Source organism: Bombus vosnesenskii, unplaced genomic scaffold (genome assembly GCF_011952255.1).
Source record: "Bombus vosnesenskii isolate JDL3184/JDL3185 unplaced genomic scaffold, Bvos_JDL3184-5_v1.1 scf7180000013271, whole genome shotgun sequence".
NCBI lineage: Eukaryota > Metazoa > Arthropoda > Insecta > Hymenoptera > Apidae > Bombus > Bombus vosnesenskii.
In genome coordinates this window covers 434,383-578,561 of record NW_022882929.1, presented here as the reverse complement: position 1 = coordinate 578,561, position 144,179 = coordinate 434,383, and positions in this window count along the sequence as shown.

Here is a 144,179-nt window from a genome sequence, read left to right as displayed (position 1 = left end):
GACTTTTTGTCTAGTCAATATTAACACGACTACGTTATAGTCGAACTTGCCGGTGGCAACATTAACGAGGTAAGGTATAATTTAAAAGTCCGAAAACGAAAGCGGCGACAATGAACGGGAAACGAGCGCCTCGGACGAATATCCGTCATAAATGAAAACTTTCGGCATTGAAACGTTGAATGCCGGTAATTTGCCAGCAGAAAAGACTCTGCAGGAGGGTTGCCGGCGAGCCGCGAGAACTTCTCTGTCGTGGCATCGACCGAACCTTAGTTTCTCTCAGGTGCTTCGCGAATTTCCACCGGCTGCTTTGTTATCGTCGCTCGTTCGCTGCACGCACGTGTAGTCTCTTCCGTGCATAGAGAGAGAGAGAGAGAGGAAGAGAGAATAGGAGGAGAGGGCGCGTATTCTCGCGAGACTCGTTCCCAGAGAATTTTCGTGGTAATTCGCCCAAAACATTTCGGTCCAGGAACGTCCGCGCTCGTGCGATAAAAGAGCGCGCGAGAATGCATCGCGAGAAGAGAGAGAGAGAGAGAGAGAAAGAGAGAGAAAAAAAGAAATAATTATAATGACAAGGGACGGAGGGAGAAATCGTTTCCTGGTCCGCTACGTGAAAATTTATGCGAAGCTTCGCTTCCTCCGGACGGGCCAGGTAGAAATTTATTTTCGAGATTTACGCGCTGCTCGTATTATTAGGTGGCGAACGAGTTTTTAGAGGATCTTTTTCTCGTTGCCGCTGCTTCGTCGTTTTGCACTCCCCTGCCTCTTTTCATTGGCCTCCTGTGTTTTCATTTCGAGGAGGAACAGGCAATGAGATTTTCGAGCACCGGAGAACACGATTGTTCGCTGGGGTTATACGCGCTGATTCTGATATTAATATTATTTATGACACAATCCTCGCGCTGCGCTTAAAATATTCATTTCGTTAAAATAATATTCGTTTCAATAATGGTTGTCACCGTTTGCTACGAATCTTGTTAATATTGGGAATCTCAAGCATTTATTCTTTTTAAGTTACTTATACTTAGGATACTTATCGCAAATACATAAAGACTATTGAGGTGTTTATATATCTCGGAATAGAGAGAGTGTCACATGCTCAAGGAGGGCCACCCGCTCAGAAGCAGTGATCAAGTAGCCCAAACATCATGCATGCCACAGCTATCGAAATAATAACTAAACGATAACTGAATAGCCGCCTCTGATATACATCCGACGATAATCCCTCCAAGGGGACTAAAACCTTCATATAAAAACCCTCCTAAATTAGCGTTCACACATTATTCTGTTGTAACATTTGAACCGTCACTTTGTTGGATTTATACAATAAAAATTCCATCATTTTATACGAAGTTCAATTTCTTCAGCTTATTTGTGAAACGCTCGAATCGCGACGCGAGAAGATCACCGGCGATCTATCGGTTTCGTGATTTCTTGTGTCTTCGACGTGACAAGAGCAAACCCGTGGACGAATGTATTATAGAAATTCTTTATTCAGAAATGTTAGAAATTAGGATTTTCAGTGGTTTATATCCTATATGATAATATATCGATAGATGGATTTATTACAATGGATTAAACAGAAAACGATGATTATTTAACTTGAACTTAACGCAGTAGTGTGATATGACAACTCTCGATTAACGACTCTGCAATCTTGACCATCCGGTGGTTAACTGAACGATCAGCGACTGCGGTGCCGAAATATTGGATTGGAAACTAAGTGACTGCGGATTTTGTCATTACCACCTAATGACAAAATCCGCAATCACATAGTTGCCAGCCCAATATATCGATGGTCGTTAGGCCTATTGAAGTTTTCCGACTCTTTCGGTTTGTCGGCATTTGCGCTTTATCGTCGACATTGTCTGTATGTCGACGATCGTTTTGCGGTACTATAATAGAGACCAAAGTGAACGCTGTAAAGAGAATCGTTGTGCCAAAAACTAGACACTAGAGAAGATGTAGAGTTTTCCTAGAAGACCCAATTCAACAAAGACTATGGGAAAAAGACGTGGTAAATCAGCGTTTACCGATTTGCTGATCTTTATATCGCGTTATATCATTTATGTCATTTACATGGGCAGAAGGAAGTGCGTTTGTATGACGTAGTCGAAGAGGCAAGTAACTTGAAGCAGTCGAGGAACGATATTACGATAAAACGATATTTCTCGCGTGAAATTCGTCGACAACGTATTGAATTTTAAAAGCGATCTTCTCGAAAGAACGAGAACTGCGATCTATGACGTTTTGCCTCTGTGCTCTTCGTATACAAATATTTAGGATTCACAGCAGTTTTGAAACATTTTAACATGGGCGTAAAATATTCTGCGATGAAGTATAGAAATCAGTATTCCAGTTACAAGAGTTTCATCGCACATTTTACGTTTTATCGAATTTATGCAGATGTCTAATGAAACATTCTTCTCGTGTTCTTTTTCTTTCATTTGCGGCATTTTAATTGTACGTACAACGAAGAGGATCTTGAAGTGAACGATCTTCGAATTCAGTTTCGGGAAGTCAAACTCAGCTGAATATTCGAGTAATTTTCAGTCAGTGATCAGAAACAAAGTTAGGCGCGCGAGCGCGCAGTTAATTTTCCTTCTCCATCTGCAAAACTTTCGGTATCAATCTCTTCGCGTCCGTTTATAACGTAAAAGTAAAAGTTCTAGACGGAAGTACTTTTCCATTCTTCACCAACGAAAAAAGAAACAATCCTCTTTTTGTATCTCGGAAAAAGCTTCTTTCAATTCCTTTTAAATTCTTCGATAACTTCAAACTATTTAAGCGGCAAGGGGAGAACAAATCGCCTCGTTCACAAACTAATAAACTATCTCGAGAAGAAACACCTCTTAATAAGTGTGCCGTGAAGTTTCACTTTAAGTTTGAGAGAAACGCTTCAACTTCGACCACTACGAAACAACACTTCCAGGATTTTATTTATATTTCCAACCATATTCACCTCGAAAAGCCAACCCGAATACGTTTACCGTGGTACTTCGTTCCACTGATCCTATCCGTTATGCATCTTTTGGAGAATGCATCTTCCCAACGCATCGATAGTTTTGTCATGCGGACGAAAACAGCCGGCAGCTACACTTGCTTTTACCGTGCCAACGATTCTCTGTACTTCGGTAAGACAACGACTCGTGAAACGAATAAGGAAAAAGTTACACGATGTTTAAGGACACATACTTAAAGCTTGGTATATAGCGAAGACGTACGATGTTCCGCAGAAGTCTCGGACTATTTCTAATTTATTTAAAATTCTATTAATATTCCGTGTAGTTTTTCTTTGCTCTATCGATGGAAATTTTATTCAGGGATGCTATCAGATTTTTTAGTGTTTTAAATAAGTCAATTACGTTCCCTTGGAAGGAACAGTTCAGGATCATTTTGAAGAATATTTTTTTTCAAAAATTTGCGAACTCGGAAGAAATAACACCACAGAGATGAAAATATCTAAATATTTGTTTCCATGTAATACGATGCGAAAAGGTTTCGTAAAATTACGTTTAATCGTCACTGTAAGATCAGCAACTTGGATAAATCAAAGTGTTTGCAGGGTACTGTGATTATATACCTCTTTTAAGAATTTTTAATGTTTAACTTTTATTATATTAGAAACATTTCAGATTCTAGTTAAGAATTGAAGAATTTCTATCCAGATGGAAAGAGATCGTCACATTTCTGATTTGATATTCGTCGCTGTAAAGTCTACAGAGCAGGAATCTGATAGGAAGCCGTACTGACGAACGCGCTAGCAGACGTCATATGAAACACGCTTTTCCCTTCCCTTTTTCTCATCCTCTTTTCTTATTTTCCTTCCTTGTATTAAAGCACCGTAAACAAATGATATTTTGCAATTTAATAAATTGTTAAATTCTAAACAAATATGGACTGCCTATAGCTTATTAATACACGTTGTTACATGTCAAATACATCCGAATAAATTTGCATTTTAGAATAACCATATTGTCGAATATTGTACTAATTGTACTAATATTTATAAATATTAATTTGTAAATTAGTATTTCAAGCGTACAATGGCCGAGCAAAATAGATACTATAATATTATTATCCTGTCATTGAAACCAAATTTTAAAAAGTAAATAGTACGAAGAAACATTGCAGCTTTCACAAGACAGAAAAACTAAGAGGATCAACGAGTGATCAACTAGCACCGATGACTATTATAACAATTAACCATTTTTAAACGTCTTTTATCACGAGATTAAATACACTATCGATCCTTAAATTACGAGCTAAACTACCTTACTAAATTACCAGAATTTAGTGGTTGAAATTGAAAATTCTTCGCGACGTGCAACAAAACAGTCCACTGAAATTAATTCAAAAGCTCTCGTATCTTACTTTCGTATCAACAAATTTCATCTGTGTAACCGTAACACATCGAATATCGTGAACCCGTATTAACAATCTGTAATCTCCTTTAAAGATCGCCCAAGCTTTCAGTCACACCTGCCCTCTGGCTGTGATGTACACGCGTTTATGTTTATACAAATGCAACTGCAGCTGCACGCGTACCAAAACACGAACCCGCGTTTTCCGCAAGTAATCGAGGTTTATGGTTAGCTTAGCAGCCGGGTCAGCTACCATGGGATTTTCTGAATGTGAGCGTTCGTACTAATTTGTAATTGTACGCGCGTTCTCGTTGCAAATATAATTTCCACGGTATATCGATGGTTGCGCCGTTCTGTGCCAAAATATGCGCCGCGTACGCCCGGGAAATTAATAAATTGAGTTTCTCCCCTTTGTAATCAGACTCTCGGTAAGTTCGACAAGCAGTTTGCCTGATTTCGAGCTACGAACGTCTTTCCGCGTCTCTGTATTTCTTTTCTTTTTTTTTTTCTTGGTTTGTTTGCGAATAGATTTAATATGAAAATGAGATTGAAGAGTTTGTATATAGATCCTCGAATAAAATAAAAACGTAATCTGGGTCTCGTATTTTCGAGGGACCGTTTGGGTCGAATAAAATTCATTTGGCGGAAGCGAAGAAATTTAAATGAAATACAATAACAATTGATACGTTTGCAGGTATTATATGCAGGTATTTTTGGTATTAGGCTTATTCGTTTCTGCGAATGACAATGATTATGTCAAGCTGAGTTACAGAAATAATCAAACTTTATACTCTCCCATCTCTTTCACAAGTCTAAGAAAAACGGGGAAGAGTATCCAACAGTTTTTAGATATTCAAAAATATATTGCGTAAATTTCAATTCTTTGCCTGTAACTATGATTTTCATCTGACATGTATAAATTTCGACGATGATAACGTACCTATGATATAGATCGGTAATAAACGATATATAATACGATAATGAAATAAGTTATACACCTTTTATCTGCCGTTTGAAATCAAATGAAATTTTCCTCTATATTCCAGCTTCGTTGAAATTTCTGCTATTTTATATTACAAATAAGCAACGCGTGTAGTGTCTGCAGAATTGTCTTTTTGAACTTACAGCGCGAGCAATCGCGTCGCGAAAGTAACTTCATAAAAGACAGCAGGTGCTCTGTGTCACTAACTTTAAATTCGTTCACCAGAAGCATATTGAAACGTTATTCTCCTATGAAACTCCTCTGGCGGATCGCTCTTCAATTTAGTTCAAATTCGCGAAACCTACGGGCTCCTTCAGTTTCATTCCGCACAGTATAACGCAGCTACGATAAATGTGATTACGCGTAACGATATTCCTGTGTTTTATTAGGATAACGCAATGCAACCAATTTATAATATCCGTGGAAATGACTTCTCATTGTTATCAAACAATATCCACAACGTATTAATGTTCTATCGAAGCCCATTATTCGAGTTCGGAAATCTATATTCCGCACGCTGTAACAGCAAAATTCCAAATATTCCCCAATTTCCAGAGTTTCGGTTTTCAAGTCATTAATCAAATTAGTAAGAGAGTGAAAAATTAGCATTGTTTTAGGCGCAATAATTCATCGTGTATTCTGATCTCTATAGGGTGAATCGTACAAAGTGTTACAAGCTATTTTTCTTTGAAACAGCTGCAGGATCGGCAGGATCGCCATTCATGGTCCGATTCTAAAACATACATTGCCAGTCGCAAGTATCACGGCACGTACCGATTACGTTCAACGAGAAATTTCTAATAAATTTTACGTTATTTTGTATTTTATATCGTAAGACACGAACGATCCGAATGAAATAACAAATTCATAATGAAATAAATGGAAAATAAAAATAGTGAAAAACATTCAGTTAGATATCCTAATATTTATGACCGGCAGTATATACAACATTTACAATGGCTCACGACAATATTTAAACGTACGTGGCAACCCTTTGCAAATATACTATATGTGTCATAGAAAACATTTTAAAATTTCATTTTATCCGCGATTCTAATGATCATATCGGTAAAGTCTGAGACAAATGTACATAGAAGCTATGCTGATTTCTAACCAAATACGTACGTGTTTACGGTTAATGCTTCGTAAACGTACGTTTTCAGATTGCTTCCAAATTTGATCAATACGGTGCTAATAAAATTTTGAAGTATTCCATACGACGCACATAATATATACGTAGGAGTTTTCTATGATAAATGTTCATGTGAGTTAGATAAAATATATTCTACAAGTATTGACCTCCGTGGATCACTGTACATGCACAATCGGCCGATGTTTGAATCTATTTGTAAAATACTCGAGTCTATCATCAGTCTTGCGTTATCAATCGATGTCACTATCGGAGAGGCTAGTTGGAAACTGCAACGAAGCCACATTTCGACAAACAAATACGTACATGCGTATATGTATGTGCATAGAGAATATAAATGAGAAAGTGTATATCTTTCATTTGGTCCCGATCATCCGAGCGCTTGGTACACGGTAGTTTAGTGGAAATTTCGAGAAGAAAACGTGGCAGATATAGTCTCGTGCAGACCAGTAGCTACCTTGCACGAATTACTTTCTTCGGCGGGATTTCGCTTAAGCCAGCGAAATTTATTTGCACTCTTCACGTGGTGGGCTACACGGCCCGTATGCCGCAGGATGCGGCCATAATTTTGAGAAATGCCTCCCACCGGTTACGCCGACAATTCTCGGCGTAATGTCCGCGACAATTCATTCTCAAATGGCCCGAACCCAATTCTTAGTCTCCCTTGCACAAATCTTACGTGTACGCGGCGAATACATTGCATTGGTGCCGCGGATACGTTTCCACTTGCTAATACGCATTTTTATGAGGGTACTTGCATACTTCAACGCTTATCCACGGAGGAAATGTTCTAGTAAAAATGAGAATTCCCCAGGAAATTATATTATTTGGATAGAAATGGATTCGACGAAATTCAAATTCTTCCGTGAGATTCGTGGCGTAGCATAGTGCGGCATTCGAATGGGCATTCGAGAGAAAGATAAAAAAAGTGCATATAACGTGCACTTTGCCTAAAACTTGATATCAGTGAATCCGAGAAGGTTTGTAAAATCTTTTTTCGTAGTTTCTCTACTCCTTGACTCAGTTCAAATATCTTGACCATTTATTCTTTTCTTCTTTTTTTTGTCTAACCACATGCTGTGACGTTTAAATAAATAGTGGCGACGTCGGGAACGATCTTTCAACATTGTGCTGACATTTAAAGAAGAAAAGATTTCGTGTAACTTTAACAATTTTCTTGGAATGAGCATCGTCAAGAGTCCAATCCTCGACCAAGTGGCGATTAGATTTCGCGAGTGGTTTCCACTAAAAAAAATAAAGAATACCCAGTGTTTCTTAAATTGCTTTTTAAAAAAAGAAGAAGATTTTAAATTGCAAATTAAACTTACACGCACCTTTGCTTGAATTCTCCGTATTTAAGACGTAAAAAACACCGTTTAACAAGAATTAATAAACGATGCATAACAAATGAGTCTACGACGGAATCTAATTTCCATCGTCGAATTGAATGAAAAAATCTCTCGTTATAGAAATCTTCAACTTCAATCTTATCTGCATACGTACGTACAAATAACACACGCTATCACGTTCGATCACGTTCCAAAAGCAGAACCTGCTGTAAACAACCACATAACACTCATCTAAACTGTTCCTTTTTTCTCTCTCGTATCATCTTTCTAAAAAAAAAAAAAAGAAACAACTTCTGTTTGCGACTTTCCAAACTTCCAAGAAAGTATTCTTTATCTCACCGTTAAATACTCGAATTTCGCAAGAAGCACGAGATAGCGGAATAAAAAAAAAAACAGAAAGGAGAGTGGAGAACGAGAAACTACTCGACGCTACTTAATTCAGGAGTTGATGGTGCCGTTGAATAACTTTTTCCAGTATGGCGCGCGCCGAGATATTCCGAGTGAACGCTTTCGCCATAAACCACATGGGAAATATATCGCGTGTCCGATGGCATTATACGCGATGTTTCCACGGTGTAACACGGAACTGATATAGATTTAAAATCTGGCCGATGGCGTGACGGTATCGTGGATTTAATAAAACGTGCCAAGATAATAGCCGCTTGTTATTGCACAGAGAAGAGTCCGGCCCCGTGTTAAGAGGCGAAAGACAGAAATAAATGGTGGCTGCCGGCGTGGACAATGGAAAACACTTGACAAAGGGCTGCGTTATTAGCGCTGCACAATGAAGTTTGGACAGTCGGAAAGGTGAGTCCCCGAACACGCATTTGTAGTTCTGCGCGCTATAGTCAACCTCGAAGTATACGCGGACTAACATTGCCAGTGAATACAGAAAAATAATATGCAACTCGATTAATTTTCATCGTTATTGCTTGTCAGATTTTTCACGAAGCACAGAGTGCGAACCGAGTCTCTTCGCTTGTTGTTAAAAATTCACGTTTGCCCATGGAAAGCCCTCTTGAAATGGTTTCTCGCGGAAATACCACGTTGCTATGTAAAATATCAACGCAGTGTCTTCTCTTGACATACGTTTCCGAGATTTTTGGAGCGGAACGTTCCTTTTCTTGTAGGCGTTGTCGGTAATGCCTGTGTCACTTGATTTGAATTTTTAAAGTGAAATGTCTTATTCATGATACTTTGATACTTTCATGCCTCTTTTTCCCACGTATATCGAATAAGCTTGAATAGACATACGTCACTCATTTGTCAGTTTACATGTTACTATTTCCTTCTACAATTTGTGATACCGTGTAACGTATACGCGTGTCATTCGGTTGTATTTTTAAATTTGAATGTCACGCGTTATGGAATTACCAGGAAGACAATTCATTTGAGAAGATAAAAACCAATTTCTCTTACGTTGTAACGTTCGATGAAACGACGATGAAAATCCTTTAAGACTGCCCTAAGAAAGTTATAGGAAATCATGTATATTATACAAAATTTAATTCCTTTTTGAACTTAGCCCTTGAAGACTACAAATATTCCACGCTTAACGCGAATTTAATCCGTGTGTTTAAATTGGAGAAGCAGCATAAAATCAATAACGTTATATAATAAAAACTAAAGCCAGTGCTTCATACGCTTGAAAAGTAAAATTATTCGCGAGATAAGGTCTTCTCTAAAAACATTCCAAACTGTGGAATTACAGCGTAGATTGCGCACACTTATTACAAAAGGAGAAATCTCTTTCGCTTGGGATGCAACTGAAACCAGTTTATACATAGAGATCCACCGCCATTTTTTACATTTCCCTCGTCGAATCGTAATTATTCCCTTTTGAATCGACGGTTCAGCAGAGCGTTTCACGTGTAAAAAGAACTTAAAGACATTCCTCGTTACATACGTGATCGACCATAAAATCTCGGAACGCGGCGCACAATGGACGTCCTTGATTTTCCTATTGTCCGTCTATCAGTATCGCCTGAAGCAGTCAGCAGTCGCACGGCGTTATCATCGATCTCCTCGCTATCAGTCGTCCCTTTTTACCCCTTTCTCTCCATCTCTCGTTCTATTGCCGTCACCGTCGATATTATGGATATTTCCATGGCAGCGAGGCGGACGACAGAGAGCAAGGGAACGCGTGGGAGCTATGGCTGCACGCTGGCTCATGTTTATGAAGTGTGCATAGTCCTCCACTTATGAATAATGTTACAGCCGAAGCCGTTCTGTATCAGAACGCAACGTGACGTAACATAACGCCATTGGTATGGAGTATAGATTCCAGTAACATGGCCTCTTTCGTATCGATACCGGCCACGACTATGGTTACACTGCAGTGTTATACTCTTCGAACAGAGACAGCAAGCCCGTGTAAAAAGATCTCCAAGTACTCGGTTGGAAATCTCACTACGATAAAGTTTCTATTCACGATAGAGCGATTAGAGGAGCTTATGGCTATTAAAATTGTCATTTCTGCAAACGTAGACTTTTATGTGAGATGTTCAGAGTTACAAACAAATCAAGTTATATCTTTCTTCTGAGTTTCAGTTTATAGAATTAATTTATTCTGGTAAACGGTATTAATCTACAGACGGTGGAGGAATTCATCTTTTTCTTGTTAAATCTAGATAGTATAACGAAATCAGTTCTTACACTGAATATTTCGTGAGCTATTTTAGACAGCGAATTACGTATCTTATCTTTGTTCCCAATGCTCCATATACATATCTATATACAGCAGATTTACATTAATTTTCTAGTGGAGATTATCTCTGCCGTTTCGTGACATCTTATAATACACAGAATAAAATGACAATTCTTACGCTATAATTGTTACGCTTTCGCAACAGTGTTCATATGCAATCACTGTGGAATTTATATTGAATTTTATGAAATTTATCGAAATTTTAAATGTACCAGAAATATGTACAAAAACGTGTCCAGATAGGTGAATCTGAATCTGTATTTAATATATTTATAATGTATCAGAAGGTATCTGTGCGACGATCGACAAAAATACATGAAACTTCCAAAGTAAACTTCTTGTTATCATATTTAAAGATTGAATCTTTACTTTCATTCGATTTCTTCGGTTCATAAAAAAAAAAAAGAAATTTGCATAAAAGTCTACTAATGACGTGTCCATATTCTAAAAGCTAAAATTACTCTCACCTGTATACGTATCGACTGCAGGTATGGCTAACCGACTGTGCTAAGCCAGGAATTCTCAATTGGAAGCGGTTCGAAACGCTTCTTAATCAGAGGTGATTTGCGCGAAGCACTTGCGAAAACATTTTCAAAGGCTCGGCTGAAGGCGGCAAGTTATGATTCGCGAGAAAGGCGTGGAAACGGGTGCGCGATCGGTTGAATGGACATCCTGATTGATCAATCGGGGAACGATCGGCGCAATCACGGTCCATCCCGTGCCTCTGCGAAGCCCACGGAAATACTCAGGCAACGTTTCTCGTAAAGAGTCGAACTTCGAAAGCCAGCCAGTGCAAAAAACGTCACGTACAGTCGTAGAAAGTGGATCTACAATGGCCGTAAAAAGTTTTTAACCAGACGCGCCACGCCGTTTCCGTTTCTTTAACGAAGAACATTGGAAAGTTTAGCGCCGGCTTTATCTGTTCGGAGTTTAACGTTCCGCTATTACAAGAACGTTTCTCTATGCTCCCTTCTCTCGTCTCTCCTCTTCTTCTCGGCTCTGCCGGAGAATGAGAATCATGGTTTATCGAGGGCGTATTTGGAACGGTCTCGGATGAATTTTAAGCAATTGCCACGGCCGATTGGATTTAGCCGCACTCCGTCTAATTTAATTAACGCTTTACGCTCCAACTTGCTTTGTTACTTTAGTCAGCGGCCGGAAGTTGCAGACACTCTCGGTTCTCGTGCCACGAGAACTCGCTTCGCTCCGCTTCTTTCCGCAACGCTGAATCATTAGCCGAATATATTACGGGAAATTGCATGTTTCTTCGTCAACTGATTCGCCACGCGACGCTGAATACGCGGATATGGATCTCTCTCAACAGACATTTCGAGTATTACGCGTAATTAGGGGATCGACGATTCGGACGTTAACAGGTTGAACGTCAGGCGAATTTTATATATTTTACTGTAGCAGTCGTAATAAACTGCACCGTGTTATTTCGTTGCTGCAAAATATATCGTATTTGCGTATTCTCTTCTGAAAATGCTGTCCGAGTCATTTACATTATCGAAAACATTTTAGTCCGTGAAGTTTGTCTTATTTTAATCATTCTAAAACGTAATACGTATGTATTTTTTACTATAAACGTATAAAAATGTGCAGTCTATCCCTATTATATTATTTTCTATCATCACCGTGTATTCCCGCAGAAATAAAAACGATCACGTTGAATCTCTGAAACAACGAAATCCTCCAACTCTTTCTTGAAAATCATTCGTTCGCCATTTTTCAAACCTACGATCAGAAAAAAGAGAAGTAAAAAGAATAAAAAGAAATGTTTGCCTTCGATCGTTCGAAACATTTCCTCCCCGGCTCAATCGGATCTCACGCGTGAACAAGCTCGATGACTTCGAATTGAAGATCATCGCACGGAACAGAAATTACCGATTCGCTAACTGTCATGGGAGAAAATTAATTTCAGCCGGTATCATCGTGCCGGCTATTAATTACCGTACACCAATTAACCGTAACGAATGGCTTCTTTGTTAACAACACAGCAGGCGTAATAGCGGACACGCGTATACGTGTTATCTCCGGTTACAGGGGAACGGCCTCGCAACAATAACGCGGACAAGCCGTCATACGAGAAGTTACGTCGACCGTTGCATGTGCCACGTGAACGTGCAACTTGGTCCAGCGAAAATGGAAAAACTCGCTTTGACGTCGATCATGGAACGCCATCGTTTCGCGTAGAATCGCGCGGCTAATATTTTTCGTAGCGCGACCTGCCGGAATGGTAACACGAGTATTCGTTGCTTGTTCTCTTCGTGAACAAAAATTCGTGGTTTTCCTCTCCGACGGAATCAAAAAATAAGGTTCTTTGTTGGTAACTTTTATAACACGTTTTTATATAGAAGAAGCTAATTTTCGATTAAAATATTGGCATCATTGTTAGTAGTGTCGTTATAGATTGTACTTGTTCGAATTTCCATCTTATCTTTAATTTAATTACCTGTCTTTAGGAAAAATTTCGGAACTTCTGGCGAATTCGAAAGATTTAGAAGCAGAGTAGATTTCAAGTAGAAATTGTGATGTTTTTAGAAATTTCGTCAAGTTTAAGCTATCTAGGTATGGCATCTGAAATTTACATTCATAGCATTTCTAAAGCAAACATTGACGTACTTTCTATTAATCTTGATATCGAAAGTACACTATATTTGAGATGTAAATTTTATTCCTAAATCTATATAGATAAAAGAAATTATTCTCAGCAAACCGTCGCGGTTTCCTCGATGCTTCTCTTTTTAAGTAATTTCCCCTTAAGATATCGTTTTGCATCAAGATCTTCTGACCGCCTCCAAGAGAATCATCTTGAGAAGAATTAATTCCATTTTGTTGTAAGGAAAATAATATACTTGCCGATTACTTTTCTCGTATCTACTCGCGTAAAACCGAACGTTCAACCGTAAATATCTCTCGCTATAACGCTGATCAAATTTCAAAATCATCAATGATAAAAAGGATAAAATGGAAACGATAGAAAGGAAAGAAAGGATAGGATGAAACGATACTGCGATAACAGCATCGCGAATCCATCGAGGAACGGAGATGCAACCACGAGAGACGAGATAATTCCCACGTTGGTTGCATTATTAACGGCGCTCTTAATTTCGTCCAAATTCGATTAATGCGCGTGTTAGGTGTTCCTTCGCATGCGGCAAATAAAATGGGCTCTTGGAAAGGATAGTCGGTGGTTGGCGAGCATTGGCACAGAGCGAGAGAAATTCTGACCGGTTTTGCAGGCAGAATCGTGGAACGTGGACGGTGAGAGGACAGGGGATGAAATAGGGTAGGAAGGGAAAAGCATCGGAAAATGGAGCAGTTGAGCAGAACGAGAAGGAACGACGTGGTTCGTTAACGCTTTCATTGGAGAGCGATTCTTCACAAAGCCAATATAGCCGGTGGCCCCTGTTCTCATTTACTGGCTTGTACATAGCCACTGCAATGGTTACGTTTATCCGCCGGAGACTTCTACGGGCCGTGTGATTCGCTTAAGTCATCAACGACGGATCGGGGATACCTTAATGGCGTTTTCACGAGGCTCGCTCCTTCTCTTTGCAACTTCAATTTCCACCAAATTCGGATCTCGTATTTTCTTATCGACAATCCTAACTTGAATTTAGTTAAAAGTTTCCTCTTTCCTTTTTTGCGCAGAAAAATTTCGATGGAACAAGTATGCGATGGTACGTCGTAAAAATCGCAACTTGAAAGTTCAGTTGGTGTTATACGCTGAGGTTGTGGTTTTTATAGAAATTTTTCTTTCCAAGAGGAAGCCTGCGTGGTGGCGATAATACGTTATTGAAGAGAGCCGGGACACTTTTTCTAATAATTTCTGTGTATTAGATGACTTCGAAGAGTGTAATAGGTTGAATTTTTCCCAACTTTGTCGTTTACTGCTCCTATTTTCGTTACGCTCTTTTGTTATTTTATTAAAAAACTCGGGTCGAAAGTAAATTTCCTTATAAACGTGCGAGGGTAATATACGTCCGTATTTATTACGAACGTGAGTGACATGTGAAAGACGTAATATCCGTATAAGAAACAGAAGCATCACTGTCATGAATCAACTACAGATTTACAGTGTTTTTTTACAGAACGTTTCCCGCACATTCTAGAATAAGACACTTTTATTAAAAAATAAATATTCCTCTTATTTTTAAAAATAATTTCAAAAGTTGTTATCAACGCATGAAATAATAATTATTTCATAATAAAATACATGATTGCATAAAAATATTTGCAGTCGAAAGAAATTAAATTATTTATCTTAGAAAATCAAATTATTAGTCTTGTGAGCACACACTTGCTATTTAAGGGTATAAATAATACCCAAACTACAGATTTATATTACCCCAGACTATACAGCGATGTAGACTACAAAATGACTCGACGAAGTCTTCCATGATATTCTCCTTTTCCATCTATTTAAATTACGCCACGAACATTTTTCATACTATTAAAAACAAAGGGAATACTCGGGTGACCTGCTTCAGCTAAGAGGTCCTACATACAGATCTATCGGTGTTAACCTTTTAATATTCCTAATATAAAAACACATTGTCACTGTAGCGAAATGTAGTAGCTATCCAACGTTTCCTCTCATTCAACGTTCCGCAGTCTACGAAAATATCTGCCAGTTGCCACTCTATATAGGTATTTCCATTCTGCTATTGTCTGTTTCATAAAACTGACCAAACCGCGCCACAAAATCTAACATCCAAGCCGATCCGTACATTCACCTATTCGATTTCATTTACCGATCACTAAAACCGACGTGTTTCCGAATTGTTGGCAGAACACGAGGCGATTCTCCGCGAAAACCGTCACCGCGAACGTTCGATATCGCAACAACGGAGGAACGTTCGCCCCATACCGCTCAACGTTCTCGCCAGCCTGCCTCCAATAAAATTAGCATTCCGTTGCTTCGTCGCAGTTCGGAAAATTCGGAATCATCCTTCACGGCCGGCTCACGAGTTTCTGCTACACACATCAACCGTTCCACGAGACGAGCGGCTTCGTAACGGTGGTTAACGGGTAGGAAAGAGAGAACAGCGAGCACGGCTAGCCGTGTGTAAAGAATTCGTGCCGTCGATGCCACAAACTTTCGCTATAAACCACCAATTCCACCCTTCTCTGGCTACAGCCCCTCTTCTGCCCGCACTCTGCCCGGTGCTCGTACCATGCCAGCTCGTATATTCGCAAACGAGCACAAGCCAAGTTTACGCGCGTGCAGCCACACGGACAACGCTTTGCACTCTTTGACACACGAGTTGCAATCGTGCGTGAGCATCGCGAAACTATATATGTATGTACATTTGTCAGACATCTCCTTTCAGGTGATATTTCCTGCATTTTACAACAATGGGGATCAACGTTTGCTCGTTTGCGCACAAAGTCGGCTGCGAGGTACGTTGGTCGTCTAGTTAGGAAAAAAAAAAAAAAAGAAAGGAGGAAGAAAGAAATTGCCAACTTCGATCCCAAAGAAGTATTTTGCTATTTTTTGAATAGTGGTACTATTTAGTGGAGGATCGGTTTGCTGGAGATTTGACGTTTTGGAAAGTTCGAATGTTTTATGGAAGGATCGTTTACGACGGGAATATCGTCATATCGGATGAGAGGTATTTTTGAAGATTTCTAATTCACTTCTTAAGTTTAGTTGGATTTAATGAAATTCAATTCTTCTTTCATTCGTATTTACCTTCATAATTTATAATAAAATAATTTGGAAGAGAAATACACGAAATTTTGTAGCGTTTTTCTTTTTTTTTTTTTTTTTGCTTCTGTAGAAATTGCAGAAGAGGGTATTTCGCTATGTTTATTTGAAATGGGATAATTTCTAGGTGAATTGAATTTATAGTTGAGGTATTATTATGCGAAGCGAGTTACATCTCGTCTATTTCTTTCGAAATATCGCGGAGAAGATGATTTTTTGATTAGATTTTATTTTAGTCTTTCATGGATACGAAGCGAATTTATTACATTGATTAATACAATAAATCTAAGTACAGACTGTTTTTGACATGCTTCCTTGAAAAATATCTTACAGCCGAAAATGAGGGAACAATAGTTAAAATAATATTAAAATAGTTTGAAAAATCAGCGATCTACATATCGTTTGAAGCTCGATGGCAAAAGAGACTGCGAAAAAATGGTTGACATAAAAATTTAAAGACACGCGAGTTATTGAATTTCTTTGTTACGTTGTAGGAAACAGCTTCGTAAATCAATCAAAAGATTGTCACGATATACAAATGTTTGCGTCTTTACCGCTTTGAAAAATTCACGAAAAAAGAACTGAAAATAAAATAGAACGTATGAAGCATCGTTTTGTTTTATTCGTCGCTTAACGGCTGACGAACTTTTGCAACGACAGTTAATTGATTTATAACGGCGTTATGGAAAGCGTCGCGATATTATTAAAATAACGCCATCGCAACAACATTAAACGTTAACCTTTTATAAGATAATAAATGTCGTTTATAAGCCATAACGAAATTGCTGTAGCATTTAACTATTTTACATCTACAATACTCGATCGTTTTATTATAACTTGCTGTTTCACGAGTATATAAGTAATCACCGGGCAAAATAAAAGTAAGAAAAGTTTCAAACTAATATTGCCCTTAGTTTAAAGAGTTTGTAGGCCAAATATTGTTATGTTATCGTAAGTTCAGAAACATTTTATACGATGCAAAATTGAGTGTTTCAATCTTTATCATCATCACAAATTGAGAAATATTGCGAGAACAAAAAAAAAAATATATTGCTTGTGTTTTTCTTCCATTATCACATATTTCACGCGACGGTAAACAATAATTTCCACAAATAAAATCTTCTCTGTTACAACCGTATTTCTTTACCTTACACAGAGTTATTCCCACCAAAATCGTATGAAATGTTAAAAAAAATTCTGCTCCGCAAACTCGTGCCGTTTATTCCCACGGCCAATTAATCATTCACGTGGTTTAAGAAACGCGTTTTTCCAAGGGAGCACCAAACAGAAGGCGATAACGCGAACGATAAATTCAGCAAGAGAGAGCGTCTACGCTCGCAGAAACAATACGGAAGCAAACAAAAATAAATTCACCAGACGTTCGTCCGTGGTCGCGCAAGCAAATAATTTCTCATAACAACGAGATCTTAGAACGGGACAGCGAAAACCTTCCTATATCATCAAAAAGACGCCACGATTTCATCTTATCCGCTCGTGTTCCGAGCTCTCTCCACCCGAAAATCCTTCGTTCCCCATTCACGTCTCACGGCTCTTCTTAACCCCGGATGCACAAGCTGCGCGTCGACTTTGCAGAAATTCGCGAAGCGTCCGCATAAATCGGCGAAACTGGGTCGCGAAAACAGTCTCGTTACTCTGGCTCGAGTCAGGACGCGTCGCGACGGCTCTTCCTCGTGAAAACCGACGACTGACCTTCGAGAAAACGACCGGTGACGTTTCACAGTTACATCGGGGCGCACAATGCTTCTAGCGAAAAGTGTGCTGCTGCTAATTGTGCAGCGGGAAACAAGTTACGCTGTGAACCGTGGCCAATTTCATTTAATTAAGTCGATCGCGTTCAACTTCGGTAACTAACATTTGCTTGGCACGAGGCTACGCGAGTTAGCATGTAATTACGAGGCTGGAAATTAATTTTCCACGGCGACGGAATCGCGTGTGAGGTGCATAAAATGGCTGACTCAAACGCGCGGATCCCTTTTGTGAGCGCTGCGCTATTTATTGACGCGTATATGATCGGGTGTTTCTCGACTGAAAGGAAATGCGGTGGATTTATGACGTTAATATAACTATTGGCTTTTATATTTGATTGGAAAGCATACGCGGGCAAAAAGCAGCTGTTATTTCTCGTCGGTTTTGTTCGCTATAGTTGAGAAATGACGTCAAAAAGCAGTGATTAATTTCTTCTTTTTATAGACGAATGTTGGATTGGATATCGACGTGGTTTTAAAACTGTGCATTATAATTCGGATGTTGATAATCGAATTAAGAATATTTATAGAAATTCCATGAACATAAACGGATGAACAGATTCCATCTAATGATTTATTTTACCTACTAAATATTGTAACACGCTTCTCAATTTCGAACACTTTATATATGTTTGTGTTGTTATTTCTGTAGGAATGTTTATTATAAATTAACAGAAAAGAACAGTATGATAAACAAAATATTGTAACACTCTCGCAAAATTGAATATAATATCGCACTTCACGAATTCGCTTAACACTATTTCTACGTCTCAGCAACACGATAAACTTCTCTCGATCACGATTAATTCAACTCTGACCATTACCATTACTTTAACAAACCCTGGCAACGGTCATAACACTCCTTGACAACATAACATATCTTAACAACGTTTATAAACAATCAGCCACGTCTTTCGCTAACGTCACATCATCCCACATTTCTGTACTTAGAGGTAGGATCACAATAGCTATTATTTTATTCTTTGGATAAATCTATCACGTTCTGAGCCAAAAAACCTTTACTGCACTTTCTTACATAGATTAGGGATAAAAACAATTGAAAATCTTAAACCTGTCGATTAAACCTATCGATTATATCTAGAACTATCTTCTAGTTACTATTTATTGTAGCTAGCGCATCTTCGTATGGATGGCAAGCGCGGACTCACGTTGTCATTTTCAACAGTTTGTATATGAATTACTTTCTGGATCAAGTTCGAGATCTATGAAGTTTCAATTTCTCGATGAATTTTTATCTCATTCGTACTACAATAATAAACACTCTTGAAATTATATGTGCTACATTCTTAATTTCAACTATTTTTAAGTGCATTCCGTGGAACTTGCAAAGACATGAACGTAATTTAAATATTAATTGTACGTCTCATTTCAGACTCACTGTTAAACCAGTGTAAAATATTATGAAAAATAATGCACGATAAAATAATACAATTAATAAATAATATAATATAATCAGTGGGAATTTTTCGAGTCAAAATGATTTCGAATAGCTGCACACATTTACTCCGACGAAACGTATTTAGCCGAATAATTTTATTTTCCACGTCGAGAACATTTTCCGCTCCGTAGAGATGCTCACGAATTATTCGCAAGCTAATTATTTTGCGCATGTTGCTCTGCTCCCACGATTCTCTACACATATACCGTCGAGCTGTACAGTAACCTTTCTCTTTTTCTCTAAGAACTCTAGAAGCTCGAGCTTCTTATTCCCCTTCGAACTTCTTCTACCGTCCCTATATACCAATACAAATAATTATCTTGTGAAAAATACAAATCAGATTAATTCTACTGACAGCGACAATCAGATAGTATATAAAACGTAGCGATAACTTTTCGATAATGTAAATTCAAGAAATTTTGAACTATTTCATGATCTGTTCTTTTCATTCGCGAATTTTATTATAAAAAATAGGTACGAACGAAAGAATACCACTTGTACGAATGATAGTTACATTTAAGATACTTGTTGGATTCATATTCTCTTGATTGACTGCAGTTGAACGAAATTAGTGCGCTACATTTAACACAGACAGAGCAGCTTTCCTTGCTTTAATTCAATTAACTTACTTAATAGATCCTGTTTTAAAGGGTGTGGCTGCTCCAAATGAACCATTGGAAATCTGATTATTTTTACGTTGAATTCCTTCTTTAAGATCTCTTCTAAAATAAATGGTTGCTCTAATAAATTGATGCACCAATTATTTGAAATCTGCAAAGAATTCTCTATTTTCTCACATCTGCTACAACATCGCCTAAATGCCATCTAATAGACAGCAATTGTTGAAAAATTATATTTCACGTTTTATCCTTATGAGAGGATAAAACACACCCTATTTATGCTCTTTCTTTTCACGTTACAAGAAAAATCTACTCAACACGAAGCTTTCTTCATATCTAACGCGATATCTACGCACCGATTACTATACGTTACCGAAAATTGTTTAATATCGTATTACTATCTAGCGACGTGTATCGATATAATAATCGATCGAACTATATTTTTTTTAATTCAAACTCCAGACAGCAACCGTATATGCGAGAGGTGGTTGTATAAATTATCGCAACAAAACTCTTCCTAAAGCCATCCTCCCACAAGAACTTCGCCCTATCTCGTATTTACCAATGTCGCAATCGCGAGGATCTCGAAAACGAACTCGCCGTTATCGGGATGGCATCTCGATATCGAGCACGGCACCGATTTTCCTCGAAATTATTGAGGATGCGAGGCGAGGGTCGACTTGGTCGGCCTTCGCAAAGCTCAACAGCGACTGCCAGTAACGGCGACACTTTCGGAATTTCTTTCGCGATTTATGGCCAGCTCAGCACGTCGCTGACTTCCCGACGCTGCCGGAAAACTGGCATGTGTTACAACTTTCGAAGCAGGAGAGCGCCGCTCCGGCCCGTGGCCGCGATAAACTTGCGACTCGTAGATTCGTCTCGCGTCAGATTCCACTCGTATATTTCTTACACCGAGATTGGATATTTGTTATACCGGTGAACGATAACGGAGCCCTTCTTCTTTTCGGTCTTCCGCCACTCCGTGATTCATGCCCGTAAGTGCTGATACAAACGCTTTATTTATGGAAAACTGTCTTACAGACCTGGCCCATGCCGAGTTGTCGAGCGTTTCCTCCGGCAGGAAAACACGTCCAGAGAAGTGGCAGACGGAGCACTTGAATACCATGGAACAGCTGATGATAGATTTCGAGGATGGAACCCGAGATGCAGATTTCAGAGTAAATTATTCTAAGGCGTTACGTGGCCTTCAACCCTTTATGCCTCGCATATCCCTTGGAAATGCGTATGAAAATGGTGTACTCCTTGCGTAAGTGCTCAGATAAAACTATAGTTATAGTATAACGATGGGAATAAGATACAAGCATTCCATTTTCCACGCGTAAACTACTACAGTTATTTAATTTTATGTGTATATTTTAGATTTGATGTAAATATTAGAAAATTATGTAATATATATAATTATATAGTAAGGAAAAAAGGATTTAAATTTGAGGCTATTTAATTGAATTTCATTTAATTGGATGGAATCTCATTCACCTTCTATGCCTGTTTTCTTCAGTCTTGCCAAACAGTAAAGCAAAATTTTTATCGCCTTATCGATTCCGATATTTAGATTCGGTTGAACAAGGAAAAATGGAGAGCCATATATATCCGAGGTATAAACATATGTTATAACTTTCACAGTGAAAAATATTATTACACGTATGATAAATTTGTAAAACCCACAGATGGTGCAGCATCGGATTACGGTCATATTTCTTAAGACAAGATCGATGATTTATTAGACATTCCACGATAGCTAAGATGTCTTTCCATGGATTTTAGCTATTTGATTTTAGGTTTCACAAATACACCCTAATCTATCAACTGAAAAAATTGATTTATCATTTGAATCGTTGTTCTAGAATCTAGAATGTTCTAGGTCGGATCATTTTTTCGCGCGGATGTCTTCGATCCTTTCAATAACGCATCGTGTTACTTTTGTTTCAAGAGTACGCTGCTAACTATAAAAGAAGCAAACTTAGGCTCGAATAAACTTACTGATGCATACGTTCCTTTCTATTTGCAATAATGTCTTTCAGATATTCGATTTTGTATACTTTTACTCTGCCTGTGTAAAAATTGAGAATTTGGTACGATTTTACAATTGAGACGCGATGTAGATTACATGATGAACCTTCTGAAGAGAAAAATACATAAGAACAACTGCATCACTAATAGTATTAATTTTCGCCAAGTACAACTCCCAGCGTAACCTATAATCTTCCTAAACTAACACCTACATATACATACTACACCTACGCATGCTTCCAGAGAGAATCCGCTGCAACGTTAAACCGAATTTACATTGGTCCAGTAGCATACCAGTCCAGTGGTCCAATACAGCACTGAGTCGTAACTGGAATAATGTAAACGGTGTTTTCATTCCAGTAAGCAATCCAGCGCAACAACTAAATCGAAAGTCTACTTTTCAATTCAATGTTTACTCCTACAATCGGGAACACAACATTCCAGGGTTACTGGAACAGTGTGGACTATTCAATATCCAGTAGCAAAGCGTAGTACAGTATATCCATTGACACTAGAATCTACCTCTTTCAACGGTACAGAAAAGACTGGAATAACGTAGATATCGATCCATTTCCAATGAAACGACTGTAATGTAATCGCTCGATCCAACGACTGGACTAACGTAGAGCCAGCTTTAAACGTGAAACGCTTCTGTGTTCTGCAAAGCGGCAAGATTTCCAGTAGAAAGAGTCAGCCGGCCGTGCAGGTCGTTTGTTTCTGCAAATTGGGACGACTAGCGGTTAACGTCAGCCGGTTACGTCAACTAAAACCGTCGGCAAGTTCTGGCAGACATCGGCGACGAAACGACTGTCGGTGCTCTTGCCTCGGTAGTTGAATACATTCACAGCCCGATAAATTTTCGTCGACGGGGAAATGAAAGTCGTCGGGGATGCGAGTGTTCGCCGAATAATTCCTATGATCGCGTGTGCTTCGCTAAATTCATAAGGCGGCCCTTAAAAGGACACTCGAGCCTGCTTCTCGAGGAGGCGCCCGCGAGGCAACGCCACTAAATCTTCCACTGCACTTAATTACATTCTCAGCCGACCGTTCTCAGCGCCGTCGCGAACGAGAACAGGCTAACGATGTTTTTAATGTCGACGCTTAAAAAAGCACCGTAAGATAGTCCCTGTAGGTCAGGTCCGTACGAGGTCAACTGTCTCTGTCGAAGATCCATGTGAAAACAAACGTCCTCGCGGTAATGACGGTCCATCGTGCTTTATACGCATTAATTAATTAATTAATTAATTAAGCGATTATACTTTACGTCTAGAGAACCTAGTGATGCTGGTTTTGAACGTTCCAATTGGACGTTCCAATGCAACGAGTGAATTGGAGACAATTTAATACGTTGGTGTAAGTTAATAGGAAAATATATAGCAGCAAGTCAAAATTCTTCTACCTGGGTGAAAAATCTAAGAAATGAGTTTCTTATATTTTATATATGAGAAGATAGGTTTCTGTAAAGAATGCGGAATAAGTTATCTTGGGTTTCAAACTTTCGCGATGGTGAGATACTTTTTTGCACTTTGCACTTGCACTTACACTTTGCATTCGCATTTTGGTCCAACGTTTCGTAGATGATGTACCCTACCTCTTCAGGGCAGACCTGAAACTGTTTCGGTTGTGGGCCGATGACAAAATGTAAGCGCGAAGTGCGAGTACACGATTACTCATCGTCAGGAAAACTAATATCAAATTAAATTCTTATTCGTACAGAAAAATCTATATCTATTGAAAGTTATGGATGGCAAGGGAAAACGTGTATACATATCGTTTTAAATTAATATATTAATTTTAAGAAGAAATGATAAACGATTTGTGTGTCAGTTAGATTATTATGCAAGTTCTTTTCTTAATGGTATCAGAAACATTTTGATCGTGAAAGATATTTTTAGTTCTAAACAAAGATTTTAACTTTGTGAATTTAATATTAATTTGTAATTTATCTTTGAAATTGAATTTTCTCAGGTACTGTTGTCAGATCTAACATTCTTCAAACCTTTTCATCGAAGTTATTCAATTACATTATGAAAATCTTTATATGTATGAATATCATGAATATCATTAAAAGCAATTTCGCTGAAAGAAGTTGCAAAAAAAAGTTGCCATATAATTTGACTATGTGAATTAATATCTGACGTTCGTATTCCATGAAAATAGTTTCGAAACTGTCGTTATATCTCTAAACTGTTAAACTTCCAAACAAGTTTACAAATTACTATTTAGTCTTGTTGTGCACTGTGACGCGAGAGTAGAGAGTTTACAAGCAAATTATTAGATAGACATTTATTCAGAAATACGAGATACTACCACTATTTTGAAATAATGGAATATCATTTAAATGTACAATATCGTTTTAATCCAAATTACTATATTATTATAACCCGAATGTGCAATAAGATATAACGTTACCAACTATTCAAAATATTAAAATACATACATATTATTGTAAAATACATTTCTTAATTTTTCACGCTTATTTCCACACGATCGTCGAACGTTCAATCGTTCACTGTTATCGATCCTCCCCTGTTATATAAAATTTTTAGCGAGAAAATTCCAAGGTGACGCGATCTCGCGATGGTAGAGTTTAATCTCCCAAGTTTTATCGATAATTTAATGAAATGACGTTTCAAAGGGGATATTAGATAACTGGAGTGCTTTTCACGGCATAATTACATCCTGTAATGGATATTTGATGAAATTTAATCGTTCATAAACCGATAGAACTTGCTGGGGAAACGCATTCCGATGGCTGTGGAAGCTTCGTCGACGAGGCAATATCGAAGGAAGTGAGCCAACGCGGAAAGAAATATCGTTAATAATAAGTGTAACGAACTTGTTAAACGTTTGTATCACGTGAACTCCCTAACTATCCTCGAACGAGGTCGGTAAGTGATTGAAGTACTTCTTTGGATGATATTCGGCTAAATATTCGAATGTCTTGTTCCTTTTTTTCTTCTTAGATATACCTGATGAACATGGAGGAGTTTAAATATTCGACTTCAAGCGGTTTGGCGAAATGATTGGCTCAAAGTTGCAACATTTTCTACTTAAACATTGCATACGAAGATTAATAATTAAAAAAGTGTACTTTGATATATTACACGGTCAAAAAGAGAAACAACAACCTATCGATCCAAAGGTACAAACCTTTCAGAAACTTCATGGTATCTTAGATGACAAATTCACGAAATTTTTTGAAACGTCCAATCGTCATCGCATCTCAACTTTGGAATATGGCAAGCAGCATTGTTGAAATAAAATAATATCCACGACAAAGAAAATACTCTGTTTTATTGTTAATTCGACTATGCTCGAACTGCTAAATTCCATCTCTATCGTTTCGTATCAATTACAGAGGAATTTAATAATCACAATTTCCAACAAAACGATGCGCAATTTGTTTGGTAAATTAAAAAACAATAACAAATCTACAGAACCTTACGTATTTCGACGAATTTCTCCTACTAAGTTCTTGCCACGAAGCTCGCGATACCGATTACTCCCGACGCAATTATAGAACGATCTGCGGAAGTGAAGGAAGAGAAAGAAGAGGAGAGAAAGCGGCAGCTAGAAGACAGAGAGAGAAAGTAACGGAATTTAATCGGTCATAACCCAGAGCGTGTTTCTACTCGGTTATACGGTTCGGTAGTTGCGGATGCTTGGCGTAACGCAATATCGGCAGAAGGGAAGCTACGCGGAAGGAGTGGCGTGGATATTGTGCAAGGGGCGCAATAATACTAAACCGGGCGAGTACATCAACCACTGACTAATTGTACGGCATTACTCGAGCAACAACGTGGAACAAGCTGCTTTGGTCGGTCTCGTTTGTTTCGCGTACGCGCGCGCTCCACGAATTCTAAGGGCGCGATCGTTCCGCCGGTAAAAGTCGTTAGGGATGCGAGCGCATCCGGCGGACTTCGCCTCCGACAATTGCAACAAATTGAAAGTGATGTCGGAATTCCTCGTGCCTTCGAGGCGAGGAGAGATTCCCGGTAATGGCCGGTGAGCGAATTCACAACGGGGAACGAGAAAGGGTTCGCTGGAATTTCACTCAAGGACACGAGGACCATCGATCGCGCATCTGGCATGGGTGATTGCGTGGGACGAGGGTGCGCCGTGACATTCGCGTAACTTTAAATACTTTGGAAATGATGTGGATTTAGAATGTTCTCTGCTTCGTTTAGTGCAGCTTATACGTCATCCATGCAAAGACGACGAATCTATCCGATAGGTAAAAAATACGATACACGTGGTATTAATTGTGTTCTGTAGAGGAGGTGGCAAAATTCAATGTATTTTGCCAATAAATTCATGCGAGGATTTTTTATTTGATTTTGCAATTAAAAAGAGTATTGGTAAGAAATGTTTGTTAAACTAGATTAATGTTATTCGTTTATCGTTCAATTTATAAAAAGTAATTTCTTCTTTATGTTGATTATTTTACATTGGGTTACTTTCACATTAACAACTAGATGATATGGAAATGATAGGTTTAAATATAACGAGCAAGTAAATATTTCCAACGGTTCTCTTCGTTTTAAAGCATTGCACGATAATAGTGGCTTATTATCTACCTCAGACGAATCATATTTCAGTCTGAAACTAGTTTAATATCGATATATTTGTCGATGAAACAATTTTGTTAAAATATAAGTTGGCATCGCAACTAAAAATTTGTTATCGTAAAACGTTTGGAAAAACAATGTACCAAGTATAGTTTACTTTTAATATGATATTAGTGGTCCATTAACTGCATTAATCATTTCAACCCGTTTTAAATAGTTGCTTTCATATTTTAATTGCCTTCTAAAATTGCCATTCTGTTATTAAACTGCTTCTGAATTAAACATTTCTTTCCACTTTTCTCAACCTTTGTAGTCAATCAAAGGAAAACAAAATGCCCCACTGCATCGTAGCTTTTCATGATTGAACGAGTGGAAAGGCTTTGTGTCCGACTTTTATGTCCATTTTTACCTTGACATGAATGTACGTTATTGAAATTAACTCTTCCTCTATGCGACACAATGTTACTTAACAACATTATTTCAGATTTTTATAATCCAATACTTGTCATGATATGAATATTTTAAATTGGCTGTGTGTATTACAAACGTCAGTAGAGGCGCTTTGTAAAGGTGCTTTTATTTTTTATACAGAAAATGACGTACATTTTATCATAATTATTGCATGCTACATTTGCAAGACTAACTCCTATAACTAAATGTTTTAAAAATTGCTAGAAGTTCATTACGAGTGAATTTCTTTCAAAACTTTCGTAAACCAATTTTAGATTCGAGGAAACTAAGAAGAAATATCTTCCCTATTATTATCCTACTATTTTAATTTCATATGCTGTCTCAACGTAATAAACGATAAATAAAAATGAGAGAAATGAAATTAGATCAAGAGATTTCATCGAAACCAGAGAAGACAACCAATAATACACATGCTCACGGCCAATTATAATATTTAACGTCATCTGTTATTGCTTAACGAACTCGGAAGAAACGATTAAAACTCAGCAGCGTTACGAAAAGAGGTCTCCGATTACCCAATAAAATAAGAAACTTTATACTTGAAAATCGTTCATCAAAAAGACGTAGAATTCGATTATCGATCAAATTACCATAAAGCAACTGCCTCATCGGCCGTTCGGTGTCTGATGTTAGCCTTTGCAAGACGAGATTCTCTGAGCAGCCTCCTCAACGTGGTACACATGATAGGCGTTGCCACAGGATGAATTAATAGTATTACGAGACAAGCGTTCTACTAATGAGCTAATCTATAGCATTTGCTCCTTTGTCTTGTAATTAGGTACCCGTCCCATACCTTGAGCAAACTGCCTTTCCCTCTTGTCTCGCCTCAAATTCTCCGCTACCCGATTAAACTCGTTCATTGAACTTTCCACGATCGCCACGTAAAACGTGGAATGTCTTTGCCCGCTTGTTAGAAACTGATTAAACGATAATTGTTCGCGGTGTCTGCTATAACGTATACACAGATTCAATTTCTAGAGACAACGAAAAGAAAAAATAGTTACATCAATGATTTTACAATTTAAAGTTTCGCGTTCACTTAAATGTTACATCTCTGTTATTGACAGATAAAGTCATCTCGTTGATAAATTTAGTTGTCTTGCGGTAAGATTTATCAATTAATTTTGTAGATAATAAATCGATATTAATTACCGATACTAAATTGGAAAAGTTAGTGTATACACACTTTTTTTAATTTATCGTACAGGACCGAATGAATTTTTAAACGATTTTGCTTAAAATGAAATCTCACGAAAGGAAATGTTAATTTACATAAAGCGTTGTTCTACCTCCTATTATACCCTGAATTCGTTTCTACTATTCGTGGTATTCCAAAAAAAAACCAGAACTGGGTCATCCGAGTCTTTCTTTAATTTGGATATTTACGGAGTATATAAATATTTTGAAAGCGTTGCAACGTTATCTTATTAAACTAATCCTATTTTCACCTCCAATTAATTGATAAATATTACATTATTCTAATACCTGGCAAGCGCACGTAAGCGCGTTTCCCCTTAATACGAATATTATGAACGACAGAAAACTATTTTTATTTTAAGCTTCTATTACTTAATTATTCTATGTCGCAAAAAAACTTAGATATTCGTTTAAATATTACTTAAAATACTTAAAGATTAAGAATCAAATACCAGAAAACTTCGATTTTTTTTCCACTTTAAAGTCGCTTCACGCGTGCTCCCTTGGCACGAATCGCACACAACATCAGTCAAAGAAGGTTATTTGGCAAGCTGTAAGCTGTACAAACATACCGACATTAGACAATCGAGATCGATATCGATAACGACTGCGAATACCTTCCTTAGTCGTACGAGGAGCAATGAAACTAATTAAAACGCATTAGTATTCGAGGGACGTTCGAGTAGAATCTCCACGTTGGATTTCGAGCCCACTTATCTCTAGAATTAACAGTTGATAACTGGTACGATTGTATTGGAGTTCGGAACGGTAAATTGACGATCCAAGCCAGTTCTAATCAAAGGTCTAAATATGCTGGTACCAGCACTTGCTACACGACCCTGACAGATTACCAACGCAAATGTGGAACTGCGTACCGAATCCATCACGTAAGACGCCCTTCAGAAATCGTCTCTGTAATCTGACGAATTACGCACGTTCTATTGCGATTCTACTCTGACGTAGCGCAATTAACGATGCTGACTGAATTATTCTTAAGAAGCTTCACAAATGTAAATGTTAATAAGTGAATATCTCTCTAAAGGTATTTCAGAGCGATTATTATAGTAGATATGAGTACAGGTCTATGTAAAGGAACTATTGCGTTGGCAACTAAGTGATTGCGGATTTTGTCATTAGGTGATACTGACAGAATCCGCAATCACTTAGTTGCCAACCCAATATGTTGAAGAAATTTAAGGAGATGATCAAATTTATAGGTGAGAAAAGACGATGTAAGTGACTTACAGGACAAAAAATTGGGTGAAAAAGAATAACAGAAAAGAAGTTGCTTCAAAAAGAACAACATACGTAATTAAGATATCTGAAGTATTTTTAAAAATGCTACAAATATTTTAAAACAGTAATGTTTTGCCTAATGCTTATGCTAAATGTCTTTCAGCTTCTATACATATTTCTAGACTGAAACTTTACCGATGTAATCGTGATAGAGGAGCCTCATAACGGTGCTAATGAAAATTCGAAACACACGTAATATTACGCGATGTTCAGGTTTGAATATACCGCATAATATACATGACGCAGAGAAGAAATGCTGCAAGAAGAATTTTTCAAAATGAAACGAACTCGCGCTGACGCTGACTGATCGTAACTAGAGACAATTCTAAAAGGAGACTACTTCTATTTTCTTTGCATCCAATACGACCAACTACCGCCTAATAAAAAACATGAATTTTTCGTTGAGATTACAACTACAGCTACGTAAAGTCTGTCGCTCCTCTGGAAAGGAAACTTCCGGTGTATGGAAAAAAAACCGAATATATAAAAAGTAATAGAATGAAACGACTAGGAAAAGCGTCTTATAAAAAGCATTATCGTACGAATGATATTCACCGAAGGTATTCGTCCGCAAGTGTTCGAGTACTTACGTGTGCCAGTGTAGCTGCATAGAACGCATCTAAAATCAGAGTCGCAGAATACCGCAGCTGCTAACGAGTGTCATTTTTCAATCTTCCTGCTCCATTTCGGCAAGCTAACAGCAATCTCGTAGGAAACAAAGGGAGACAAACGTCAGAAGCAGAGACAGAGAAACACAAGCAGCCAAGATAGACAGGATAACGAAGCCGAAACTCTCGTCCGTTAATCGGGATGTGGAAGGGATAGAGAAAGAGAATTACAGGCGTAAATGTACAGACAGATAGATGAAGATGGGATGCCTTGGACTATTCTCCTCGGCCTGACACCGTCTCCCATTGTGCTCTATTGTTGGAACACGCAATATCTGACGCGGGTATTTCAAGAACGAGCGACAATTACTGTCCTACCGGGACAAGGATGTGCCAGAATCGGATCAGCCATTCTGAGACAAGGTCTCCTCTCATCGGACCTCTCCTCGTGTACTAGCACCGGTACAGTTACGTCGGACGAGATTGTCGACTTCAATCGGTTCTGGTCGACGAGGGTTCCTCTACGACTGATTATACGACGAATAACTTGCTGTTCCGGACTCGTTCCACATTAGTTTTCGCACCATGACAATTTGATTTGTTTGGTGGAATTAGCATCGATGGAGTGGATTAGTTGGTCGGGTTTCTATTATACGAACGGCACGACTAGGGAATGAAATGTTTATTTTAATTTTATGCAAGTTTGAGAAATGATTGTACAGAGAGACGTTCTCTGCTTGTAGAATTTAAACACAAGTAGCTGAAAGACACAAGTCGAATTGAGGCGTTTCCTTGTAAATTTATGGTAAATATACAGGTTTCGAATTTTCTAGTCAAATAGTTCCGATATTATACAGTATTTGTTTTAGTTTGTGTTATAAATATAAAGAGCTATTATAACTATGTAAATATTAAATTATTAAATAACATTAAATTTCGTAAATATTTGTTTATTTTTGTTATAGGTTAGATATTATATTATTAGCTTTTAGTTTTTGTATGTACTGTGAAAGATTTTTTAATTCGCTTGGCTGATCGTATGTAATTTCGTATCGCGTAAAAGTTTATGTAACGCGTACATTCTCTTTGCTTTCTCAGTTGTATTTTAAAGCACAGATTAATATGTGAAGTGGAAGTCTTGTAACTCTATAGGGGAAGCAATTAACTGCTACTGTATTAAGTTTCGTAAACTAGAAAACCAACAATTCATAAATAATTAGAAAATTGCTTATATAAAATAGATAAATTTTCCAGACGATTCGCACAATACACTATTTTATCGTATGACGTCTTTCTCTGGAAGAACTCCTCAATTGCATAATCAATATTTATAACATCGTCGTCAGGAAAAGCGTCGTTCGAATTTCTTCAAAAACATGTACGCCAGTTATAAAGAACGCGTTGTAGGAAACAGAAAGAATATTAAAAAGAGGCATCCGAACCGAAGGAGAACTTAGCAACCGCTGAATCACAATAAAGCAATGCAAGAGTATCCGATGGTAGAACTTGAAAGGTTTCGTCTGCCTTCATTCCACTCATATGAAAGCAAACCATACTGGAAGCCGTATCCAAAAATATTTAATCAAGCTGTTCTGTTAATTCAGGTAGAAATTTCGGTATACGACTTTCTATTTTGCGTTTCGTTGTTCTCGCTACTTTGTTTTAGGTAGATATTTGTACACCGCCGCACCTGTTACTGCATTTATATACCAACTGGTTATACCTGACTGTAACAAGTTTCGCATCATTTAGTGGTACTTTCATGCGATCACAAAAATTTGCTACTACAGAGACGAAACGTGAAACCTAATAAAAAGAAAGTTTGATTGAAAATTATGGCTACGCATACTTACTTCTTGCGGCATTTACGTATGTCGCACAACTGGCGATCAAACGGCTACTTTTCACGAAAAAAGAAAAAATCTACCGATTGCAAATATCTCCCTTCGTTCCTTATTCCACAAACACGAATATATTTTCCTACCGATTCGAAACTACCACTTCGTTTCGAGCTCTTATTCAAACATACACGCATTAGATCTGCCACCCGTAGGAGACCAACAAGCATGCGGTGCGGCGCGTTGTTCGTAGAAACGCAGCAACGTGGTGCGTGTCAGGCTGAAAGCGAAACGAAAGCAAAAAGGGGGCAAACAGGCCGGGGCAAAGCAGAGCAAGGCAAAGCAACACAGAGTCGCGAAGTGGAATTCAAAAGCGTTTCGGATTAAGCGCACCGTTTTCAACTCTCTCGGCAAAATTCGACGTCGCTTTATTCCGGCCTCGAAACGACGGATGGGGGAATACGAATTCAGAAACGTCTCATCCGACCGGCGAATTAACGTTAGGCACGGAACGAAATTCGTACGCGAAACTTGCGGAAAATCATAGGAAATTCGGCTGTGTTTCAAACCATTCCAATCAACCCCGCCCCGATTCTACCAGACTGTTTAACCACCTCGTTTCTCTTCTACTCGTGGCGGGATGCGTTTCCTCATAAACGAGCGCTTCAACGTTTGACTAGATGATTGGAAACCGTAATTACATGTAGAGATGCGCGGCTGTGCGCCGCGGACCGATTGATCGCGCCCGGAAAAAGTAAATCGTCGTAAGTCGATTACTACCCGGAGAGCTCGATAGATCATCCTGACTCAATCGTCGAGCTCTACGTATCGGTTATTTAGAAACTGCACTCGTGTAAAGTGTAAATGGATTTTATGCTTGGATTAATCGCGTACGAGATTAAAATTTAGCTTCGAGATTTTACGTAAAGGTACGATAGATTTCTATTTTTCTAAGATTTCTTTAGATTTCTAAGTTTCTACTTTTACATTGTAAATAATACTCTTTCAATCTGAATTGGAATTCAATATAAAATTAGAATTATAAATTTTTGAATATTCAAACGTAATTGAAACGTTCGTGAACCTTGAACAGTGAACAAAATAATTTTGTTTGTTCGTGATCATCGTTATTTTTCAATCAAACTAAATTGAAACTCATACCGCGGAAAACAATCGATAATGTAACAAAATCACAGTACTCACTCCTTTCTTTCGGCATTCGCGTTTCACCAAACAAAAGAAGAGAACTTTTAATCGATATTATCTTACCTGAAACAAAAAATCGAAAGAATTCTGTTAGATCAAGTTCCAAAGTGCGAGAAATTAGCGCAAAGTTGACAAATCTAACTAATGAGGCAAGACGATGGATCGATACCTCCGTTCGTTCTAATATAATTATTATAACAATTAATTTGTAATTAACTAATAGATACAGCGATTCGCGAGCTACCTACTTCTTTGAACTCTCTCATTTAAAATTCATCTCGATCCAACATCAAGGTCCAATCACCGTTTCTCATATGAATTTTCAAAAGATATTACGCTGTTGTCTCAAAGGTAATTTATATGTACGATATTTTACTATAAGACCATCGATATTTATTCTAAATTAAACTTTGAATTTTAATGTTATTTTATCGATTCCTGTAAAGTAATATAAAATATTATAATATCTATATGATATAATAATCTTATCCTCAGAAATTAATTCCAGCATTTTTACTAAAACTTCAAGTCTCTACATCTCATTGAGATTATAAATTTTCAATTAAAGAAACAATCGATCGTGCCATACTCGATTATACCGCAACCGTCTAATATAATCATCAAGCGCCGTGAACGAACCCTCGTCCTACTTTCTGCGCGGCGTGCATTTATATTTCACTATGTATTGTGTTCGTAGAAAGGTTCGCCGTGCGAATAGCCGAGAACCAACTCGGACACGATGGTCCACAGGGTTGGGACTGAGGAATTGTTTCGCCGCTCCTGAGCCCAGATGGAAAGTAACAGTGACACGCTTTTGCCACTGTAGGGTCGTTAAAGATGACATGTCGCTCCGACTTTACTATATGCCAGCTGTTCCCGTTTATGATCCACGATCCACCTGATACCGGAACCTTTATCGTGTTTTGACCTTTGACAATAGTTTCGTTTGTAGCTTCTTGGCATGAATAACGTTATACGACCGTAGGGATTGTTGATCAAGCTGTAAACTTGTAGCCTGCACTGACATTAACTCTCTTGTTCTCCTCGGATTTGCATAATACGATCCGAGACGAATGTTATATTTCGCTAGACGTTGCTGAAACATAACGGTTTTTTAAATATTTGCCTTCAGCATTCAACGTTCAATGTATTTGCATTCTATTAATATTTTGCATATTCCATGCTTTTCCTCGAAATTATACATGAAAAGATATTCGAAGAATTATGAATGCAAAGAAGGAGCGACGAGAACGACGGAATTAACCCAAAGTTAAACACTGAGATGAGATACATCGTTTATTTAACGAAAAAATTATCAATAAACTTCGAGAAATAAATGGAGCGTTGAAATATTCAACAACTTAAAAAATGATGCATCAAGTGTGAATCGTATTACTATACTCGCCCCTACTAAACCCATAGAAAACGTCCTAGAAGACATTGCACGTATGATTACACTTATAAAAAGTCTAATGCGCCTTTAATCCAATCATAATTTACTTAATCCTTATATCAGCCTTGGAAAATATTAATCCCTACACATAATCTATTTCACGAACTTCCGAAAAATCTCTAACACCTGTACAAAACTCAATACTCGCCCAAACAACTCGAAAACATGGCCATCGTGCAATTTCGCGACTAACGAGTCGAGTAAACAAACTGAGGTGATAAATTACAGATTAAGCCCTCCTCCTCCTCCTCCTCCAACGATCGCGACGAGGAGGGATGAACTGCCTCGGAGCGAAATCAGTATATTCCTAGAAAAATCCATGGGCCACTTAAAAACTAATTTCGCGATTCGCGGCCGCGTTTACGTGGGCGGTTCCAATTAGTCGCGGACGAAACTCGGCCGTTAAAAAATGATCGAGCGGAATGAAATTCGCGTTACCGTTTCAATTAGCGAACGGAGTGCAGGCAGCGGAGAAACGACGATATCTCTGTTGCTCGCATAAATTAAACGTTGCACGGGTTGTACCTCGATTATTTACGTCGATTCCGTACGAATCGTGAAATTAAGTTGGCATCACCAACGGCCAACACCTGTAACAATAATTAATGGCGCGGCCGGTGTCGCTTAACGAGCATCGTCCGACTTATGGCTTACAAACACGCGCTTTACCTTAAATTTTAATTAAACTGCCGACTCCCTGGAATAATCCGGCGGACACGCCGTGAAGAAAATTCCCCTGGACCACCGCGAGCCAGGAGATCCTTCGCCAGAAGCGGAGAAGGTGAAACCAGAGGCGGAGAGAGAAGGGACGAAATATTCCTACGACTCAGGTTGCTGGAGCATATCGCGCGAACGAAACTTGCCTCTCCCTTTGCTGCTCGCCGCTGCACCGTACAATGCAATCTTCGCCGGTCCGCGGGCACAATGGTGAAGTTACTGAACTTCTCGAATAAATCAAACGGAGCAAAGATAAAATTGTAATGAGCGCGGAGATAGAGAAATTTATGTGTCTACGTCCCTGCGAGCGAGAAGAAGAGTCCACGCTCGGGCAAAGAATTGCTCCGGGATGAATTGCGTGTAGGTACTTGCGTGTCACGTTTCTTCTTTACTTCTTCGCTTCTGGTCTACGTTTTAAAAGATCGCCACTGTGCTTTGTCATTTTCATTCGATGCCTGACAATGGTTCGACGATTCTCGTTTCGTATGTGGGTGGATCATCCCGCGATCGATCGAGGGGTTAATTCGATTGTTTGTAAGTTCACTCATCTTTGAAAATGCGACATTTTTTTAATGTTTATCCTATACACTTTTTAAGGTAAATCGTAGATATCCTATAAATTTTGTTTAGTGTTAAGAAGACGGTGTTGTAATGTGTAAGTGAGAGAGGTATGTGTACAGTACGTTGTTTAAATACAGAGATTAATTTTTATTTTCAGAAAATAAAGAAAAATAAGGCACATATTTGTTTCATTGTTATTACTTTTCTGTTGATTAACCTGAGCTTCGGAAATAACTTCTCTTTTAACTTTTAATTACTTTTCTTGCTTTTACTTCTTGTTATTTAGTTGATCTATTTAAGTTTCCACGCAATTTTCGCTAAATTTCGTCGTTCGTATAAGTCTTACTTCTTTTAGATCGTTACACCAAATCGAACGTCACATTGTAGATTAGGCGGATACTTTAGTAGAAGTTCCAAGCTGATAACTATCGCGACTAATCAAATGTAGTGCTTAACAGAACATTGTGGGTCATTTTGATTAAATGCGCTCTCCATAGAAATGAGTTTAGTTGGCAACTCCCTTTAATCTCAAGTATCCATAAATTCAGCTAGTTTGCCGTGTAAGTGGTTTCGGGAAAATCTGTTTAACTAGAAGAGAAAAATTTATTCGCCCGAGGATGACAACTATAACGACAGTGCAAGAACTAATTACCGACACAAAGCAACTTAATTCGTTATTTAATTCATTTTGTTAATTTAAAAACTATGACTATTGATATCGCATCATGACGTATAACGTCATTGTCAAATTGTTTCTCATTTCGTACATTTCGCGTTGCACAAATACGGCTAATGACTGTTTAAGTATTCTACAGAAACTCTTTTTTTCTAATAACCCAGATTTTATAATTAATTAAACGACTGATTTTTTAAATACGTTTGAGTTCGTACATATAGATGAAATCTTTTGAGCGATTCTTCGAAAATATTTTACACTTCGATAATCATTCGTCCAATTAGCGCAGAAAATAATATTCGCTTTACGCTATTCATCGCTTCTTTACCTTCGCCATTTCGCTCTACGTACTCCACATCCAATCACAACTAGCGTCGTTTATTTAACGAGGAAACTGAAAATCAAGTGGCTGGTTCGGTCTTAAGAGGATCACGGGAACGAGAACGAAATTTCAAAATCCAGCGCTTGAAGCGGCGCGGTTCCGTTCGCGGAACAGCAAACGAAATGGTTGAGAAGTAGTTACCACGGCCTGAATTCGCGTAATCTGCAACGTGCTAATGAAATGCATCTCATCAAGGAGATCCGAGAAACGAGAAATTCAGCATTGATCAGGCTCGACGAGGCTGTGACTCGAGGTGGACTCTGCTAGAAAGCGCTGTTACGACCGCATAACAGCCAGCCAGAGTAACCCTATTAACGGAATCCTTTAAATCCTGCTGCCTATGAGGCTCTGCTATAGTGTCGGTGGCTCTGCTTTTGGATTTCGTATGGATGTGTAGAACGGTAGCGACGAGAAGCTTGGTCAGATGAGAGGCTGCAAGGGGATGCTTTTTGGCCTACTCGACGCACTATGACCCGAGGAGTTAATCTTCGCTTAATTGCCCGTTTTATGGGTCCCTGTTGTGCCAAATCAACTATCCGAAGGATGCATAAATGGCAGCATCCATCTTGCGTGAACTGTACTTCGGTTCGTTACGTGCGGAGGAGTGCCATTTATTGGCCCTTGGCTTTAGGATTAAAGTTGCTGTTCCACGATTACTACTCGCGAATGATATATGTATATGCACAGAGACAGCCAATAATCTCCAACATTTTCGTTATTTATAATAATATGAAAAAAAACGCGATATACAAAATTCGAATATCAAATTACGTCGGTCGATATTTTATTTCGTAACTGTATTATTTCTAAACTAAAATTCAAAACGGAATAATCGGTAATATTTTCCCAGGTTTTCCATTAATAAAATGGTTGTTCGTTAACTAAACGATTGTTTAAAAAATCTATCGCGTATTAAATGCAAGATACAGACTTTTATCTCTGTGTAATGTAATTCATTCGAAGAAGAAATCCAATTAATTTCCATCAAGCAATCCTTGGAAACACCCGACCAAATAATTATTTCGTGCTTCGTCGTGCCACGTTATTTCGTCCGCCTCTATAAATTAGACGTGTCCTCAAGCAGCCTCTCGATCCTAACATTTAATGGAACATTTTTAAGACGAAGGCCGTTTAACGAGCGCGCTTGCTGCCGTTTCGCGTAATTAGCCGCCGTTTGTGGCTAATTTTCATTAGCGATACCTTCGCCAAAGGAACATCCTTACGAAGTACTTTTGCCATTTCGTGCACGGATCACTCGTTGGATAAAGTCGTACTCCTTTCTCGGTGCAATCGAGAGAAACTGTCGGATTAGACCAGAAGAAGGATTACGAAGATTCGTTTGGAACGTGTTTTCAGATTTTCCAATAGAAAGAAACGTGCAAGTAGAAATGTCTTACGAGATAACTCCGTAATTAATCACTCGAGATTTCTAAGAAAATTTAGAGACCTGAATTTCCACGTTAAACGAATGGTCAATTTGTAGAATAGAAATTTCGTTGGTTTGAAAATATTGCAGCAATTTGCTAACATATATATTTCATTTCAATAATCAGTAATAATAATTAACAATATACATAAAATAACAATAAGCAGTAATCTTTGATCAAAGTATTTTTCGAAATTGCGAAAAATACGACGAAATACCCTTAATTCGCATGAAAACATTGTGGTTATTGATTTCACGTATTCTTTCTAATATGTTGTAACTATTTTATAATTATAAATCACATTTTATTACACTTTTTAACCAGCATAGTTGAAGCAAAGTACAATTACATCAAGCAGTAGAAAATGAATAATTTCCAAAGTAACTTCGAACAATTCGCAATAAACATAAACAATATTATTCCGAAACAAACACGTCAAGAAATGTTCACAGTTTCTATCATTCCACGACGTACTAATAAAAACACGGCTTTAAACCTACGGCAAGAACCACGAATATGTCGTCTAATCGTCGTGAAAGTTTCAAATCTGAGCTGTTCGTCTTGTTGTTCGTTGTTGCGTGAACAACGATCTACATCTCTTGCGCATACATCTTGAAGCAAGAAGCGGGTGCGAGGCGTTTCAACCGAGCGAAGCGTGCAAGGAGACGGCAGGTCGACGTGGGGCGGCTAAATTCATCAACCCTGGCACACGAGGCACAAGTGGCGTTCCTAGTACACGAGCGGCTTTATTTGTCGGTGCACGTACACCCGCTGGGTTCCTTTCATTCGTGGCCTACTTATCTTCGTTTCTTGCCGTTACACGGCTTCCATAAAAGTGTCGACTAAATCATCACGCGTCCTCACTCTTAACCACACCGTCGTCCCATTTTCGAGCCAGCCATCCAGCCTTCCGATTAGGGGAAACACTCTCACGGGATCGCGAGTTTTTATCAAGGGGCAACGCGCACCGATCGTCTTGCGAGACGAGCGTGTTCTGCCGACATGCACACGAATACGATGATCCGCGTGGTTTTCATCGTGCAAAGAGTCAGTTCAAAAGGAACTGAAAAGCGTGTCTTTCATTAAGAGCCACGTTACCCTGATAGGTCGCAATTAGTTGCGGATGAGTCGCGGGGTGAAGTACAGTCGTAGAGTTCTGCGGAATATTTCAAGATTTCCAAGTACTGGCATTGTTACAAGTAGACCGCGGACATTTGTGCAAATTCGTACGTTTGCGAGTAAAATTGTAAGAAAGTAAAGACCTAAGCAGAGGTTTGTTTCATCGGTTGAGTATTCAAAGCTGGATGTCATCACAGTGGCGACAAAATTTGTCTACGAACTGTATTTATTGTTTCGTTTACTCGATAATGCATCTCATGCGATCCATTATCCATCGATCATCCTCGATATCGAACGGTAGAACAAAGTTGTTCTAAAAATGTGAATGTCGCGTGGCAGGTCGTGGCTCGTCACTTCGGACAGTCTTAGCTGGTAAACTCGATCATCGAGACAAAGGTGAAAGCGTACAGGACGTTCGGATTTGTAGGAAATCCGTGGAAGGTACGATTGCCAGCTTAATGGCGCGTCCGCTCGTAAATGGTAATCGTGGACGACCTGTCGACAAGATCGGGGAGCAACCGCGTGCTTCCGCCGCTTATCGAAGGAGTCTATCGAAAATCGAAAGGTACCGGGGTGGTCGTAAAACTGGCGGCGGACAAGCTGTTTGCGTTGAAACTTGCGTGGCCACCCAGTTTATGCGCCATTTCGCGGCTTCCTTCGCGCCATATCCCGGACAACCGTTTTCCGTTTCGGTGACGTCCGAAATCTTATGGTAGCCAACGCTCGTGGTAACTCGCACGACCGACTGTCGCACGGTTATCACGTTCGTTCGGCCAGCAAGATGTTAAATGTGTCGGAACGATTTTACTTCTGACTGGAAATCGTGAACGAAAAGTACGACTCGCGTAAAGAATTTAATTTAGTCAGCAAGACAGAAACGATACTAACTTTTGGATATTATACGGTGTTATTGGGTTGGAATATCATATTACCATTAGATGGTAATGACAAAATCCGCAATCGCTTAGTTGCCAACCCAATACTTTTATAGTGAAATATGCGTGTATATATGCGTTAGTTGTAAATGAGTTACCAAAAGCGAACGATCGTATTGGATCGTTAAATATTTCTAATTTATAGCAATCAATAATCAGATTTCGTTTTTGCTGTCTTTTTAGTCAACTAATTTTCTATATGAATCATTGATTTTCGTAAATACGACTTAATCCTAAATCTTCATCGAGTCGATTTGTCCAAGTGTATTGTTATAATTTTATAAAATTGATGCGAGAATACGAGCATAAAAACTATTTAAACATATCTACGTGAAACAAATACGTCTACAAATATTTATTAATACTCTTAAAGTATATAATACGCTTAAAAGTATAATTTCTCAAATATTTAGAACCTTAGATTTTTTTGAAACTACAAAAATAGACAGTGTTTCCCTCCATCGTTTCTTAATATCATGAACCATGCAAAATATAATAATCTGTGCTTTCCTCTTCTCAAAACAGTACTTTATTTAAAATTTTCACAGCTACGATTAAACGAATCAAATGCGTCTACTGGATTTGTTTCCGTATAATCTCAGTTTTACGAAAAAGAACGATTACAGCGGAACATCCGTACATGTGTCCATCGAGCATTCCTTTGTCATCGATCCGCTGCGCTGATTGGAACGATGAAATGTTCGAAGTAAAGAGAACTCGACACGGGAATCATAGCTCTCGATCGAGCAGTATCGCGGTGAAATCCGAACTTGAGGAATGGCAGGTATTTGTAAACCGTAGCATCGAGATAGGTGAACGAGTGAATACTGTTTGAAGGAAAGTAAAAAATATTGTCGATTTTTAAGCCTCGCGAATGCGATACGTTTTGTATTTTTATCGCGCGTCTTTTGTGTCTTTCAATGTTTTCTTGTCTGTTTATTCGAGTAACTTGCGATAAGTTACTAATAATGTTTCGTCGAGATAAATTTTAAAGCTACAGACTTTACATTCTCATGGTACAGTCTACATATTCTGTTAAATATTTATTTTTAATTTAAATATTCCAGAAAACGTTCCGGGTAAAAGAAGCATACTTTCAAGAGGTACAGAAATTTCAGCAGACATGAAATGCAGGTAAAGTATTTTCCGGCGCTGTTTCAATATTATCCCGTGCTGTCGATTAAATGCAATACTAACATACGATCAGCTTCAACCGGAAAAGTATGTTACAAACAACGCATAACCGATAGCATATCCTTAAACAAACAGCTTCTTATCAGCGTATATTGTTCAGCTTCTATACATTTCACTCGTCAAGCTGTCATTAAACTTTCAACGATCAATTGCACATACGCCTCGGCTATTACGAACCAAGCTATTCAATATGCAAAACAGCAACCATTTTAATAATTGGACTTGTATAATTACAGGCGAGGTGGGTAACACGAATCACGTAATACGATGTATTTATCATTGTTCGATATGATTGAAGCCAATGTCGAAAATAAATAGAAGACTATCTAACTTTTATATTTATATGTATATTATACTTATAGTCATTTGACAACAAACCCTCAACCCAAATTAAAACAGTACAAGATTATAGGTTGGATCTTCGAAATTAATTTTCTCTACCTTTATCGTGCCGAGTATTAGGTTGTCCTAAAAATTTCCTTCGTTTTGTTAATAATAAATGCACGACATTTTCGCAACACTACTTAATAAAATAATGTAAAACAAAAAATATCGTGCAACTATTACTTCCTTATAAAACGAAAGAAAATTTTGGGGCAACCGAATAAATTGGCAATTTTTAAACGTTTTGTTCCATAAGAATCACACATTTTCCGGACAAGTTTCGAGCGGCCGAAATTATCCATTCTCTAGGATAACCGATCCAAGCCCCAGCTTTTGCACCGTAACCGGCTCGTTCGGCCATCTCTCCAAGCTCATTAATGGCAAAATTGTGTCGACTGACCCGTGACGCGACGTCCAAACACGATCGCCGTATAATTCGAGCGATTCAATTTGCCAAAGTTGAGAGAATCGAGGCCGGGTCTCGTAACGGTCGACTCGGTTCCTCCATTTCGCGCAATTACTTTTCGTTCGGAGCCGGGCAGCAGCAGAGTCGCGTAGATCTGCCAGCATGGCCCGCCACTGACGCTCTTTATCCGATGCAGAGCGAAGCGGCAACACGCGGCCAACGAAGAAAGAGGCTGTTCATCCAGATAAGTGAGATAGGAAGGAGTTTCTCTTTGCTCGGCAAGTTTGCCCAGGCCAAAGCAGATTTCGTGGCCGAGGATTTGCGCTGCTATCCGAAAGCACCGTATAAAATTAGGCCCCCTATTTCCCCCTTTTTGCCCGCTATCTCTTTCCCTCTGCGTTCATCACGGTTCTCGTGATATCGGGACAGCGCGTCGCCATTTCCTTCGAACGCACCCTCCCTTCGATCTCTCTATCGTCCTCTCTATCGTTCCAATCGTCGTTGCACGATTCATCCTCCTTGTCGTTGGCCCCGTAGCTTCGACTCGAGAACGGGTCACCGTCGTCTCTTTTTCCCTATCATCGAATTCGTTCTTTGATCCTTCGCCGGGACTCGTATTATCGGGCCGATCGATCTTCGCGCAGGCGAGCGAGGAAGAAGCGCGCCGGGAAGCAACGGCGACAAGCAAGCAACCGGGGAGGAACAAGCGGAAGCACGGGAAACGATATTCCCGAGGAGCGGCCTGACAAATTCATTCCATCTCGCGGGAGACGCGACATCGCCATACATTTATATCGCCGCGTGCTGGATGGATACGCCGCCGGATATCGAGGATCCGCGTGAAAAACTGCCGATGGATGTGTCTTTGGCCCCTCTCCATTCGCCCACGCCTAGCATCTTACCACGAGACTCTCTTCCCTCTATCTTTCTACGTCTTCCTTTCACCAGACACGCTACCTCTATCTCCGTCTTGCCCGCGTAGTTTCTTCTATTTCAGCAGATACCGACGCCACTTTCGCAGACAGCCTCTGGGGTCTGGCATATTAATGCTTTATGGTAATGCTGTCGGCGGAGCGCGAGCGGTTTCGTATCGGTATTTCGAAGAAGCGTCGAGAAATGGAAACCACCGGACATTTATCACTTTTGTTGGGAATTCGGGGCCGTTGCTAGTCGTAGATGCGTTTAATTGTTTTTCTTTTCTCCTACTGCTTCCCCCTCCGCCCCTCCCCGTTTTCTTTTCACATTTTTTTCCTCACCGCGTGCTTTTTGGGAGTCAGATGAATCTCCGGAGTGACAAGGCTGCGATCCATTAAGGGAACACGACTGTCAGATGAATTTATGCGGGATATCTGTCGTGGGAAGCTGGCTCGCTTCCGTGAATCGTTTGGCAATTATGCGGGTCTCGGCGAGATTTTCGCGTTCAAAGATTAAACGCGGATAGTTATTAACGCGTCTGAAATACGCGGTGATGATAGCAGCGAACACGAAAGGGACATAAATTTCACGCGATTCTTTCGTAATTCGAAATAAGCACGTGGAAAGTACTTTGGTATAGCGTTGCTCAAAAGAAGAAAAACCGGTATTACGAGATAGTGAATAGGTTTCTTTTTCCCGTCTTTAGCAACATGAAAGCTCAAAGTAAAATTACGAATTCATTGCCTGTTTATCTTGTGTTTTTAAGCATATTATCTCTTGATTAACATTTTTTATATGTACACACACCGTATGTAAGTAGTTTCATAAATACATAGACGCAAATCTATTCCATTTTAATTACATTCAACTCGGCTATTAAAACGAAACTCTAATTAAAAATTAGCATAATAATCGTCAAGCGTCTTCCAGATGAACATATGTATTCATTTATGTAAACTACGCTTAAATTTTAAACGACATTTCCTAACTAGGATTTTATCTAACGTACGTATTAAAGATAATAGTTGAATAAATTGTGGCCACACAGTTATTACGTTCAACTATTTCGCAAGATTTCCTCCACCTGCCACACATTACCATTCCCACCTTTGGGTATCTTAATCGCTATCAAGTAATTCGTAGCCGGGCGCAGAAAATTATAATATTAACCGAAATATGAAAAGCCAGCTTCAATTTATGTTCCCTCCTCTTCACTGCTTATCCATAGTTTGATTTCTGATTCTGTCATATCGTTCCAATCTTTCAGAGAAATGAAAAATTCCATTGGAAAGCAAAATACAAGTCTCGATTGCAAGCTTATACGAAGTAACGAAATACTTTCTCGAACGTGTTCGTTCAAACTTTTTTCAATAGCTTCAGTTCCAAAAATTATAGCCAGAAATATAAAAAATCTATCGTGCCACGCGACATATAACGTGTACGAATATATTTAATTAAACATAAAAATATTTATTTCAATAAACCTATATACCTAATTATACCTAAACGGATAATATAAATCAAGCTCCCTTCCATTCTGGCGACGATTCTTTCCAATTCTAGTTCCTTTAAAAGACCAGGCATGAAAACAATTTCCTGTCGTCCAACCATCCCATTTCGTCGTCAATCACCAAGACATCGAATCTCCTCGTTCGATCATTCGTATGCCTCCCAACTTCTCACATCCATTCCAAAAATCTACCTCAAAAACGACGAAAAAAAAAGTTGGTCGAAGGTAGCAGCCCCGTAACGTGAATTGTTACAAAAGCCGAACGGCATTCGTTTTTCCACGATATGACCACATTCGTTCAACAAAAATTGTCGATCGTCTACCCTTTGAAAGAGAGTTATCATCCAACGAAAATGTTTTCGAAATTCAACATCCGAGTGCCATGAACATTTTTCATTGATTCGTACGTGGAATATTATTGTTCGCATTTTGTCCACGTGTCACAGTGGTCCAGATCGAAGCGCTGACTATTCTTCCGCTAAGAAATCAATTTTCTCATATTCGGTATTTATCGAACTTGCGTTACTATCTAAACGTCCGTCACTTTCCAGAACGACGAAATTAACCCGATTTAATAAAAATTCCTTTCTCTTTTTTGAAAGTTGGACGAACGAAAATTCTGGATGGACAAATGTGGTGAAATCGTGGTCAAGCGCGGTCCGCTTAAAAGTCGATGAGAAAGTTCACAGGACGCAGATGCCACATTTTTGGAAATTTTCATTCGGCGATAACATTTTTCCGAAGAGTGAATCGTGGTCAAATCGCGGACAAACGAGCGCCGCTTGCTTTTTGCAAAAATTCGCGTTTGGACGTTGGCAACTTTAGCCAGCCGAGAAAAAAGGTCACAAAAAAAAAAGCGATATCTCCCTCTATCTCCGTGAATTGCGCATTAAAACGAGAACGCGGTCTTTTTAAAGCAGCCCCAGAAAGCCAGAGGACCGGTTTCACGGCCGTCCCATTTAACCAAGGGCCAGGCGGCAGGCTGGGCGTGGAAAGATGGAAACTCGGAATGTCTATGCGAGAGCGGCGCACCACCCTCCTCGAGCGTATTATCACGCGTGAACAACGCGAGACTCTAGGAAATTAGCCGGTGCGTTATTATCGTGGCAGCCAGTGGCAGGTCCGTTGCTCGTAACAGCGTTACTATTGCGGGCTGCGAGCCGAAGAAGAGGCACATGCCCGTGTTAGCGGTGTTTTAATCCCCACTGAGCCAGTCGGTAAGTCGGGGAAGAGAGGACGCTCCCCGCATAACTCTTCATTCGCGAGGTTAGCCCCGGTATAACTGTAACTTACTTCCTCCAACTTTATCACGTGTGTGCGACTGTTTGCCTATATACAACTCAGACGCCCCAGCGGCCCGTGCACCCTCCGCTTTTCCCCGCTTTTCTCGACCATCGTTCCGTTTCACCGAATTCACCCTTCGTTCTGCCCAGGGCTAACGGCCGAGGGACGAGGGAGGCGGGACGATAGCAACGACGCCGGTGGTTCGCAACTCTACTTGTTTGAATAATTACTCACTCGGTACCGGAGTCGTTTGGAGGTGGACGGTGCTCGGCAAAAAATAAGATAAATAGAAGGAGGAGACCGGGGCCCGGGCTGGCGTGCATGCTACGACCCCGCGATTATCGTGGAAACTTTTTAAAGTGGAACGAGCTGTTTCACCGGTGAACGTCCACCTCTTCAAGATACCCGTATCCAATTTCTTCTTCGATTGGCTACGAGTTCGCAGGGATCATTCGGTTAATTTAGAGTATCGATGGACTCCGACATGTTTATTCTTTCATTCTTTTTCCTATTTGTCCAACTTAACCGTTCCTCTCTTCTTCTCTTTTTCTTCCTTTCTTGGCTGGTGGAGAAAGAGCGTTGATACGGGTGGACGTTTAATTCTTGTGCAGACTTAATGTCGTCATACAGCGACTGAAACGTGATATTTATAGATCATGTACGAGATCACAGAGTCGGAAAGAAAAAGTGTTTCGGAGAATTAGCCTTCCTCTTTAGGTCAATGTTAACGTTTTGCCGAGACAAACGTACGGAGGAACAAGTGGTTGAAAGCATAGAAACCACACGGTTTGCAAATAGAACGAGACGAACGATTTGTCAATGAGTGGTAACGTTCGATATTCATCGGCCAGCTAAACGACAACGCAATTACAGGTTTTCACAACTTTCGCCGTGCTATTTATTCTTACGCCATCGAATACAACGGTTTCGGTATTTGTTTTTCGTTACAGTTCCGTTAGAGTCGATACAAAGTTTGCCAGTATTTCATTAATTTGTTTCCCTTTGCAGCTCTACCGAAACGATAACACCGATATAAAGTTACCGTTCCATTAATTTGTTTTTCTTTTCAGCTGGCTGGCCAACGAATCAAACAATATTTTTAGCATGGTTTCGAATCGTTGCGTAATTTTGCTTCCTGAATGGCCGTTTTTCTTGTTACATCGAAGTTACGTCGTAAAATCTATTCCCGATGAAAATACAAATACCCTGTAAATTGATTTTGTAACTTTGTTGATGGCATTTTATTTCATCGTGCCGCGTGTAATTCATCTTTTACACGAACAATAACGCATCAAGTCTTACTGGCTTCCATTAAATTTACGTAACTAGTCATCAAACTCTCTCCTAACGGAGAACTGTATGAAAATTGCATGAAAAACGAATATTTTTACAGGAACTTTTCTCCAAAAATGAATCCAAAGATAATCTCGAATAGATATGGCACGCACGTAATTCCTCGGTCCAAGAATCAATTTGTACGGAGCAGGGATTTTCATGGATGATAAATAACGGAGCGGAGTCTCGTGTCAAGCGAAAAGTAACCATTGCTCGGCCAATAATGCCATTCCGCGTAAGTAGGATGTAACGATTTCATAAAAGCAAGGCTGGAGGCCGATATGAAAGCACGATGATGCGCAGAATTCGCGTTACAACGATCTATCATTGGGCCGCTCACGAATGCCAGCGTCAATACAACGGGGATGTTCGTATAAAAACAACATCAATCTTCAATATGCTGGTGCATCGATATCGAATTCCCTTGGTGCGATTGTGCCATGCCAGAACAGCCGACACAATCCTGTGTTACGCAGCGATTCCGAATCGATCTATCGCGCGTCCTTCGAAGATCGTGCAAACACAATATAAAAGGAGACTGGTGGAAAACGGAGCACGCGTTGTATGAATAAAATCGCCGCTCGGCACGGAAACGTGCCACGTGCCATAATTGCATTCAGTTTTCCACGTAATTTTTTACTCGCGCAAAAATACGCGTTTGTTTTTGCCTCTTTAACGGAAGTTAAAAGATTGCTAGTAACAAGGTCGCTACAAGGAATCGCAAATGGTTTCGTTATCGACGTACACTTTCGTTTATACGGTGGCTACGAAAATTACTTGCGCGTATTCTTATTTTTTAACGCAGCAATCGCTCCATCGTATCCTGTGTATTTCATATACTTGGATTTTTAATTAAAAATCAGATTCCTTGATAAAGAGTAGGCGTTTATCTCGCTTCGATGTTTATCCTTTGCGTCGTTTCTTACGGTCGGAAAAACTAAGTACTCGTAAATAATTAATTTTCACGAGCGAATCGCACGATCGAGCACACGCAAATTACGGGTAACTTAATAGTTTCACGTAATAAACTGAACCGTGCCTGCAATGTTAATATTATTACCTTTTGCTGGAATCACGAACCTACTATTCCAAAGTTAAATCGAGCCAAATAAATTCATGTCCACGGTTAACGAACAAACAGCAGACAACGCATTAAAAACAGCGAATTAACTCTTTAAGCTGACAGTAAACATACGAGGAAGCAGGGTAGGAAGTTGAGCGACGTGTGAATAATAACAGCGATTAATCACCGAGCTCTCTGGAAAATTGAAGACGCTACAATTTATACGATTTAATTCGCAAATTGTACCAAGGGCCTGGGAACAGTGACGGATGGATGACGCGCGCTCCGTCGAGGCGCGGCGAAGCTTCGACGCACACCCGCCACGCTGAATATGGATCCGTGTCACAGCTATTGCGTGCTGATGTATCATCACTTTGTCACTGTATTCCATAAATTTGTATTACGTCGGTGAATTTCAAATTCTACCGGTAGACATTTCGTAACAGCGTGACGATACTCCGCTTCGTGCAGCAGCGTCTACGTATAGCGAAGGACACGTACGAAATAATTCAGACTATTTTGATACGGAACGACGTGTAAGGCGAAATAGGATCAGCGTTCTCGGTGTAATAACAGCTGGTAATAACGGCCGTTAATTGCGAGCCCGGTGGCGTGCACGTTGATCCACAGCGAAACTTCTCTCGTTCGATCCGATAGAATATATTCTTGCGGAATAACCGTGCAGTTTTATGCAAGGCTTAATTAAAATTCTGATTCGTACTTTCTCGAGCCGAGGCTGAATGGTCCTGACAGATCCGTCCGACTTGAAATTGGAACGGATTTTAAGATATACGCGACACCAGCTTCAAGTGCAGTTGTTATTCCAGAACGACTGGATGGAGATGAATATTTTATTAAATGGATGCTGACGTAGGGTGAGATACATAGGTCGCCTAGGACGTTCTACAACGAGTACTAGTAGGATTGTTACGGTACTCTTTGTTAGGATAGGTATAGGAAAGTTCATTTAGAATACGCAGGGAAAGAAATTGAGCGTGGTCCATGTTTTAAAGAAATATCTTTTACATGAACTGAATCATTATTGTATTAGGTTTTATTAATTCCACTTTCTTTGTCCAACGATAGAATAAAAACAGGAGGAATTTATGTGTTAACCTAATACTTCGCAAATTGTATAATCCATTCAGAAGCCATACTGATCAATGTTTTTACATTTTCCTTAGAGATAATTGTTACCTGTATTATTTCCGTGTGATAAATAAATTGATGCAAATCATCTGTTTTTCGAGAATTCGACGTTAATCGTATTATTTAAATACATAATGACATTGAGGAATTTGAAAAAAGTGGAATTGATCGATTCAGCTTCTAACGATAAGAGACTCGTGTAGTAAAATAATAGCAAAATAAATAAATAATAAAGCAAAAAAAAAATAATAGCAAAATAAATAAAATAATAGCAAATAATAGCATGATTCTCTTCTGTATTACTTTTGTCGTTTATCTTGGTTAATTGATAATTCATAAACGTCGACTTATATAGCGTAGAAAACTATTTGCATATTAAATTACTACTAAGAGGAACGTTCCACTATGTCCGTTGCATTTTCTCTACATCATCAATTAATGAAAGGACGTTTATGGAGGAAGTGCATAGAAATCGCCAAGTCTCGATGGGCGAAGCAACATTAAGCCATTCTGTATCACGAGATTTGGGATGAACATTGTTTCTAGTTCGTGGCCATTCTAGGACTCCAGATTAACCATGCTGCATGGTAATCAAGGTTTCAGCACTGTGGGAGTTGCTGTGTTGTCACTGCACAGCGACTACTTCGACTAGATTGTCTCAGTTCTATTTACGATTCCAATGCAATGACGAATGCTTTTCCCAGACTACAATTTGATTAATGAAATAACAACTGACTTTTACAAAACATTATGATTCCATTTCGATCGCTAGAACGAGGCCATTGTCTGTATGTTTGCAAATAATAAAACAGATATAAGTGGTATTTAAATATATTGGTTAACTCATATTTTATAGCAAGAAAATTTCATAAAATCTATTCCGTTCTAAATAAAAACGTGTAATGACGATCTTTCGCTTTTATGTTTATACTCATCTTTTCCTTTTGCAGCGACAATGCACTTTTAAAAGATTAATTACCTCTTCTTTGCTTCTGACATGAATCTCCCTGCATTCAATTTCATTTTATTCATCTACCTCCCATAATAAATCAAATCATTTACAAAAAGCTTTACTTCTGTTACCTGTTTTTCGTATCAGAGCGAAATTCGTATGAAAATTCCAAACCCACTCGCTCATCTACCATTTGTCATAATCTAATAATACACTTCAATATACTCGGAGCAATTAAAACAATTTCTAAAAAGTTTGCTACAGATCTATCCCTATGAGAATTAATAATACATACGCATTTTCAAAGCAAATTTCGTTACATTGATTTCGGCACATGCATCGTTTATATAATCGTGCATTTGATAAAATAGAAGATAATTCGATGGCAAACAGTGATACTGCGAAAAACGGTAAATTTACCAAAAACGCGGACAATGTGCTAAGAGCGTTAAGCACTCATACGCGATAGACGTTTAATGCGAAACAACAATGTCACTCACGGTTGTATCGGGGAGCCGTGCGATGCATTGTGGTAGCATCTTACAGCAGTCGCTGTGGTTCTCCAAGATTAACAGTGTAACATGCTAATTAGGACTCTCGCGTCGAGAAGTCCAGTATAGTCTTGGTAAGCGATTCGCTCTGTCTTCGGACATTGCTACGTAACAAGCACGGTTGTATATCAACGGAGACGCTAGAGCACGTACCTAGCTGCACACAATAAGCTATTGTTGTCCCTCCGACGTTACCGTTTCCCCATTTACCGTTCATCGAAGACAAAGCTACCATCAGCCAGCTCTCTCGGCTCCTTGCCGCGATTCGCGTTTCGCTATTCTCGTCCGTTTATATTCCGTCTATCGTTTCTTTTCTCGCTCTAACGTTTCTTCAGTGGATTTCCTTCCCCTTATTTTCTCGTTCCTCGCACTCCACCAAGCAGTTATTAATTTTACCCCATCGTGTTCTTTTTTTTTTTTGTTTGTCTCTTCGCTTCTCCTAACGTTAAGTTTTTCCCCCTTGTATTCGTACTACGTAGTTTCTCATTCGTCCTTGCCCCCTCATTTTCCATTAATTTCCTTTTCTTTCGACTATAGCGCAGGCCCATGGCCATCTATCTACTTTGCTCACATTCTTCGTGGCGATATTTGTATTTCTATTTCATTGGCTTCTATACTCGATAGCCATGTTTGCTTCTGCGTTTTCCCACGTGTAGGTGGTATTAGGACAATTTTAATTATTATCTTCTTATAATTGCGTTTCATTCTTCAGCCACTTCTTATCGTTCGTATCATTACCTCTATTGAGATATGTATAATTTTGTGTGCTAGACTAGGTTAACTGCGTAGTAGCGATACTCGTATGCGAATATCAGTGTGTGGAAGTTGTGTGTGCGCGGCGTCTCGAAAACAAAGGAATGCAAACTGTTCAGTTAAAAGTCTGATATGGAAGAAGGTGAGACGCGTGCAAGCGTGTATCGATGAATATCTTTGAAATCGTTTGTCAAATAAATATACAGGGTGGTTGATAACTGGTGATACAAGCGGAAAGGGGGAGGACGTGATAAACTGCACGCGTACCGAGCGAAAATTCAATGTCGATTTTCTCGAAAACAAAGTCTCAAGCGAAAAATTTTTATTCTATATTTTCGACTTCTTTTTTCGCGTAGAATCACCCCCTGTTATCAACCACCCTGTATAACTATTCTAATATAAATTCTAAGTGTAAATTTAGTGTTCCTATACCATTATTTCAGCTATTAAGATGCAAAATTCTCAACAACCTCTTCTTAGTAAGATTCTATAAATTGTATATTATGCATCGTACGTAAAATTCTAAAATTCTAAAATGTGGACTGGAAAGAACCGTTCCTGATCCTGTTACACAATCTATTAGTATAAAAGATAAAATGTACCGTGCAGATTGTTACTCTCCAAAGGGTGTCGGAAAAAGTCGTTAAAAACGTCGAAACACGGACAAGATAGAATCTGAGCCGAAACTCTGCATTGAATCGAAACGCGGTTGGCACTTAAAAGAGTATGCAGGAAGATTTACCGACGTGCCAGGGAGCAGGTGGGGTTCACTCTAAAAAATTTCTCGATTCATCTTTCACGTCGAAACGCGCACTAAAACATTTTAGTACCGTTCGAACGGTGCATGCAACCGGAGGCACACAGGACGACATAGATCTTTCCGAACTGAAGTTTTCGCGCAAGAACAAAGGCAGCGGCCAACCAAGACTTCGCCCGTTGAATCGGCCAACTTCCTGTAACGCTGTATTTCCGGGACAGGTATAAATTCAGTTTTTACGACCAGCCGTGTTTAAATTTTGATCGGATACCGGACGTAAGTGGATTACGTTACATTACGAACGAAAAACTCGGCTGGGAATTAAAAGACGTAGAGATACGTGCGCCGTCGAGTGGAGAAACGTTTGACACGTTAATACCAAACGTCGTATTAAGAAGACTTATACGTAAAATGATAAACTCTATCTTAGAGAAGCTGTTCAAAATTTCACGTTGCTTTTATTTTCATTTATTCAATTTTTTAGATCCGGTTTCTGACTTTCCGTTTTATATTCAAGTGACAAGTCGCGATGTAATCTTAAAACAGCCGATGTGATTGTTAGACGTTTAGATGTATTCGTTGATTTGACAATTTAGACGCAGCTCGTTCAAATTTCTTTTTATGTAATTCCACATTTTCCGATTTATTCGTCCCTACGTAAAACAAATGAAATTTATTTAAAAGACTTTTGAACTATGCGTGAATTATTAAAGATAATTAAAAAGTTGAGAGACGAAGGAATATTGCTCATAAGCGTGATACACTCGTATAATGCTCCTAAAGTTTAAAACAAACTTCTTGAATATATTTTATACAACAACTGGTTTCGCCTTTAAAATATTACGTGGAATTAATTGGATTTGTACCGCAGATAAAAACAGCTTATTCAATCGTTAATTCGTTAGTCGGCTCATTAAGTGCTCTTTGCGTTCTCTTCTTTAGCAGTACTTTCTTACTTTCCGACGCGATGATATTGCTGTAAAATTAAATTACAAGGTAACAACTTCTGTTTCATTCTTTTCGTTTCCTTTACACCAGATCCTCGCTATGCTTCGTATTAGCTCGCTTCCGTTCGCGTGTACTAGCGCTTTTAATTCTAACATAAAACTCTTGATTAAATCACTTTCGTCCAGTCTTGGTTTTAACTTTTCCACGGGGCTAAATTAAATTTGAGTTTCAATAACATTAGATTTAAGGATATTCTTTTTCTAGATTGAGGAAAAAGGAGAAGAAAAAAATAGCCTGATACATTAATTACGTTTCGATTCGATCTTTATTCCGAATGCTCTCGTTTCATTTGTGTCTACTATGGAACGCGTATTTCGCAGCCGATGAAATTAGTTTTTTCATTAATAAGAGCACATTTTCAATAATTAGCAGGAAAGTGATTAAATTCGAACTTCTCCTTTTGCTTTCTTTCATCTACGACTTTTAATTTCCTCGCGTGTTCTTTCAGATTAGTTTATACCTCACGATGCGAAATGTACATCTCTAAATACGAATACTATTCTATCTATCATATTTGTAATTAATTTATCGTAGCAGCGAGTAAATTTCCTAGTCGTTTGAATAATCCGTAGTTAACATTCATGGTAAATTTTCATAATAATCTTATGTAATTTGTAATTTTAATGCTTCTGTCGACCAAAAAATAATTTTTATGCCAAACGAAACTCTCGTTCTCAGTCTAGAGGTATTTATATTATTACCGAATCTACGAAACGTTAAAATCGTTGTCCATTAAATTGAATTATCCTATTATTTTTCGACATCACTTTCCAGCATACTGCTGATGTTAATCGCAATATTCCACTTTAGCGGTACACTTGCGGCATTTCCGTCATTTCACGAAATGTGTTGAAAATGACAACGTGAGTTCGCGCTCGTCATCCATATGCAGATGCGCTGGTTACAATAAATAGTAACCAGAAGATAGTTCTAGACATAATCGATGGATTTAATCGATAGGTTTACGATATTCGTTTGTTTTTAACTCCAGCCTATGTAAGAAAGTGCAATAAAGGATTATTAGGCTCAGAACGGTGTAATAGATATATCCAAAGAATAAAATAATAGCTATCGTGATCCTACCACTAAATACAGAAACAAAAACAAAATGTATACGGCACATACATATTTCAATAAATGTGCGAGATAAATTCAGTATATTTATATCAGAGTATAAGCATACTTGTATCGTCTTATCAAATTTTCCTGTTAACATACAATTATTTAATTACGTTCTCGATTAGTGCGCGTTCCTTTAATCCCCCTCATTAACCTAATTAGCAACGATCGCGGAATTCCCACTTTAGAATTGCTCTTTCTTATCTTAACTCGTCCCACAAGCTTACTTTTGTTCAACAGAGCTATACACGTAATATTCCCAAGCGATCGATGCGAGAGCAAGGCACTTCGGCTTTCTAATGCTTCCTCGTCCGAAACATTCCCAAACCGACCACGTGCAACGCGTCCATTTCACGCTCCATTTATGCAAACGGAGCCGGGACACGATGACGATAGTGACCCAGAACGATCGCGCGGAATTACGTGATACTGCATAATTCAATATGATTTAATACGTCGATGTAAATTTCAAAAGATCTCTCGCCGCTTCGGCGATGACACAGCCGGCTTACGTGCTCACACATGCAACGACGGCCGCGCATTTTCAACGATCAAATCGGATTCCAGCGACGACTCGCGAGAGTTTGCCGCGCGCAATCGCTTACGCTCGTTTATAGCTCGCTCCCTCCTCGCTGCTTCCTCTTTTCCTCCTCGTTCTGGCTCCGAGCGTTCGTCCCCCTTCTTCCCGTTTTTCCAACCTCTCGTTCCTTTTTCCGGTTTTTCCGAGTGGACTATTAAAGCCCCGCTGCTTTAAATCGAGTTTGTAAACTCGAATTCGCGAATACCGGAGCCGTAGGATAAATAGCGTAGCTGAACCGGCCATGCTCAGGCAATTGGCGTGAATCTCAATGACGGCGTTTTACTTTATTTTTTAAGCGCACAAGTTTCATTTTGTAATTAGTGTACGCTTAAAAAGTGCGATTAGTTGAATCGCGGGTAATTTTCTCGAGTGCTATCGAAGGTGGGAAAGAAGAAAGGTCAAAGACTTTGGGAGTTAGCGGAATGCTTATGCCAAGAAGAAGGAAGCATTTCATCGACGCAGCGTAAAACTCAGAAGTTTGCTTTCAGGTTTGTCAGAAATATTCCACGTATCTGTTCTTTAATTCCAATATATAATTCACGTCTTTTGGAGTGGATCCATGTATTATATTAGGTTGTCCGAAAAGTTTCTTTCGTTTTACGAGGAAATAATAGACGCACAACGTTTTTTGTTTTATATTATTTTATCGAATTACGTACGATCCATTTTGTTCTGTTGAGATAAACACCGCGACATTTCACAGACTTGGTTTCACGTTCGTATGAAGGTGCATTTTTGTAAAAAACACGTTTGCGGAAGAAAGACACTTTCCGGACAACCTAATATATCTTCAAATATTTTTTCCATATGTCTTGCCAAATATTCCTTACAAATATTTCTTTCTAATTAATCATAACTATCGTTATGTTAGACGTAATCACCGTAGCGTTGTTATTTTTCGATTTCACGATAATTAGATTCAGGGTATACTACGTATCTAAATTCAAATTTTTACGAATCCAACTAAGTAAATAGAATCTAAACAGAGATTTGTTTCATCTTTTAAATATCGTCATAGATGCTTCACATTGAATAATTCGTACATTCTCGCGCAACACATACGTTCTTTGTTCTTTCGAGCAAAATTTCTCTCATTGTCGAATATAGTTTAAATAATTATTTCAATTATAATTCGGTAGAATTATGCAGAAGGTACAGTGTTGAAAAAAGAATCAGTTAATGACCGCAGTTATGAACCTCTGTTTAAACACGATTATCCGTAATCAGACGCAATTCTAATTGGAAAGTCGGTCTTAGAAGCAATCAAGCTTCGAGCAATCTCCACTCAATTTAGTCCATATCCAAGACCTTTAATCAGTACAGCTAGCAATTATACTTAACAATTGCAAGACCATGATAACTGTTATCTAACTATAACGATATATGTTTATGGTTAAACCAAACACACAGCGGACTCCATAAATTACGAAAGATTTAAACACAACCATCGCTCGTACAATGTTTAAAATTACAGTTATCTGTAATTATATTTACCGTAATCTTAACGAAAGGTATATCGTGAATTAAAAATTACAATTCGAAACACGTAGTCGGAAAAAAATTCATGGCAATTACATTTCTCGTAGTGTAAACCTTTTTAAATCCAGTAATAAATTAAAACGCGAAACAAGCGGATTAACCGGCAGAATTAGGTGGTTCACGTTTAAAGGTGTTTGTTTTATCAGTAACATTATTTTTCGTGCGAGCAAAATGCTGTGAAATTTCGTAACTCGACGCCAGATAACGCAACAGAGAAAGGCAGCGGGAAGGAAACAACATATCAAAAAGAACAATAACAGAACGAGATAAAACTTTTTCAAGCTGCACGTGCACCAGCAGTGAAAATTTACTGAAACGTGTTAAAATATTACTTTCTTAAATTGGAGAATTATTTAAAGATCGTACAATTTCGAAACGATATAGTATTTAACGATATCATATTTTCATGTTTCTAGGTGCTAAAAATGTTTCCATTACAAATAAAATCATGATGAGGAATGTAAAGGGGAGTGGAGGAACTATGTTGGAAAATACACGCTTATTATATGTTTCAAATCCATTTCCCTTTACACAGATTCGATTAAGATTAAGATTAAAAATTAAGTTCGATGAGTAAAAATGCGTGTCAATGATTTACTGTTGCCTTATGAATATCACGCTTATAAAATCGTGAAAAATGGAAATAGAGAAATTCACATTACGTATTATATCAATATTACAATGGGAACAATAGTTAATAACATTCTCGCAATTATTAAATTTCGAAAATGTTTCTAACATTGCTCTGCTTAATAAAGTGACATTTAATTAATACGCGTGAAATGAAAAGTAACTTAAAGGTGGAACAAAATATAAGATTTGAATAAAGAAACAAAAAAAAAAAAAAAGGAATCAAGTTATAAATCTGTCGAAATTGTTCTCTACGATCCTATCCAAGAGATATAAAATAATCGAAATACGATATTAAAAGTTTCTTCGAGCAAAACGTATTTGTATGAATATTATACAAAAGTGACATCGAATTTTCTACTTTCGAAATATTAGAAATCTTTGAACCAAACGAAATGACAATTTTCGCTGATTACACGTTGCTTCCTCTGGAGGGAAACATCCAGAGATATATTGCTATGGGATAATATATGCCAACAATCGTACAGAAACGCGTTAATGGCCTACGAGAAATGTATTAGGTGACAGATATAAGTGCCTGGGAAATGAGGTTCGCGGGATTTACGACGTCGCGATTATCGTTTCCCATCCTTTGCCCCTAATTTACGACTATTCGATGCCTGTAAATCGCTACGAAAATCTTTCTCGAATTCCTTCGGGAACGAAAATCTCCCAAGGTACCATTAAGCTCACCAATATGCAATCAGCGGTTTCGTTTTCAGGTGATTGAAGATACTAATGCTAAATCGAAGTTACGTAATACGTGGCGAATAGGAGAATAAACGATATAAATGGAAAAACTATTGAAAATTATCAACGGTAGTGTATAATATATAAATTATATCTTTTTACACAAATTAATTCTTGTTACGTGCAAGTAGGTGTATAAATACGATCATTATCACGATTTACGTACGATACGATGTACGACACGTGTACAATACGGATCATAACAAGACGTACGTGTACAACAAAGTCAAAAGTTATTTCTTAAATTCGTTTCCCATACGAATGTATAAGAAATGTGCAAAATGTCAAAAGAGAAAGAGTTTCTTGTGAAAAAAATATCCTTCTAACAAGGATAACAAGAGGAAGAATGGGTCGTTTTATCGAATTCTTACGTTCGGTAATTAAGTCTAGTTAAAATTTGTCAAACAAAGATATCTCGATAATGGAAACGAAAAATAACTTCGCTCATTTCCAAGCGGAATTAGTAGAAGGTGAACGTGATTAATCCTCCTCCTTTTTCTATTCTATTCAATTTTTATTCGACAGATCGTTCAATTTTATTTGGTAGAAACCAGAGAAAGAAATATATACTATTTTCTTAAAGAAAATAAAGAATGCAGGACAAAACTGTAATTTTACAGTCATTCGGACTACGACGTTCACATTGTATAATTGTCCAAAGCTCTTTAAAATACTGCACGTTCCTATCTTCAACGATGCCATCTTCTCTCAGAAGAGAAGTTAAGAATTTCATGTCAAGAAAAAAAATCTCAAATTACATCGTACAAAGTTAAAAGAAAATAAAACAACTTCGAGTTCAACGGCCTATAACTTTAATAGCGTTAGCAAAATATAAGCGCAAAAGTGCGTGTCAGACGAGGGGAACAGCTTTTATCGCCAGCCAGATAGGTAGAAATTCTTTTCGCGAAAGTTCCGCTTGGAACTTTCGTTGGGAGGAGCAAAGCACTTTCGGCAGCTAAAATATCCTTGGAGAAAACGCGGATCGTTATATCAGACAATATGCAGGCTACGTATTGCCTTGAGAAATTTGTAGAAACTTTCGATAGTTGTCTACGTTGGTGGTCGACGGAGTAAAAACGAGCGAGCCTTCATATAGCAAAACTTGGCCGACGTTGGCACGTATCGAGGATCAACTTATCGACATCGATTGGAGCCAACCATCGCGAGACTCGTCCCTTAATTTTGGATAACTTTTCGAACGGCGACTTGGCGGCAGTCGGGTTAAAAATTGCTCGATGTGACATTCTATAATTTGATTCGATTTATAAATTTTATATTAAATTTATGGACTTTATCAGATTTTAATCAACTTGTTATTTCTGATACGATGTATCGTCCGAGGCTTTCACTATACCCGGTTGGAGTTGTTTAAAAAAGATTTTTCGAAAAAAGTCGTATCTGTTTCTTGAAAATCAGGAATTGTCAGAAAATCAGAACTGTTCGACTGAAGATAATACGCGACTAATTAAAAAAATTAAACGTAGCTACCGAATTACATTAATCTGGGAATTAATAATAATATCAAAAATGTTAACTTTACCGAGACATAAAAATAACCAAACAATGAGAGAAAGAGAGAGGGGGAGAGTACGTGTGCTCTAACAAATTCAAAAGAGTTAAAATAATTCTCACGACAGATAAACGACGACATTCTAAGACAGCAAAATATTCAGATCGTCAAAATTGTAACGTTTTAATAGGAACAGATACTCTGCAAAATATTTTGGGAATCCGAGTGGTTTTTGAACGCGACAGCAAGGAGCAACATCGCGTGTAAATTGACATGCCGGTGGAAAAATGTTTCGAGAAACGGCAAGGCCTTTCGAAGAGGCTGGCAACTGTGAAACACATAATCTCCAGTTATCCCTTATCTCATCCCCGAGGCGATAAAACGCCGGTACGAACGGTTCTGCGATGTTCCCGCGAAGACGCCGGCATTCTCACGAATTTACGAGCGTGTCTCGCTGTTCGCGAATCAGCTTTAGCAAAATCTACGATGGCTACGTGACGGAAAATTAACGCGGCAAAATACTCGCGTTGGTCGGTGGACACAAAGAGTAAGAAATTTCGACCCAGAAAGAGCAAGATGGCGAAAGAATTTCAGCTTTGATACAAGTATAAAGAACGTAATTCTAAAGAAACAACGAACAATCTTTTTAATAAATTACACTCCGGATAATTGACCTTATAAATTACTAATTACATTTGTTTTCCCCATCGAAAATTGTTTCGGAACAGGAACTTCGAAAATAAGATATTGCTCGAATCGTGCAAAAAATGTACAATTTTTTTTTCTTTCTGATTTTTTAATATTGCGACGATAACGATGAACAGAGAGCCATAATACTGCTAAATGCACTCTCTTAATCCTGCTTAAATATGCACTGTTAGTTCACGTTGCGAGCGAGCGCGGAAATAATTGATACGACAGTGGGAATGGGCCATAGGGCCGGGAGAATGGTCAGAATAGGTCAGAAATCGCGAATCAGACAAGGCTTTAAACTAATCCTGGGAAACTTTCCCAAGTCGATTGTACAGGTCGAGAGGTTTCCTAGGGAGTTACCTTAAGATATCAGCAGCTAATGATCCACCGTGGCCTGTGCATGTAATTAATGCGAGGCCATGTGAAACGGATTTGCAAGGGCCGGCCGGTCGCTGCGTGTATAAGCCTCGCTAAGGAACTCTGTGAATAGAAGTCTCGTCCAACTTCATGAGCGGAAATCTAGCGAAGGAGGACTTGGAGGATTAATTACTTTCAGCGAACTTGTTCTTTCTTCGCGGCAATCGCAATCCCTCGTGATCGTATTCCGTCTCGTGACAAACGTCACGCTGGTCATTACTGCGACTTCAAGGGACTCAAGCTTAGTGACAAACGAAGACTATGCTTGTCGAGCAATTTCCGCGTAATACCATGGTTCTATCGATGTGTTTATTTAGGAACTAAAATCAGTTCGCTGACAGGTGTACAAGAAAACAGAGATTCTTATCGATTAAGTGGTTCTAGCTTAAAGTTCTTTGAATTGAAAATTGGCCAGGTCCCGTTGAAACAATGAAAATTGTCTCTGGAATGGATTTTTTGTTCGACGACGAAAAGAATATTTACAGTGAGTTTGATTTCTCATCTATCTTCGTTTCAGATAATTGTAGCTTCGATAAATTTTCTATTGTTAACTTAGTAACTTTGCCTCGTTTCTTTCACTTGCTTTTACATATATGAAAATTAACGAATTTATTAATACAAAATGAATATTTTCATAATTCGATATTATGAAACTACTCTCTTCACAGGAAAAGCTTGGTAATACACAAATCGATCGATTAGAAGTAAAGCGATGTGTATCTTTTTGCAACAAGTAGAAGGGAGATTCACTTTAACAATTTGATAGACGAGTAGAACGGTTTCAGGCAATATGTGACTTGTCATTTAACTTTCTCGATTGCTGTTCCGTAACGTTTGTCCACCTAAATTTGCAGAATGAAATATCGTACCCAATTTATCCTTCCGCCCTTGCCAACCATGATCGCAATTATGGTTTTTGCTACGATATATTAAGCGTTCCTCATGAACGACGTTCTTGCTGCGAAGTTCTGCGAGAGTTTGCGAAGTAATATGACGATCGGTCACCCTGACGATTAATTAAACACGCATAGTTGTTTAATGACAAAGTTAGCACACTTGCAAGAACCTCAACCTGATAATATTACAAAATTTTATGCAACAAAGGCGATTTTCTAGTTAATATTTATTAAAAATATTGTCCTTTAATCGAACAAAGTTTATTTCATTTATATCGGTGCGTTGAATATCCCATAAATAATAAATAAGTAAATTAAACATGAAAAAGAAGTTTTTGCGCGTTACACGTGAAATAATTCGTATAATTGGAATAATGAAATTCTGCTTTTTCCACGATAAAAGAAAAAAAGTCAAATCTTGTCATATATCATGTTTATCCCAGACAGGGGAATTTGAAATTAATGTTTCAGGAATTTTCCATCGAAAAATTAATTTACTATATCAAATAAAATAATAGAAGATAATAAAACGGGGAATGATTGAACTAATTAAAATGTATACACATAAATTCTCATCTTTCTCGACATTATCAATTTTTGTTAATTCCGACACCATTGAAAATTCCAAATCTTATCTTTTCGTTTATTAAAACCAACAAAGAGAATAAAATCTCTAGGAAACTAGATTGTGGGATAACTTTCGAAATAAATTCCTTCTAAGAAGCAACTAAAAAAAAATCACTTTATTCTTAGGTAAAACTTATATCTAACTTTTAAAATGCGGAACTTTAGTTTTTAAGCGTTTCCAGCCAACTACTTTAGTAGTAATATTAATTACGAAACAATTTTCCTAAACCTCTACGAAACTCACGATATTTCAAAGTGCAATTAAAATGTATTCAAATTTTTCGTTCTAGCATCTTCTTCCTCGCAAGGAAGTAGCAGAAAAACAGGAAACTAAGAATTACTAATTTATCTGGTATTTCTTAACATTGGACTCGCTGGAAATCAAGAATCTCAAAAAAAAAAATCTCCTGGAAGAAACAAGTAAATAACTTTCTTCTTCTTCTTCTTCTACTTCTTCTTCGGCTGTCAGTACTTTCAATTAACCTTCGTTAAACTTAAAAGTAGTACTACCCAGAGGGTGCAGACAGCAGCCCGGATTATCGATAAAAGTTTAACCAGCAAGGAGGAACGAAAAGGAGGAAGAAGGTAGCGGAGAGGAAAAACACCGAGTTAATTCTGACTGAATACGCCGTGTTATTATCCGATAATTACAATCGTGTGAAACAATACCACGTTTCTTTTACGTTACGGCCCGTAACGAATCTCAACGAAACCTGATTCGATGTAAATCGAATATAGGTGACGTATGATCTCATACGGTAAGCCGATGTAGAAAAAGTTGCGTTGCAACGAAGTTTATCGTTAAGTAATAAGTTTCTTATAGATTTGAAAATATGGAGAAATAAATTGTCGCTAAATACGTTAAACGAGATCTCTTTCTTTTAAATTTTACTTACTTTGAATTAAATTAAAATTACTTTGAATTTTAAAAACACGAATTTAATTATTGGACAAAGTATAACTGTTTTCAATAAACTGTCAGAAAGTTGTACGATATGATGTCAGAATTTGTTTTAAAAATATAATTAATTCCATTTTCTTTCTTGTTTCTTTTTCTCCGTTGCGCATTTGAAATCTTACCTATAATATCTATGATATTTGTACGAATAAAAAGTAGGTAAATTTGTTCGATGTTGATTAAAATCATATGGAAAAGTACATGGTGGTCACGTTTGAAAATTCTTTTTCACATAAGAATTGGAAAAAGTTTAGAGATTAAAATCTTATGTAAGATAATTCGAAGAAACCTGACTGTTCAAAAGCAGAAAGTTCGATAACGCGATTATTTCACTTCGCAACACCGGCAGCATTTACATACTTTGTACTTACAATATCTCAGAAATGTTGTATTTAATTTAGTTACGTGCTTCTATCCGAACTTTACACCAAGTTCAAATTGAATAACCCCTTTCTGTCCATCTTGACTCTTGGTAAAATCTAGTTATTCCATCACTTCGCAACTACAATTCAGAACACGTAGTCTGCAAAAAGATTCAACATTTCTCATGAAGGATAAAACGTTTATCGAGAAGATGAAAAAAAAATTCTCTCTCTCTCTCTCTCTTTCTCCCACTCTCTTGTAATATCGTTCAACGTTAAATAATATTTTTGAAACCTATGGAGAGTTCAATGGCGTTGTAACAATTTATCATGGGATTTCATAATTTTCATCTGCGAAATATCTGCATGAAGATTGAAATATTCAGGTTGTAATATTAAAATTCTAATATGCAAACATGCATTGAATCATTACTTCATTTACGATAAATATTTCGTGAAATGGAAATTGGTAACATCCTCGAATAAATAGAGCAATATTTAATTACGTTCATAAATTATAAAATTCGATTACATTTATCGAAAAGGGACTTGAACTAATTTCCGAAAGCTTCAGGTTAAAGCATAATTTTATTTCCGTTTAAATTATACACACTTCATTTATTCGAACATATTGGTGAACAAAGCGATTCAGATAATTCGATCAATTCGTACAATGAAAGTTGATCAATTTCTCTCGTTATACGACTAACTTTTAGAATTGAAATTTATATTCGGACAACTCTGCGCCACTTAAATGCATATATATACATTTTTACATTTATCCGCTTACTAACATAATTTTTTTTAAATACCAAAAAGCTAATTAAATTACATTAAAGTTAAAAGACTTTTTAAACTGGTCTGCACATATGATTTTATAAAGTTTATGGATCTTACGAAACTCTGTTTCAAGCTTCATAAAATTTTCTACATTTACGTTTCTCTCCGCAGGCTTCGTAAGTTCCGAAAATTTTCATTTTACGGAACACATAAAATTCTTCCCATTATAAACGATCTCGAAGGAACAACCCAGTCCAATTTCACGACAAGACATATCTACGATATCGCGGAGAAAAAAATCTTCCCTATCTATTTCAATTGCAGATCGGGAACAACAATCCAAACTGCAAATCCGATCAGGTGAAACGTGAAATTTCAAACGAATCGAAGCCCGTGTCGCGACGTCTGATACTCGACGATCCGTCTCGCTTTCCGAGCACCTCGTGACTACTTGGATCGATGCGTTCAATCAGTGTCGGGCCGGGTCAAAGGAAGAACTGTGTCGACCGTGCGACAAGCCCGGCGAAGTTACGACGAAAGGAAAATGGAAGGAAGCGAGATGAATGTATGCGGGATGCACGGGTGACAGACAAGAATGGCGAGAAAATCGTGAGAATCGGAAGAACGGCGGAAAGGTGGAAAGTGAGCCAGCGTAGCGCAGCTTTTCCTCGCATCCTCACTTAGTCGGGTTATGCATCCAATTCCATTTCCCATTTCAACTTTTCTCATCTCTAACGGCTCGTCCCCGATGGCGGCGGTCGGCCGCTGGAAGAAGTTAAATACCGTTACCATAATGTTCGATCATTATTTCTGCCATTAAAATAGCTCCGACGGCGGAGAAGAGTCCGAAGGCGAGGAGAGAAAGACATAAGGATAGTCTGGAAAGAACTACGCTAGAGAAAGTAAAAAAGGAGATTTAACTCTGTAGAATGGGAGGAGAGGGTTCAGCTGCTCGAAATGGCTCCACTTGGCTGATTCTCTTCGGCCGCGAAACGCGCGGCAAACTTTCCCAAATGAATAGCATGAAAATCAGCGAACGGCCATTCTACCTTTTACCGGCAGGATTCTCGGCTCTTCCAGATCAACCTTTTGGATTCGAAGCATCGCAAAGGGACCAAGCAGAGCGTGATATTGTGTGTAACCGATTTCATTGACGATTTTGGTTCTAGAGATAGGGTTTTAGGTATCCGAGATTCCCAGAACTTTTCACTCCATTATTTTCCAATGGCTAGTATCGAGAGATTTCGGCCCTTTCGAAACTTTTCAGTATACGAAGCATTGTTTGGTATTGAAGAAAATTGAGAGTCGATAAAGAAAGAGAAAATTGGAAGGTAATTTGGAATAATGTAATTAGGATCGTTGTATTTTCAGTGTTTATATTTTCACGTTTCACGATTTACGACTGCTGAAGCTGCGAGTACATTCTGCATACATTAGCAAAACGATATTTCGACCATATTCGTTATAAGGCAAGAACGGAATAATCATTGTTTTTATGTAAAAGAATTATTTCAGGTGGTTCGTACAAATTTTCAAGATACAAAAATGGCATCAATTGTAACATTAAAGGTATCGTGTTTTTTAACGCCAATTATTAATTTTTTCAGTTAAAATTACTTAAAACAATAGGAATCGTAACTAAATAAGATAAGAAAAAATGCTGCACCAATTTACTCAAAATCATCTCGCTCCTAACGTTCTCCTGAAACTACAATCTAGCTCCGTATGCATAGGAACAAATTGGCTTTCTAAAACGAAAAGAAATTCGATATCTAATTTATACGTTCGATCGAGCCCGCCGCGAAAAAGAGAAATATTTAAAAGCGGAATCAAGCGAAAATACGGCCGGACGGATTGATTACGACCGCTCGAAATTACCTCGCTTCATACAGAGCGACGAGAGAACGGGACGAAGAAACGAGCTAATGATAAAAGACAAATACGAGAGGGGCGGAGAAAGGAGGTCCGAAGAAACGGGCACAGAGGAGGAAAAAGAGAAACGAGCAAAGGGGGAAGCGAAGGAAGAACGAAAGGGAAGAAAGCTTCATCAAGCCGATCGAAAGGATCTCGCCGCTGTTTGCCTTCCGCTACCCTCCCTTCGTTCCATCCGCCCCTTTCTCCGCTCCATTCCGCCGTGAGCGAAAATTTCGCGAATTTATACACGGTAGTCGTGGTAATTAGCCGAAATGAGAATTGGCCCCGGCTACGAAAGCTTCGACCCTGGTCGTCGCTTAATTGAAAGCGACGCTCGGCTGAAAAGTCGGATTCCCGGTCAATGCGCATCCATTCCGCAATTACACGCGATACGATTCGCCGGTGAACGGCTGCGCCTCGAGCAATGCAAATGCGCCGTTGTTCGGTGAATTTTAATAAAACGAAGAATCGGATCGTCGGGTATCGTTGCTATCGTCGCGATACCCTGAACTTTCTAACGGCGTCCAATGATTTTCAAACGGTTTGCCGAGAATCAACTAAAGAACTTTTAGAAATACGAACGAAGATCGAGGAGAAATGTTACGTATTTTCGTCGGTTTTTTCACCTGTATACCTGCGCTCTATAATCGAATATCAGGCGGGAAAATATACGACGAGTTCGTTTTTGCTGATTCTCTGTCTTTTGCGCCACTCGGTGATATCATTTCTAAATATCTGTATTGTAATCTGCAATTAATCATTCGTATTCCTATTGTTCTATATAACAAGAAAAATGAACGAGTCTTTCGTGGCCTGCGACAATATTAATATTTATGACCCTTTGTGCGTATTCATAAAACAATAAGTACGGGCGTAAATATGTTTTCGAAACGTATATAAAATGAAATGAATTCACAATACGTAGCAAAGTATTGCGCGAATTTTATTAACACCTGGTAAAGCTTCAAATGGAGATAGTTCGATCGAATTTGATCTTCGTTTCTCCTGTTTCTACGATTGAGCGAAAAGAAATGCAATGGATTTATGGTCGGCGATAATAATTAGCCGAAGCGATATTTATATAACTGACAGCGTTATTTAATGCTTAATTGGAAGCGGGAAACTTGTAGAGTCTCGTTTATATTAACTACACTGAAAAGAACGTTTCAACATTTTATATTTCTCCCTAGATGATATTTAATTTTTACTGAAACAAAAGAATAATCGATATTGTCTTCCCTTATATTCTTGTCTCAACTCGAGAAAAGAAGTGCTATATCTTTATACTCTTAATTAAAAACTTTGTTATTCGCAACGAACGAATAAAAATTCCTTTATAAAGGATTAGTATAAAGGATTTGGAAAATAAGCCATTTCGTCGTAATTAAAATCATCTTACTTGTGAAGACGATGTATGATATAGAAATAAAATTCTGTTGTTAAAAACGTAATATCGCTGAATTTTCTCCGTTCTTCTCGCCATTGCGATTAAAAAGAAAAAAAATATAACGCGCTATGTAGTATTATAATAAATTTCACGTTATACGAGCTTCGTATATTAGCAATCGTCCTAAGCAAAAATTGTCTTTGCTCAGGTTTTATTTCGATTAATTTCAAAAATCGGGATAAAATTAACCTACTTATTTTTCTTAAAAAAGAATCTGCTCATCCTATCTTGAACAAATTTTCTACTGCCAGGTGATGCGTTGATATTGAATAATTCCTTTGCTAAACAGATAACCACAAAGATTTTAATCAAATATTATGCAATTTTTTAAAGAAATTAATCCCTTCTGGAAGCAAGTAAAGTTTAATCTATGCTTTCCAATAAGACGCTAAGAACTATGTAGGTTTACACAATCAATTCAAGAAGATATATCTTCCAAATAAAAAAAGCTGAACGATGGAAAAAGACTATTACTGTTCAACACGCGACACGAACATAATATATTTATAAAAATACTCAAATATATAACTCTACTAATCCTAATCTATTTTCGTCGTTCTATGCTCAGCCACGGAGCGAACGTCTCGAAAGTTTCGCAGAGAGGAAGGAAGTGGAATTAAAAAGCAATAGACACCGGCGAAGCGTCATCGCGACCGGGTTATGGGCCTGCTGTTAATATTCATAAAAGCAGGTAGTCGGTGTCCAGTTTTAATCAGACCTCCAGCTGCTGGTGTATAATAATGAAAATAAAACTTGCTGTTTAAATTTCGCAGAATTATTGCGAAACATCGTGGCGTCACACCGCTGAAAAATGCCACCTAGCGACTCGAATTATCACGGACACCAGAGAGTAAACGTTGCATGGACAAACCGTGGCTTCTCCATCACAGTAAAACCTACTCTCCGCCGACTCTTCTTCTCTCTTTTTTCTCCTCTTCGGTGTTTTTCCATTTTTGAAATCAGCCTCAAGCTGGCAATTGCCAAGGTGTACAGCGCGCTTATTTTGCAAAGATTTCTTGGCAAAGCGAACATTGACGGCTCTACGATTCGACATAACTATCAATTTTCAATTGGTCAATTCCAAGCGGCCAGCTTGGACCCAGAGAATTTAATAATAATTCCGAGGAAAATTTACGGCTCGCGACATTCGGACATTCAAATTCGCCAGCGAAATTCGTCGTACGCGTTTTAATAACGACGATACGCGACGGGGCTACGATATACCGCGTCGTCATCGCGCCGCCAAAGTTTATTAATTATTCATTCTAATTAAAACGGGGCTGGAATAGTTCGAGTTGGATTTCCGTCGATGAATCGCCGCCTCTTGCATCCGTGTCCGACAATTTGTTGCAGGGTAGAGACGATTTTTGAATATCATTCGGCGGAAGCCGTTACTGGACAATTGATTAACTCAAATCTTTTATTTCATCGATTGATTAATTCTTGCAATAAATAGAAATGCTGCTCTCATCGCTTCAAATGTCTTATCTAGCATTTATTTATTTTTCAAGATACGTCGAAGCACTTGAAGCTTCCCTTGTTCCTTATCTTTCAATTTGGTAAAATCTATGTAAATATATCGAACACAGAAATCATGCACTTAAACATTATGTATATTTTAATGTCCATCGAAATGTAAATTTCAATTTATGAAGCGGATATCGTTAGTAGCTGAAGTTCAGTGATACTAAATCCAAGGCAAGACTTAAGTACTAACTTCCGAGGATGAATATAATTTTAACATTTAATTAAATTACCGATCTAATTGGCGATGAAATAATTAATTTACTTAATCGACGATTAAATTCTACCTAAACTTATTCTAATTAAATGCAATTGTACATCGGCTGAATAAAAATTGAATCGTTCTTTGCGTTGATAAATAAATATTTTAAGGTAATAGTTGATTATCAATTGGACTACATATATCGCCTAGCATTAATCGAAACTCATAGAATATAGAGCACGTGTGTACTGAAATTGGAAAAATGTAAATTGCGAATAAAAACGTAATACAACGTTGTACATTTTCAATAATCTACAGAGCGCCCCATAAATGATGGTACAGTGGTTCAGTTTAAAAACTGAATATGTATATTGAAAAAAATGGCAGTACTCACTCATCTCTTAGTTACAATAATTGTCGTCCGATATTTATAAAGACATAAGGGGCATCTTACCTAAAACAAACAAGAGTAAAATATCTAATTAATTATGGTATTTAAATATTATAAGCTATAATATTATTAATGATAATACATTTAATAGAAATAATACAATACTGTTAATAAGACATAAAATAACTTTAATGTGTGTAATGAAATAAATTTATCCTAAAAAACGACAAAAGTATAATTTAATTAAGCAGCCCCGGAAACGGAAAATTTTAATTTCTTAAGTATTTTTAATCTCTGCAATAATTTCACTTTGTATCAGTATCATTGTATCATAGATGAGTTTATCTTGTTTATTCTTTATTTCAAAAGTCAAATAATGTCTGAACTATGACAGAATTCAGCATTCTACATTATGCAGATAGCAAGGACAAACGTGACTGATTAATCTGAGTCCTTCATTCCAAATCAGAAGCTCGGTTTTTCCGCTCTCGTTTCACTGAATAGCCAATTCAATTTTTTTCTTTCATTGACACAGTTTCTATATTGTAAAAATCGATGCATACGAATGATAATAGATCGTGGAAGAGAAAATTCGCGAAAAATCAAAGTGCTTTTCAAATTACTGACAATTATTCATCGAAAATTTCCATTACAATGCAGCTGTAAAGCAGTTTATTTTGCGCAATAGCAAACTCTGTTAAAGTTCATTATGCTGACGCAGAGAACGAATGTAACAAACACAGCTTTTATATCGTTTGTCTTAATGTACTATTTTCGGACCTCGGATCGGACCTCGACGCCTGATCAATTCCGCCTTGAACTACTTACATTGACGTCTGACTTGTATGTTCAAGGTTTTTCTACGGAGTTCCAGTTTTCCAAGAAACTGTTTCATCGAGTAACATTATTTCTCAAGATCCGACGCGAATATGTCCGAATTTCTTACGCCATGTTTATTCTACTTATTCTTCTTTGTCCTAAAGAAACTTCGCCAATAAAAATTATTCTTCTGATCTCACCCAGCTTTTGTGTAATTCATAGCAGACGAAACACTGATATATCGATACAGATCGAAATTTTATTTAAGCACAGATTGTATTTTAAATATTTGAAAGCATCGAAAAGCATTTATCTTTGCTTCAACTTCAAACGAATTCTCTTACACAAAAACGATTATTTATCGACGATTCATTTATAGTTTACCTGCATCATCAGAGCGATTAAAATATTAAGAACTCCGGCTTTTTGTTTCGATTTTTCTCCAAATAAAATATAATAGAATAACTATAATCTAAAACAAAATGAAATAACTAATATATAATGATTTTGCGTAACAATTATATGATTTCCAGTAATATTGTCGTCATACTTTGCAATGGCACTATTGGGATATCGATTATTGATCGACTATTTTAATTAACGGAATTTAAATTCCCTGTACACGTTTCTACTTGTCCGTTGTTTAAATATAATTTCAAAAATTACAGCTCGCTGTTCGGTCAAGGATCCAACAGCAGATCGATACCGATTCTAGCAGCGTTTCCAACAAATTTCAGCAATGCAGAATATCGAGAAACATTCTCCATATTCACCTCCTCTCGGACTGCTCAATTTATATTCCTCAAGCTACAGTTGGCGTTAGTTCAATTCAAATCAGCCACAGTTGCCGGAGACTGACGTCGATATTTCTATTCTGCTCAAACTTCCCCGCATTAATATTCATTGTGATCACGTTCCGACCTTAACTCGTAAACATTCCCTTCAAGAAAATTTACCTTAATGACTTTTCTGACAAACTTGCACCCCTTTCTCAAGCGTTATATTCACTGCTATTACACCACGTTTATGTGGAAATCAATGAATTAAAAATGATATTAATTCTGTCCAATAATAATATTGTAATTGAAAAGTCGATATTTGACATCGTTAATCTGTTTTCGTTGAAGAATTAATAATAACTTTGCTCCAAGATTAAATATTTATTAGTACCTGTTGTAACATCTATTGTTATAATTAAATGTTATTTGTTAGAAAGATACTGTTTGCATACTCTCAAGCTACAATAAATGGTCCATGCTCTCGTGGAATAAGCAATACGATATTTAAATATACAAAGCTCTCGTACAAACCAGCAAATAGGGAGATAGTGTTGCGTTCGGACATTAATGTAACTATTGTAATTGAGTAACTCGTAACGAAAGCAACCCTTGTCAAATTTGTTGTCTTCTTAGATAATAACCCTAACAGTTAGGAAGAAATCTCTATTATATCATTATACAAAATGATCTACAGGGTGATTGGTAATTGGTGATACAAGCGGAAGGGGGGTGATTCTACGCGAAAAAAGAAGTCGAAAATATAGAATAAAAATTTTTCGTTTGAGGCTTTGTTTTCGAGAAAATCGACTTTGGATTTTCGCTCGGTACGCGTGCACTTTATCGCGTCTCGTTATAACGGATCTCACTGTAGATCGTTGTCTCGATGGCAAAATTAAAAAATTTTTATTCTATATTTTCGACTTCTTTTTTCGCATAGAATCACCCCCTTTCCGCTTGTACCACCAGTTACCAACCACCCTGTATATCTTATTCTCGAAATAACTGACGCTACGAAAAAACAATCTTTATCGTAGTTTCACAAGTTCATAATTTAATTATATACCTACAGCCCTACGATATAATAACTCGTAGTGTTTTGTAACAACGTGATTGTGTTATGTAAAATAATATCGAAGAAACATTAAAGATGTCAGCTATTACAGATGAGAATAGAGTATTGTCGTGTTTCCTGGAAAAGGACAAATACGGACAAGTGTCGTTTCTATTATGAACACTGCGATCCTACGAATGTCTCTGCCTTGTCAATGTCTCGCCTTGTCAAGCCTCGGCTCGCCATGTCGAAGTCGCGCATCGTCGACCCTCTTGATACGTTACGTTTAACCTGGTCTCCTCCACTTTCGAGTTAATTGCGTTTACGTGTAACCGAGATTGGCTCACCAGACAGAGCGTCGTTTTTACGTGTCGACGGATACGTCTTAATGTCCTGTAAAATCCGGCGGAATTCAATGACTAGAGGGATTAAGTGTGGCAGCAGCCAGAAAACGGGCGACACGAGCGCCGAACAACCGGCGTATCCTTCAGCGACCGCTTCGTAGACACGGAATTGCTTTCCCACGTGTACTCGTTTGGTCGGGGCTCCGGCGATTTATCTTTCGTCGAGCAACGAGCGTCACTCGCTAATGCAACGAACGTCGGATAACGGCGCAGCTCGTTATTTGCATTCTTGCAGGACCGTTCTGCGGATCGCTTCTTGCGCCAACAACAACGCGGAATTATCCCGCTGTAGAAGAAACCGCCACCGTTTCGTCCTCAATCTCTGCCTGCTTCTAGCGTTTCACTTGATTTAGGCGAGAAGAAGAAACGAGGAGCAGAGATGCGTTCGAACAGGGAGAAAGAAGATAACGCTCGACGAACGAGGAATTTATCACAAAGAAATACGAATTTGTTTAGTGCTTTAGCTTTCTTTTGCTTCCAGCTGGAATAGTAATAAATATTCCGAGTATTCGACGGCATGGAACGTCAGAGTCTAAGTAGATACGCCGCAGTAGAAAATCAAGAAAACGATCGTACGGACGAATAATGTACATCGTAAAATAAATTATTATTACTATTTATTGGTATAAATAAATAATTATGGAGGAAGACCACGTACGTCCGTACATCAACAATGTTAATCCTCGATTCGTATCATTCGTCTAACATTTTGGGTTAAATACAGTATGATATATGTACAATTTTAACGTATTTTTTATCCTGATTTGTATATTGTGTTTTACTACGATGTGACAAAGACTGTCGAAAGTATCGTTCGGTAGAATTAAAATTAAATACCCCGAAGTTAAGTATTGCACTTAATCATAATTCAAACGATTACAGTTGTTTACGATTCAATGATTACGATGAATGTTCGTAACGTTTGTTTAATTGTGATCATTTCTACGATGTACTGACTCGTGAAATGGAAACGAGAGATAAGATAATTGGAACGTTGTAGACGCAATATTAGAAAAGTACATTATTTTCTTTGGAACGTACGTTAAGATAGAAAAGAAGCAAAAATACGAATTTAAGGTCCAGGATAAAGAGAAATTATAGGGTTTCCCACAAGATGAAGATGAAAATAGAAGTCACGAGGGACCAGGATTTTCTCGTCATTTCCTAGTGTATTCTCTAACCTTTTACATGTCGTCGTATTTTCTAATACTTCTTATTCGATTCTGTCCGATCCTATTTGCCACATTTTCTCCAGCCTTCTACGAACTAACGAAACCAAAATTCAGTTCATCCTTCTTTACATCACATATGGTAAAACGGCGCTTGAAAAGATTAAGGAAATAATAAACATTCTTCGATCTTCGGAAACATTCATAAGCGCTACAAAACTGAACCGCTTATTTCCTGTACCATGAAAGAATATTAATCAAACCTTGCTCAAGCCAAGATCCAACCGCTGTTTCACCAACAATTTCAACCGAATGCGATAAAAAAATATCGCCAAGTCCAACAGAACAAGAACTTCGTTTTCACCTAGAGAACCGAACTGAATTCCAGAGAGATGATCAATTTCACAAAGAGATCCAACATTCGATCATTGGAAGGAAGCTCTGACGAAGCTGCGAGGAAATTATGGCAGTCAGTTATGAGTCTATTCTCACGGAGTAAATCGCGATTCTCGTACAGGAACGTTTTCATAGTTGATACGGAACCGGAAGAGCGTACCAAGGGACCATTGTTGAAGACCCATCGACATTGGCCTGATATTCTACAGAGGAGTGCGGTCCACGAACCTATCGGAGCAATTAAACTACCGGTGGACAGGGGTAGTTGTGATGTCACGGCATAACGGCGGCCATTAAGATAACATGCCTGAGGGTGATTAGCTTGCCTAATTACTGCGAGACGTTGTGGCACGACTATGCTCGCCTCTGCTATCGGACGTGGGCCTCCCTTCTCTAACGAATCTTCAGCAACCGCCGGGCACACCTGTCGCTCCGATCCTCTTCTTCGTGGCTTCCTTGTCAGGACGTTGCTCGCGTCAGATGACTACGATAATGCATGGGCACACCGTGCACCGAGCCATGGCAACGAGAGCTTTGGCCTTCGTCAAGCTACGTACATTGTACACGTATGCAAGGTTCTATTGTGTCTGTATGAAAGGAAGCTGGTGCAGCTGAAATTGACTTCTTAATGGGACAAGTTCATTTTAGATTCTTTTCTTTTGCTTTTATCTTCCGCTTAAGAGGTTTGCAAGATTTCATATGTTAGATTTACGTAGATAGAAATTATGAGTTTGTACAGTGTTACTGAATCATTTTTCTAAGTAGATGGTCTTTCAAGTAGATGCATTATGAATATGCATTTACAGAATCGAAAATTGGGATATCGCTGCAATTCAAACAGGGACGATTAAAATGATTTCAGACGAAAGAGTTTTATTGATTTTTATTGAGACAGAAGAATTTTCGCGTAAAATTAATAAAATCACAGGATTCTAAATAGAACGTGTGGAATATAACGAACGCTCTTTCGACAAATTACGTTAATACGAATATAATATATATTTTTATTTTATTTTTACAAATATCATTTCCTCCGTTCAGTATCTGATTTAAATATTTTGAAGATCTTGGAGATCCTATGTCGTAAACTCGAGTTTTCTATATAAAACAAGCGGTAAAACGAAGCAAATGTGTAACAAAATGACTGAAGATAAAGCGGCCGTACGGCCAAACGCTGTGATCAAATTGGCTCCTCAAAAGTGATAGAATGGTTTTATAGCAAAGTGTTCGCCTACAGCGTATCTAAAATCAATCTATCACACAGATTGACGTATGGCTGTTTTTAAAATCTTGCTATACATTTCGATTATCATCCAGACACGCGTCAAATAAAAAATCAAAAAGGAAATAAACATATTGTTGGGATTAATTCGTCTCCTTCATTCTATAATAAGACAAATACAGAATTATAGATTGGAAAATCGTCCCTTGAAATATCTATACCATCTACTACAGCATTTAACATTTTGGGAACTATTAATGATATGCAAACTAGGCATTCAGCAAATTGGGACAGTTCACTACGAACCTTGAATGAATTTACAAGTTCTTTGAATTCTATGATACGGCGGACTCTTGATGAAATACCTGAACCAGACATCAAATCTAAATACTTCATTAAGCACATTTCTCCCTTGGATAATCACTACATAAATACGAAAATTATGCGACGTACACAGATCTATATTATGTTCACACTAATGATTCTGCGTCACGCGACCAATGGATTGTCTATAATTTAAAATAGCTGTTAAAGATAAAATGAAATGGTAAAAGCTAGAAAGTATTTGGCGCAGTATATCGCGTCGTCTTTTCTTTAAACTAAAATAGTAATATTTTATAAAATTAAAAAATGAATTAATAAATCTAATAGATTATCCGTTTAATAAATCCGATAGGAAAAATGCATCGATCGATCACGATTGATTTTCTTAAAATAAACGTGCCACGAATTTAGGACATTAATATTTGAATATGATAATACGATGATGAAGTATATTCAAATCGTGAAACATTTTCACTGCCCAGGGCCTCGAAATCCACGAAGAATTTGTAGCATTTGCAACTTCTTAGAATGCGAAACAAATAAGATGCATCCTCGCCATCTCGGAAATTACATCCAGCCGCATCTTAATGCGCGAATGATATTCCCGCTTTAAAAACTTTTGCATTATCTTGAAATAACAGCGACCAAGTCCTTCCGCGATTACACCAATTTTTTCTCTCGTGAAAGCATGAATCTTTTAACGGAGCAAAAACTAGAGAGGCGGTAATCATTCAAAACGTTATATATTTCTTTTTTCTTTCTTTCTTTCTTTTTTTTTCATTTTCATGCTTTCTGTAGTTCTTGGTTTATATTTCTACAATTATTTCGTTCACTGCTTGTAATTCATTGGATCTGTTAAAATATTTTTATGCGTAAAATAATTAATACACACATGGATAATTAATGTACATAGAATTACTGGATGTTTTAATATTAAATTGAGAGATAGGGAATCATAAAAGCGGCAGATAATTATAATTATCGTTAAATATATAATTATAATATCTAATAGGTAATAAATCTCTGTCTGACTTTTATCTCTTTATTTCACTTCTTGTAGTGTTCACACAATTTTGAGTTTGAGAGGATCAAATAACTCACCGGTAAAAAGCGTCGAATTTAGGAATAATTAAACAAATGTTACGTTCATATTAAATCTCATTTTTCGCTATTGTCAATGATGTTCCTTTTTAATTTATAACGTTTATAAGAAAATACGAGCGTGCCTTTATTTTGCAATTCTCTTATTCGAACGATCAATTCTCCCTATTAATTCAGATTAATTCAGATCCTGCAAAGTTCAGTATGATTCTCTTAATATACAGTTATAATTCGAAATACCTCTATATCCCGGATTTCATTCATGCTTGATTTGCACTTTCATAACTCTTTCTTAATCCATTACTTACGAGTTATAATTTATTCGACATCCCATTACTTTCGGAAATATTCATGGAAATAGTATCACAAGTATATCCAGCCAAACATTTTTTTAACATACCTGTATCATTCTTCTAACAAACTGTCCAAATATAGAAACAACTTATTAATAGATATAAATTCGAAATTTATTTTGTATAAATTTGTGAACCAACTATCGTACCGAAAAAACAATTGTAATTCGATTATCTTCGATTATATTGTCATTTTATTATATCTTTATTATCTTCCTTAATATCGTCATAGATAATCATCGTCGTCGATAAATGGAATGAATTTACGATAAAATGGAATTCGATTTATCAACGAATAAATTCATTCAAAGGTTGTTTATCACGAGATTATTGACAAAATAGTTTACTATGAAAGGAACTTCAGTGCGCCGGTTTAAAACTTTTCGATACAAGCTTTCAGTTTTTGAACGTTTTCGCGAACTAGGACAAGAGTCAACTGGGCCACGCTTTTCCCATATTTTCGCCGACTACAAAAGTCCTGTCATGTCCCATTTTCTATCCACCAATGAGAATAACATACATCATCGAAAATTCAAAACGCAACGAAGCAATAACGCGACAATAAGTGGCATCAGCCAGTAATAACCTAAATCGACTCATGAAATTTATAAATGCACATATGCAACGACACTCATCGATCTTTTAATTATTGGCCGTTAATTTTTGTAGCTTTCGTACAAACTTTTACAGGATATATAAAGAAAATACCAGAAAATAATTAGGAAAGAAACGCTCAATAAAGAAAATGTTAATAATAAATGGAAATTTCAACGGGATTGAAAGTCAGACCTTATGAATAGAACATATTGCATTGATAAGCAAAAGAGGAGACGTGATTACAAGAAATAAAGAAGAAACTAAGGAAATTGAAAATTGTAGAAAATTCTAAAGGAAGTAGATCATAAATCTATTTAGCTAATCAACATCAATCGGATACAACTTACATCAGCCACTATTATCCATCAGCAAACTGTCGGATAATTATTCAGAGTAAGGAAACAATTAACATCCAAAGTCTGGCCCATATCGTTGCTTCATGAAAGATATCGTTCACGTTGCGTCAGCATTGCCAGTTGAAGCAACACGAAAATTAATTAACAAGAAGAATCAGGGGAGTTTCTTGTTAATATCTGCTCTTCGCTCGTTGCCGTATAATGTTCACAAAACTCGATCAATCTTAAAATAATTACCCTCTTCTCTGAGAGAAGAGTCGTAACACATTGCATGCTTCTATTCTTGGATATTGCAGCGGTATAGAATCCAATTGGCAATCGATTTTATAATCAAATGTTAAATATCAAGGCTTATTCTGGTATCTTAGAAAAACAGAAGATTTTTGATAACAACGAAACGGACAGATTTTGGCAGAGTAAAACACCAAAACGTTGAACGACAGTGAAAGAAAGAATCCAAGTTTCTACGAGTATGTCGATAAAATGAAATCGACATGAAAATTGCAATCTGAAACGTTCGAAATACCGTACAAAATCTAATTAGAAGCGAAACATTGAACTAGAACAAACAATTCGTGTGAAACATTTTACAAAACAGTAACTAAATGCTCTATTATCCGAACAGTACTAAAATACAATATCCCCTAATGATTTAATGAAAATTTCCCATCTAATAAGCATCGTGGATTATCTGTAATCATATTGAAGGTAAAACTGATAAACGTTTATTAAATTTACTTGATCCTTCTATTGTCTTCAAAGTTATATGATACAGGTGTCTTTATGTTAATAAGATCTTTTTATCCTTCGCTTCACTGGATTTCGTTCCGTCACGTTTCACAACTTCTTTCATTGCTTTTCTACATGCTTTAGAGTAAGTCAGTAAATCAACTAAATCTGTCGAAAACAAATCACGTGTCACATAATTAACGAACAAGCACGCTTAGACATTATATCGATAGATAAGCGTTTTAACGCCAAACGTAATAGCAGACTCGACGTTAATTTCTAGGCAATTAATAGGAAATTACAAAGCGAGATGAATACAAAGCCAGGCTCAAAAAGCATTATTTTGCGACGTTCTGCGCCGAGCTAGGAACTAACCAAGTTTCCTAATGCTCCTAAGGCTATACCTAATGCGTGCTATATTATCATCGTGCCGGAGATAAGTCAGCATTAATTATTGACGATAACGCGGTAAACTAACCCCCAGCGGCATTAATTATGCTAATCATTATGCTAATGATTATACGACCAGCTCTTAGCCACTTCATGCATGTATGCATGAGTCACTGACAAGTAATCATACTTAATTGTTCGATCGTATAATCACCCCGAGAACAACACGGTAAAAACCAACCAACGTCGTCGCAGAAAAGGAGGTGAGCAGTGTAGCAGATCGCGTCTACACGGTCAACGTAAATTAGTAATTCGTGTCCCTGCGTAATAACTTAACTCTAACCAGCTTTTTAGCGTGTCGTCAGAGGTAATGCACCGTGGTGTTCCGACATTAATTAACCAACCATCCTGACGAGCTTTCACGCGAGTCTAAACCCTTACGGTCATCGATTTTTCCCAAGCGCTCAAGTGAATTATGCAAGGTAATCAGGACGACTACGGGACAAGTGGTATAATGATACAGGAAATATAATATAGTAGCGTCATCTGTTTGTAAAATAATAAATTTTGATTTTAATCGAAGGAATATAAGAATTATAGTAAATCATGGTAGTTTCTGATCTTTACATGTTGTCCTGTTTTGAATTTGAGCATCACTGCAGTATTACATTTTTTGTTATTCCTTGATTATTTGTTAATTCTTACTCGATTCGTTTATATTCCAATTATTAAAAACGTGCGAGTGTTTTTGGTAATATTAATATTTACTTTTATTCAGAGACACGATCACGTATACGTACCTATTATTCATGACGTTTAAGTTCGTATGTTTAACAACTATGTACATCAAAATAAAACTGGGGCTTCAAAATTCGAGGACTGTAACAAAACTAAATTTCAATACTTTCTTTCAATTTAATCATCGTGAGCAAACGTTCTTATCACGCGTCAAACCAAAAAATAAATACACTCGGTCAATTCAACTCTCTACTAAAACAAGCATTCTTCTGGTAAAAAATTATTTTACCAGTGCCCCCGAAAAAGAAAAAAAATTCTATCTATTCGAGTCACAATTTCTCATTTGCAATCTAACGCTAAAGAATGTTCTGTCGCGTCTGTAAGGAGCAAAATAATTTCTATCTTAAAGAGCGACATAAAAATGACTTTTCGTAGAATCACTTGTCTGGTTAAAAACTAAATTATCGAGCTGGTTGTTCAGAGAAGAGAGCAGCTCGACGGTGCCGTGTCACGTCTGAAAAAGACGTGTCACGCGACTGCGAAAAGCACGTCAGCATTTTCAGGTGGGAGATGATATTTGGTAATTTTAGCGGCGGTCCACGTGAGATGGAAAGACAAAAGGGAGACAGTAGTCCAGTGAACGGGAATGATGTAATTACGTAGTTAGCGGGACCTCACGTAACGGCTTGACATCTGTCTTCTGGCTCGAGAGTCGTTCTAACCGGCATCTGCCGGTGTCGGCCACTTCGTGTTTCAAGGAGCATTTTTCATCCGACCGGATACCGGTTCCCTCGTTATTTCCTAGAAAGATTAGAACCGGGCCTTGGCTGCGGGAGAAGGAAGAACGATTATCGTCCGGCTCGCTAATTACGTTGCGATCGTCGAGCAGTTTGCGAGGCACACCACTCGAAAAACTGCATCTTACGTTTTTGCTCTCAGGTTCGAGCCTCTCGACCAAATGACATTTCGAAGAGCTTGCTCCGCGAACGAGCGAGACGCTCTCCAACTCTCTAAAATGATCTTCTCTTCTTCGAGAATTAGTCGAGGCTATTGTCTCGATAGTGGCGTACGAAAATTGGAAGAACTTGTAGAAAGTGTAAAACAGTATTCTTTAAATAGTGAAAGAAATTAAGAAAATGTTAAGAAACAGCAAGACACGAAAAATTGTTCGATGAAGAACAGTATCAAGTATATTTATTCAAAAGTGTTTTAAATACGTATTTAGAATACCAGGAATTCAAGCCACCTACTTAATTTCTTTTAAAGCGAGCTTTTACCTACTTTGATTCGTAATAATACAACAAAACATTAATAACGCCGTCTGAGATTAATTCTAAAAATATCCACCTGGAAAATGGAGTTGCAAAAATGAGATAACTTTTTCCAGGGACCTTGGCATAAGGACAACTTCCTTTTACAAATTAAATATTTCTCTTTCTACTTTACCAGATATACAAAATGAATCGAATAAACATTTCGGTAGACTGCGCGAAATTGACCTTAGAAATATATCAGAACATAATCTCGCGTTGTCCTCCCGCAATTTTCGCTCGTTAAAATTTGTTTCATTCTACCTTTAACATTCTACTTGTAAAAACTGGAAAACGCAATATCGTGAAACAAAATACTTCGCACAATGCACCAAGGACGTATTTTTAACGAAAGAGTAAACGTGATTTTCTTAGAGAACAAAAATACCGTTTGGTTTCTTTTATCGCGAATGCGCAACAACGAATGATTAAAAGGCGAGTTTACACGGAACATATAAAAAAGCAGAAACAGCGCGCGTTACAGGATCGAGTGCGCACAGAAAACGAATCCCGGGAACAGCGGAGAAACTGGCTGAGAGGCATTACAGACGACCTTCGGTATTCAAATACGGAACGAGAGTAACGTCGATCAGCTTCTTCCTCCTTGAAATGGAGTGCCGTCGGCCAACATTTATCTTCGAAGCTGGCTGGTTAGCGCAAAAATTAGCTTTTCGCCCGACCGGCGCAAGAAAACGGTACGAAGGATGTTGGATCTGCATAATTTCGAAGGAGTCCCGCGTCGAATGAACGGGAGAGCAAAGAGGATAGAATAAAAAGAAGCAAGAAGAAGAAGAAGAAGAGAGGAAGTAAGAGAAGGAAGATGATGATCGAAGAGAGGAATAACAAGCTTTGAAAATGAGGAAGAAGAAGAAGAAGAAGACGACGACGACGACAAAGAAGAAGAAAGAAGGTAGACGAGAAGGAAAATAGCGGCACAGGAACAAAATGGGCGACCGTGAGAGGAATGGGAAACGCCTGAGAAGTCTAATCCACATTCATCAGGCTTATAAAACACCAGAGAAGCTTCACGATACCTAGCTTCCTCGGCCACTGCGTTCTCCTCACCGCACCGGTGAGAATAAACCCTGTCTCTGAACTCGAGTAACATCGTTACAGGCAAAGCCGGGCCGCACCGGCGAAGGATAACCCTCTACATTTTCATTGGCATTCATATTACAGAAGAACGGCGACGATAACGAACTTTATTTAGGACAGCTGCGCGACGTGGCGAATTATAATCAACATTCATTAAAACGATTGCAAGTTCTCGGAAAGAACTCACCACCGGCTGCGACCGTGTTTGTTCTTGCGATTGGTTCAGGGAATAACTTCAGATAGCGAGCTGTGTTCGCGAAGGCGGTTATTTACCGCGAAGAAGTTCACGATACGATACACGATACGCGCGGTAAATGCATTTTAAAGTAATTCCCCGTTTCTTGAAAAAATATTACATTAACGTACACGAGGTCCACCCACTGATTTCTTAAAGTAGAAAGAGTAATAAGAATATCAATCGACACACCCGATATATCATACTATAATAGTCAAACGTACTTTTACTTTGAGTGAATATAATGAATTTTGAAATTCCACTATCTCGAAGACGAAACTTCTCGTCGCAGTGGCAAGGAAATTTCCAAGTACTATACGTGTTCAAATTCAAATATTTTTGCGAGCCTTACGTAAGTCCATCGAAAACACAGTTAATCGTTGCAAAACCGTGTGGCTTCGTGGATCGATTCGCGTTCGAATAATTATTGCCGGGAGATCGAAGCGCGAGAAAGAGAAGCTTAAACGAGTCTTTTGACTCGGCAAAGCGAAACACAAAGGCAGACTTCCTTACCAGGGAAGACCTACGGTGGTCTCCGTGTTCCACGTATCTAAAAGGTAAAACGTTGGTTCTTTCCGCGCGCCTGGAAACCCTCGTTACGCTTTGGGCCGCGTCCAACGGGTCTGCCGTCGATGTTAGGTTCCAGGAAGGTAGCAAAGAGCCAGCGGTCCTCCCTGCAGATCTTTCCAAGTCGTCTTCGCCCGTTTCTCCCGCTGCTGTCGGCTGTATGGGCCACGACGTCACGTAGCAAGATACTTTGCAGACGGACAGAAGGGACGTCGGTGGGGTTGAGGGAGGAACCGAGTGGAATTAGCCGACTAGCGGCGGTACTTTCGTCGTGATCTCGATAGGGTGGAAACGACTCCTGGAGGAGGGACAACGATAGCACTCTGGATATGTCCTGACGGTAGTCAGGTGCCGCGTACGTGACGTTCCTTTTTTGCAGTTACCGCCACTCCACTCGCCGATGAAAGTTTTCTTTTCTTCCGTTTCATTCCTCCCTTTAACTTCCTCTCGTTTCCTTCTATCCGCTACTCTTGGGTCTCGCATCCTTCTTCTTTTATCTCCTTTCTACAGCTTCTTCCATGTATCGATCAAGGTGATGTGTATGCAAGATGTATTTGTACTCCGTTCGGAAGCGATCCGCGAAGGAATACGTCGAAGGCACGTAGATAAAAGTGATTTAATGTCTCGGGTTCTATGTTCCGGAAAGCTTGTAAATTTTCTTCTGTGAAGCTCGAGTATGTTTTGTATATGATGATTTCAGAAATTGTGTCACTTTTATGCCGTCAACTATCTCTAGTTCTTTCTTTTCGTAAGCATCTTGATACAAGTTGACGTATAGTTCTTAAATCTGTATAGTACCTTGAATTCGGTAAAATTTATTTCTTGACAATAAATAAAAAATATTTTCTTCTAAATTTTATTAAATATCATTTTTACTGTCTTATTATCTTCGCATCCATTAAATAGCAACTGAAATAATTTACCAATTTCATATATACTCGTGCCATGTAAAATATAAAGCTTCAAACTATACATGCCTATATAATTGTTCACTAAGCCAGTTGAACGTAGCGTATGGAATAAATTTACATGACCGAAAACAATGTACATCGAGGTTTTTACTTTAGAAAAGTTCAAAGTTTTCGTAACGACTTCCGAAGATTGGCCAAAATACGGTGGAAAACAGGACACTGGGGAAGAGGCCCATTGACCTAGTTACATTTAACTAGAGACTGATCGATGGCGTTGTCGTGTGTTTTCCGAAAATTCCGGGATTACTGGAGCTCGATCGACGCGATGCACCAGAAAAGACAATTCCACGATCATTTCGGTCCATTTATCCGACTCGTCGATCGGCAACGGATTCAATTTCGTGCTTAATACGTCTATTTCGTCCTGGCAGAATACTTTTTTCAAAAAACTAACGGAACTACAAAAAAAACGTATCTACGTAAAGGGGTAACAAAAATTCGTGTCTGGTATTCTTGTTTCTTTCAAAACTATCTCGATCGAAAAATTGAAAACGATCTGCAAACTTGTTTCACGGTAAAAGAAATGAAACATTCGAAATATCTCGATACTTATGTGTTAACCAACCATCTACATATACTTTGAAATCATCTTCATTTTCTATATTCCTATTTCCTATTCGCGCATTTTGAACCTGATATACATGTGTTACAACTACCAACCATGCATAATATTTATCCGGTTTGAAGATTTGTCCTCAAAGTAAGAAAATAAAGCAAATTCTTGTTCCCTGATAAAAATCCTGTAACATATCAACGAAATCTCTATCTTTTCCCAAGGCAAAAAGCCATAGAACTAGCACACTAAGTGTCCATTAGTTACGATCAACGCTCGCTGAGAAGAAACAACGACAAACAAGAAGGTAGCGAGCAGAAAAAAAAACATCTGTTTCCTAGAAGAGCCGCCAGAAAAATCTCAGTCGAATCGGAAAGTAGATCAGAAAGAGGACAAAGGGAGCGGCACGGCCTAAGGAACAGTGACGCTTTTACCGTGTCGTTATTCTCCCCAAGTCGGTGCTTAGAGCCAGCGGCAGGCTGCCGGTACGCGTGCCGGAAAAAAGTGTCCACGAACTTGGCGCCGTAATAATTTCGGCAAAAAGGTCGGAACTTTGGCTATTCCGCTTTCCATTAAGCGGTTACTCCTCCCGAAAGTTCGCCCTTCCAACTCGATCCTGCCGGAAAGCGAGTAAGACGCAAGACTTATTCGGTCGAACGAACAAGGAAGGCGGCTCAACGTTTTCCGCTAAATCGTGAGACGAGGCGAGAGAGGCAGGTGAACGGTCGAAGCACGTGTTACGTTCTAACCAAATTCACGGTAGTTAAAAATGCCCCAGGTCGGAGAGCAACGGTATCATCGTTATTAGAACAGTCGCTGAGGGTTGTTGGCTGAGTTACGGGGCAATTATGCCGTGGGGTAATACTCGTATGTCAGTCCGGAATGGCCCAACATCCCCCTTCGTTCACGAAAACCATCCTCGGGGTCGGTTTTATATGGGCTACGTATCTCGCGTTTAGGATCGCCGCCTCCACTCGACGAACGCCAGCAATCTCTTTCTCTCTCTCTTCCTCTCTCTCAATTTCAATGGACTACCAGCGTTCAGATCGGTCAGAAACCAATTATACGATTTATACGAACTGTTACGGCCGTTTAAAACTCCTTCTCGGCCGAAGATATTCGCTTTTGATGGAATGCGCGATCCGCTTAGCGCACGTTCAGCGAATTCCTTTAGGATGTTCGATTCAGTTGTAAGTATATTTGCCTGATCTTCGGTGTAGCTTCAAATTTATGCCGATAAATTTGCATTTACTTGTGTATTGTTATCTGTGACGTTCACAGGTTTATGTAATTTATTTAACTGCTACTTTCGCGTACTAATTTTGAACTACATCGTTAAAGTGTTGTAATAAAAATCCTTCAATTTATGCAATTTTAAGATACGATAAGATTGTGTAAGCATACGCATTAATTTTTTAGTGTAATAATATATTACACGATATGAAATCATTTTCAATATTTATCAGTTTATTCATATACGATCATATGGATATTAATATAAAAAAAGATTTTTAATTAATTAATCATTGAATTGTACTAATATTATGTAAATAGTACATCTTCTGTACTCTTTTTTAAATATTAGAAAGAACTTGTTGGTTTTGAGAGGATGTTTGCCACAGTACACTTTTGCTATCAATTGACCGAGCATTAGAAATAAAAAATTCTAGAGTTTTAACGTGATGAATCACAATTGACACGTTCGTGTCATAACAAATCACGCGGGTTTGATAAATGGCGTGTCCGTTTTCCGAACTTATCCCTTCCATTACGTTTCACTATCATTGAAACTTTCCTTTTTTTTTTTTTTTTCAATACGTATTTGTCAGTCGCGCGATAGTCATATTTTTTTGACACCGATAAAATATACTCTTTAAGCTAGATAAATGGTAGCTCACCCCGGTATCGTTTTGATTCGTTTCACAAGCGACTGGGGTTGCTTAGAAATTATTATGAGATTGATAGAACAGATCAATACCAAGCTAAAATGAAACTTTTCGTTCTGTAACTAATTAACTTTCTTCTATCCATGGATTCTCATTATTTCTACGTACCCTCTTTGCTTTGTGCACTTGTTCGTCCGTGAAAAGAGATACAGGGTCAGCGAGGTAAGCTGAATGAATAAATCATTAAGTGGTACAGTTTCAATTTTCAGTCTCTCCATCAAAGGCGAGGCATTTCGTTCATTCCGTTCGAGTTGATTAAATTGGCTGACAACAAACCGTGAGAGAGGAAATATCTTGATATTCTGTGCTATCGAACAGCGTCGTTTCGAGCATGTCTCCCGTTTTAAAAACGACGTGGCGTTCCACGTGGTCGTGTCGTCGATCGAAACGTTCGTTGCGAACAGTGTTACACATCGAGGAAAAGATTTATATCGCAGAAATGTTATTTCTACGTATTTTTAGAACGCTACTTTAGAATACTACAAAACGTTAGAATATTTCAAAAGATAGCTTCAATTTTGTATCACCGATTCTATCGATATTATTGCGCTTCTCTAATTTAAATATGGCCATGCTAACTCAATGAGAGATAAACGTTTATACCGTGGTGGCTATATGCTTGGGCTGCACTACTCAACTTAGAGTTTCACAAATTGTACACTTTGAATATGTATATTTGTATATGAGTACATTTTGAAAAAATTATTTGAATATTTATGGTATTTGAGTTTAGATCGATACAGCAAAAGGAATATCTCTAGTCCGAAGGTATAACGAGATAATATTTTATTTCGAATGACAAAATTTTAGTACACGCGTATTCGAGGATTTGACACGAAAGATTTGCTTATTTCCACGTTTTTTTTTAAATTTGAAATGTATACGATCTTGAGATTTTCTACGTTAATTTAATATTTCGTGAATAATCGTCTATTTGTAATCTTTTGTTGTTTTTTAATCACAGTACATCTGCGTTGCAACGACTTCCTTTAATTGAGAAACTTTGAAAATCAGAAGGAAATAAATGAATTGGCGAATAGTAGCGAAACTTGACGCAATTAGAGCAGATTGAGGAAATGAATTTTAATTTCGTTCTCTTTGAAACACCAGCTGATTCAAGGGGTTCTAAATGGGTGACGAAAGCTGTCTCCTCTACGAAAATCTTGAAATCCATTGTTTTCCACGGGAATAAACTTTCTTTTCCGTCTTCATTTGCGCGCTTACTGTTGCTAGCACGGTTTTATCTTCTTGCACATTTTCATTTGAAACTATCGGCTCGCTGCGTGATAATACGATCCCTTCCACGCTGAAGGTGCGACCAATTTAAACTTAGCGAATACGCTATTTTCACTCTCTACGCCGTTGCAATGAAAACTTTTTCAATTTCAATGAAAACTTCTAATATGGCGAATATATAACTTTCGTCGTACGAATACACGATACGCACTCTTACGCACTCTTTCACTGGATAACGTTCCAACTTCGTCCGCTTTGAATGTCGATAATTATTCACCAAAAATCAGGAAAAAGATTATTGGCTACCATTGCTCGATGATTAGTAATTTTATGACAAGATTTATCGAACGTCGAAAATTTGATCGATGCTGTTTATGGATTTGCTTGACAATGTTTTGTTAATTTCTAAAGTCAAAATGAAAACTCCAACAATTACAAATTGAGGATAAAAATGAATTCTTTTAACAAAATGCCACCTGAAATACGTGTATTATATTTATTAACCGAATCTTAATAAACGTTGCACGTTTCGTGGCTTTAAAAGTTGATTCGCTAATTAAAAATCACCCAAGAAAAATATGACAAGTCCGTTTTCGTCGATTATTCGATTCTGACGTCATTCCTAAAAATGATAAGTCTATGAAATTTTATAAACGATCAAGTATAAATTTAACATTGTAATATCGTTTTTAACATATTCAATATACAAGCAAAAAACACATTTAATCCTACAACCAAACGAAACGACAGTTTTGGTGACATGGAATCGATTAACAATAGCGCACTGAATTTGAAAATTCCGTATCACGTTCTTCCCACGTGGTGTCTTCCATTCTAATTATCGATCAGATGTCCGTCCTATGTAGGTTTGAAAACCTGTTCCAAGAACTTTCCAATATCAACGGAAGAAATAAACGGCGAAGCATTACAATTTCATAAAAACTCTTTTCGTTATACAATACGCCCTTTATACTCGCATCTACGCAGCATCAACTGAACCATAGAAAAGGTCTTACAAAGTAGCATCAACCATCCTACGCAAACTACCTACGCCTCTCGAGCAAATATACAGGGCTCTTTGTCCATGGCAATTTTTCCAAGGGATCGAAAATAACCATTCCTGGCACCGCAAGCTGCAAGCCCGCCCATAACAATAATTATGTCGTTTACAAACCCCACAGCCCATGAACAGGGCAAATTGGGAACAAACATCGGGCGTACGTGTCCCTAAAGCAACCTATTATTCGTCCGCGTAACGGCTTCTCGTAAAAGAATCCATGGTGGCGGTGGTTGGTGCGAAACTAGCCGACACCTAACTTTTACCCCGATGCAGCTCGAAAAGAGGCCATATAGCACCTAAATGGCACAGCGGGATCCTTCTCTTTCTCCCTGGGCGCACACGCTGGGTGGCAAAGTTGTTATCGCTATCACGGCCAGATAGCTCTTCGAAGTGCATTCGAGTGATCGTCGACAGGGATCACAGTCTTTGCTGAGGCCAGCTAGCCGAGGCGCAGCGCTTGGCTAAGACTACTGGTGATTCATCACGAGCCACTCCGCCGTGTTTAGATAGTCTGCCTCCCTCTGCCTTCGTTCGCCATTTCTCCTTCAGCCGAGACATCCTTCGTGACGTTCCCCTTCCTCCCTTTCTCTTCGCTCTTCGTCACAGACTTTCTTCCCTTTCGTTTTACATTATCACGGTGCACACCTACGCGCGATATCCTTCAAGAGGGACAACGAGAATCCTCACGAGTATTCGATGAGCTGACATCGCCCGGAGGAATCGAGTTACAGACAGAGTAGCATTTAACGAGCTGACTTTCTACTCGCAGAATGCCTTTATATGTGCAGTGAATTTTGAAAACTCTCCGTTGGTTTTTGTAGCTCGTCCGCAGTGCAGGAAACCAAGTTCGGTCGTTTGAAGTTGGCTTCCGGGTAGAAGAAGTATCGATGACACTGGTCTTTCTCAAAGTAGAATGGCTATTTTCTCGATTGCGAAAGGTCAGGTCTTCGAATTTCGATGACGTCTTTTCGAGGATAGAAAAAAATGATCCTTAGCCGAATGATTTCTATAGAGTTTCTAATAAGTTAGCATGAAATTCCGTGTAAACTAAAAATCGAGAAATTTGGAAGCAAAGTTTCATGACTAGATTGCACATCTATGCGTTAATGGCTAATTTGGAAATGCAAAGATGCACAGAGTATGCGTATGACGCGTATAATATCTACAAACATGGACGATATCCAAAATATAGTTCCTGTTATAAATAGTACGGATAAAGATTTAGATTCCTATAAATATTAGCTACTTACTCGTGATAATTAACGTAAAACAGGCGTGCAAAGAACGCGTTAATCTACTAATTAAAACCTCGAGACTTTCTTCTAGAGTAGAAGTAAAAACACTTTTCGTAAATGTTTGTTAAATTACGTAGTGTGATAAGTAGCTATAGAACAAAATTTGTTTTTAAGAATTGCATTTCATAAGAAAACAACAATTATCGTATTAGCGATAGGTTGCTACATTAACGTTTCCATCTATACTACATTCAAGCTTCTCGCTTTAATTTTTATTCTTTTCGATTCTAAACAATTTATTTACTCTAAAATTCTTAGTCAAAACAGCGGTGTTACGTGAACGAACACAGCAACGTAGTAACCCAAAGTGTTCCATAAATCTGGAAACAAAATACCGAGAGAGATTCGAATGGTACGAGGGGGAACGAGATAGAGGAAACGATTTCGAGAGGTAACTTTTGACATTTTTTAACAGCGTCTCGATCGCCCTTCGCGAGCCACCAAGTTTTCGCATTACTCGACGGGCGACGAAGCGTGTGCAAAATAAATTCCCACGCAATCTCAGTCGGCGCAACCGCGTCGTTCGTCCTCGTAGAACGATATAAATTGCGTAACACTGCGGAGCGAGCAAGAGAGCGAGTGAAAGTAGTTCGGAATACGACGATTTATCGAGTCACCTAACAGCCGAAACCTCAAATCCTAGCGTACGCAGCGCAGCTGATAAATTAGGGAGATTATTAGGAACAAGCTGTTGCAAGGACTGTTTCTTGATAAACGTGGCTGGTTTCTCTCGCGCTCAGCTCAGCCCATGTCTTAAGCTGCGATCGTAATGGTAAGCCGTAAGCACGTACCTAACGTAAGTCGCAACATAAGGCACTGCTAGTGGCTCTGTGTGGCATAGTTCTGTTACGTGGTTATGGTTTCTCATTATAACTGCCGCCGTATTCGTCGTCCCGGAGGAATGTTTTGCCGAAACTACGAAAATATCGTTATCGCGGCTACGCAAGAAATATGGCCGACTAGGGGTGCTCGTGATCGTTCGTAAGAGGATATATGGGGTAGGACGAGTTGTAAAACCGGATAGGTGGGGATGGGTATAACTTCTTGCGCGATAATTTATGAGCAACAGGCGGAATAAAAAATGATCATGTGGCGTAACAAATCGAGTTGGTAAGTTTGTTACAAGTATTCAACACAGTTTTCCCTTAGATATGATCAGCAAATCGTTTTAAAACGAATTAAAGTATCATAAGCGCTGAGGGTTTATATCTTTTTTTTTTCTTATCTAAAATCTATTTTATCTGTCAGAGCTATTGTGTTAATTACGTACTATACTATTTTATTTTTATACAGTTATTATATACCTGTCACACATATATTAATTATACATCAATATATTATATATTACATATTATATATTTTGAGAGGAAGGCAAGTATCAATTACATAACTCAACGAAATGTCCTCTATTAACTGTAGTCGTTTATCATACTAATTAAATATGCACCATCTTCGTCATAAAAATACATTTGGCCAATTATATATTAGTCTCATTGAAACACATTTCTGGAAGTAATAATCGCGACTGGATCGCGTTCGGAATAATGAAATTATTAAACTCCGAGATACAGTCGATCCAATAGGATGATCGATTGCCCGGGAACCAAAATAACTGGCGGCTAGGAGCAGAAGCTACCGCTGGAAAAACAGTAACTCGGAAGATTTTCCTGATATAGACGTAACCGATAGAGAAGCTAGAGAGAGCCTAGTCTAGAGTCCTGTTCACCTACACGAAACTTTCATCTCGGTTGATGGGTTCGGGAAAACTCTGCAGGTTGATCGAAGCTAGCCTAATCACACGGGCCAGAGGGCTGCGAGCTCAAGGAGTTGTTGCCGGCAATATTAACTTTGATATTGGATGGCGCTAAGAAGAAACACAGCCAATAACTTTTGCTTCGGAGCTACCTGCCTCTTTTCAACCTCTGCCCCTCCCCCATGCTTCGTGACTCTCATCAGAGCAGCAGTTTACGTTCTTCAGTAATCGCCACGATACATTACAATAGAAGCAACTGTGTCTGCACGTATCGTGGGCGTACACGTACGTGATTATACGTGCTTACAAGCGCAGCCACGTTTCCGATCGTGTGCTCGTCTGTATACGAACCGATATTGAACTCGCGCTCTCCTCTGCGCCATATTGCCGAAGCTTCGTCGCCATTTCGTGCATCGTTCTTTCCTCGATCCTCTCCTGGTCCATCGAGTTCATCTATCCACCAGCTGTGTGTTCTTTTAATTTCTGAACCGCGAACCTCCTTATCGATCCGACCGACCGGATTTTATGCCCCACACTCCGCCAGAGACGATCTCACCAACCCATTTGCATATTTTATTTCGCGGCTGATCGCGCTCGCTTTTATCTCCACGGGAACGTTTTTATTTGAACTAATTCCTCCATTGGATGGAATCGCATGACTGTGACAGGCAACTTCTTTCGTCTCTGCTATACTACGATAGTTTTCTCTTTTTATTTTGACGAGAGGGGAAATGAAACTTTTACGACTTGTAGGGAGAATTGGAAAATGCATCAGTTTCGATAGTGGACGGGGAAAGATAATAAAAGCAAAGTTTGATCGCTTAATTAAGTCTGCTGCTCCCATCCTCGTTTGTTTTATAGTCTGAAGTCTTCTTTATTTAATCTTCTTGTATACTATAGTTTCTTAACATACTGCTTGCGTGTATAACATTATTGCACGATACTTGATTTATTTTATATTGGCTCGTCTAATTCACTGCATAGATAAGACATACGCAATTGTGTTACGTTTTTCTAACAGAGACTCAATCCCAAAGAAATCATGAAACGATAATTCAACTTTGTCTCTGTCTCCCGTGTTTCCACTAGGAGTTGCTATGTTTTTGAAGTATTAATAATTATTAATAACGTAACTTGTAAACTCACGCAATAAAGATCTACAGTTTAAAGTTTGTAATTGCGAAAGGAGGCACCAATTATACAGACAGAAATACTTGTAGATATAACAAAATAAATTAATGAGAAATGTACGTTGGAAATATCGGATATAAAAGATAAAATAAAACTACATTACAAACCTACCATTCGACAGAAAGTTTAAACAATTACAACAATAACACCTTTGAATTCATAAAGCTACAAACCTATTAATAAAACTAGTGCAATATCAAATAAGAGAGATGATCCTCCCAGTTTGAAAACAGATAAATTACTGAAAGATACGTAATCGCTAATTTCCTCGTCGATCACGGAAACGAAGATCGACGGTAGTCGGCGGAAACTGGTAGACCGCGGTTCCTCCGTTCGATCGTAATTATGTGAAACAATACGAGAGTAGCTTATTCGCCGCGGCATAGGTATATTGAAAAATTCCAGTCTCCCTGCCGATCCGAGAGGCTGGGCGGCGCGGCGAGCAAGTACGACAGAGATTGATGCGGGGAATGCAATTTCCTCAGGCTCAGGCGCGCGTTTATCCTCCGATGCACCTTTTCCGTACGTCCCGATCTCTCCCGCGCCAACTTGCGCATTTGTATTAATACGATCAGACTGGATTCAAGAGGAAATTCTTCGGGGTCGAACGAAGGATGCTAAGCTCACGAAAGTGTGCCGCCAATCCTATTATCTTCGGCCCAACCCCGCCGCTCGTTGCGGACAGAATCGCAGCTTGGATCGTCGATATTGATTCGGCCGACTGAAAGAGTTCCCAACGAAAACACTGGGGGAATAAACAGTCCGATATTGGACCAAACGGCGAACGTTCGTTCACTGGCCGTTACGATCTCTCTGATCAACGAGGGAAGCGTACGTGATGTACGAGCTTAGGAGTGCGATAGGTACAGCCGGAAACGCGTTACCGTGATGGAGTAGAGGAATTATGATTGACGAGCGAGAAAAGATGGTACGATAAATTTTAATTTTGATGATCGTTTTATGGTACAGTGTTTTAATAACGAACAGTTAACGTACGTATTCTTCGCATATAGCGAGGGAAGCACGGCGAATTGCGATCAAACGTGTAGCGTCTGCTTAAATAGTTAATCGCCGTGTTTTTAAATGGAATTTCTCGTGGTATTATAAAAATAATCCAACAATTGCATTGACAAAACTAAGTTTAGTTTAGCGATAATACCTGCAGATATAAGAGAATTTGCATCTTCGTTGCAAAGAGATTTTAATAATTACTGAATTATATTCCAAGCGTGGTTAAGCTATAGCTGGAAATATTTGCTATAAAAAAATCTGTCGCTTTAAACTCGCGAAAGGTCAACCGATGCTGATTAAGAAGAAAAATGTACTTTTCTTTCGTAATACTGTTGTATTATACAGCATTGTATATAACACATGCTCCGATATGACATTTTCAATGTTTCGTACAACACTTGTTTCACGGAGGAATTACAACAACACTGCCATTCTGTACTTTGCGTTGGCGACAAGTTTTATTTCATTTACGCTTGTCTAAATTCGACCATACGTCAACTTGCAGAAAGACGATATTTCTCGCCGTAGAGGTTCATTCACTTTTACGGATGCATCAAGCTATTCGCTCTCGAAACTTCAGCAAGAGATCCTCTTTAATTAGTTCATTTGAGGAAGTAATGTTTCGCGTTTGAATATCCAACGAGGAGGCGAGTGGCTCGGTATGCAAATAGACAAACAAGACGGTCTTTAGCCGCTGCTTGATTTTTCTAGCTTCTTTGCATTTTATTGCCGCTGCTCATAAACCGGAGAATTCGCGTCGTTTATGCCCGCGCGGAGAAGTATTATGCGCGCGATTAAGTTCTCCTATCCGCAAACAACTCGCCGTGACACGAGCAATTAAACGCGATCATCGGGGTCGACAACGAAACGGACACATTTCTTTACTTGCCTGGCAAATAATCTTTGAAATATCGAATTTATCCATTTTCACGATGTTATCACCTCGTTAACTATTATTTGCCCTTGGCAAATATTTGTCCAGGCTAATAATTGGTGTGTTTGCGCTTGCTATCAGTCGTGCACGGTGTACCCGCGGGTCTAAGTCGCGAGCACGCAAATAACGAGTCCAGCGCGAACATATAATTTGCAAAGCGGCGAACGCGTGTCGCGTCTCGGGTCATTTATCATTTTGCAAGGACAGTGGTCCCGACCGGCAGAAATCGTTAACAACTGTTTGGAGATTACGTGCGTGAAGTATGCAGTTAAACGCGAGGCAAACGCTGCATCATTCCTATGATACGCTCGAATTTGCATCGTATTAAAATGTACGGCCGAGTTTGCAAATCACGTCCGGCAACGCGTTATGCAGCGTGTAATATTTAATTGATTCTTTTCACGTCACGATTCTTTGTTCTCTTCTGTTCAGCGAGATTTATGTCGTACTTTAAGGGAAACGTTTCTACGAAAAATCATGCTTTTAATCATTCGCAGGGCTCTACCGGTATAAAAGGCGAATGCACCTTTCAAAAGAATGTTTTCTCAGATAAGATCTTGTTGCTCTCCTTTAATACCGATATTCGAAATATATATCATAGGCTTACAATCATTAGAAATATGATGTTTAATTTATTCTTAATTTTATATTTATATTCTATATTTAATTAAATTTCGTGAAGAAATATATATCGTTTTCTAGTGTCTGATTACAATTTATATAAAATTAAATACCAAATCGACGCTGCAGAAAACAAGTACGAAACGCAACTTTCACTGGTCGTTGATTTCCTAAATTTTGTATATGTCAATCTCTTCATCGAATGACGTTAAACGTCCAAATCTTTGTGGACGGTAGCGTGTGTGTTTTTTAATACGCCAAAAACCTAGCAAAACAGAGTGTTCTGCCAAGGCACAAATCCGATTAAAAAGCATCAAGCAGCCAGAGAACAGAGTTACGCGGCCTGACAGCGACCAAATCGCGGCTAGAAATATGTAGTTTAAAAAAGAAAAACACGGTCGATTACTCGATAGCGACATGCACCGCACGCGTCGTCAACGTCGTAAAGAAATCATAGCTAGAGCAAGGATAGCCAGAGCAGGCGACAAACAAAAGAAGAAGAAAAAAAAAAGAAAAAGAGGAGAAGAAAAAAGAACGCGCGCAAATTCGATTCCTTAGATCGTGAAGCTCGAAACACGCTAACTTAGCAGCAAACTCCGGCTCAATCAGACCCTTGTTAACTCCAGCTGCTGTTACTGCGGATATTGAAGTATTGATTTCGTTCCTCTCCCTGGAAAGTTTATACCGGCATTACGGATTTCATGCCTCTTCCTCTCTTTCTCTCCCTCCCCCTTCTCCTTCCCGCTTTCCACCCCTTTTCTCCCTTTCTCTGTCTCTATTTCTCTTTCTATTCACCCTGCGCTCTTCCATCCTCGTACCTCCTTCCCCCCATTCGCGTTTTCCCTTCCTTGCAGAGCACTGCAGACGGACCCTCTGCAGTAGATATTTGCATTTCAATCGGTTGATTAAAAATCTATAATTATGCCGCCCCCGTCGGTAAGAATAGAGAAAAAAACTTTTCCACGCGGCCCTCTTCTCCCCGGCCGCGACTAGCTTTTTTTCGGGCTACTTTGCCACGGCATCCTTTTGTTCGAGATCGGCGCATCTATTCGCGATCCAGCTCCCCGCGACCATTCTCCAGCTCGCTGGACCAACGATGGGTGACGTTCGAGATGCCAGTGATAAAGGAACGTCGAATTCTTCGCATTTCCGTGGCTGCAGACTTTGACACTGGCTTACGTATCGATAGGGTTGATTATCACAGCGATATAATTACAGTAGGAAGCTTCGATGCATGAATTAATTAAGGGACTAAAGTATTCGGATAAGAGAGTTTTTATACAATGGAAAAAGAAGGGTTTGATAGTAAGTTTTATACACAACGCTTGAGACAAAATGCAACGAAGTAAATATTGTCATGTATATTACTTTGTATTGGGTTGGCAACTAAGTGATTGTCATTACCACCTAATGACAAAATCCGCAATCATTTAGTTGTCAACACAATAAGATTGAATATAAAAAAGAAAGGGTACTTGTTTCTTGCGAAGTTAGAAAGAAATCAAGGCTACGAATTCCGGAGTTTTTGGTAGTTAGATCGCATCATTTTTCCTCTTCACGGTTGAAGCGATGTAAATCTACGATATTTTTTACAATTCCATGTATAAATTATGTGTCGTTTGTTCGTTTCATTTGCGATAATGATTAAAGGAAATTTACATTTCGAAACTAAGTAAGAGTAATATAAAATTAATTAAAACTCAATAATGGTAATATTTATAGCTCTTAAGAGTCGTTGAGAAAAGTACATAACGTTTGGCCAAGGTTGGTAATTAAGAGTTAAGTACTGGCGATACTCTCAGTTTTATTGGACGATTTTATGTGAAACTAATTAAACATAAAAGTGAATGTGAAGGTACTGTTTGGAAGGAATAATACGATTTACGTGATTCATTCGTATTTATTAGCACAATTTAAAGGCGTAGTTAAACGAATAATCATTAAAGCAAGATAAAAACTGGCATATATAACAAATCACGACTTAATAAAAGTAATTTACGACAATAATTGCAAATGATATTTCTATATCGCGTAAGTTACCGAACGATCCGTTTAATGTTAATTTATTTCACAACGACTACAACACTTCATATATATTAAAAGCTATATTTGTAAACTATGCTTGTAAACTTAGAAACACATTCTATATATATTTGAAGTGATATCGGATGCAATGTTTTATTGTATTCTGTGAAAGTTAAAAGTACAAAGCGAATTCAAAACTCTAGAAACTATAAAATGTAGGTCGTTGAATCCATTCATTCTCCATTAGTGGTCAAACTTGTTTTCTATTCGCCGATGTTAACGATTTGAAAAGTTTTGTTAAACTCGGGGCAGATAAGCACTCGAATACCAGTGAGTTTGTTAAATATGATAATAAACGTAATCAAATGCAAAGCTCTAAACTACGACCAAACGTGCCCCAGGAAGAGTTAAATTGTAGAAATTGTAACGACACAATTATTGCATTATACGACATTACAACATTATTTCCCATAAGATCCGGTCATATTTTATGGTTCTATCTCTAGAACTCTGTCTATCATAACTAGATTACGAATTTTTATAAACGTACCTAGCAAATGAAGACTAAAGATTTGCCTCGTCATCCTCTAAATATTACAGCGAAAAGTTCATATTGTATATTCTATATATCTTTTCATGTTACATACATTCTACATTTTTCTCCGCGTTTAAATTTCACATAGATACATAAATAAAATAGATAAATAAAAATCCAATCTAATGGTTATAAAGAATAAAATCACTGCCATTCGATGTAGCCATAAAGCTTACTCAACGATAAGCAAATAATCTGGGTACTTTCGAACGATGGTATACGTTGAAAACACTGACAGCGCCATTCAAGATCGGAGTTCGATCCCTTTCAACCCAAATTTCCTCGTAAGCCCCAGCCGTTGATCACCGTCGGAAAGAATAATCGCGTAATCCTTTGCTCGAAGAAACACGCTTCGTCTATTCGTTTGAGCCATGGCGAAACAAACGAAGCATTTCTCTCGTTAGAACGGACAACCCTTCTTCCCTCGCTACAATAATCGTTTTCGCGGCCGGGCTGGCCCCCACATAATTCCACAGCAATTTAAGGCAGACGCCCGAGTACGCCGCAAGCCTGTCGTCTTCGCCCAAAAGAAATTTCCGTTATCGCGAACCGTCTCGACTTCCATTACACGACGAAACCGTGGAAAGTAACAGAAAAAAATATTGCGAAATCGAAGCAAAATGAGGAAACGAACAAAAATAGAGAGGAAAAAATAAGAACGAAGAAATGAGGAAAAGGGACGGAAATGTGGCAAATTCGAGGGATGGTTAACGAAACCATAGGGCGAAACGGTCGTGTAAATAATAACTGATAGCTGTGTAGGCGCAAGGGAACAGCGGAGGCCCGTAATTCCGTATCGGACATTCGGAGGTCAAGCAACGAACGGATACGGACAGTGGTTGAATGGGACAAAATATGGGACAGATGTAACGAGCTACGAAAAGGAAAAGAAAGGGGGAAATGGGCAGAATTTCATTCACTGCGACGGTGGATTATCAGAAAGGCATTTTCCTTCGTTTTAATCGATGATGAAAAAATTATTTTGGAAAGTGTTTAATAGTCGACTTTGATGATATATACATATTATTGACTTTTCTCAATAATTACTACTAAGTATAATTGTCTTAATTGGTTTATTTTCTTGTCGAATATTCGAAGAATCGCACATTCGATAAGGTCAAAAAAACGCTATATTTACTACTAAATATTCCTGTGACTAAACGAAAGTTGAGTTTCAATTTTACAAATAGTGCCTCTACCGAAAAATAAATTAAGAAAAGGGACGAATTTCTCTTCATATTTCCTGTAATAAAAGTTTCCTTAATAAAACATCGCTGACATTAGATTATGTCCTCCTCGAAAAAAAATGTTCTATTGTTGAAACCGAGTTAGTCGCTAGTTCAAGTAGTCTGTTACGTTTGCCTTGCGTTGTACTTATATATAAATATGTAATAATTGTATTAAATACGTTTCTTATTTATGATCTCATCTTTCGAGATTTTATCGTGCTTTCGAATTTTTCTCTCCATGTTATCGATACGAAGAATAATTTTAGAAACTCTAATATACTGTAGCGAATGACGAACGAGGACGTTTTAGGAAATAGTCTTTGAAATGCGATCGATAAAGTTACGAAAGATTTGCGTAGCACGGTGATATATTGTGATAAAATTCCGATTTCATTCGAATAAGATTCATTATACAGTGACCCACATTCGCTGGAGCTTTACTGCTTTCAATAACATGTCTACCGAATGACTTTAAATCTGAAAGGAACCCAGTTTGAGAAACTCCATACGGCTCTCCATCTTTAAAATTGAATTTAGGCGTGTTCGCTTGAACGTAGCTATTGACCAATTTCTTTTTTGGCCTCTCTCTCTCTCTCTCTCTCTTTCTGTTGGTGTTTACAGATGACATTGGATTTGATTTACTGAGAAAGTATTCTTCGTTCGCGAGAAAGGTTTCCTCACATACTACACTTGGAATTTCGATACCCAGACCAAACTGTTCCATGTTGTAGAAATCTCGAGACAGAAAACCACCCGTGTGAATTTATCACTGGCAATATTGTACAACTACTCGAAGATATATCTGACAGTCTCTTTTCATCGTGAAAAATGGCAAAGAAATAGATTTAGAAAAATAAGAAAACTTGGTTCTAAAATAGATGCTAATAATCAGAAGAATGAAATAAGCTAATGTATCTAATAAAAGAATGTGATAAGAGACGTATTTACTAAATAAATTCTAGAATTACACTTTCTACTTAGGAAAAATGTTAAACTAATGTCTCGGAAAATGCAAGCGGAAGTGCTATTTCTCTGTCCCCGTGATTCTTTACATCGAAATCGCTATCTCTATAACGTGAGAATAAGAATCTTTTGCCCCATTATAAAACCCACGTTCTTATTGAATATTATTCTCATTAAAACGAACCGATGTAACGTTTTACATTACAAATAGCCGGATAAGAGTACGAATATAACGGAATATATATTCTTCATTCTTCCAAGTATTTTCCCAGTAATAAGAGCTTCATCCTAAACCGACACGTGATCCCTATCAACGATCAAATACATCGTCGCGCTAATGTGAGCCATTTCCAGCGAGCAAGCCAAATCGCACGGGGGACTAACATAATTAATTCTCTGCCTCCCAAGGCGGGGTCGTATATCGCCCCTGGAACAAGTGGCATATATCTCAAAAGTTTAATCCATCTTGGATGCATGGATCCGCTGGTTTAAGAGACGTCACACCGGTGCAGGCGAAACCAGAAACCGGCAGCCGCACAATTGGGGTGCGATGCTCAGTTGATTAAACGCAGCTTGAACTGTTGGTGCATAACACGGAAAGCCAGGAAACAGCCAAGCCAAGACAGTGTTTCCTACCCGTCGGGCCTCGTTTCGTCCTGAACACCAACCTTCCCTATCCCTTATAGTCATCTGCCGGTTGTTCCGACATCACCTTTTACTCGCTATAATTTCGCGGTTCCGCTCCAGCCAGTAATTAAGAAGCGGGTGACTAACGTCTACTCGAAGCTGATGTCACGGTGACTGATTTCTCTTGATAAATCAACAGGATTTAGTGTAAACGTATGTAATTCTGGGCACAGAGTGCTTCAAAACAATGGATATTGTAGGAACATGTTATGTATAGTCGTTGATTGAGATACGATGTGATCGTCGATTCAGTCGAGCGCAAAACTGCAAATGTTCCGATTGTTGAAGTGGTGACCTCAGAAATGTTTATAAGAGATAAAGAGATTATGTACAGTTGTCGGAAAAAATCAGTGAACAGATAATGAAAATAGGTATCAATGGAGTTTTGTTAAATAAAGATTGTCAGCACAGAGATGTGAATATTAATTTCAATCATTTATTAAACAATCTGTGTAATCTACAATAAGGATATACGATAAATAAAACTGAAGTGTATAAATACTCAGTAATCAATAGTTCGTTTAAACTTTATTAGTATATACTATATAGTTCGCTATCTGTCCAATTATTTTTATTCCCGGCTGTATTTTTGCATATTATGTCATTTGTAAATTTTTATATTCTTCAACTTTCCAAACACGCACAAACATACATCTATCTAATAATAATTAAATAATCTTTGATTTTTCAAAGTTTCCGCAAACATCATTAAGCGTATAGGAACAAAGAAGTTAGCGTTTGAAAACAAGCGAAACACTGTTCGTCGGTCCAACCGATCGAAATTTTAAAGATGACTTTTTACAATAGAATCATTCGAATCCTGATACCTCCCGGTCTCACGTACTTTCGCGTTGCTCTCTTTTCCCTGGTCTCGCTTTTGTTCATCAGCGCATATAAAGGGCTTTGATATTGGTAACTTGAGAGCGGTCACGTTTTTGTCGAGCTGGCGTGTGTAATAAACTCGGCTTTACGGTGCAACATACAAAAACGTTCGGTAAAGAATACGTCCCGTTGCGACAGAAATAATAGCGAATAAAAACACGTTCGAACAATAATAATAGACGAGTTACGCGGTTTATGTCGATGGACGAATTATGCTCGGACGATGCTTCAATTTTTCTATCGGGCGACTGAACATGAACAGTCGTAAAGCATGAGTGAAGGGAGTATGTTAATCTGAAACGTCAAATGATTACAGTGGTAGCAGCGAATAATAATAGAGTCGTTGCTTGTAAGGGAAAATAGACGTCAAGAAGAAAATACCAAGCAAACGATTATGTAAATGTTGTTCCATAAAGTAGGGGGTAACTTAAATAGTCATTAAACTTTATGTAGCATTTAAGAAGTAAGACGATGTTGTACATTTATTGTGACATGTAGCAAGAAAATTATATTTACTATTCATATTTCTAAATAAAGTGAGAAACATTTCATATTTGGAGAATAGTATTTTATAATTAATAAAATAAAATAATAAAAGAAATAAAATAGATAATCTTATATTTTTGGTCATGTTCATTTTAAAAACTATCAGCTTTTTATGGATATAACGATATTATATCTTATTATATTTTCCTTGTATTCACAATCTTGTATTTACAAACCAAAAAAAGTGAGACGAGAAGTGAGACGTACGAATGACGTATGAATATAGCTATAATATCGTCATACTCGTACATAACATTACTAGCAAAACTCACCCATATCAAGCTAAAAAGTATTTTTGGCAAAAGTACTTTTATAAATATCTCGAGAACTACAGACAAGCGGTAGTTATATATAGCTAGAAAAAGTTGTTCATAATGTCGACCTTAACAACATATTTGAAAATCAGTGAAATCGGTGAGGTAGACACTCGTCTGAATAATTAATAAATTGTGACAAGATTATATTATATCTATTACTATCTGATTTGATTTTGTACATACTGTATACCTATATCTATCCTCCCATTGTATATGCACTTCCCATTGCTTATATGTATCTATTCTCATTGTATCTTTCGCCATTGTATCTTCTTTACCGCGAAATAATCGAAAAGCATATCATGCAAGATCAAGAGAAGCTCAATAAGCTCGATACGCTCATAAATTTAAAAAAATGTTATTCAATTTTATGTTCCATTCTTCGTCCAACATCGTATGTATTACGTAGGTATGTACGTACACTTAACCAACAAATAACAGAGAAATTACAGGAATAGATGAATTCGTACTCTTACCTTTGCTGCATCGTTGTACGTGCATATAACTTGCTAACGATGTCGTCTAAACTGCATCCTCGAAATTCCCTCGAATATCCAAAGCACCGTAAATGTTTATACGTAATCACAAATTTCGGAACACTATCTACGCAGCGAGAGACGATTTCAAACATGGCGGTTAGTCACTTTCGCGAAGGCAAAATATTATTATTCGTATGTATATCTCTATGTACAAACGAAGTTACTTACATAACCGTACGTATAAATTTCACACTAAACAATAGACGAATGAATCTGGATTGTATATTACACGTAATTCGCCGTTTTACCGCAAATTAATTACAAATATGATGAAATGCTACGATCACGCGACATTTGTTTTCACTTATTACACAAACTAAACCGCCACGACTGTCGCGCCGCGTAGTAACGATATCATCGGCGCAGAGGGCAAAACAGAACTGACTCGGTTGGTATATGCCGAAGTAGGCTCTCCGTGAAACCCGATAGCAAGGTAAAGAAAAAAATGTTTACTTCTTGCTCGCTGTGGGATGTTAATGTTATTATTGCATGTTTACTATGCATATATCTAACTCACTTGTATTTCGATGCGATATCGTTTTAAAATTCACACTATACGAACACGTAAACTTTATCGACTGGTCACTCTTTCGTTTTGTTTTAATACAACGACAGTAACACCTCAACATTCTTTTCAATTAATTTGTTTCCAATTTATCCAAACAAGACTGGTTAAACCAACGGGGAAAAATTCAAATACGTATCCTTTTGAATTTGAAACGCTCCACCTTTCGTCATTCTTTTCTTTTTATATTTTATTCTGTAAATCGAACTTCTATTTCCTTGATATTGTTTATACGATATTGCTTAATATTACTCAATACAGATAGCCTACTATTTTCAACACATTTCACGACAGCTTGTCTCTCAATTTCTATAGTCGAAAGAATCAATATTCTAAGTCAAAGGCAGATAAATTTTCTAAATTATAACGCACGTAACATTTTAGTCGATTGGAAAGATTGCACGTCTGGCTTCTTCGTGACGCCGAAGTGACTAAATTTGCCGAAAGTGAAATACTTCCCGAAGCTAATGCTGCTAAAAACAGCTAATCACCGTCGAAAGGCTCCTCTTACAACCGTAAAAATATCCAATATGCATTTTACGAGGAAGAAGAGCTAGTAGCGGATGCTGCCTGCTATAGATAGTCCTCTGTTGCCCTTTTCAAGACTACAGTTGTGTAGACATAAAAGTCTTGATTAAAATTTTAACCTATTATTTGCAACCTGACTTTGCTCCCCTCGTCTAATTCTTGTCTGCTAGATTTATATGCGTATTCCTACGCAACTGGTAGAAATATAAAAATCATAGTCCTGGCAACAGACCATTTTTTTATGGACACGGAAGATAGGGTAATTAACGGAACTACCTCTTGCTTTGTATTATTTTTTTAGACGAATTTCTCTGAAAAATGTTACAATGAAATAAACATACGAGAAAAAAGTGGAAGCTCAAAGCAACTGAACGATTTCGTGGAAAAGGATAGAAAAGAATTGATAGAAGACGATAAACAATTTTTAACAAATTATATATCAAAAAAAGTTAGTTCAAACGCATTCTTCTTCGAATGAAAAAGTGATGAAAATCGCCTATTTAGACGCCCGCTGTCGTGTACGTATTATTTCGATGTCACACAGCTCTATAATGGGTTAAAAATAAGATTTCTTCACGGAGACCATCCCTTCCGTACAAACACTCCATTCAACGAAATTTGTAGCAGAACGAACTAAAAGGTAGCGCTAACAAGTGATAGACGAGCAAACGTGCAGAGAAATGAAGGGAAGAGGAACGCGTTCGGTACGTTTCTACGTAGTCAAACTCTCCTCATTGGTCTCTAAGGAAATTGGGGTGGCGTGACGGGGCCTGGTATCACGTGAAACGAAAAGGCAAAGGGGAACGCGTGTGTGTGCACGAACGAAGTAGGAAGGGTCTCTTTAATGAATCCAAAGTAGCTGCTGTTTCGTTTCGCCTTGGCGGCTACGTCGCTCGCGAAATGTCCTAATCTGCAAAATGTCCTAAAGTGCTGATGCGGAAGATCGTATAAATTCTATGAGGCGTAAGCGCCGCCCCAAAAAGCCTGGCCGTCAGAGAATAACGATTTGCTGTGCGTACGTACGTGCGCGTCTGTAATTGGAAAAGGGATACGGCAGGAAAGAAAGAAACGATGGTAAATTGGGGGAAAAAGCGAAAGAAGGGGTAAGAGTAAAGAAATTTGTACGGGACGGAAACGTTTTGTAAGGAACTGACATTTAAGCAGGAAAAAATAAGGGTACGGTAAAGGAAGATGATATTGGACGAAAATGAAATTTAATAGAGTAGGGTTGAAAAGGATTTGGAATTGAAGAAGCACGATAAATGCGTGAAAGCGAGAGCGAGGGTAACAGAATGCCGCGTTAGGTTTTTCACCGTGTTAAATTTAAATTTATCGATATTCGTCTTGTGTTCAAGACCCTCTTCTGTATGTGAAGATAGATCGTCCTACGGAGGACTTTGAATTAGGTACAAAGAAAGGGGAATAACGGTGCATTTAATTGTTTCATTAATTATTCTCGTTAGCTTTTCTAATCGTATTATTCGTTGCTATTACTTTGAGTATATTCAATGAACGAAAGACATTAATTATTCAAAGCAATTTTTAGAATATAAGTGCTAAGAATTTCTAAGGTATAATAAATTTAAGTACGTACCACTCGATCGTACCAATAATCGTAGCAAATTTGTTTGTACATACCTGAAACAGAAAAGATGCGATTAATTATAACGATTCTTAGTGATCAATGAAATAATTTTTCACTGGCTTCGTTGATGTTTAAACGTATTAATTTACAAAATAATTAAAGAAACTTAAAGGAACGTACAAAACTATCATAATAATTGTAAGTAGAATTCATATTTCATTATAAGCGTACACATAATATGCTTCTGCAAATTCTCCATATTCAGAAAGAAGTAACAAAGTTTTCATCGTCAAATTTTTTTTTTTATTCTTATTCGTTAGCAAGAGAGCTCGCGTTTCCTAGCGAACTTATATTTCAGAAAACATCACTATGTTAGAGCTGAGTGTGAATCTGTATTCTGTTCGTACAAACAGCAGTGGCACTCAACGCTGCTTAAACTTGTCTTCCGTTTTACAATCCTTGGTCTTATACCAGCCGAAATATTCGCAGAATTCACTTCTTCGTGCTAATACAACGAACTTTTCTTTCGACCTCGTAAACCCAAACACCGTGTTATGCCACGTGGCACTAAAGCGACCTGGCAACTTTCGGAAACGGCCGCTTCTGCAGAGCTCGTACTTACGAAAGAAACAGGAAACAAACGGCTCTCACCACTCTCGAGACTGATCGTTCGCCATTCTCAACGCTACTCTCGTGAACTGCGAGTTATCGTAACTTCGTACACTACACAGTCTTGTGTACGGAACAACGTTTGTGCATGTTGTTTCGTGCAGAAGATATTTTAATACAGCAACTGCCAGACGAATCAGCCGAATTGAAAATCCGTAAAATATTGAATAGTAACGTTGAATGACATGTTTTATTGCGAGTTAGTAATATAGCTGTATGCTTTCAGTTTAGGTGCATATGCAACTATTTTTTGAGGTAGCGGAATATAAAAAAGAGCTTTCTTTCATCTGGCAAGTTTTTCATTTAAATTCGGAAAAATTAATTTTCCTATTCGATCGTCGAGTTTCCTCTGATTTGATTGTGCTTTCGTTTCGCTTCCAATTGTGAGAATAAAGTTTTGACGACATGTCGAGGAATGGAAATGTATATTAGTAATATTTCTGCTATCTTAAAATTAAAAAATTTTTGAAAAACACGAGCAGGTTACACTGTTGACAGATATCTAATTAGACAGATTAGAAAAATGTGACAGATGGTATATTAATGATTCTCTCTAGCCAATTAAATGTTCTTAAAGCTGAATTAAATATAGACACAGTCAGCTCTCTTATGAAATATACTTCCCGTTTAAATTATCAATAATATACTAATATATAATAAGTATACCTCGATTAAACTTGTATTAGAATACAATCGAAATGGATGGAATAAATTATCTATCTCCTTAAACGAAGTTTGACAAAGAAGATATCTGGATATCCACCGTTTCTTTATGAACCTATATTATTTATAAATTAAATACAAATGACTAATGACAAAATCCGTAATCACTTAGTTGCCAACCCAATAGTTACCTTCGGAATTTTCTTTTCCCTTCAATCACTTGGCACAATTCTAACGACCATCTAGTTTTAAGAACAAAAAAAAATCATAGAAAGCTAAGTGAAGTGAGAAAGGAGAAAAATCCTTTTACTAAAAACTATCGAACCAGACGGGAAGAGTGGGATAATGCATTGTTCTAAATCCAACATCCATAATTCATTTTAACAAAGTTCAAGCCACTTTTTATTTACCAACTTACATAGCAGTTTGAAGATCTCTGCACAAAGAAATTATTTTACCGTTTGACCTATTAACACCTATTCATGACTAACAATCCCTTGAGAAGATTCTAACAGCGTAATAAAACGAAAGAAAAATCAAAAGGAACGATCTAAAAAAAAAAGAATTATCTTTTTATTCAAACTACACATACTTTCAATATACTTTCGTTCATGAGAAATAAATACCAATGATTTATTTATTTACTTAAGAATTTGTATTTTGTATTTATTATGAATTTAATATTAATAATTATCGTACCATGCATGATGATATTTAAGATGTTAAATATATAGTATCACTTGTGTATTTATCGATCTGACTGGGTCCTTCTCTACGTTGTTAAAGGAATGTAACGATCAAGCGTTTCACGTAAAACTTCATTTGCAAAAATGCTGTGACGAGTCTTTCACTTATGGTAAATTCGCTGGTTACTATTACGATGATCAATACCGTGTTTCCACGTCACCCGTTGTGACGTTATTCAAGAAATCTAGGTCGCTTTTTACTTCTGTTAGAACCTCCTTTAAGATTTCCACTGTATTTTGTTTCTGTCAAGACACGAGAAACAAACTTTGTAACGACACGACTCATGCTGAAAACATTAGTCAAAATGTCTCAGCAAGACCTTATATAATGTTTCTACATATACTGTAAACTCCTCTAACAACAACTTCACGAATTTTGGCAACATTTTCGCCAATCTCAGAAGCTGGCGGTCTACTCAAACTTTCGCAATCTTTCACCGAAACTCCGTCTTTTTAGTAAACATGTTTATGACAAAATTAGTTCTATTATAGAAATCATTGACTCGAAAAGAACGAAATTGCGGAGAAAACGATCATCAAATACGATAAATAAGACGTATCTTTTTCAGTTCAGGTATTTTGTGATCAAACGTTGTATAGGTTACATCAATGATATTCATCAGATACGTACATTCAGGATACTAAAAAATCAAAGAAACACTTGGAATATTAGGGGCTTGTAGTTCTCATCGAGAGCAAGAAAAAAAATGTTTTATCAACATAAGCTTCGAAGCCAACCATTTGCAGCAAAATCTGCTTTTATATTTACGACAGATCGATAGTGTGACTCTTCTCGCAATATGTTGAATATAAGCAGAAGTATCAGATTTCTTTTGAAAATTCATGTCGTACGATACGAAAGATGAACTGAATACATGAAAATATACCTCGATATTAGGCCCGCAGATGTGTGTCTTGGATTGAAATAGAAGGAAGATACATCGATTATCTCTTACAAATGTGATAATAACGAGAGAATATTACAAAAAATGTTCAAGGATATCCGAATCGATTCTGAAACAAACAGTACATATTTCGTATGTTATAAAAACAGAATGTTCCTATTTCTATGCTCGCTACCATATGGTAACTAACAATGTAGAAAGTCAAAAAGATCGTTTAGAAAGAAAACGTGGAAAGATTCCGTGATAAACGCTGGCCATGAATAATAAAAATAAAAATCGCTTTTATACTATCTCATTAACTTTAATGAATCTTATTCCGGGTTAATATATCTAATTATTTCAGTATATCCCGCGGAGATCTTTTTCCTATTAATCTGCCTCGTAATTGGTAATTAAAAGTGAAGGAAGCCGGATACGATATCGGCAATTTAAACGCGGCATAGAGGCAGCTGTTGCGAATACTATTTGCGGTAAACCGTAACAAGGTTCAACAAGTATCATTCGCGGCACTAGCATAGAAAAGTTGATTGCAATTCTGTAAAGCCGCAGCCTCCATCAGTGTTAGCATCGTTGAAGGATCGTGCAAATTTGTTCGTGCACGTACGAACGAACGCGTTTTGACAAGTCCCAGCGGTTTCGGCGTGTTTGCAGAAGTCGCGCACAAAGCCGATTTGCTATGCGTAAAGTTAACGCTGTGAAATAGAATGTTCCCGCGAAGTCACGATACGATGCGATGCGTCGAAACGCAACGGTTCCGCCCAACGCGATACACCGAACGCATTACGCCCGTAATGCCGACGTTTTGTTCTTTTGTGTATCCCTTGCTCCCCCGCTGCAATGCTGATATTTCGTTCTTTTGTGTTCGACTCGCTTTTAACGTGTTGCGAATGATCGCGAGGGGAAAGGTAATATTTTAAGTATAATATTTACCGTTCTTCGGTATCAATGAATTTAATTCTACAGGAACAATGGTTTTCGATTTGTCACACGCTGTACATTCATTTATATTGTATTAGACGTGAAACAAAAATTCGATGCTTTTAGTACTACACTGTCTATTCTTTTGCGAACAAAACGTATTTTCATTTGTAAAAGTTAAAATATTTTCAGCTATTCTCTCTCTCTCTCTCTCTCTCTACTGCCGTAGTTTATTTTTCATTTCCCAGCAATTTTGATTCTACAATTACTGTTGTTTCTGGATCTCATTGCTACTGGAACATTGTCGATTCGAAAATGAAATTCTCTTTTCAAAAATCATCGATATTACAGTTCGGATGTGATATGTACCATGATGTTATTAAAAGTAGCGCGAATGGTTTCACCAGATTTAGCAGCAGTTTTATTAAACAACGAATCGAGGAGAATAGATTAAATAAAATAACGTTTGACTCGGTTGATAAATTTTTCTATAGTAATAGACATGTCAGCAAATTGCGGAAAATATTACGCAAAAAAAATTTCTGACCATAATATCAATTACACTATTCGTAAATGTATAACATTACATAATTAGAAATATTTAGTTTATTCAATGTATTACTGCGTAGTATTAATAGCAATACCAATTTATCGAGTAATTAGTACAAAATAGAGGGTATTAGAAATTCATTATTAATTAGAAGATTTATTATTAATTAGATTAGAAAATACATGAACTGGGTAAACGATCTATCGCACCAATAACAAACGTACTTAAAATTTCATTTGTACCGCTATTTGACTCGAGGTCTGAAATATCACGTATCTGCACTACTGCGGCCGCGTTAATTATTCGTCGACTTTGACCACTAGCAGAAGTTCTAGAGACGCAATCTCCGCAAATACCAAGATTCTCTCGCTACCATGAATTTTAATTACGATTCAACGAATCTGATTGCACAGATTTTTCTCCACTCCGTAATTAATTAAAGTACAAACTGCGCTTATTTATACAAATTTCATATTTCATTATTTCTACAAACGTTCTATCACTTCGTATTAAAAAATACATGTCTCTTTATACGACGTTTAGAACTTTTTTGAACGAGATTCATTAGGTACCCGTTGTTCGTTCTGAGAATAATTTACATTTAACAAACACAGACATACAAAATATTATAATTTTCCACATTAAACAAAATATTTTTGCAAGTAAATGGGATTAAAAGCAGAAATTGGTTGACATCTTGGTTGGAAATTTTGCTTAATCTGATTTATTACTCGCGAATTTCTTACGAATTTCTTTCCTGTAAATTTTTCCATCAAAGTGGTGGTGGTAAAAAGACGTGCAAACGTTCAAAGATAACAGTAGACGGAAATTTTAAGTGGTTAGGGAAAACTGGATTCAAGATTTTTCTACGTTTGAAGGAAATTTGCCCACTGCTTCCGTGTTTACTAGTCAAATAACCGGATTCCCGGTTTTTATAATAACCTACATATTAACATAAGATTATAACGTTTCTTAAAAATACATCATTAAATTTAGGTACATAATAACTTATTATGTCTTGAAAGAATAATTGAAGAAACAAAACCCTTTTCGACCATCGTTAACATAAGAAGATTACACGTTGAAAATATTGAACAACGAAATCTACAAATGTATCCATTGACAAAAGTTTTTGAAAATATTAAAGGACAAAATCTCCAAATCCATTCATACGTATCCACTAATTTCTATAACGTCGTTCTTTAATGATTCTGTACAGAGAAAAAATTTCTATCGTCTTTCAAGCGCAAAAAGACTACTGAAAAATCTACCCATCGATCAACAAATTATTCAAATTCGAAAAAATAATTTCCTTCCTCATAGCACAAACTTATTGCAACCGTGTGACATGTTTGCATATCAAAAATGATTTCTACGTTACGCAAGTACCTCCAGTGGCATGCACGTGCGATTTATATGCTCTCTTAAAAACAAAAAGAAAAAGAGAGAGAGAGAGAGAGAGAACCGACATCGTGAAAAGAAGGAGAAGAAATAGTTGCGCGACGTCCATGGCGAGATCGTAACAGCGTGTGCGCATAAACTTCCAAATGATCAGTGTCCTTCACAGGAATATTACGATTTTTTATTTTCCACGCTTCCCTCTCGACGGCGCTATAAAACTGCAGTCTCGCGAGATTCAGTGGCTTCGCCGACGAAGTAGCGCTCGCGATGAATTCCCAGCGTCGACGATGCGGACGTAGCCGCCAGCCCCGACGATTTACGGATTCCCTGTCGGGACGTGGTGCCTTGACCGAGTCTTATTCGCGAGCCGTCGTCGCGGGCAAGGTAAATAAAAAGCCAGCGAAAGGAGGAAGATCACCCTCGCGCCGGAGACACTTCTTTAACGGTTACGAGGGGTGATAAAAAGAACTGCCACAATTTAAAGTTGGCCATCGTGAGATCAAGACCGAAAGGGAAAAAAGTAGTGAGACAAGGAGAAGAAGACCGTCTTCTTCTGACGATTTTCTGCTTCCTCGAATGACTAAACTTCTTCTGTCCTCTAATATCGAGCACAGGGGGTGGGAGGTGGCACGCGATAAGAGCAACCCTGACCATTTTCACGTTTCAACGTTCTCGCACCTTCTGACCTCGGCAATTGTACGCGTTTGGTTTCTCCTTGGAGCCGGACGTCTTTGTTTCCAAGCCTATCTAGATGAGATAACTCGTTCGAATAAACTTTTCCTTGTCGTGTACTCGCGCAAGGATCGCAGTCCGAACTACAAAAAGAGGCTGGAGAAAAAAAAAAGAAAGAAAAGAAGGAAGGGGAACAGAACGTTTGCAATTCTTTCCTTTCCTTTCTTCTTTTCGATGTTCGCGTAGCTCGTTCTCTTCTTTTCGTAACCGTTTCGTCATTTCGCTCCACCGGAAGACTCGTCCTGTCGTCTCAAGTAAAAGATGTAACGAGCGAGAAAGAAGCTGCGAGAGGAAAGGGGCAACATCATTTTTCTTTAGCGTCGTTCAAGCACGTAGGATCATTAATTTAAAGATTCTTTCTCTTTTCCCTTTCTGCCTGTCTTTGGCCCTTCTTTCTTTCTTTCTTGATTTTGCTTCCTTTGGTACCTTCGTTCTGAACTTCGTCCCCGGAAAGAACCATCGGCGGACATTTAGACGATATATCTCACGGTCGGCCGGATTTAAAAGTTAATAACGTAAATGCACGGGATACGCATGAAGTTTCTTGCAATGACCCCATTGAATTCCTCTGTAGGTCTTTTCGAGACTTTCTACCTTTGTAGAAAGAATGATAAAATAGTAATATACGCGAGATGTCGTAAGAGAGCGCGTAAGAGAAACGGTATTTAAAATAACGACGTAAATTAAAACCTGTGACAGATGCATGAGCAACGATCGAATGATTTTGTTTATGATTGGTGTTGTAAATTATTTCGTTTGGAAAAGAAAGCCGAAGACGCGATATTCTGCTCTTTGTTTCGCTTCTTTCAAATCTTCCAAATGATGAAATTATCGTATATGAACGATTACTGTGAAATGTACAAATTCAATTTGTTATCGCAAGCGACGACAACTTCTTTCAAAAAGAAACTACAAAGGAAAATTAGAAACTATGTGAATTATTTTATTTTTAGATGAAAACAGTTGTTTAAAATACTATGTTAGTGAACCCAGAGAGACTGAAACATTAATAATAAAACGATGCTATTTTACTTCTAACGTGTACAATGTTTAATTTTTCAAGTTTTACATGAAAAAACGAAGGCAGCAACTTTTTCTGATATAAAATGTTCATTTTACGCTTGTACATCATCATCTATTGACGACGTTGAAACATACCGTTTTATGAAGTAAGGTAAAAGTAATCCCGTGCTATTTCTGTAGTTCAACTAGCTGATTACCGTATAACTACGTGATTTTGCCATTATCGGAAAGGAATTATTTAGTCACAATCTGCAAACTGGAATAAGTTAAAAATAAACTCATATATTATTTCCAGTCTACTCAGTTCAATCATAATTACTATGCGTAATTTCAGCATCAAAGTTATTTTCTTCCAATTCGTTGATGGGAAAAGGCGAAAACTTGTCTAAAACGAACTATAATTTACTCCTATTTATATTTAAATCCGCATCCGCGAAGGTTCTTCGTTATTGAGAAATAACGCGATCGGAAAAGCTAATTTTAGAAAATCTGCACCTTTCACGCTTCCGTGCAACGTATATGTGAACAAATGCGATAAAAGCATCGCATTATGTGGGTAATTAAGCGATTATTTAAATCGTCACGCGTGTCGTTAGCCTCTTATCGGAAGTACCGATGTTTTTTTGCGTCTGTATTGTCTCTGTTGCGATCGCGTGTGAAGCTTTCGCGACAGTTCTCGCGTATTAAATTTGTTACGATTCAAAGAGCAGATTGCGGGGAACGCGGAAATAAATGCGCGAGCCAGCGAAATGCGGCTTTAAATCGCGCCCATATCTAGTTCCGCTTGCTATCTTTGTGTACGATCTACGCTGTGCAAATTAAAAGCGCGAAATGCAACGTCATTTGTTAGTGAAAAAATCGCACCGTCACGCTGCGCTGCGTCGCAATTCTGGATGTTCGAGGTCGCCGATATTTTTGAAAATTGATACGATATACCGGCGAAATTCGCTCGACAACGTTTTGTCGTATATATCGTTATTGTCAATTTCGAAATTGTTAAATGAGTTTAAAATCCAATTAACCAATTTAAGTATCGATATTTGTAGAATTGTTACGATCATTGAATTACGCTTGCGCAAATATGTTAAAAATATGTGATCATACATAGTATGAATGCTGTGGCGAGAAATCATCTCCATAATGTGATAATATTTATGATTGTATTAAATAATAAACAGTAATTAATATGTTTGACAAATTCGATGCCTTCGTTGCATCCCTTCACGGGAAAATTTTATTATAAAATTTCGAAATATTAATTGCCGAGTATGACTATTGGTCCATGAATTTTTCTCCAAAAAGACTTCTATTTTACTTTTTAAAAAAAACGACAATCCGAAAACGTAACAATTAAAAGCTTTCGGGAAGCACAGGAATCCATGAAACAATTCAAAGTATCCTGAGAATATGAAAATCTCTTTAAAAAAATATGTATGTACATATGATAGTTATTTCATAACAGTTACTCGCTGTAAGTACGTGATATCAGATGACAATCGTAAATTTTACATTTACGGTACTGTATATGAAATTAACGTTACCTAATGAATAAAAACATCAGTTCCACATAATCCCATAAAAATATTTTCGCCAGAACGTTAAAATTGCGAATTCGCGCATTTTGTACCCGATAGCAACAATGCTGCGCGAAATTTATATAAACCATCCGAGCTGAATGCAAATTCGATAGCATCAACTATCCATAAACTCATTAGGTATTCTCGTTTTAAAACACCGTTGGAAGATAAAATACCGTACAAAAATCGGGAAAACAATAAAACTCGTTTTTGAGCTACGCATCTGCATACGAATTGTCATACTCAAAATCTTTCACTTCGAAACAGATAGAGAAGATTTTGAAAAAAAAGAAAAAAAAATAGAAGCAAAAATCCGGCGGTCTTCTTAAACAACCCTTTTTTTTTACGATCCGTACACGTGTCGCAGTTACGTATAGCTTTGCAACATGCTCGTCTATTATGCAAATACATATGCATGAACGATGCACGTACAATTCACTGTCACTCGCACGTGTTGCAAACGCCTGGAGATTTGCAGGTTCCATTTGCCAGTTGGCCGAAAAAACAGACGAAATAAAATGGAAGAACGAAAGAGAAAAGAATAGAACGAGCTGGAGAAAGGGACAAATAGAAACGAGTAACAAAGGCAGGTTAAGGAAAGAAGGAAGGGAATGAGAGAGGAAGAATCATCAGCGTAGGCGACAAATTTAAACGGAAGTATTTTTCGCTGGGTCGCCTCGTTAAAATTCCTGTATATCTTTTCGCTAATAAAAGAACGAGCGATCTTATCGCGATCAAATTTATTTCAACTGGACAGGCCGTCCCGTTTGTGCCTCTATGGCCTCCATATGGAGAACTTTATGCTGCTCCACTTGGGAAACGCGAGAACAGGCCAGGTTGTTCGTTCCCAGCCCACCCTCTAATTGCAAGCTATTTTTCGTGCGGCCTGTATACGTTACGTTCGTCGAAGTAACTGTAACAATGGCCAGCTCTCTCGCAAAACGCATTTATGTCCTTCTCTTTACGCGCGATAATGTACCTTGAACATCGTTTCATGCGCGTTCTCTTCAGCCACATCCCCTTGAAATACGATTTCGTTTGATTAACTTTTCCGTTTAGAGTTCTACCGTATGCTGACTGCTTCTCTAACAAAAGATATGTCCCTAGAAGTAAATTTTAGCGGTTTATTTGTAGCCTGGATTTTTACTTTGATATTTTGATAGAAAGGTCTTATGATGGCTTGGTAAATCACAGGTTGATGGTGGTTGTAATTGCAGTAATTATATCGTTATAGTAATTGTACTATTATGTTATTAGCAATATACGTTATTATAACAGTCAGCGCAGTTAAATTGATGCAGAAGAAATTGTTCGAATTATTTGAAGGTATGGCTGAAGTAAATGATGCTGTTTACTGCGGAATTTCATTTCGGGTTATATTACCCTTGTTGGGTAAAACAATATTGCCTTATTATCTACATGTTATTATTTATAATAACATAATTATGCGTTTAATTATTATTAAATTAGCAAAGGATCTACCGTATATTTTGTGATTACATTGCATCTACTGTCTATAGGAAAGTTCATATTCCATGTAAATAATTAATAATTATACCGTGTATATTTACAACAGACTAGCATTCGTAGTTCTTATCTCTGACTTCACGGTACGATATAACATTTTCAATTTCAATGTTTGATACATCGCTTCCGCACTTAATTTATGAAGCTGAATATTTTTAAAAGCTACAAATTACAAATTAAAAATTTAGTAAAATACGTATATTCCACGTTTCATTCTTCGTGAAATATTTATAAAATTCTCTATTCTTTTTTTTTTTCTTTCCTCTTCAAATAAATCAACTTCTTCATGGAACTTCGTTCGTGGCTACAGTTACAAACGATTGATGAAATGACTGCTGCTTGCGTTTTTATGAAAAATGACCTCTTTTCTACCGTCGTTCGAGCTTCGCCAGAAATCGTCCGATGTTGCAAGGATTACGAAGTTTACGCTTTTAATCCGCGAATCCTTACGTTCCTTATCGAAAAGCACAGGACAGCGAAGATTACACGTTGGCTCGACAGTTCGCCAAAGTTGCCTTCGAAACTCTATCGCAGTTTGAACGATATAATACCTTTGCCGGTAATAAAAGTGCAGCTACGTCCGCTGAATGAAAATTCGTCCTTTAAGCTAAGATGATAATTCTCGTTAGAATTGGTCTTTAATAAATTTCAATAATAACGGAGACGAATTTTACGTGGTTGAAGTTTTGACTATATCGCTCTATCTTCAACGACACTTATAATCAATTTATGAAACGCCCAACGTAAGTTCACTTCATTGGTGTTTTAATTAATTGGTATTCAAAAATATAGGTAATTATTTTTCTCTCTTTAAATTTTTATCTATTTTTCAGTGGATTCGATCGAAAGTATCAACAATAGCAAAAATCAAAAAGATAAAATCTTTCCGATATACTCATTTGATAACATAAAATAGTTAGAAATACGACGGTCACTACTGCATCAGTAACACAGTACGATATAAAACGTGAATTGTTGCGATTAATAATAAAAACAGCAAGGGAGAATAGTTGGCAACGTTCGTAACGTTTGATTTGTTCGAATAGTAGTTTAAAAATGTGCAGAAAATAGTAATTTTCTAATTGTTTGTTAACGCATAGTCTGATATCTGGGGCGAAATAAGTCTACCACGGAATGAACTTCCAAATTTCTAACTGCCAAGTGCATCGCATAAATTTTAACCGTTAATTGTCGCACTTGTCACCTTAGAATATAGCGCTGGCGAGAGAAAGGGCAATTTACGAGCGCTAGTACGCGAACAAAATTAAAAAGGAAAGTAAATATCCAACTCCGTTAAATCTGAGATATCTGATTCGTTCGGAAAGTCGTTAAAATCGTACTCGTATCTTAATTTCCTCTATCAACGCGATCTGTTCTCTCCACCGCCTCCGCGAATTTCCACACGCTTTTACGCTTACAAAGTGCAAACGCACGTTAAGTTTACGGATATCGCGGCAGACAATGAGAGTAAGATGGCGGAAAGGCGGATGGAGTTTCTCGAAGTCGTCCGCGGCGAAGTTTTCGCGGATACTAACCTAAATACAAATCTCTGGCGTCGCTGGCTAAGCGCGAAACTTCATGGTGTATATTAAATTATGTCACAGAGAGCGGGATGGTCGGTCTCGGAAGTTGAGTTGTTTATATTTATCCCGGTTTTGCTGGTCCCGGATGAAATAAGGGGGTTGTGGCTCGACTCTCTCTCTCTCTCTCTCTCTCTGTCTCTCTCTCTCTCTCTCTCTCTGTCTGTCTGTCTCTCTCTCTCTCTCTGTCCTTCTTCCTCTCTCGCAGCAGTATCGGACGTCGTCGAGTTGGGCACTCAACCGTGTCGACCAAGGCGCTTGCAAACTTTCCACTTAGAGCTTTTTACCGAGTTGCAATTTTTAGTATTTGCGACGTTTCTATATATTGCCTATCCGTCACTCGTATCGACAACTTTTCCGCTCTGCTTCTTCGCCTGTGCCGCTTTCATCGATGCGTATATGCCAATCTATTATTATTTCTCTGCATGCGATATTAATAGAGATACAACCAGTAGAATACGGATTTTTATCATTCATAGGAAATTTGAAAGTGGAAAATTACACACAACGCGTATAATACGGAATATCCGAGATACAACGCTCTCTATTAACACTTGGTAGTTAAAACCATCGTCCATCGAGATTCTACCGTTTCAAGTACATTCTCGGACATATGAATTTGCATGGACGACGCAACGTTTCGAAACTCGCATCTTTTTTCTGCTTTTTGCGCGCGTATCGCCCCCGTTCCTAGCAATAGCAGCCAATTCTATCATTTACACAGGTTAAAAGAGAAAATGTCTAGCTGAGAACGACGTCTCTTCGCGAAAACGTTGAAGAAAACACTGTCCTTCTACAGGGGCAACGTATAACTTGCGAAAATCACTCCGAAGCGCGTTATCACAGACTACGTCGCTAATATCCATTTATGAGCAATCGACGCTTGAATAGTCGCATAAAAAGAGAGAAAAATCTTGGTGAACAATGCATCATACTTGTTGGCTACCTAATGCCTGATACCCGGCGATTTAAAGCGAGAACCACAAGGTAACGCGCGAGCAAACCGCGACTGTTTCTCTATAACTACAACGATACTCAGTAATCGGTTGAAAACCAGGCGCATTAACCCTAATGAACGCATTCGGCATGGTAGAGCAAGCACGCTGACTCGCGCGCTAACACACAAGGAGCGCATCATCATCAGCCTGTTCTACGGTGACTTCCGCGAGAGAGCTTGGTTGCTGAATCGGTCTCTTCTCGCGGCGCGCGTTTATCCTCGCTGTTGCTCGCGGCCAAGATAAACACGGTTTGTCAGCGAGTAAATTCGCCATGTCATAAAGCGAATCAGATGTCCCGGCCGATACGGCAGGGGCCGGCAGAATCGAGGATTTATTAATGGAAATCGGCCGCGCCCGACGACGCCCGTGGATTTCTGGCATAGCGATCGACTGCTGATTGAGTCGGCGGAGGCCGTAACAATTTGCGCCGACGCGTTCAATCCTAATTGAGAATATTGCTGGAAATTGGCAGTAAATTCATGCGTATCGTAGAAGCCAGCAATTCCCGCCAGTTAATTAACCGGATAAAGCTCCGGCGCGCTCTTGCATTTACGCTGATCCTTGTTACTTGGCTGCTGGCTTGCTTTCGCTTCCCCTGTTTCGCTGCTCGCCACCCTTCTTCCCCACTGAACCCTCGCTCCTACCGATTTCAACCCTATCTGACCCGGCGCTGCGTTGCTCGCCCGGTCATCTGCCGAACACGTGAAACGACTGCCAAACCGGAAGAACCCTACTGTACGCCGTAATACACTGTGTTCTCCTGTTTCCGACGTGAAATAGACGGATCCATCGAGATATTCGGTACACGGCCAGCCGGTTGCTCGAGGAAAAGCATTCAGTGCAAGATAAGAGTAATTCAATGTACTGTGATAATTGTAGAACGGAATGTGCGAGTAATTCGATGGTTAAAGCTTCGAATAATTTGGAAAGACCAAGTACATGTCGCAGGTATTTCAATGGAAACGGTATATTAGGTTATCGCGCAGTAAACTCTGCTTTTTAACGAGACTCTGTTACGAACAGTTTGAAATTGCAGAACGTTTAACGATTCTTTTCGCTTGTATCGTTTTGCACGGGAAGCTTTAATCCATTGTAGCTTTCGATGGTTTCACCATCTATTTACGATGTTAAGGTTTCGATATTTTCAATGGGCAACACACGGCAAACCAATTTTCTGATCGCCCTTTTTTTATGAATACAAAGTCGTTCAAACTATTGGTAAAGCTACAAAAATAAGAAGTTTCTGTTAAAAGGATATGTCCATTAGGATAGCTCTTACTTTCGTTAACAATTTCTATCTTGAAACAAATTATACCGGGACGTTTTATTCTTGCACAAATTAGAAAATTGTTCGAGAGTTTCCGAGAAACTCTTTAGATTCGCGAGATCTGTCAAGCGAAAACTACAAATTCTAAATGCATATTGCTACAGAAACGAAAAGAATCGTTGTTTAAGAAATTACGTGTACTCTGTGCTACTCTGTTTCATACGTCTACGTAACAAACGAATACGAAACAAAGTCCGATTAAGAAAAAGCTATAATAAACCATTGGTTTGTAAACTTTGAAAAATTGATCAATATTCCATTCAATTTCAAACATTTAACATGTACTCGTTTAAATATAAGTATCTCGTTTAAATATAAGAATACGATCGAACGAGAAGGTATTTTAATTAAAAATCACGAATTGCCGTGAAAATGGACGCTTTCGGGGGCCAAGATGCGGTGTATGTAGCTTGTAACCGAAAATCCAATCGCAGCCGGAAAACCGCTGACCATCGCGAGCTCGATTCTAATAAACGGAACGCAAGTTTTCATCCGGCTATTTCTACATTCAATTTCGCAGCGGTAATTCGAAAATTACCAATCAGCGGGCCGCTGCTTTTATTGCCAAGGCACCGGTTACTCATTATCGGGATTTATACGTTTAATATCGTTGCACTTGTGTTGAAGCAGCGAGATTCGTTGGATTCTCCCTCGTCACAAAACCTTTTTTGTCCAGCGAAACTCGTTCGAAACACCTTGTTGCGGTGTGGCGACGGCGACGAGCAGCAGAGAATACAAAAGGTAGGAAAAAGGAAAAAAAGAAGAAAGTGAAGAAAATTGTGAAAACACGCAGGATTACAGAGAAAGGAAACAGTAAAAAGGAAGTAAAAAGTGTATGAAAGGGGAGAGGAAAGGGGAAATGAAAGAGAAAGAAGAAACATTAGGTGTAAAAAATGTGTTACTGAAAAGCGGGAAGAAAAATATACGAAGAAAAAACAGACGTGGGAAAGAAGCGAGCACATTTCGTTATGCAAGAGTTGAAGCACAAAAATTAGAAAATAGAAAGACAAAAGAAAGAAAATGACGCCACGTTAAACTCGCACAATGAAAGGAAACAATAAGAAAGAATTATTAGTATAAGACTATAAACGAAAGATTTAAGGGGAAAAATTAGACCGAGTAAAAGCGTGTAAAAAAGAAAATGAACGAGCGAGGGAAGATTAAAGGAAAACAGAAGCGGGATTAGATAAGAGGGGAAGAAAAGTGAAATTAAACAGGGAAGTAGAGGAGGAATAAATGCAGCCGACAAATTACGATGGGAAATTAAAAATGAACACGGAGAAGGAAATAGGAAATAGGGAAAATATAATCTGAAGAATAAATGCGAAAAGGGGACAGAAAAACCGTGGGTCAAACGCGTGATAGTAATAACAATAACGTTGTATAGAAGGAAAACAGCTATAGAATGTACAGAATAAAATGAAGATAAGAGACAACACGGAAAATTATACTCGGCTCGAAAAGTAAAACACGATGCATCAAATGCAAGGACAAACGACCATTCGAAAAGGCAGGAAGATCATAAGAGATAAAAGAGACGACCGTGTCGTAACAAAGTAAAAGTAGGTCGCAGAAAGAAAGTTATAGAAAAATAAATATCTTGAAGAGACGAAGAATCACCGATAAAAGGAGATATATAGAAATAGAGAAATTAACACGTTACAGTTCAGATATTTTGTTATCAGTTATAGCTAGTACTGTGCTGCGTATTTTCTTCCGACAAATATTTTTAAATTACTTGCGGAATAATTACGAGATAAACTATTTATGGAATGGCCGATTATCTCTGGCTCAGACTCATTTTATATAAATACCTTTCCGTTCCTTCTGATCGTACGGTTCCTTTTAACGAATTTCTATTAATGCCACAATCTTTTAATCATTTTGATAATACTGTCTATTCGTTCACAATCTACCAATAGCACGAAATATCCGATATCCTGTAATCGTTGGAATGCGAAACGCGAAATACGTATCTCGTCGGTCTACGTAATGTGTTAAGCGCGAAAACAAAGTAGCTTCGCGTGTGTTTGCACGGTCGTAAAGCACGATACATGCACGAAGGTGTTAATGAGATTTAAAAATAATGATGATTACCCGTATTACTCATTAGATATAAGCTAACGTAGCTACTTGGCACGTGGGTTTCTAGTTTTAGCTGCTTGGTGTACCGGCAATTTCACGTTTTTCGTTCTTCTCTAAGAGTGTGCACGCGAGAAACAAGTACAAACACCGAGTCACGACGAAATTACTCGGTGCAAAACAATGGCCGGGAAGAAAACTCATTATACGTAGCTCCATTATAATCTACGCTCCTTGCTCTGTCTCCTTCGGTTACACTTATATTTCCATCCCGCAATTCTATGGTTTACACTAGACGTACTCTTGCGTTCGCGTCCGCCCAACGAATTAATATCGCGACCAGGAAATGAATTCGCGTTCGAGAGAAACGGTCGGCGAAACGAAGAAGAAAACTGGATTTTTATGTGATTCGCAGGCTAACGCGTTCTATTAACGGATCGAGAAGTTTTATTGAAAGGATTGGTGATTCGATGTTAGGTTAGTTGCGCCGAGGATGAAACTCGTAATATTTGTGTCGGTAATATGTAATATATTCCAACGCGATAAGAGACTTTAAACTACTTGTTAGGAGAACTAGGTCGTCGACGACCCGAGCGAAATTTCACCCTCCAATTTCTTCCCTCTAAATTGCTATTTTTATTAAAGGAAATTTCAAGCACTTAATCTCGCGAATGGTTATACAATATACGACAGTAGATACATTGATAAATAAATCAGAATCTTTTTTAGATTTTCCGCAAGCTTAAAGCTTTATCCCCTTCCTCGCTTTTCCTTCTCATAATCTTCGTTCGGTGTAAATACTTTCTTTCGTTTATACGTACACATATTCTCTTCGTTAATTCGACAAACAATTATTTCCGCAAAATGCAATAAGAGGTATACAGGAAGAAATAATGAAATATCGAAAATCGAAATAAAATTGTTAATTCATCTTCGCTAGCTTCGAATATAAAACTAATGAAAAATGCGATATCTAACTTTAACACGGTTTTAATATCACGACGATATAAGTCTTCGTTGCTGAGATACCGCGTAAAACCTAATTTCCGATACGTTACTCTGCTATGTGCCTAGTGGCATCGGACCTTCTGGTGACACGCCGTCATTGACCTATCGCAACTAGCCACCTGTGCACTGGTCAGTGACAGACGTTGAGTCAGCGTCTTCTCTCTACCAGCGTTACACGCGACGTACGCATTTCCGAGAAAATAAGTAGGTCACGTTTGTCTCAATTGTCATTCGATATTCCATACATTTGAAATGTTTTTCTACGAAAGCTTCTATCTCGAGTACCAATTGAAGCAACAGCTTGAGCTAAAGTGCAATCTAAAAATGATTTAAAATTGCGTCTTTCTGTTTATTTAATAACAGTTTATTTAATAATACGTAAGTTTTCTAATCCCTTTATTTCATTGCATTTTATAAATGTCGTTACGTTACGAATATACATAATGTATTTTGGTAAATACGCAGATCTGTACAAATTTGATGTAACTGCATATTTGTAAGCAGCGAAATATAAATTGTTAATACACGTATTGAAAGCATACTTACGTGTCGTGTTCACGTTTCGAAATAATGTAATTTATTCTCCAAATACAATGAGCGTAAAAGTATTGGTGCGTGCTCGTGTTTATAAATGAAGTATTTCATGATACATTCCTACCTTTAATTGTAATCGTACAAAAGTAACTTTGAATGGTAGAAAATTTAATAGAATGCCACTTGCAATATTTGAATGATCACAAAAATATGAATGTTTAAACGAAGGTATTTTCGAATCCTAAAATATTACTCTCTTCTTATACCAGTGATATTTTTAAACGCGTAATGATGGTAATGATAACAGACGATCGAAAGAATTTACAAAATTAAATATCTCAATAGCAATCAATTTTAACGAAGCGGTATTGCTAAGATTTCCTTTTTACTTCATTCTCTAAGTTTCGCTCTCAAACTTTAGTAGGTTCATATTTCGAAGCTATAGTTCTTCGTAAACGGAAAATCACTGTATCAAGAAATATGGAAATAAATAAAATTTAACAGAAATTTCAACATAATTTATCGTTTTAATTTACATCAACGATAAAATTATTAATCGATTCATGTAACGTTGCATATGGTAATTTCTATTTTCCGGTATATTTATTTCATTTTATTTACAGCAAAAAGAACTTTCTTGAGGAAGAAGTGGGAATCACCTGGATAACACTATTAACGAAGCAAACACGATGAAAAATGACTTTCGGAAGAGTTACGTCGAACCATGTAAAGTTCAATTTACAAGAATTGACTCTCGAACAAAGCGTAAAAACGTATTCGAGATAGAAACGTTGAACGAACGCGGCATATTTACGCATCGAATAATGGAGGACACGAATAGTAGAAAATCGAGTAATAGAATTCCGGTTAATCGAAATTTCGTTTTAACGGTATGTGGTATCTCTCATCTATTATTCACGAAAAAATATTTCCACCAAATATGCCGTACCAGAATAAGAACTATGTAAAAAACAGAAAAAAAAGAATAAAAAGTGTAAATCAAATATTCCGCAACCCTCGGAAAAAAAAGATAAAAAACTCCGTTTGACGAAATACTATGAAAAATCGTACTTGCAAATAAAAGATAAACGAAGGGTCTCGAATGAAACAAGAAATTATTTTCCAACTGAACTTTTACTCGCCGTACAACTAGTCGTCGAAAACAAAGTTAACTGCGCAAAAATAAATGAATTTCACGATGTATCTATTTTGCCTTGTATTCTTGTAAGGATAGTAATTTCGGAGATAAAAATCACCGTATCATAGTCACACGATGAATTTGGAAATTCAAATACACAGAAAGTTATATTTATCGAATACGGTTTACGCCTTATCGAAGTAGATTAAATCCGTTTTAAAGTGCCATATTTTAATGAAAAAGTTGAGGTATCTTTTTGCTAGGAATATCGAAGTCAAGTAAAATCGGAGTGTAATTACTTGTCGTTCAAGCATCGAATATTAAAAATTCCCTTCTTTTAAAAACATTTTAAATTTATAATTTAAAATTTACTTACAAATAATTACTCTTTTATTTTGTATACTACGTACACATATGTGTATTTCATAATTATTCCATTATAAATATGTTACCTCATTCGCATTATTTATACCTTATAACGAAAAACAGTAAACAAAATAAAATTTCTTGTAATTTTACAGTAGGTAGCGAAAATACCATCGAGTTGTAAATCGAGTGTTTTGGAATGTTTAGTCGCACGATGTGCAAGACAATCGGTTGAGAGCGATTAATTAGCCAGGCAAAAACGAATGAGTGCACGTGTCGCGTGTCTTCCGCGTGCCGCTGTGCTGGCAATCGGTGTTTTTGTGTCGCCAACAGCGGCTGTGAGCTTTTCTACGGACTGAAGGGTCCGTTGCAAGTGCTCTTCTCTCGTCGAGCTCCACTTGCTAACGAACACCAGCCATTAACTGCCTCGTACGCGCTCACAATGCGCGTGCACGCGCATCGCCTCTGTATCCGCGCGAATTCGCGCGGTCACGCGCCGCGCAGCCTCGCGTCAACCCGGAAATTCCACGAAATTTCCGTGTCACGATCCGGAATCATTTTCTTCGGCTATTTGCTTCGATCTATTTGATCGATTTTAATTTCTAGATTTTTATTATTCGAAGAATCAGCGAAAAAATCATTGCAACGATATGTCCCGCTCTTCTTGTACAATTTATTAATAGCAATCGTAAACCTCAAAGCATCCACTCTTCGAACGACCATAATATTTTATCTTTCGATCCAGTTAATTTCGAGATAGAATTACTTTTCTTTCGATGCTTTTAAATAGCGAAAAATCGTGCTAAATTTAACATTCATAGATCGGCCTCTTAATATTCATCAAACCTGAAACAAATGAAAGATTCATTGATTTTAATGGAAATCTCAAATACGAATTCAAAATCGTGCATTTCCAAAAACGGTTCCCATCGTAATCTAATTTCGCTGGCGTAACTTGTGATTTTCACGACCGTTTAAACCGGGAGAATGTCGATCATTTCGAGTCATGATTACCTCATTTTCCTCTCTTTGCCTTTGCTAAAAATCCAACGATAAAAGCGGCTCGAGTAAGCATCGATAGAACCGTAGCGGGCGATCAAAATTTCCGCACAATTATGTTTACGCGCTCCAGCGGCAGCGAAAGTTCGCTCGACAAAAGTTGTGCGACGAGAGAGTTCGTGGGAAAAAGTTTCCAGCTAATAATCCACGAATTTATAATTAAAACGCTATCGAGCGTGGTTGCATTCGAATCCGGCTATTCGTTAGGAATGCTCGAAACGAAAGGTAGGTACTTCCATCCCGGCTGTTCTCCATCTAAATGCCATTCAATTATACAGACACGCGGTGGAAAAGCGACCATTTTCGAAACTTTTTACTCTAGTATTATTTGGATTTATATAATGCTACGAACCAATGCAAATATGCAAATGGCCAGTCTGAACGGAAATATATAGCTGATTACGATTTCATAGCTTTTCGTGAGCGAAGAATTAACGTAATAATTACGGGGTAAGTTGTAGATCTTTTCGGTATAAGTTAATTAAATGGTTTTTATGTTGTAAGATATTTAACTTGTTTTTGTAATGTAATACCGGGCGATATTTGTCTATTTCATTAACCAGTAGTATTGAGTTTTGTCCAAAATCCGCAATCACTTAGTTGCCAACCCAATAGTAACAAGCAGCAATAATAAGTTCACTTCGCTGTATCTTACGCTGACGCCACGTAGATGTTTCATGTACTCTATGAATATGCTTGGATATACAGGGTGGTTGGTACAAGCGGAAGGGGGGTGATTCTACGCGAAAAAAGAAGCCGAAAATATAGAATAAAAATTTTTCGTTTCAGGCTTTGTTTTCGAGAAAATCGACTTTGAATTTTCGTTCGGTATGCGTGCACTTTATCACGTCTTCACCGCCTTTCCGCTTTACCACCAGTTACCAACCGCCCTGTATATATCTTACACTATTGTGTTCGCAGTAACTCGCGCTTCTTTCGCTTAAAAGAACTGCGAACTGATTTTCTTCCGTTCGATATGCTTCAAAAATAAAACGTGTGCTGAATATTATGGAAACGATTTTATATAAGAATGTACAATCTCGAAGATGCCTGTGTCTATTTCTACACGAATGACTTAAACTTGCAGAAAATTTCCGCACCTAACACTAAGATTAAATTGGATCGGCAGAAAATCTTTCTAGTTGATTGGTTTCGGTTTTAATGATAAACTCGTGCACGTGATGTTTATAAATTATGTGTGAAAAGATATTACTCGTAAATTGGTGCACATGAAATTTTGCTCTTACGCACTTTAACGTGTGTTGGACATGAAATCGCGCTGGCTCGTCATATCATATGTAAGCAGTTATCCCCGTATGAAGACACAACGTCGTTGTTACTGGAAAAATCGTCGCGGAGATCCGCCCATAGAATTTTTTGCTGGCAAAAATCCACACGAGAATGGAGGGCTGCCCGAACAGTGAAACGAGAGCCGAAAGTTCATAGATAGCTTGAAATGTCGCCTGTAGGATATGTTTGAACAGTTCTATTGAAAAGGGTCTAGTGAAACGCGCGCTGATTGCGAAAATGTAGCGGCCGAGACACGTTTAAATCGTCCATTGAACGTATTCCATCTGACTATTCCATTTGAAACGGCGTATTTACAGAATCGGAGGCTTCTGCATTAGAATGTAATTGAAAAACCGCGAGAGAAACGGGATAGTGCGTTTCGTTAAACAAGTAACAGGTAAATCGCGTTTCTCGGCATAGTCGATGCTTTGGAATTCGAAATTGATACAATTTGTACATGCTCGAAGAAAATTTGATAATTAAATTGCGGATATTTAGAAAAATTCATATTTTGGTGAATTCGTAGAAAATCATTCTCATCGTGGATTCTAATACGATTTTTCGGTAAACTTATCACTAGGTTTATATTCAATTATTAGACGATTTATTAAATGTAATTTTTATTTGATCTTCATTTTAAGTTGGAATCGAATATATTATTACAAGGTTTTTATCGTGTGTCGTTCATTCTGCATATTTCAGAAATTTCGTATATTCTTCGTAAAAGCATCAGATCTCGAAATTATTTGATGAAAAATTGATAAGCATATGACGATGCAAAAATATCGGTTCGCGATTTAACATTAACAACTGTTTGTCAAACATTCGTTCACTCGGTACAAATGCTGTGTAAATAACGCGCGTATCCATGTTTCCGCAGTTATTTAGCAGACGTACGAAAATATTTGCTCGAAGCCAGGCGGGAAGCAAGGAATTCACGTTAGAATCCCGCGCGAGAATTCGCAAAAAGTCGACGAAATGCGGGAACGCGATGAACATATTTGAACGCCTTTGTTCGACGCGGTGTATTAAAGGACAGCGCAAACAGAGACAAACGCGTGGCCCACGGTCGAACCTCGCCTCCACTTTCATCAAAATGCGACGATGGATATTACCGGCGCAAATCTTTGCCAAATGTCATCGATAAATATTTGTGGCGGCCGTAAATTTACGAGTTTGCACAAGCCGAGCGAGAATTAAACGAGTTTGCCGGAAACTCGCTTTCACGTACGTTCGTTCGTTTCTGGCGCAGCGCCTCGCGTAAAATATGTCCGAATAGTTTTATTGAAATTGTTCTCTGGGAATTCGCTGTAATTAACGACACAATGTGAACGAGTTTCTACTTTCTTTCGGTGTCCCGGCGGATTCGTTTCAGATGCTACGGAAATTCCACGTGAAGCCTGTACCCTGGCAAAAATGCCGGTTCAAAGTCAGCGTTTTCGATTCTTTTGTTGAAGATACGACGGTTACGTACTTCGTTTCTGTTCATCTTGGCGGAGAGAAAAAAGTTTCAACCAGAAGTGAAGTTTATTACCGCGATGAGAAGCGTTATTCGAAAATTTTGTACTACCAGAGAAAACGATAGCACGTTTAATATTTACATCTATATAATTTATATGTATACATATTTATTTTTTATCTCATTGCATATAATAACATTATGTTTAACGTTTCAATTTATTACTTTACTCCTTTCGTTTTATTTTTCCATTACAAACACGTTTTATTTTCGCCGCTCGTATTCGTGTATTTCTCACTCTATTTTTTATCTGCAAACACAAATCCATGTCGAGCGTCCTCATAAAGTGGCCATCAACATTCAGAAGGACGTCACCGAACGACGCGAAACATCGGCGAAGGAAAGGCCAACTATCGCACAGATTAAACTTCGAATCCGGCATGCGAATCAATCAATCTGCCCTAGCTCCAGTTCGTCGGAATGCAATAAAACGCGCATTGCGCTTTTCGAGCGTCCCATCTCCTAACGTCTTGCCGCAATGCTCGAAAGCTCGCACTGACCGATCGATGAAAAGATCGCTGGCGTTGATCCTTTGCCTCCGTGTTGGATGTCATCGACGAATTGCGCGAGATGACAACGTTAATTGGGTTATCCGGCGTAGGGAGGCGAGAGTCGGCGACTGGAACGCGACGAATTCGCTTCCATTATTCCCTGGACAAGCGATAAAGACGTTCGGCGGCCAATTACAACTCGCCATTACGGCTGGCTATTGTTTGGGGTTGGTGATATCGTGCATTGACGCGCGCGTACACTCCCCTTCGCAAGTATCAAGACACCTACTGATTTCGTACGAAACTTGACTATTAATTTCAAGTATCGACGAAACCGATCGACCAAACGAAATTTTATATTCGTGCAAAATCGTGGTCCGATGTGAAAAGAAAAGACAGAGAATCGTTGGAACTGTTTCAAAGAAATTGAAAGGATCAAAGAAACGATTGATCGATAAGAATTTTACATTGGTGCAATGTTGCGATGTTATGTGAAAGAAACGAAAATTCGTTAAAATTATTTGGAAGAATAACAATAACGTAGTAAATGATGACGTGCTGGTCTCGACAGTTGCCTAATCTAATTTCTTAGTTGCTTAATCTCTTATTGGCACCGTGAAAAACTTGAATCGGATAGGACACTGTAAGAGACCTACTTGCAATCCGAATCTGAATTATAAAATCATCCATCGTAACTGTATGCTGGCAAATAATAACGCAATAATATAAAATGCGATAATAATACGAATATCGAAACTAGCTGAGAGAAAGACTGAGAGACAAATATAATAGGCAGACAAGAGGAAAATTCATTTTGTTACATAGAATTAATGAGATTATTATTACGATATCGAATAGCTACAGATTCTTTATAGTCTAACGTTTTTAATGAAATAATAATTCTTACGGGTCTTGACAACTTCCTAATCATTTTTCCTGTGTACACAAGTTTGCACGAGGGTCGCGATACTTATGAGCGAGGGTGTACGTGGCAAGGGAAAACACGAGAGAGCGAAAAGACAGCAAGCGGGAGAGAAAGGGAGGCGAGTCGCAATTTCAGATATGCCTGGCATCGGAAATCCAGTTTGGTTATTGTAAGCAAAATGATCTACAACCGTGGCCCAGTGGCCGATTCGTTTGGCTGATTTATGCACGTCCCTCAGCAGGCACGACGCGTAGCTTATTCCTATCTCTCCGTGCCCGTTATTATCGCCATAATTCACGTCACTTTGACACGGGTCTTATAAAAATATCGATCTCCCCTATTGCTGGCTGGCTACTCTTGCCTGCGAGGAATCGCGGCTCCTGCTCTTGTCTTTCGCTGTGTCTTCTTCTAAAGGATAGAGGTGGAGGAATTGAGGCGACGTTGACAGAACACGTCGACGATCAAATGTTAAAATGATCTACCGGCGCGCGTCAGCGAGACTCGATTTCTCGTGATAAATGGTCATCGTGAACACATTGACTGGACATTCTTCTCATATCGTGGCCACGTATCTGCACTTGGTGAGAGGGAAAGGAAGTGGAATCGATTTGGGAAGAATAAGTAGAAAGTTATTATCTTTTTCTCTTTTCTTACTTCGTTAGTTCTCATCTTCTTTTTGCGAATACGCGTTAGAACTCGTCAACGATGAAACTTGTTAAAAGGAAGACACTGAAACTAGCTTAAAAAGGGTAAAAAGAGGTACGAACATTCACGTATTACGTCTTTCATTCTGACAATTTACATCGCAGGTCAACACTTGCCTTCTGTTTTTGACAAAATGTAATTTTGTTATAAATTACGAGATGGATTAAAATTCGAGACGATTTTATCCTTTATTTACAAGCGTAATAGATTTGGTATTATTTGGTAACGCTTTAGTCTGACTATGAAAAGAATTAATACGAGGAAAATGAAATCTGAAAACTGGCCAATAAAGTGATTCATAACGTAAACGTACGAGTAAGTGTTTTTTATATAACCGTGCAGTAACGAGGTCTTTTGTTTCAATGTGCATGTGGAATAATGAATGAAATTATTACGTGCAATGTTTTCATCAATTTTATGTCGTTGGTGATCCTATCTATAAAAAAAAAAAAGAAGAAAAAAGAAAAAACGAAACGTGCGTGCTACATCTAGCCTCGCGTAATATTTCATAACACTGCGTTTATACAACATATACGATTATCCATACAATAACGATCGCACATATTTATTTTCAATTTCTAAATTAAGTCAGAGATAGTAAAATACGCGCAAAAATGGATTTATCTCGTTCACAGTCGTACAGCCAGTCGTAATACACAGCCGTTGATGCAATTTCTTCAAAACCACTGAATTTATTCCTTACTATTTGCCTCTATTTCGTTAATTAATAATACCTATGTCAATATTTGTATAAAAAATAGCTACTGTTTTAACTCACCAATGTAACCAGCAAGTGCATCGAAGGGCCGATGAAAACCATCGCAAGCCATCAGTGACGACGACGAATTTTCCATAAAACGTTGTCAAACTCGTACGAGACGACGAAGACAATAAAATCATAATTCGCTAACACAGAGCGTAGATCCTTAAAACGTCAACTTTCGCGATACAAAATTCGTAGAAGAAAACGTGCTCGTGCCGGAAGACGAAATATTACGGATGCAGTGTGTCAGTTTGTACGAGCACACGGTACCAGTTTCATACAGGAGTCGCAATATAACAAGGCGGATCGAAATGGAAGAAGGGAGCGGAAGAGAGTGGAAGAGGTGTACCACGCCGGCTGGAAATAGGGTTTGGGACGCGCGAGAGCTGCCATGGACCGTTTTATGCATACCGAATGCATATCGGGCCATTTCGATGCATCGCATGCATGGACAATTGATTTATAGCCGAAATAAACCACCCTCCTTTTCGATAAATAGAAAAGCTCTCCGTGGCTCGAAAATTCGACAGCCCCAAAGACTTCCCGTTTTCCATGCTGCGCTCTTGATAGAAAAGCTGATGGCCGTCGAAAATGTTTTAGCTACTATGGAGTTTGCTTCGTTGAATTCGTAATTGGTATGAAAAGAGAGTATTGTAGATGAATTTTTTGTTCAGCTGAACCATCGCCTTTTAACGTCGAATGCATTTTGATGAACTTTTTACTCAGAATATTTTGTACACTGTTTTTTTCATTCATCTTTATTATCGGATCTGAACGGAGATGGAGCCGTACATGACAAAGAAAATTGGATCCACCGTGCTCAAAATATTAGAGAAACGAAAAATAATGCAGACAGTATACTTTGCATAAATCGCTACATCGTAATCGCGACTACTGAAATTAATAATCGATAAATTAGTAGGTACAAACTTGTTGGGTGTTCTTATTCTGTCTCTGTTCACGACTTCGATATGTTTATATTCATAAAGAATCGTGTTTGAAAAATTGCACCACGAAAAAATGATAGCGTTGTTGCTTTGAGAGAATGATCGAACCGCTGAAGATTATAACGAACTAGAACTACTTCAACAACGTGATATACGAACAAGAATAATTCTTAGATTCTTCGTAATTTAAAAATTGAACTGAATTCTCGCCGAGAACCGACGTTTGTTATTCGAGAATCTACTGAAAAATCTTAGAAATTTCCTTTGTCAAATACGCCAAGATTCTACCAAACGAGTACATCGCACTGAACGCTAATTGCGAAGGTGAAAACCAATACAAACTTTACCGACTATCCTCCGCAGATCGCTTAAGTACGTGACACTTCCGTAACCAAATGCACACAGTTCACGTACGACTGACAATTAAGAGATAACGGGTTCGATCTGCGTACAAATGATATTCAAATTAAATACTACGAGCTAGGCAAATGAACGCTCGTTTGCGTAAGTACACGCTGCCCCCCATCGACCGTCTGTTTTGATTATCCCCATAATACTTCCCCGGTGAATTACTCTCGGTTTCACGGCCGCAATTCGTCTTATCTTAATTATTCAAACGAACAGCAAGCGTATCCAGGTACGAGTATCCCCGAAAGACAGCGAATATTCCGCGAATATAACCGGCAACAAAGCTGGAACAGGCGATATTTATGGCGCGCCATAGAGCGGGGACGGAAACTTCCCTCCACTCTTTATCGTTCACCGGTCGCGGCTGTTTCGTAAAATCAGCCATAAATCCCGGTGACCCTGGTGAACGTTGCGGAACAGTTGAAAACTGCTTAGCAAAGGACTTATCCACGCCCAACCGGAGTCGCGTTCGAACGAAAGACTCGCTGGATTAATGGCGTCCCATTGTTGCGGGCCGCGACGCCCGTACGGTAACAGCCACGCAAAACGAGCAATATGGGAACACCGTACGCGTCTTACCGGCAGAAATGGCTGCCGGAAAGTGTCTTTCGTCTCGTTTCGCCGAGCACCAAATTCACTTGGCGCTAAGTAGCTCGTGTCTGAACGTCGATATATCTCGTCAACAGCCTCCAGTTGCGATTTCAAGCAGGTCTTCGAGGAGAATTATTGGGTCGCAAATCAATTAGACGTTGTAGGATAAATTAAGTTAGCTATTTGGTTCCTTCGTTTAATTTTGCTTCTGAATTATTTTCTTTTTTTTTCAGTTTATATTATGACAATGTAATATAATGTAATTAAATAAAATATAGTAGCTACCGAAATAAATTTTATTTATCTCCAATCTAACTACGAACCTAATTACCTTTACCTACAAATGACCAAATGTCAATAATTTTGATCATTGGTACGTAGATGGGAATGCTGCAAATACTTTTCTCGGTGATAACCATTGTACGTTTACCATTTTAACTCCGCGATTCATCTACTATCCATAGTTTCTACTTTGTACAGATAGATACAATAAAGCTAGCAACACAATAATTCCTACGCTATTGACTTCTAAAACCGAAACGAACGTAGAAATACGGGTAGAGCTACCGACGAGATCGTTCGCACTGCCACTTTCAGAAAGACCGGAAGGAAGTTTCGTGCGGATTCGAGCCGGAAGATCGTGAATACTGGGTCGCGGTAGAGTAGAGAAGAGTCAGGATGGTGGTAGTAGCGACAGTGGAACGGGCTGGTCGATTGTAACGTATATTAAAATTCCAATATCCAGACTTCTGATAACTTCTACCGTATATCATGCAAAGCAAGGCTGGGACCCAGCTCCGAGATATCCATACTGCAAACTGCCGGAGACTTGCTAACAGAAAATCTCGAATCAACGAGCAGCCAGGAAATCCGGGACGAAATAAAGTATTTCTCGTTCGCGAAATTGTCGTTCGGCACGCATTAATCGGCGTTCATTTTTAACGAATGAAAAAGGTAAAAACGGCATGTAATATTAAACCTCTAATTCCTACAAGTACCTATCTTTTACTTATTTTATTATACATTGGTGTGTATATATATATAATATTAATTAAAATGCACTCCAACGAGTAGATTCCTATTTATTTTAATTGGTGATATTACCGGCAGAATCTATACTTTTGTTCATTGAAAACAGGAATTACTGCTACGTATCGATACGTATATTTCGACAATTGCTTTCTAATTTTTATTGACAGACAAATGCGATATAATCTACAGTTTCTTGCTGCTGGATTAAATAACCGACGCAAGTAAAGGGAATACAAAAACAAAAGAGAAGTACCTGTAACGAAAAAGTCATTTTCCATTAAAAAAGAAACGTTAACACAGTTACAAGCCGTTGCAAACGAAACGAGAGCATCGAGCCCGCTTCGATAGCTTTCGAGTTATAGTTTCACCATCGGCGACGTCATTCGAGAAAACAAATTCGCTGATAATCATCGGGAAAGAACGTTCGAAAGAAGCGAGATCGACCGATGGCGGCGGAAATTTCGCGATCTGATTAAACGAAACGACCCTCTCGGAAAGCAGAAATAGCTTTTAGGGATGTCACGTACTTTATCCACTCTGGCCGTACATTCTCCAGGCCGCGCGACTCTTTCTCTTCAACCTAGTGATAAGTTTTCGATGGAATTAAGGATCGTGTTCACAATGGCGATGGCTGCGGCCACCGGCACCATCCTGATCCTTACAATAGATGTAAGATAGCCAGAATCCTCTCTATTCCTGGGAGCCATAGGAGTGTCCCGTCGATAGATTTATTGTGGTTTTCTTGCCGAGCAGTTCCTCTTTTCCTTTCGTCTCTGGTTATCTGCAATCTATATCGCGCCCTCGTCGCCCAACCTCCCTACTTCGCCGTTCTGTCCTTCCGTACGCCTTCTTTGCCGATACTATCTATCGCTATTGCAACCGTTGCGCTGCATCCCTCTTTGCCCTTGGACCAACACACGCGGACCAACCACGAAAGCTTCGCCCCGGCAAAGAAATCTGCGGAATTGACAACTCGCGGTAACTTTCATTCTTCCTTTCCTTTCCTTTCCTTTCCTTTCCTTTTATGCTCCTCTTTCTTTCGTTTTCTCTCCGTTTCATTCTTCTAGCGCGTTTCTTCTTTTTCCTTTTCTTCCTTCGCTTACTTCCCTTCCAGTTACTCTTTCGCTTTTTTCTTTCTTTTTCTTTTTTTTATTAATTTTAAATCACACCAACGGTAGAACTTATTAGCGACTATCTTCTTTGTTGAAACAACGTGCACGTATATTCTCGTTTTTGCTAGAGATCGTAGTACTCGCGTACAAGGTTCTAGTACTATGAGGCGCAGGGACCTTCGTTATCGAGACTATTGTCTCAGTACTTACACGTGGAATGAGTAACGATGTGTTTGCTAATAATCGAACAATCGGCTGAAATACAGGACAAAAATGAACGGCCAGACGGTGGAAACAAGCATCGTTGAAGTTTCATCGAACTAGCACTAGCGTTATATCATCATCAGAGAACAACACGAACGATATGAAAAATTGTTTCGAACAAAAAGTACATGACATGGAGGAAGACATGCTATATTCTTGTATGCGTGACCATGTGGCGACAGTACAATGTTTAAAACAAAGACTGCCATCTTTCATTACATATTTTTGTATCTGACAGTCCAACAGACACACTACATATCCTTATAATACATAGATAGTTTTGTAACTGATTGAAATTATTATAATATTCACATTTTTGTGCAAACAATCCGTATATAACGAAATTTCCTCGATACCTGTTTCCAATACCTGTGCATGTACTTTTCTGCTCGACTGTAAGCAGGATATAGCTATAAGTAGAAAATAAATCGAGTTGCAGAGGTGTCGCCCCGACTGAAAATCGAGCCAGCAAGGCTCTTCGCTCCGTTTTCCCTGCTCTTTTCCTCGATGCTCTTCTTCTTGGCTGCTCGATCCGCTCGTCTCCCGCTCCATAGCCACTTTTCTTTCTCGCGCTGATTTTTGTCGCGCGTTTTTCTCCCCTCCACTGAACCGGCCGGCAGATTTATCTGGAAGTTTTATAGCTTACGCGGCTGATCCGTCGACGAGATGCCGCGGAGGCGATCGCGTGAGAACCAGGCGGACGTAAGAACGCGCGTTAACGGCCAGACGTTCCGGCCCGCGATTCAGATAAGCGCCGAGAATCGAGCGGATCTCCGTTTGTTAGTCTCTTCTCGACTCATCCTCCCGCGTTCGACGCGATAAAAACGTCTCACGCGATGTTGCTACGCTGCTGGTAAGAAGGTGATGAAACAAGCGTGAAAGAGAGTTGGCGATTCGATATACCGCATTCGTCGTTTGATCGATGGTATGGAACCAGCGGATAAAATATTATGCTTTCATTGATTGCCTGACGGAATAAAGCTGCGCGCGATAAGGGTTCGGATTGAGTGTTCGAAACCTCGGATTGATGAAAAATGAACGATCTGGTTGGAGGAATTGGTTGCGAGATCGGCTTGCGAAAATAAAAATTTCGTTGTGCACGGAAGTCTACAATATCTTATGTAGCATCGGACTAGTGTACTGCAATATATAAAATAACTAAAGACTTTGAAAATTAAAGGAAATGTTTATCGAATGCTAGGGAAAGTATCTTGAAAGAGTCTCGAAGTACTTGATGAAAAAGCCTTGAGAAGCTTTGGATAGAAAATTGTTTATACAATTACCATCGATTATTTCTTCGTTTTCTAAACTGAGCCTATGCACATTTGCCTATTATCCCTTATGTTATATCGCATTATTTAAAAAATTACTTTATCCCCGTTATAACATACTTCTAAAAAAAAAACCCTGTACTGTATAAATAAATTTCCAATTCTCATTCGGAATCCTTCAACGTACGATATTCGACAAATTTATGTCCATTGAATGGTTCGCATAAAAAGCTGATACGTTTAAATTCGACAACGATTTGCCGAATTTCCTCATCGTCGATAGGCATATCGCTGCATCAATGAAACGATGATTTCGCCGGAGAAGAGAGTTGCCGCTCGTTATTTCTTCGATCTGGCGGCGGCACAGCGGTCAGGGAGAATGACAGCCGTCACTGGCTTCGTTTGACAGCGGCGATGTATAACACTCGCGGCTGCGGGAGTCGCGTAATTATGAAAGTGTGTACGTCCGCTTCCCATCCCCAGTCCCTTCCCTTTCGGTTTGGAATTGCTTTCCAGTCAAATTGTCCACGAATCCGCATAAATGCGGCGTGTACATGTGCCGTGTGTCGATGCGGCTCAGCAAAACGACAGCAGCCACGGGACAGCAGTCCGATGCCGTCGCAATATGTTCATTATGCGTGGCCATTGTCCATTCATACGTACAGCAATATGTAATTGCTTTTGTTGCGGTTCGCGGATAGAGTAACGCAGCGCTGTATGCTCGTATTTATCTGCGGAATAATGGTCGGTGCGAGCCACGAACATTTGTGCTTTAATTTCATTTCCTACTTGTCGATTTACACGATAGGAATTCGCTACGATTGCCAGCAAGATTGATTCATCTTTCGAGACTGTAAGGACGAGTCGCTTCTCATTCAGTTGACAATTGAGTCTTAACAGCGATGGCATTTCAAAGGTACGGTCCACGGAATTAGAATCGCACGTGTTTTGTGCAGTTTTTGTGCAATTCTTCTAACTACGACACGATTGATATTGTCGAAGTGGTCACCACTTTTAAGAAAACTCTACATCCGGTCTTTTTAGTTTTCTCGACAGCGCGTAGACAAAAGACTGCGACGAAGACAGACCATAAACGGTAGACAGGCGACGTTGGCTTCGGGGTTTTCAGTTATTGGGTAACACAGCTAGCGTGCGGATCTGGACCAGCTCAAATTGTATTCTTACTTATAATTACACTTCTATTTAAATATATTTTCTGCCCTACAATTTATCCACGAGTTTTCTCTGTTTACACATCGAATAACCTCAACAGATATTAAAATGGCTACAAAGAATATTGGCACATATCCCTATATCCCAAAGGAACGCGTTTCTGTCATATTCTATTTCATTTCCTATCGAACCTACGTAATCGCGAGAAAGGGCTACTAAATAATACAAAATTTATGTACTTGAAATATACTCGGGCCTAACTAGTATGTAAATGACATAATAAATACAATGATGTATCGATACTTCTCGTAATCACTGTGATATCGTACATTATACATTATTTGCATGTTGCTAGCGTTAAATTTATTTTCTTCTAGCGAAAGCTTAATGCTTCCTTATTTTGGTAACAATATCTAACCCTAGGTAAATATTTGTCATAGCAAGTTTTGTTTTCAAAGTTTTACAGCTGACCTTTACCTTGTAAAACATTCGATCTACGATATATTATTCGACGAACTGTTATCTTGAATATCTTGCGTTAGATATTAATCTTGCACTTAAGACTTTTACTCTTATATTCCGTAACATTATTTCACATTGAAACACCTTACTAAAATTTAGGTTCTATAAATGATTTTTCGCTGAACATTTTAACAAGCATGCAGCGTTAACGAGCAGGAAGCAATGCACACGTGGCGACAAAATAACGCTCATCGCTCAAAATCGTGTATGTACGTACATATAAATATGTGCAAATATATGCAATCATGCGTGCGTGTCGATTTTTATACGTCGCCAACATATGTATTCTTCTGTATATAAATGCAATGTGTATTGTCGAAACTGGCGTGAAACGTTCGCGTGGCAAAACTCGCTCGTTTACATGGAGCCTAAACGTGTCAATAGCGTGGACATTTAATTCTTGGAATAATACATCGGCCATGATACTATTATACTTTTACAATATATTTTTATACGATAGTTTATTAAAAATAAGAACGAAAATGGGAACAACTTTATTTATACCTTTTATAAATAAACTTTCTTTATAGTTCTCGGCTAAAAATATTCCCTTTAGAATATTGGAAATCTATTAAAAGCTACCGTGTATCTTTATTATCCTTTATTCTATACTACAACGATATCCATCTAATGATTAAATGATGAAACTGTCAAAACGACAGTTAACGTCTATAAACAATGTTGGCCCATTAAAATACTGTTGCATCTGAAATTACGCTCCTTCATATTCATTGCACATTTACTGGTCCGTAAAGTTCAATAATTAGCACAACGATACGGTAATACTAATGAACTAGGTGCAAAATGACGTGTACAATCATATTCATGAGGTTTTAGTAATTTATGGAAATATCTGCATCGTGCAAGACTGCAACCACGGTAACACTTTGCTTAATGATCCTACACAATAAAGTAAACGTTTCAGTGGCCAAACGTTTAACCATCTTTCGCCACTTGCGGCGTTTTATGAATCCTGTAACGATATCTACAGTTTTATGCAAATAACCCAAAAATTTTGTAAATATAAAGACCTCGCGTTCATTTTCTTTTACAATGCCTTTTAATAGTGTCCTAGGTAAATTGCTTGGAAGAAAATGTAAAGCGACCCGAACACGCGGCAATTTAATTATAATAAATTTCCCTTAAGTACTTTAATTATAATTATCCTTCTTGGCTGTGTAAACTTTTTAGGGATTCTTATGTTTCTTACCACGACCTTTTCCAGGCAAATTTCGAAATTTCTTCGAGCAAATGTATCTATATCGTTATTGTTATCTGTCAATAAATCTATTCGTTGTTTCCCTATAAAATTAATGAAATCTCATAGACTCGAGGAATTAAACACGTAATTAGCTCGTAATCAATAGATAATTTAATTTTTTATTATATCTCTGTATCGTTATTTTCGTGATAATGATTTTGTATGTATAAAAAATAAAATCTATTCTGTTGAGACATCAAATTGAAACTACAGACATTGGGCTGTTTCAAACCAGCGATATTTAAAATATAAAATTACCATACACTTACGAGGTAGTTAAAAATAAAGAAACCATACAAAGCCCCTTAATTACATTTTGATATTTCATAAAATGTTACACTTATTTTTTACTGCTATACGATATAATTATAATTTGGGTAGTGTTACATCCTCAAAGCTTCACTTTCGCTCTGTTATTCGCATTTTTAATAAAAATCATCCGTATAATATTTTGTCGACTAAGAACACCATATACGTCACATTAATAATAAGCCAATTTCGACAATGCAAATAAATATTTCGCAATTTTATCGTGTCAAGTTACGCGTAACGATAAAATTTATAACATAATGACAATACTAAAATTATTTTCAGAAATGTTTTAAACACTACGCTCGGAACGTATGCAGTACATTTCGTGTTCAACGAGGCAATTATAATGATGACAGTAATCACGTTTCCATTCGTTTCCTGGGGCCCCTTTAACGCAGAAAGAGCAGGAAAGCGACGTCTTTGCAACTGCGTGAAATTTAATTACCATGTACAACGGAAATGCAAGTTCCTTTGCGAAATCCCACGCCATGCCACCAACAGGTGACTACACAACCTCGTTTCTTCTTCTGAATTCGCATGTGTGCCTCGCGGACCTGTTTTCTCGCTAAGCTAAACCTCTTCTCTTTATTATTCCGTTTTAGCGATCCTTTGGTCCTTTTGCGATTAGCATTACTTCCGTTAAGGATCGATGAACTTGAATTTAATTTATGCGCTTCGTACGCATAGCCATTCGCGTAGAGAACGTCCGAAGCTCTTTAAAGAATTCTAGAGAATTCTATCTCACGTTCTCTAAACATCTTTACACGTGTTTCTCGGAAATGAATTTTTTTTTCGAATTCGAAGCATCGTTCGTTTCAGTATTTTACATTTCACGCAATTTAAACTCAACGGGAAGTATTACAATTTGTAAGGGAGTATTTTTTACAGTTTAATTACGGTTTCGGTAAGTCGCTACTAAATTAACATTTGTAAGAAGTGCGTATTATCTCCCTTTTTTTCTTCTTTTTTTTTCAAATGGAGAAAATTTGTTTTACATTACAATTCATGTTATTAGAGAATCCATTGAAAATTCACGATAGAAATTTACGAAATGAATCAACAATAAATTAATAGCGTTATATGGAACATGTGGATGAGTATAAGCTTGCGTTGTAAACAGTGAGTGTTATCTTGAACTGGAAAATGTCCTTTCTGGTTTTAACTTAATTAGAATATGAAAAGCTATCGTTGATTTCAAACACGATAAATATAATATAATGAATTACACAAATATAATAACAAGATAGCTATTATACATATATATTTAATTTTATTGTAACACTTGTTTCATTGCCTTTTACGATAATAAAGCTTATTCGGACGTACGTTTACATATCTTTTTTTATTTCTACCTATAGAACGAAATGGCACGATTTAATTAACTTTCGCGATGCCGGCTATAAAAATAACAAGTGGTTCTATTTAAAAAAGGTGCGGCGATATTACACGGATATATCGATTCAGTTTTCAACTAACGCAAATAGAATGTATCGGAGCATTTTTTGAGAGGCTCTTTTTATGGATGATAAAATCAAAAGGTTGCAAACAAAAATTGAAGACTCGATGAGTTGCAATCCTTCTATGTGCACAGTAATTAATTTGGCCATTACGAATTCATGAAGCAATTACACGTTACAACGCGGTATAAAAAGCGAAATTTCCAGTGGGAAATGCAAAACATTGTGTTTTCAACGTTCACGGCACCCTCATGTTTAAACACATCAATCGATAATCTCGTGATAAAAGTTTCACCGTACCTACATACCTACATAGTGGGAAACTGATAAAAGCGATACAAATTTAAAAAAAAAAAAAAAAAATAGAAAGCCATATAAACTGGGCAGCGAATTTAAACGGCTTCGCGGTAAATCAGATTTCGAGCAATTCTGATGAAATATTCCACGCACTAGCCTCAGAATATTTGA